The 140,897-nt window shown below is 41.4% G+C and overlaps 12 protein-coding genes and 5 non-coding genes across 28 annotated transcripts in view; 12 read left to right on the top strand and 5 right to left on the bottom strand.

Annotated features, from left to right (window-relative positions):
• The window catches only part of stac (SH3 and cysteine rich domain), a 27,607-nt gene extending 25,320 nt beyond the window's left edge, over positions 1–2,287 (bottom strand). For 2 of the 3 annotated variants that reach the window (XM_042072233.1, XM_042072232.1), the window contains exon 1: positions 1,845–2,287. In XM_042072233.1, the coding sequence (XP_041928167.1) occupies positions 1,845–1,955 (111 nt within the window). In that variant the 5' untranslated portion in view covers positions 1,956–2,287. Of the gene's footprint in view, positions 1–1,657; positions 1,757–1,844 lie in introns of all 3 variants that reach the window. The other variant, XM_042072234.1, reaches the window with a different exon arrangement.
• A 10,971-nt stretch (positions 2,288–13,258) lies between these two features.
• Positions 13,259–17,579, bottom strand: mtfr1l (mitochondrial fission regulator 1-like). Of its 4 annotated transcripts, XM_042072237.1 has the most exons (9): positions 17,438–17,506; positions 16,890–17,038; positions 16,556–16,704; positions 16,335–16,442; positions 16,134–16,243; positions 15,688–15,899; positions 15,022–15,388; positions 14,759–14,905; positions 13,259–14,439 (listed from the first exon to the last, which is right to left on the bottom strand). In XM_042072237.1, the coding sequence occupies exons 3-8, from the start codon at positions 16,568–16,570 to the stop codon at positions 14,791–14,793; spliced, it is 927 nt and encodes a 308-aa protein (XP_041928171.1). In that variant the 5' UTR covers positions 16,571–16,704; positions 16,890–17,038; positions 17,438–17,506; the 3' UTR covers positions 13,259–14,439; positions 14,759–14,790. The 4 variants fall into 4 exon arrangements, with proteins under 4 accessions (XP_041928171.1, XP_041928174.1, XP_041928172.1 ...); XM_042072240.1 differs by lacking the exon at positions 16,890–17,038 and having other exon boundaries at positions 14,759–14,902; positions 17,438–17,579; XM_042072238.1 differs by lacking the exon at positions 16,890–17,038 and having other exon boundaries at positions 13,259–14,410; positions 17,438–17,579.
• A 649-nt stretch (positions 17,580–18,228) lies between these two features.
• si:ch211-15d5.11 (nuclear receptor coactivator 7) lies at positions 18,229–30,208 on the top strand. 2 transcript variants are annotated; one of them, XM_042072223.1, is made up of 16 exons: positions 18,229–18,390; positions 19,053–19,249; positions 19,924–20,126; positions 21,601–21,671; positions 23,543–23,653; positions 24,425–24,601; positions 24,944–25,075; positions 25,882–26,066; positions 26,643–27,031; positions 27,242–27,389; positions 27,642–27,834; positions 28,070–28,186; positions 28,456–28,608; positions 28,874–28,969; positions 29,164–29,237; positions 29,359–30,208. In XM_042072223.1, exons 2-16 carry the CDS (start codon positions 19,185–19,187, stop codon positions 29,492–29,494), a joined length of 2,250 nt encoding a protein of 749 aa, XP_041928157.1. In that variant the 5' UTR covers positions 18,229–18,390; positions 19,053–19,184; the 3' UTR covers positions 29,495–30,208. The 2 variants fall into 2 exon arrangements, with proteins under 2 accessions (XP_041928157.1, XP_041928158.1); XM_042072224.1 differs by lacking the exons at positions 18,229–18,390; positions 19,053–19,249; positions 19,924–20,126; positions 21,601–21,671 and adding an exon at positions 21,719–21,961.
• A 73-nt stretch (positions 30,209–30,281) lies between these two features.
• selenon (selenoprotein N) lies at positions 30,282–36,111 on the bottom strand. Its single transcript, XM_042072229.1, has 12 exons — positions 35,709–36,111; positions 34,971–35,088; positions 34,738–34,871; positions 34,436–34,648; positions 34,214–34,338; positions 33,707–33,844; positions 33,545–33,626; positions 32,933–33,121; positions 32,413–32,518; positions 32,066–32,178; positions 31,764–31,865; positions 30,282–31,575 (listed from the first exon to the last, which is right to left on the bottom strand). Exons 1-12 carry the CDS (start codon positions 35,925–35,927, stop codon positions 31,408–31,410), a joined length of 1,707 nt encoding a protein of 568 aa, XP_041928163.1. The 5' UTR covers positions 35,928–36,111; the 3' UTR covers positions 30,282–31,407.
• A 1,298-nt stretch (positions 36,112–37,409) lies between these two features.
• znf593 (zinc finger protein 593) lies at positions 37,410–41,398 on the bottom strand. 2 transcript variants are annotated; one of them, XM_042072244.1, is made up of 4 exons: positions 41,280–41,398; positions 38,553–38,770; positions 37,855–37,917; positions 37,410–37,756 (listed from the first exon to the last, which is right to left on the bottom strand). In XM_042072244.1, exons 2-4 carry the CDS (start codon positions 38,750–38,752, stop codon positions 37,630–37,632), a joined length of 390 nt encoding a protein of 129 aa, XP_041928178.1. In that variant the 5' UTR covers positions 38,753–38,770; positions 41,280–41,398; the 3' UTR covers positions 37,410–37,629. The 2 variants fall into 2 exon arrangements, with proteins under 2 accessions (XP_041928178.1, XP_041928177.1); XM_042072243.1 differs by lacking the exon at positions 41,280–41,398 and adding an exon at positions 41,126–41,149.
• Positions 41,399–41,897: 499 nt separating this feature from the next.
• rlf (RLF zinc finger) lies at positions 41,898–60,925 on the top strand. Its single transcript, XM_042072222.1, has 8 exons — positions 41,898–42,225; positions 53,358–53,512; positions 53,614–53,695; positions 54,187–54,322; positions 54,414–54,616; positions 54,733–54,869; positions 54,984–55,125; positions 55,215–60,925. Exons 1-8 carry the CDS (start codon positions 42,046–42,048, stop codon positions 60,120–60,122), a joined length of 5,943 nt encoding a protein of 1,980 aa, XP_041928156.1. The 5' UTR covers positions 41,898–42,045; the 3' UTR covers positions 60,123–60,925.
• A 284-nt stretch (positions 60,926–61,209) lies between these two features.
• On the bottom strand, positions 61,210–62,973 carry LOC121693077 (dynein light chain Tctex-type 1-like). Its single transcript, XM_042072248.1, has 5 exons — positions 62,902–62,973; positions 62,753–62,794; positions 61,876–61,999; positions 61,579–61,656; positions 61,210–61,406 (listed from the first exon to the last, which is right to left on the bottom strand). Exons 1-5 carry the CDS (start codon positions 62,926–62,928, stop codon positions 61,336–61,338), a joined length of 342 nt encoding a protein of 113 aa, XP_041928182.1. The 5' UTR covers positions 62,929–62,973; the 3' UTR covers positions 61,210–61,335.
• On the top strand, positions 62,720–69,005 carry zmpste24 (zinc metallopeptidase, STE24 homolog). Of its 2 annotated transcripts, none has more exons than XM_042072231.1 (10): positions 62,720–62,855; positions 64,731–64,877; positions 65,045–65,131; positions 65,433–65,549; positions 65,756–65,908; positions 66,278–66,419; positions 66,624–66,799; positions 66,949–67,053; positions 67,144–67,287; positions 67,483–69,005. In XM_042072231.1, exons 2-10 carry the CDS (start codon positions 64,737–64,739, stop codon positions 67,705–67,707), a joined length of 1,290 nt encoding a protein of 429 aa, XP_041928165.1. In that variant the 5' UTR covers positions 62,720–62,855; positions 64,731–64,736; the 3' UTR covers positions 67,708–69,005. The 2 variants fall into 2 exon arrangements, with proteins under 2 accessions (XP_041928165.1, XP_041928164.1); XM_042072230.1 differs by lacking the exon at positions 62,720–62,855 and adding an exon at positions 64,015–64,386.
• Positions 69,006–69,922: 917 nt separating this feature from the next.
• On the top strand, positions 69,923–72,155 carry LOC121693076 (ATPase inhibitor B, mitochondrial-like). 2 transcript variants are annotated; one of them, XM_042072246.1, is made up of 3 exons: positions 69,923–70,028; positions 70,953–71,062; positions 71,298–72,155. In XM_042072246.1, exons 1-3 carry the CDS (start codon positions 69,963–69,965, stop codon positions 71,431–71,433), a joined length of 312 nt encoding a protein of 103 aa, XP_041928180.1. In that variant the 5' UTR covers positions 69,923–69,962; the 3' UTR covers positions 71,434–72,155. The 2 variants fall into 2 exon arrangements, with proteins under 2 accessions (XP_041928180.1, XP_041928179.1); XM_042072245.1 differs by lacking the exon at positions 69,923–70,028 and adding an exon at positions 70,167–70,494.
• Positions 72,156–74,304: 2,149 nt separating this feature from the next.
• Positions 74,305–76,147, top strand: LOC121693078 (ATPase inhibitor B, mitochondrial-like). Its single transcript, XM_042072249.1, has 3 exons — positions 74,305–74,561; positions 75,477–75,589; positions 75,816–76,147. The coding sequence occupies exons 1-3, from the start codon at positions 74,493–74,495 to the stop codon at positions 75,949–75,951; spliced, it is 318 nt and encodes a 105-aa protein (XP_041928183.1). The 5' UTR covers positions 74,305–74,492; the 3' UTR covers positions 75,952–76,147.
• Positions 76,148–81,367: 5,220 nt separating this feature from the next.
• Positions 81,368–84,361, top strand: rpl13a (ribosomal protein L13a). The gene is made up of 7 exons (XM_042072242.1): positions 81,368–81,456; positions 82,346–82,418; positions 82,754–82,819; positions 83,272–83,373; positions 83,616–83,701; positions 83,887–83,946; positions 84,113–84,361. Exons 1-7 carry the CDS (start codon positions 81,436–81,438, stop codon positions 84,320–84,322), a joined length of 618 nt encoding a protein of 205 aa, XP_041928176.1. The 5' UTR covers positions 81,368–81,435; the 3' UTR covers positions 84,323–84,361.
• On the top strand, positions 82,182–82,262 carry LOC121693804. Its single transcript, XR_006025581.1, has one exon. It is a non-coding gene; the product is annotated as a small nucleolar RNA Z195/SNORD33/SNORD32 family (small nucleolar RNA).
• Positions 82,610–82,685, top strand: LOC121693806. The gene has a single exon (XR_006025583.1). It is a non-coding gene; the product is annotated as a small nucleolar RNA Z195/SNORD33/SNORD32 family (small nucleolar RNA).
• Positions 82,921–82,996, top strand: LOC121693805. Its single transcript, XR_006025582.1, has one exon. It is a non-coding gene; the product is annotated as a small nucleolar RNA Z195/SNORD33/SNORD32 family (small nucleolar RNA).
• LOC121693808 lies at positions 83,457–83,528 on the top strand. Its single transcript, XR_006025585.1, has one exon. It is a non-coding gene; the product is annotated as a small nucleolar RNA SNORD50 (small nucleolar RNA).
• LOC121693807 lies at positions 83,742–83,824 on the top strand. The gene has a single exon (XR_006025584.1). It is a non-coding gene; the product is annotated as a small nucleolar RNA SNORD34 (small nucleolar RNA).
• Positions 84,362–84,930: 569 nt separating the features above from the next.
• LOC121693064 (heterogeneous nuclear ribonucleoprotein R) lies at positions 84,931–98,387 on the top strand. Of its 3 annotated transcripts, XM_042072228.1 has the most exons (13): positions 84,931–85,118; positions 86,564–86,721; positions 86,965–87,083; positions 87,179–87,286; positions 87,423–87,536; positions 88,084–88,260; positions 88,427–88,562; positions 89,271–89,476; positions 91,692–91,841; positions 92,314–92,435; positions 92,885–93,420; positions 95,082–95,162; positions 97,222–98,383. In XM_042072228.1, exons 2-12 carry the CDS (start codon positions 86,568–86,570, stop codon positions 95,111–95,113), a joined length of 1,854 nt encoding a protein of 617 aa, XP_041928162.1. In that variant the 5' UTR covers positions 84,931–85,118; positions 86,564–86,567; the 3' UTR covers positions 95,114–95,162; positions 97,222–98,383. The 3 variants fall into 3 exon arrangements, with proteins under 3 accessions (XP_041928162.1, XP_041928161.1, XP_041928159.1); XM_042072227.1 differs by having other exon boundaries at positions 95,082–98,387; XM_042072225.1 differs by lacking the exons at positions 95,082–95,162; positions 97,222–98,383 and having other exon boundaries at positions 84,934–85,118; positions 92,885–94,325.
• The last annotated feature ends 42,510 nt before the right edge of the window (positions 98,388–140,897 follow it).

Genomic DNA, 140,897 nt, shown 5'->3' on the forward strand with positions numbered 1-140,897 from the left:
AGAAAGTGTTATGTGATTGCTTGTTTTGCAACTTTAGTGGACTTGACATTATAAAAGCCATGTCGATGACAGAGGTTAGCCATTTGGAACCAGATTTTTCCAGGGCTTAAGCGCTGGCTGATGGAGGGAAAAACTGATATGACGGCACAAGACCACGTCACGAATAACCGCAGGAATCCAGAGCTCTCCTCCTGATGCATTACACACAGCTCTAAAGCAACATCATTTTTTTCCCCCAGATTGCATCTCGGCTCCAATTTGCCGGCCTAAATGAGAAAACGAGAAATGATAACAAATAGGCCTTGACTAGAAGGAGGAAAACAGCGTCGCATCTGGAGGTACCACCTGACAAAAAAAAAAAAAAGCTACTCTGTTGACATCAGATTTGTCACAAGAGCAATAACTTCCTGAAGTGTCTTAAACAGAAGCATTCAATCAACTCTGGAGGAACCTAATGAGCTTGGCTGTTTACTCCACCCCCCTTTCTCACCCTAAGAGATAATCTTCCAAAGTCTCCTTGGGGAACATTATGAATTATGAAATGAATGCTGGAGTTTAAATATGCTGTTATTAACACTACATAAAATGTAAGATACATATGAGGAAAAGCCTACACACTTATCCAAAGCCATATATCATAACATATTTTAAATGTTTATATTTAAACAAATCCAAATCCAAATGAGCTGTGTCATCTCACACTGTAATGGGATCATACCTAGAAAAAAGGAGATGTTTGGAAAATGTTTTCAACCCCAACTTCATCACAGTCTAAACTCTGTCAGACATTGAAGGACAATTCAGTATTTGCTATTAGGATGCCAGAGGAACACTCAAGTGAGTAACAAGAGTAGGCTATCCTAACTTACATAAAAAATGGTGAGTATAATAAGTTTGTCTTCAGTTAATTCACACCATACTTTACAGAAAACAATTGATTGGTGATCACTTAAACCTTCTTGATTTCGTAAATGGTTAGAAAGGAGGTGAACTGACTAACCAAAAACATCTACAACCAGGGCCCTGTACAATATTTCAAGGTTAATTGTTGCAGTACTACTCAGGGCCATAGATGACCCAGATTAGATCTAGAAACGTAGATAAAATGTCAGTGGCAATGACGACACCCCCTCTTGTGAGACTAGCCTACAGAATTTACATACATGTATGTGAAACATGATCTTGGTTAACTTCATAGAATGACAGGCTTGATATACAGCAATGCAAGAAGGCATTAAAGCAACACCAAAGAACCTTCCCTCGCACGCACGCTATTTGTTTATCCAGCACTGGCTTTGCAAATAACGATGTCCACAGACAAGGTAGAATATTTTGCATGACTTATAAAAGTACGATGTATTGCGACATCAGATGCAAGTCAAATTTGTAGTTTCTTATGTCTCATTCCATTGAACTACAGATCCGCTCCGACCTGGCAAACTTACATAGTGCGGTTATAGCCGATAGAGGGCCGCGAAGCGAATGCATAATTGCCGTTCACCCTGTTACGAGTTGATGAACCACTGAAACGATTTTGGAAACATTATTTTAAGGTACAAAAAACTCTTTGGTGTTGCTTTAAAACATAGCCAACAAAATAAAACGACATAAACAAATCTCACATCTCATTTAGACAGTGACAGGATTTTACATTTACCTGATGTATGCTTATGCTTTTGTCCATCTATGCAGTTGTACAGATAGTCTACACGTGTTGATTTGACAGCTGGTGAGGCAAGTAGGCATAGAGAGCAGCCTATGGAAATATTTTTCAGGTTTCACTGCCAAAATAAGTTGGTTACAGGAAAGTCAATTCAGAAAAACCCAAAGGAAAGGTAGCCTACCTTTGACTCTTGATTATTGTTGGATGTAGGAGATTGTGGCAGGTCGTGCATTTCGCGTTTGTTTTCCTTGCCACTACTGTCGTCCTGCATCATATTCGTCGGTGGAATCATTTCCTTATAAAACTGACAAAACAAACAATGCGAGTTGATGAACTCTGGACACGTGTGTCCACCTGTGGAAGTGCCAGTTGTCTTTACATATTTTCCCAGAGATTTACAAAGAAGCAGAAGTCAGATGTGAACGAAGTCCCACGGTCTTCGAGTGGCAAGGCAACGAGAAAAAAAAAACTCCAAAGGTGAAGTAGCCTATAACTGTTGTCTATCAAAATGAGCAACACAAGTTATGAAACACTTTGTCATAACTTTGCATTACTTGTGGTATGAGGGTCCGGTTGGTTCGCTGTCGAAGAGGGTGCTGCGCGAAAATGTTCAGCGATCTAGGTGGTAGGCTACTGTTCCAGCGAGCTTGAGGATGCGACTGTTACGCTGTGAACAGACGAATAGGAGTTCTTGAGGGAGGAGTCTAGCAGAGTTACTGTACAGCAATCTCACTGACAGTACTGTCACTCTAGGTTCAAGATGGTGATGATAAATTGTGATAGCCTGCCATGATGATAGCCAATTCAATTTCTCTCTGTTCCACTCACTAGAGGAAGGTATGATTCTCTTCTGCTCTCTCCAACGGCTACTTTCAGATGTGAGAATATGAGGAGTGGACAACATGTGCTGTAGCCTGTAAAAGAATGACATGGCAAAAATAGGACCAGTGTAATTAATTAATTATCAATTAATTAATTGCAAATTATCGGACACTGACATGGCGAGGAATAACATAGAGCTGCATAATAATTTGTTTATTTTTGGTAAATTCATCTTTGTTTTGCATTTACACACAACCAATATTATAAACCATGTCCATAACCTTGAAGACAACCAGACTCAAAATAGTTTTATTTGCATAGGTATAAGGGTGAATACTTTGAGTATCCACTAGGTAACAATAACACTATTTTCTTTCTTTCTTTCTTTTTTTCTTTCTTTCTGTCTGTCCGTCTTTCTTTCTGTCTTGATTCCCTGCTCTGGGTGTCCTTGAAAACCTTACTGCAGACACACTGTGACTGGAATGCAAAAAGGTGCAAACAAAAAAAGTGATATTTAATAAAAGGCCACAGGGTAATTCAGATACAGCTTTCTCTTGGAACAGAGAGGTCACTAATGAAGACAACAGATACAAGTGCATGAAAAACAATTAAGCTCCAACAATTAAGCTTTTGTCATTCTTTTTTATGTCTGCTTTGCATGTACAGTATTTGTGGAAATCGGCCATTCAACTCTACTCATGCTCTATCTTATTGCCCATATATTCAGCTGACTGATGAAAAGCCAAATGCTTGCTTCCTTTTCTTAACAGCGTGTTTCTCTCATGCTGGGGTGTGAGTGTGAGATGTTTGGCACACACACCCCTACACACACTTACACCTTTCAATAACTCGTGATGCCATGGCTCCCTTGAAAAAACAACCTGCAACTTGCAAGGTTCACTACCTCAGCGTACAAGTCTGTGACAACAAATAGTGGTTTTATTCAGCCAGTAGCTTGAGAAATCAATCTATAGTGAGCACAAGCTCTTAGGGACAGAGGGGGAGGGAGAAAAACAAGTGTGCAAAAAGGAGAAGGACTCATTTCCATGCTCTGCTACTGCTTGTGGCTGAGGGAGTATGGGAGATGGGGAGTTAATTGTATGAAATGACTGGTTTGCAGCACAGCACAGGGATGTGCTGTTAATGGACTCGGCGCTTATTCAGTTTATGTAATGACTCGAATGGGTTCCCTCATTTCTGAAAGAAATATTAATGGTTATTTGTGATTGTGCTAGTTTTCTTTAAAAAAAAAAAATAGGCTAAATCGGAATAGCATGATGAAATTGGTGTTGTGTCTGTAGTTTAAATCTGGCTGTCCTTTGTGTAGGCTACTCTAAGTAATGACACTGGAGAGAGAGTGATACAAATATGAGATTGGCCTCATGAGAGTGTCCCAACAGTTGAACAAATTACATATATTGGTGTCACAGTGAAGCACACACAGACACAAACACTTCTGGCAGCAAGAAGTTGTGATCAGTGCCCTACTGGGGCACTACACACACACACAACATATCTGTACACTAACCAAAGGGTTAATAATGCCTGTTTATCCACCTGGTTCCAACCATCTTTTGTGAATGACATACAGTATGAATATGGACTCTCATCTGTGACTTTTAAAGCCAGTCTGACCTCACAGATGTCACCTGTTGGAGCCTATGCAATCGGTGTGCCACAGGTGTCGTTTCTATAATTATTAAATAGACCAGAGTTTATTACGTTTTGCCAAATTCCATAAGAGTTGATCAGGTCAGTCCTGATTTTGAACAAATCAAAAAAAAAGATAGGCGTGTGAAAGTGTCAAGTACACATACGTTGAAGGTGAGACATTTAGTTATTAATTTCATCAGGAGCTGCTATAATGCATGTTTGTATACTAACATATGTATACTAACAAGGCCATTAATACCATCAATATCCCCTCTGATATTTCTCTCTCACACACAGAGACACGGGACTACAAAGACACAAATACACACACATTGAATAAAAAGGTCTCAATGCAATATATTGTGGATAGCATATTTACCATGGAATAGACTCTCTTTCTCTCTCTCTCTCTTTCTCTTTCTAAACAGTAATGCAATTATTTGCTTTATTATATGTTATTATATATTATGTTTATATTATGTGTCAAATCTCTGGAAATCAAATCTGCAAAGTTCCAGCTGCAAACAGCACAAGCCTCGCATCTCATGAAACCATCTGTCGGAACACATCTAGCCCAATAGAATCCCCATGGAGTGTTTGAGCTGGATTATACTCAGAGCAAACCCATCTCAATCTCTATCTCTCCCAAACCCCAGGACCAGAGGCTTTTCCCCTTGGATAAGGCTGCCAGTGTTCATGCCATATTTCTCTGAGTTTAAGGGATTGTTTTAACCACAATGGGTACGTGGCACATTGTGTGAATTGACCCAATCGTTCTACCCTGCAGAACTATTATTTCTCCAACAGCCACATGACAACATGGCCATAATTCTTATAAGAGACTGTAATTAGTCAAATACTGCACAGCTCTAACTGAATGTCTCATTTTAAAATGGGTATAAAAGGCCATTATTGATTACCATCAGGTGGAGCAGAGACTATTAACTCCCAGCTAACTCAAGGGATGGTTGGGACTTATTTTATGGTTTGCTAAGTTCAGTTTGTGTGAATGACATCCTGTAATTATTGTTCACTGTATCTAGGAAAGCAGAGTTGACGTGTGAATAGTATATGCACTCTTCCAGAGCAATTCTGAATTGGTAATTAGTTCACAGTGAAGGAAGTGTGATTGCAAGCCCATAAAAGGCCAATTATTACTCCCCTTAAGATTAATGTTCTGTCATACCTTATTATGTAACAGATACACTATTCTGGGTATAGAAACTGGCTTCCAAATAATCTGGACAATATAACAAAGCCTACTGCCTGCAACGTAAAATTCATTAAAAAAAAATCTGCCATTGGAACTAGATCAAATAGCCCTCACCACATTTGCAGGTCAAGAAAGTGACATCCTTACGAAGGAAATGTTTGAGGATGTTTAGAGATCTTGCCGGCATACTGGAGGATCTGTCAGGCACATGTCTTTACTAGAAGTCACACTTCACTCCTCGCAGGTTATCACCACCTTTCAAAGACTGAGCATGCCAGTGAGTTATTTTTAAAATGTGTTTTCCATCGACAGATGTGATGGTTCCTGCATAATAAGTGTGCAGCAAAGCTCACAAAGCAAAGCTCCATGTCCTACACTCACGTATAGTACAATAGTAGTAGTTAAGTGTATAGTTCCCATATTAAACTACACTGCAAAATACCATAAGCTAATATCAATCCAGCTGCGATGGGTAGGTTATAGCAAAGATCCTTGATTACTCCGCTTTAACCCTCTCTGGTTATAGTATGGACCCTTTCAAGAGAGTTCCATTATCAGCATCATAGTTGGCCCCACAAGGCTTCCTTTTTAACATTCCATATGTTATCTTAATGCAGAGGAAGTAGATTGGGGCCACAATGAACTTGATATTAACATGTATTTGTACTTGTGTTAACATGGTATAATCAAACAGTAATAACGTCTCAACAATACTGACAAAGACTCAAGAGTGCATTGCAGAACAGCTGTAGAAAGCATGAAAGTCAAGCATCAACTGAAACGACATCGACCCAATGTGAACCCTGGTGTATGGGACATGTTGTGCCACCCCACGCAGACTTTCTGCCGTGGAAACGCAGCGGGAAGATGGAGAAATGTGCTCGATGAACCTGCGAGGTTGAGTTGTGCTGCGACTTTGTGCTCAATTACATCAGGCCCTAATGAGATGTCTCAAACTTCAAGTCCCAGCAGGTCAGGTTACTCATGACTAGGCTACATGTAGTTCACAAAAATATACCCAAAATACTTACAGTACATGTTACGGCCTAGTCCAGGAATTTAAAATGGCAATGTATTATTTCCTAATCAACAATTCAACAGAACTATTACCTTTTTTAAAATGAAAATTAGACAAGGCACAGGTGCATAGGCTAAAATAGCCTAGAGGCAGATGTTGAGCGCTGTTTACGTTTGAAATTGCCAGACTGCAGAAACAGCACCTGTAGCTATCTCCTTTTACGTTCTAGGCTACTTACCAAACCTGAAACAAATGTTGATTGTTCATACACATCGTGCCATGTTATAAGGCGCTGATAGCGAGGAAACGCAAATGATTTAGTAGGGTGTAAGTGGCCAATAGAGGTAAATGGCAAGTAAAGAAATCAGAAACATGGATGAATACAACATGCTACAAGTGTAGTATCAGTCCATCGCGGTACATTCAGTGTGAAATGTCAGCGATGAGCATGACGCGCGCTCGCGTGTCTACCTCCATGACGCATGGCCGGCTCTCCTATGACCGCGCGGTCGGTTCCCCAGCTGGCGGTCACCCTCTCTGTGCACCAGGCAGCGTTAATGAGGCTGCAGACGAGGGCTAAAAACAGCACACAGCGGCTCCAGCTCCCCCACCTCGCTAAAAGCATTTCCAACCAAAACGAAGGCCAAGCTGGGAGCTTCTCCATCCCAGAGCTCGTGCACACGCACACGAGGACTTCTGGCGGCTTTGAGGACGCACTGATGGAAATGTTTCAGCAAGATCTGTGGCCATTTTACAGTATTTCGTTAAGGGTCTCACGTGGAAATACATGTTGAGACCATAGTTCTGTCAATGGGGTGATCACTTAGGCTGTAGCACAGACATACCTTCCCAACATGGATGGAAAAGCTCAGCCCGAGGTGGAGAGGATCTAGTGAAATAGATCTGTAAATATAGCTGTAATAAAAGCTGTTTCTCTGCTTGTCGGTGAAACCCCTGTGGAATTGAGCGTCCAGTGCACCCAGAGACATGCTCTAATAGCCCTTATCTAAACTACTGCTGATCATCACCCATAATATGAGCAGAAGCATGGTCATACACAGCTTACATGCAGAGGATTCTTGTGAAATAACTCTGGACTATACATTTTCAGAATTTAAAAACAGGATCAGTTGTTAGTGTTCTTACAGTCTAATCAAATTTATGAGAGGGAATATTTTACTTGCATAGTGAATATATATTGAAAGGTTTCACCAAAATAAAAAGGACTCCAGGAGTCTAATTTTATAGCTGCTTGTTGCTGTAAAAATGTTTCCTATTTAAGTCCACTTCATCCACTCTGATTCCAGTTATGACAGAATGTCTTGCCCTGCTCCACTTGATTTGCACGGAAATTGACACAAACACGTGGTCCAATATCCTATAAATATTCATCTGTCACAAAGACATGACTCATCTCTTATTTGTTTTGATGTAATAAATTGCTCACCATTTCCTATCATTCATATTGTATTAGGGCTAAATTTGCTCGTCGGGTGCATCTGTCATGAAGAGGATGTGTGAGTCAACTCAGCGGGTTAACACTGTTGTTTGTGTGCCTGCCGGTCTCAGCAATGTTGGTGTTAAGCTTAATGTTAAGGTTATGTGTTATTTTGAAAAGAACAGTACAATCACTGCTCAACCACATTTGGATGTTTTAAAATAGCCTACGTTGAAAAAAATCAGATCTGGCATTAATCCCATTGTATGGCACACCGAGCCATTTCAGGAGGTGTGCTTGGAAAGAGCCACAATGAAACAAAACCATCTGTCTTTTCTGGGGAGGTCTGCTTTCAGCTGATAACTGATCATGATGTGACCCCTCAGTGCTTGGGTCAGGGAGTGGAAGCCTGGAACGCACTGTGAGTTCCTCCGGCCTGCTCCCCTTCCTCTCCCCTTTGATGGCAGAGTGGAGGCAGCTGGCTCTGGGAAGAGACCTGGGGCCCAGCCAGCCCCAGAATGAAAGCAGTGGGCCCAAATCACACTGCCAGCCATAAAGGTGTGATGCTAATGCTAAAGCATTCAAGAGGACCGGGAGAAGCGGGAGACATCACCCAAAATGGTTCACCTTAAGCTTGTACTGAGGCTTCAAATTAATCATCAGGGTGGGAGAAATCTAACAGGAAAGCTAAACAGGAGACACATATGTAATACATGAAACATGAAATGCAGTGTTGGGCACTAAAAAAAGTGGTGTGTGTGTGTTTGTGTGTGTGTGTGTGGGTGTTTTATGTTGTGATGTGTGTATGTTATGTCTGACCCTCACCCACCCCCAGAGTCCAGTGCACACACAAACAATATTGTGTTTCATTTCCAAAAGTCTTTCATGGTCTTTGTACACAGCCCAAAGTAGTCCATACTACACTTGTTTAAACTTATAAATAAGAGTACCACATGCTGTTCAAAGGTGAGGTCTTTGGTCATCAATCTGTCCATATCTACGTCCTCTATGCCAATGCTGCTGCTGTCAGATCAGCGCCTGTCTCTGTTTCTGACATGGTGAATTTGTGCCTCAGTTCCAGCTGAGCCTAAATGAGCAGTGGATCAATGGCATCATACCATCCACTGACATTTTATTAGAACAACGGATGGACTGATGAATAGATGGATGGATGGATAGATAGATCGATGGACTGATGGGCTGATGGACACTAGATTACGATTTCAGCTTGCGGCATGCAAATGTGTAAAACGTAATGTTTTCTTTTAAGTGTGCCAAAAAGATAGTCAAGCCAGAGTCATAGAGGAGCATTTGCGTCTTATCCTCTCCCTCTCGGTTTCTCACTCGCCTGACGTGGGAGAACACAGAGAGACAAGGAGATCTGCTCCTCCCACACACTCAGACTCACAAAGTCGAGGATTCCACGCACTCCCTTCATCACGTCAAACATGAAAAGCCACATGGGCAAACAGACACTCAAACACACACACAAACACACACACACACTTTCATCGCATTGACCATGAATCAATGACTGGCTTTCCACCCACGGCTAGCCCTAAGCCCTGAAAGTGACCACGCAAAGCTGGCCTGGGGGCTGCCTGGACATCTGAACATACAAATCAGCCGAGCCTGATGAGACCAGGACGAGGGCCGCTGAGCTGAAATGAACAGCAGTCTCACTGAGCGGTGCAAACATGGAGAGATCAGAGAGGAAGGACTGGAATCATTCCCCCGCACAATTGACTAACTAGGGCTGTCTAATTACAGTGCTGCTTTTGGATATGTACCTTTCTTAACTCAGTGAAACACATCTGAGCAATAGTAGTTTGATCATTTGAACTGTGTACATTTCAATGGGTTATACTGAATATTTAAAGGAACCGTATGTAAGAAATGTAATTCAATTAATCATAAAATGGCCCTGATTTGTCACTAGACATTAGGAAATCATGCTAATTTCAAATACTTATATCACTGACAACAGTAGTCCGGCCAGGATATCGTCATTTAAAAAAGTGAAGTTGCAGCCCTCAACTGATGTTGATGTTTACATATTTGTGTTTTAGCCTGATCCGCCACCCTCCACCTATCTAGTAATCACAAAGTCAGTAGTGTTTCGGCATCTAGGTTGCCAGCTCTGCTCTAGTTACCACATATACGGTGTACACCGCTCTACAGTATTTTGAAAGTGATTGTAGTACCAGTTTTGGCCAAAATCCTACATACGGTTCCTTTAAGAGTATAAATTAAGAAAGGGCAGATTATGTTGTGTAGAAATATTTTGCACATTTACACTTTGCACTGGTGTAGTGTGAGACAAAAGCACACTTGGTAGAGAGCAACGCAGACAATAAGATTTCCTCTGGAGAAAGCCTTGATTTTTGTTTTCATTGTATTCAAGTAAGTCACATGTCACATATTGTGTTTGTGTGCTATTGTGCTCAGACGTGTTTCAGTCTCCACTGAAACACGTCTGAGCATCTTTGTTTAGCGGTATTCTTTTGGTTGTAGTTGCTATGTTATTTTCTTTGGACTTGATGATGTCAGAAGGCAAGAGAAATCCCAAGGAAATTACATTCATTTAAATGATCCAGCGTTTTGTCCAATCTGTACATGTTTATATCAAAATGATAGATCCATCATTATCATCTTTTTTTGTCTACAAATAGTAGTGTGACTTTCACTGAGCTCCAGTCCTGGAAACAAAGAATGTACTGACCAGACCTTTTCTATGCCAGGTATTCCTAAATTGGCCCAGCAATTATGCATTAATAAGGCTTTGTTAGTTGTCTGCGAAAGAATCTATGGCAACCGGAATTCTACCGGAAAGACTCAGTAAGACTGAGTAGACAGAGATAGATAATGATTTGCTCCTGGAATGGATGTACAGCAATGAGGATAACAATCAGGCAGTCTCTAGAGTACAGTAAGCAGTATTTGGCATAGGTCCCCATCCACAATCTGGCAAATGTCAAGAAGGTCTCAGATCTTGGCGACGGGAGAAGGCAGGGGTGATGAGTCCACTGGTCCTGATGATGGATGGGCATTAGAATCCATGTATTGGAATCAGCAGAGAAGTGAATGAGATACAACACTTTGTAGACAAGCATGAGCCACCTACTGGTTAGTAATAATGGTTAGAATGAATAGATGTAAAACTTTCGCCTAAGCTATCATTTCTGTGACGTTCATGCTGGTTGTCACAGGTTCAGACACTAATTGAGTGACTCTTTCGACCTATTTCTAGAAAACCGTGTAGATGTTTCATAAATTCTTAACACATTTATGAATAAGAATTTATGGTCTTTAGTGAGCCTCATGTAAGTCTATTTTGAGAACTCTGAGAATGAGAAAAGTGATACAAGGAGCAGTAATGTCAAACAGACATAAATGTCTCGCTGGTGGACAGAGATGGAACAATAGTATCCTTTAGTGTTATTATTATTCATCCTGCACAATCAAATAATGTTTTTAACAGTCACTTCATCTTGATGCTGGCTCTAGCTTCTGGTTCAAATACCGCTGGGTGAATGTTCAGATGTGTGAAGACACCTTCCCACTCAACACCACACACACAGTGGTAGACTACATGATCAGATCTTATGGTCTGAACAATTCATAGCTGCCACCTCTCAGTCATCTCTTAAATACCCACAGAATAATCTGAGATTAAGAAAATCACATCAGAGTTGCCCCAGAGGTCGCTATTTATATATGAACTTGACATTGTGGCACGTGGCTCCATTAAACAAACTCTCCATAGACATCTCGCAAGCAGCTAAAATAGACAGGATCCACTTCCTAGAGGTGAGGAGTGACAAAGTAGGCCAAGGACTCGCACAGAAAATAGACTCCGAGTTGCACATGGCCTGAATCAACTCAGGCCTTCGAGAGAAAATGAGGGTAGCTAATCTTCGAAGTCACTAAAACACAGAGAACCAAACCCGACAGGGAAAGGTATTCGCATGTCTGATAGCAACGATGGGTCTGCTCATCTTCATCTCAGGAAAAATATCATCCTTCAGCAGCTACCGTCAATGTTAGGCTGCTCAAACCTTGGAGTTTTGAGTTGACTTGGAGTTATACACACCGCACCATAGGAAACACTCTTTCTATCTGGGTCTTTGGGATTGCATATTCTGTTACCTGGAGAAGTATGTATATTAGTTAAACTATGTAGAGGGCCCCGTACATTTTACTCAGATTGAAGAAAGGCTTTATTAGAACAAAAATGACACCATCTTGTGGGGACAGGACATCACTGCAGGCTAAAAATACACTGACCCACTCTTGATTGTCCTTCATCACAACGTGCTAGTCTTCATTTAGTGGGTTCACACAGGCAAGATAACAGGTCTGATGAATTAAAACAAACTATTTTATTTACCCACAAATGCAATATTCACAGCAACATATGTTTTCAACAATTCTCTGCTTTATTCCCTGTAACAAAATCATGTAGAACACAGTTTAATCATGATTACAAATCAAAAAACATTTGGAAAAAATCAATTCATGAGCAGTCTTGGTAAAACTATGAAACACCTTGATATTGCTTTGCTTCCTGCCCTGAAAACATCCTTACAATTAGACAACAAAATAGATTTGTTTTCAAGTTCCTTTTATCCTGAATGAACCATGCTATTAAACCAACATGTGCATGATGAAATCAAAAAAGGACAGGCATAATCCAGCATACTCACACCTGCCTCTTACAGTGAGATCCAGTATAGATTTTGTTCTCTTAGACCTCCAGAAATAACTGAAGACTTCTCATAAAGTTTATGTAACGTGTGTTTGCATAAAACCTCTTCCTATGACAACCAATGACGGAAGACCCCAGGCCATGTCCTCCATTCCTCTCATTCAGAACATGTCAGGGGAATCTCAAGTCACTTTACACTTCACTCTTTCATGTGCACCCCTGAGAACTTGCACAGAACAGTTTTGGGTCCATTAATTTTCTTGATAAGCCTGTTTGATAAATGTTATTCAGCTAATTCAGAATTATGCAACTCTCTACTGGAATCCATCAAACTTGTGTTAAGCAACAACTCAATAACACCCATCTAGTTTGATGAAGAGTTAAGATGGGCAGCTGGAGGTGTGTAATGAGCATATTTCATGTGCAAGTACGGGACAACACTATTGTTCTAGCTGCACACCCTCAACATGTTGCAGAAGCTAGCTTTATTCTGTGGGTGCTGTTGTTTCTCGTTGCCATATAGAAATCCCATAGTGACTACTTATTTTTAACAAACTAAACCATGTTGTTAGCGTGAGAACTTGTGTTCTCTAATGAGAGTCGAATAGAGGGCAGAGGGCTCAAGTCATAAATGTCATATCTCAAAAGGTTACCACTAAATCACACAGCAGTCATATGGAAAATAGGCAATAGCTCCTGAAGTAAGGCAACAACAGAACAGAACAGACACACACACACACACACAAACTACACAGGGTTTTTATATTCAGTCTCAACATTCTCTTGAAGTCATGTCACACATGCAGTTTTGCCTTCAAATCAACCACACACACAAAAAAGACCCCCAGTTTCCACAAATATATCCCTTGGGCTGACTTAGGCAGCATGACAGCAGCACTTTTTAAAAACAAATGACACTTCATTCTCTCTTTACAGTAGGTGTGCATATATGTGTATACATATATCATCTGCAAAGCTAAAAAAATACAACAAAACCATATTTTCTTTGCAAACGCCACAGCAAACGATATGGGTCACATTTCATTGACGGCCTGTACTATGTTTCACTGTCAAGGTTTGAGTTCTTGTAGGCAGCAAATGCTAAAAATGTCAAAGGTTTAACTGTAAGCCTTGAGGGTCCAGACAGACTGCATATAAAGAATAATAATGTAGAAAATGTCCCAAATGAGGGATAGAGAAATGGAGATTGTATTAAAATGTATATGCATCGCTTTGCAGACAAACTCACCAGGGCTGAACAAAGTGAAAGGGTATAGCATCATCACACTCATCATTTGTGACTACACTCTATACAGTCTGTTTCTATATACAGTTTCAAGTACAGGTGTGTGTACGTTTTGAATTGTTTGTAAAAAAAAAAAAAGGAACTTCACAAATAAAATAACATACTAGAGGCAAAATAGGGCAAGAAGGAAGTCTTCCCATTCTTAAGGAAAAACAAAAAGAAGGGGGGTTCATCCAGGCATCAGTCACTGATTCTGTAGGTCATCCTCAACCTCAGATGGGTCTCTTCTGTCCAGACCACCTTGCCAGTGCTAAGGAGAGCATCTGCATTGGGAAGCAGCGATTAAAACTGCTACGCAGGACAGATGTCTGCAGGGGATGATGGGGGATGGGGTATCAGAGGCTGGAAAGACTGGATCCAGTCCAAATGGCTGGGCAGCAAATGCAATGAAAGACTGGCTCTGTGAGACTTCCCCTCTCAAAGGATAATCGGCAGTCCGAGGGTATGCAAGGGGAGACAGGGAGTGTTGATCAGGGAAGGAGAGCGCAGTCCTAGCTCTCTGTTCATCTGCAGTATCCTAGAGCTTGGGTAGGAGGAGAGGGCCACGGTCAACCCAGCCGGAGACACTGTCGGTTGAGTTATCGGGTTTCTATGGGAACACAGTTAACAGACACAGGCCTACAAATAAAGAAGAAATAATTATGGACCGGTTGATCTTTACTGATGAGAACATACTGTGCTCCATAGCCACAGAACACCCACACCACACATACTTTTGCTTTGTTCTTAAATTCTAAACACTACTTTGAGTCATCCTCCCTCATGCACTAATACAAATGAATAGATCTCTTACTTACTTACATACATACACACACACTATCCTACATTTTATTTAATCTCAGATAAATTTAAACTTAACTGAAATCCTTCATCTCCCACTATGAGGATGTATTATGAAGACCCAACTAAACATGGGAAGGCTTACTGCACGACTTACGTAGAGGGGTGATCTAGGGCAGAGGACACAGACTACTTCATCGGAGCGGTGTCTTCATCCTTCAGTATGAATTTCTTCCTCAAGATCTCGGAGATGAGGGAGGCAGAATCTTCCTCTCTCAGAGAGGTACATCCCCGATTGTATCTACTGGGAACCAGAAAACAGAGTTGCTACACATTGGCAACATAACTTATGGAAATTGTCAACACTGACAAGCATTACTAGATACAAATTAAAGAGGATTCTGTTGTAGTCTGACTGACCTGTCCTTGCTCATCTTCATACGGTTCATGTCCTTCAAGATGTCCCTGACGTCGGCAAAACTTGTTGACTTGGACAGCGACACTGTGTCCTCCTCTGCCTCCCTAAAGTCCATGCTAGGCCTGTCAAGGTCAAAGGTGGCTGAAGCGGTCATGGAGACAGGAGGCATGGGGTCGGGCACTAGCTCGGACACCTCTTCCTCCTCATCTTGGTCCTCCTCTTCTTCATCTTCCTCCTCCTCGGTGACGTCGCTGATGACGAAGGATGCAGTGGGGTTGGGCTGGAAGGCAGCCGTCTCGAACGGAGCCATGGAAAAGCCCACACTCGTGTCATCAGGGGACAGGAGATCTGGTGTCAGTGGGTTGGAACCTGAAAGACAAACATATTTTCTACTTTCTTTTTCATAATCCTGAAAATCTTAAGAAATTAGTACAACAACCTGTTAGCTAAATCCTTTCCATAATGGTCACACTCTCAAAGATGTTTTTGTGAAGTTGCTCGTGACGGACCTATATTTTGTTTCCAGGGAAACTTCAGTATGACCCTAGCATATATGACCTAGACATAAACAAACACTACCAATCAATGTTATCTGAATCATTTCTACCAAAGTTCCTTAGACAAGTCTGCAAGCTCCCTGAGCAAAAGATGAAGACCAAGTGTCCAACCTGATTCATTAGCCACAATCTTGGCAATCTGTGCCCGCAACTTGCTGAGCTCATCTTGCAGTGCAGTGGTACGATTGAGGGCTGTCACTCCAGGCTTCCTGAGACCCTCCATGCGCTTGCCCGTCGGACGAAAGTTGGGCACCGAAGAGTTCCTATGCAGCACCAGGAGAGGCGTGGGCCTCCACTCATGCCTCAGAGGACGAGTGTCGCTCCTGATTGACAAGAAAACAAAAACAGACACACAATATGCATTAGGCATCTGCAAAGGAACTGTGACTTTATATGTTCTCTGCAAGACATGCACAACATAAACTCTTGATTCATAAAAGAATAACAAAACCAGTAATGAAACAATACAAGAGGGTAATTCCAAGTACAATCAAAGCATTCAGTAAGCGATCAGCCATCCAGTGAGGATTTTGCAAATGCTGTCGAGTGTCACCTACCGAACTCTTGCATAGGTCTCCTCTTCATCAGCTGCAAGCCATGCAATGTCGGCCAGGGTGGGCACCATAGGACCATCCGTGGGTCTCAAGGGGGGAAGCCCTGGCAGTTCCTATCAGGGGCAAACACAAGGCTAAACACTCAACAAGTAATTTAGAAGACTCAAATATATGATCAGTCTGCATGACACTATTAAAATGTACCTGGAAACATGCACGAGGGCATGGTTTGAGTGGTAGAGTGGAGCCAATCATTCTCACCACACTTCGAGTTGATCCATGTGGCTTATTCTGCCAAATGGGAATCACCTCCTGAAAAAAGACAGCTCTGACATTACTATTCGATGACTCTTGATGCTAATTGTAACAACTGCGTTCGCACGCCTGTAATCTGTATTAAATGCATGATCAATCACTCCTCTTACCCCTCCTGAATCCATGTCGCACGGCTGTATGAAGAATACAGCTAAACTTGTGACCCTGGATGTCTCTTAACTGGTGTTTTTCCCCCTCTAACAGCTGCTGGTCATGTCGGAGGACAGAACGTTCTTCAGTCAGCTGGATCAATCAACATCTGAGGACAATAGTATTAGGATAGTTTGCGAGTGAAACACAGTTAACCGTGCAATGAAAGCACACAGGATTAATCCGACATACAGCTTTAATAATAATTATCATAACATAACATATCAGATGCAAGTCAATAGTTGTTGTACTCATGCGAGTATTAGGCTACTTATGAGAGCTAGAAACTGTTACCTTCACGAAGTCGCAGTCATTTACTGGGTAAGGCTAATGCGTAGAAGCTGGAATCTCGGCCAGTGCAATCATATGCCCATGATTTATAACACTGTCAAAGGCGTCAGACCTTCAGCCTCATCAATCTCTTCTCTGCTAGCGTTACCTTGCTACACAAATGCTAACATTAGCTTGCTAATCAAGTAGATAGTAGGACAGCTAGCACTTCTAGCGTTAAACCTACGGTGAAAACATTCACATGCAACATACATGCATAACTAAGTTATTCTAGATCAACTGGCCAAAATGAACCACTACAACAGCACAATATTACCCAGAATCTTTACCAGTTGACACACTATGTTGTAACGAATAAACGGCCTTGCAAATAAATGTAACCTTAGCTAAGCTAGTAACCCGCTAGCTGTGATAGCTATCACTAACGACTAGCTGCTAGCAGGTCACAACACAAACAGACTGCATAACGTTGACGTTACGATACTTGTTGGACTGCAACTGTATTTACATGCAGAAACTACATAGATGGCGTTCGGCAAGCTTTTACATACGTGTCCAGAAGACGTTTGATTTCTCCCAAATTGGATGGATTCTCGGTTGGAAGAAAAATGCGAATTTCTCCCTGTACACCGCCGTTATCTACGATCATTCTATATTTTCATTGGTTACCGGCTTCCTCACAACATTTGAACTACCAATAGAATGTGAGGTACTACGGCTGTGGAGGTTTCGTCACAAAGCGGTGCCCTCTTTTTATGGGAAAACCCTTTCTTTTACTGTCTAGTTCTATGGTAAAAACAATGATAGTAATTTTTAACAGAACATACAGTATCCACATACTGTGGAACTGTGGGTCCCCTGCACCGCCACGTATCATGGTATCACACAATACAGTTCAGTCAACCTCTCTGAACTTAACAACATTAACTCTGCCGTTTTAGAGAATTGTAATCAAAGTTTCTGCTGAAGCAAGATGAGTTGACATGTCTCAAACGTTCTGAATCATAGACTATATTGAAATTATGGCCTACGAGGTCTGTAAGACCCACACGAGAGGTCTTTGATGAACCACTGAAATAAAGCTAGTTCTAACTGCTTTTGTAAACATGGTTTATCGTTTCTTCCCCTGAGCAAACAATGGCACCAACAATCCCCCACACAATGCCCATGATATTAAGTAAACAGTTTTATCAACACAAACAATGTCTGGTGATTTTCATTTGGTCTAATTAGTGTTAGAACCTAGGTGTGGTACACCAGGGTTTTAATCTCTACAGTTATAGTAACTTCAAGCGTGCAGCGCTGGAGAAGCACAGGCTTGCAAAATGTTTGTGTGGTGTCTTTAACCACAGACGATGATGATCATAGGGTTAGGGCGGAGTCTGTCTGTCTACTGAACTTAGTCTGCAGTGCAGACGGCTAGGCTATTAAAAATCTCAAAACACCACAACATGGGGCGTATAATGGCATCTCTGACAGAAGAACACTTTGAATAAAGCATAAGGTCAGTGAACGTAATTCTCAGTTTTATCCCCAACACTGTCAATTTCAGTAGTGCGATGTGATGCAAATCTCTGACTCGGGAGAACGGGGTACATACCAACATTTGGGACATTGAATAAACAGGTCTGTTTGCATGCTAAAGAAAATATGACGTTGTAAAGAGAGATGACAATATTGATTGAAAGGCCCATGATTGAAATGTCTACGTGATTTGAGGCTACTCTAATGCACCAGGTCTGACCGTGGGAATTTCTGCTTGGACATGCTAGCTACGTCGTCGCAGTAGACGACATAGCTGGCTAACTTTGAATTTCATGGTGCTGTAACGTTTTATAACGTTAACGTTTCCAAATTATTGGACTATATTATAGTTACTATAATGATAAATACTACAGTCAATTACACTGAGGAGATGAATAACAGTTACAGAACACGACTTGGTCACATAATTCTGTCATGACTGAGAAGATGCTTTCTGGGAAAGGGAAAGTAAATTAAACAGTGGCTAGAGTAACGTTAGCACTGAGTTAGGATTGAGTCAGTTACGTATAGTGCACTTAATGATTTCACGGTGGAAATGCAAGCTGGATTGGTCAAGGATAGGTTTAGTAGACAGCAGTTTACTCTGTGAGATATCCCATATATCCTGTCTCTTGTTTTCAGCTACACTGCACATAACAAAGGAAAGATGGGTAGAGATGAAGAAGAAGAGGGATGCCTGCCGAGAGCTTTTAACTCACCTGTGCTGGACATATAAGCAGCCTATACCAGCCCTGGCCTAGACCTTTTCCATGGATGATGGATCGACGACAGCCAAAGGATAAAACTAGGGCCGGCTACTTTGGGAATGTCAAGAGCAGGTGATGACTGCTTGATTAAACAACATGTATGACTAGTAAATAAGCAATAAGCAATATATTATTGCTAAATGTGTGTAGGTAGCAACTGCAGTGGTGTTTCAAGGGGGGGGGTCTGTATATTTTTATGTTCCCTTTTAGGTTGAGAGTGTCAGAGCAGAGCTGCTCAGTGCAGTTTCTTAGTGGCCATAGAGAGAACACTAGTCCTTTCTTCTCTCTCTCTCTCACCCTCTCTCTCTTTCTGTGTGTGTATGCATGCACCATGAAATGTTTTCACACATGTAGTCCCTATTGAAGAATTAAAAATGGTTCTGTGTTTGCCTCACTTCTCAGTGCCAGACACACAGACCTCTGTGTTCAGGAGCCTGAAGCATTAGCAGGATTGATTTCCCATTAACTGTGCAGTAACTCTGGATTAGGCCCAAAAGAAAAGTGCCAGAGTCAGTTTTGACCTCTGGACTTTCTCTTTCAGTCCACTGATGCTTTAGCTCATTTGCATGGAGGAAGTTGTGTTATACGAGGCAGCATTCAAATGAGGACATTGACCTATACAGCATAAGGGGTGTTGATGCTCATTCACGGGGGAGCAGAGTCTCCGCAGGCAGTGAGGCATCTGTGAGGTTTATAGGCTGATGAACTTAAGAGTGTTGACTTAATTTGTTGCCGTTTGGTCTCAGGTTGGGGTCCAAGCTTCCTGCCGGTGTCAGCCAGCCTCCTGGGTTCATCGCAGGACCCTGGGAATCAGCATCCAGTGGAGCACAGGCCCAGACAAGGCCACCCAGACAGACCAGGCACACAGCTGCACACAAAGATACTGGAGCGCCGTCCCACCACGTTCCCTTCATCCGAAACCCCTGTCTGCGGCAGTACTATCTCAATGGTAGGTGGGGATGAGTGACTGGGAAAAAGGGGAGCTCCTTTTGAGAGTGGGCAAAGTTGCAGATGTGAGCATAGTATCTATTGATTTTCTCAAAGCACTTATCTCCCTACTAATGATGTGCATTTTTAGTGTACACTGCATTTGTAGAAGACCAGTTGCATGTGAGAACATGAGTTGAGGGTGTGTGTAATAATCTGTGTTATACTGAATGCATTGTTGTGGGGCTGATGCTGGAGATAACACAGACTGGAAAATCTGCTCTTTAATATCTGCAAGCATGCATGCGGGCACGCAGGCACACACACACACATCCACAGACACACCCACACACCCACACACCACACACACACACACACACACACAAACACACACACTTTTACACAATCAGCAGAAACATGTGACTCTTGTTTATTATGACATAAATATGTAATAACATGGATCCCAGAAATAATTACTGAATTGAATACTATGGAAAAGAATGATAGTAAAAGAAAAAGAGCACAGTTCATTAATATACTGGATAGAAAATACTGTTTGTTTTAAAGTTTTGATACTGATGAAACATCTCTAGGAAGAAGGACTTAATTCTGTGTCAGTGTACCTCTTAAAGAAGCCCTATGCAGGTCTGGTTATTCCTTCGCTGTTTCTGGGTTTTCGCCTGATTTGGGCTCGCATTTTTCACGACATAGCTCCCCCTGCAGCTTCGGTAGCAAGTGACTGCTACGCTAACCCCCCACTAGCTAGCGAGCTAGCCATCAAGAAACCAAGCTAAACACATACAGGGCTCAGAATAAAACGGTCGAGCAAACACATTGTTCAAGAGACTATCAAACCACATTACAAAAACAAAGTTCACCCAAGGGTAGGCTACTTACAATTTCAACAGCAACAAAGCCAAGTCAGAGTCCGTTTTGCAGTCTTCTTAGAAACTACAATCTGACTACATTTTCGAGGCGCGATTGGATACTTCCGCTGAGTCACATCCGGATTTGTTCGGACCGCGACCAGAAAGTTGCATATTCGGTTTTTCCGCGGAGAAGCACTAGGGGGAGACGAAGCACCCACCAAACGACCCAAAACGTTTTGGAGAACCATCAGAACTACTCTCAACATAATTAAGGTCATTTTTGCTAAAATTGTTGCACAGAGCTTCTTTAAGACAAGTACGGCCTTGTTGAAAGTTATTGGCTCCTGTGGGAGTTTCAATACCTTTACAGTGTAACATTCAAACATTCATAATGTCTTTCATGTGCCTCGGCAGCAGTCCATGTCAGTTTACCTGGTTAAAATCAAGAGCAGGCCAAATAGAAGAAAGGCAAGCCTAGTGAGACATGTAGTCATTCAGCCAAAAGCATTCAGTCCATAGGGATCACAACAGAGGATCTGGGTAGAGAAAAGTAGCACAGCAGTAGCATAGTGGGAATAAACAGACCTTGCTCATGTACTACAATGCTTCTGCACTTTGCTGTCCCAGAGGCTGCCCTGATGCCAGAAAAAGTGGGAACCAAGACAGCAGAGGGAGCTGACAGCAAGGACACCAACACGGTCAGTTGTGTGCTTTGTCAAGCTTGTACTGTCCACTCCCACTTGCTAGGATTTCCCACCCTTAAGATAAGAAATAGCAAACACCAGAAATATTACTGGCAGTTGTACTTGTTACATCATGCAGGGATCAAAAGGTTCTAACAGGTAACTTGATCAAGGGTCAGAGACACGCAGTATGTTCTTTAAGGACTTAAAAAGGAAGACATTGATTTCCAATCATGGACATACACCATCTATTTCTAAAAATTCACAATGCCTTTGACAGGAGAGCATTACACAAGAAGGCACTGGTAAAAGAGACCTTATCCTTTACCATATCATGTTCAGTTTTGTATACTGTATACTGACTGATAGATTCATCATGAATTAGTACTAAATATGCAGGTGAGCTGTTGGATTAATACATAGTTAATCTAACTTAGTAATGTTGTTTGTGGAGAAATATTTGCTTCTACCACCATCAGTGTAATATAGAGCATGTGCTGATTTGGAACTGTGTTGATTGGATAGAGTTGAACACAGAGAAGCCATCTGTTATCATTTATATGTTGTAAATTATGGGTTTTGTTTTACAATACATTTGTAGCATTGTGCGCATCAGGGGGTTATAGTGGACTTGAGTAAGTTCCAACAGGCAAACCCCTGAAAAACTTCAGCAGTGAGTTAAAAATATGAAACTTTTATCTCAACAGTTAAGTACCCTGGAAATCCAGAGTTCTCCCAAGAGCACAATTTGCAAATGCATGCTTGGTGCCGCCCATCGAGCCGGGCCATTTTTATTACTTATAGCCTGACCCTAAATCTTTCTAGATTTGGTTCTGGATTTCCAGGCGAACAGTTAAGTGGGATATTCACCAAACTGGAGTAAATGTGTTGGTGAAAATAACTTACCTACATGTATCACTTTGGTAAAAGCCACATACACTAGCCAAATTATTAGTTTAGATATGGTCACAAACAATCATCCATTTGTGAGTGATAATGAAGGAATTTGTTCCTCTTCAAATTGACCTAATTTGGGCTTGGGCATTATTTAGGGCAATTGGTCCATCTGTCAATAACAGTCCCAGATGGAATCTTGCATGATTGTAAAAAAATGTATAAAACTGTAATTACTCAAGAATTAGTATGTTACATTATGCCATTATTCAAAATGTTACATCTTCATGATCTGTATTATTCTTATTCAGTATCATATTCAGATATTTGAGGCCAGGTGTCCATTGTATGAGTGGTACATTGAATTAAGACATAAGATAGGATATTCTAGGGCAGTGTTTTTCAACCTTTTTTGTGCCACGGCACACTTTTGACACTTAAAATGTCCCACGGCACACTAAAATCCTGTGTGAAGAAAAAATAAACATACCATAGCCTAAAATTTCAAGATATGGCCATATTATGGCTTCTATGCAAGACCTGCTCAATAAAACAAGCGCCCTCTGTTTCATTTGTAGGTGACTATATCTAATTTAATTGTTGTTATGAACTGGATATGTGATGATTCTGTGAATACTGGATATGGGGCCCCCGTTGTACAATGCCTGCATACCACAAATAGTGCAATCATACAATCAATGAGTGCATGTGGTTATAAATTCTTTGATGCAACAGTTGCTTTTCTGGACCAGTAAGTGACATTTGGGGGATTTTCTGCGGCACACCTGATGATCTCTCACGGCACACTAGTGTGCCCTGGCACAGTGGTTGAAGGGTTCTAGGGTAACATCAGAATCATGGTTTGAACATTCATTACATAGTTATACATATTAGCAAAAGTTATTTCTAACAACAATAGCAAACGTTGATGCACTTACATTATGTTTATGTGAGGATACTACTGTTGACCCCAATCCTATGCTTGTGAGCAGGTCCAGCTTGAGGATACCGTGTTCAGCGTTGCCTCTCAGTGTAGTTCTAATGTCCTGAGCGTGATGACAGAAGAGAGCGAGCCTCCGACCTCCACTTTTACCCCCTCACAAGTAAGAACAAATTTGGACCCTCCAACTTCATTACCACGTGCATATATTTACTCTAGCTTCTTCTATCAGACAACCTGACCTTCAGTAGTACAGGAGTATGTTTTATCAGCACATGTAGCCAGTACACTATATTGCTATACAACTATATTGTGAAAGAGTGATTCTTGGGTCTGAGCATTTGACCATGACTCATAATCGGTTACACTGCCTCCTCTGGCCTGAGTGTTTATTTAAGTTTATTTTGAAGCTTGTGGAAATGATAAAGCGTAGCAAAAGGACTGGCAACATTTGTCAATAGGCGTAAAACAATGTTTAACCTAATCCATCTTTTGTTCGGTCACTATGTCAAGTTTCTGTTAACATGGTGAAAGGTGTGGCAAGCCCTTTGTGTCATATGAATCCATGTCATTGTCACTCACACACTACCACTTTATGCGGAACAATTTCTTGTTTATTTTTATCATGGATTTTTTTCTCTTTTTTTCTTCTTCTTTGCTAGTGGTAATGATTAAAACTGTTGAAGTGAAACTCCATAAACTCTGCTCTACCAATGGCTACCACCAGCCCTCATGCACATTTGCATTAGCTTGTAAATCAGTCAACCTTGTAAATACGCCAGAGAAAGGCTTCAGAGAGAGAGAGAGAGAGAGAGAAAAGAGGATGTAGGTGTGGCTGGGAATAGTGGTGGGAGGTAGAATACTGTATGTCAGACAGCCTGTCCAGGAGTTGTTGCGGGTCATGACGTCTCTTCGCTCTACTCTCCTCCGGCAGCTCTGTCTTCCTGTGAACAGGCCGTCTGCCCGCGGCTCAGCCTTCCAGGCAGCGCAGCCTGAGCGCCACTCTCACCGGGACCTGGATCTGGCAGTGGACCCTCCACCCTCGGGCACTGCCTCCTCCTGCGTGACCCCCGTCTCTCCGTCCACGGACGCGGAGTACGACAAGCTCCTGGTAAGAATTTTCGGAAATCCGCTTGCGGTGGTTCAGGTGAAAAAAGACTAAGATTAGCTTCTGTCTGGCTTTTCATTCACCGCACTCATGGAAAAAAAGAGGAAGGAAATGGACTTTAAACAAAGCCTGTGTCAGACACAGTACAGAATGGAAAAAAGCCTGTCAGCACAGCTTGTCTCAGCAGTCTTGTTTTGGAGAGTCTTGATCGATTAATGTACTCTGCAAATGGGCAGCACTGATTTTATCCAAAATATATGCATGCATAGCCACCCAGCTTTATGGAAATGTGTCGAGTCAGTTTATCCCCGCATTAGAGAATAGAGTGGTCGATTTTTTTTCCAGGATGTAGAGGCCGTGCCGATGCCCGATGGGGAGCTTTGTCTGCTGGCTCTCCCCCTAGAGTGCTCCCAAGGAGAGGGGCCCACCTCCATGCAGTACCTTAAGCTGTGCACCCGCTACATCACTGATCGCAAAGTAAGTGTGCCACACTTTTACAATTTCATAAAGCAGGGGTTCCCAACCTTTTTTGGCAGGTGACCCTATTTTGATGTCACACAACGTTGGCGACCCCAATCATTCACAACATCACATCCCATCTTTTACATCCAGTTGAGAGCGGTATATTTCCCTAAATGTCCTAATTAATTTGTTTCACTAACTCGCCTGCTTGTTTTGCTACTTTGTTTGGAACGTTGAACAAGCATTATTACCCATGATGATCTCATGGATGTCTAAGTTTATGTTTACATAGCTAGATTGTAATCCAATTAGTTACTTAACTTGAATATCATGAAGGTTTTCATATATTTTTATGTAATGTACTGGTCAATTGTAAGATACCCAATATCTTAACCGACCCCATTTGAGTTTCAAGCAACCCCACATGGGGTCCCGACCCCAAGGTAGGGAAACGATGTCATAACGTGAATCAAGAACATTTGAAGAACTGTCCAAAGGCTTGTGGTGCTAGCTGTATTGCTGACAGTTAGGTCCTACAATCTGGTGAAAAGTTGATGACGGTTGAGTTCAACAGTCAATCAAATTGCATCCCTCCCTTCCATGCTCCTGAAGATTGACTGAAGTAACTTAAGGCTTGTTCAGAGCCACTTTGTTTTTCCATTTATAGAGCTTGGACAGCACCTTTAAATGTAATTCTAAAAGCTCTCAGTTGCAGTGCTCGTAGTACAAAGCTACTTTTGGAAATGCACCTCTTAATGGATGCTCTTGATTATTTGGTGCTGTATACAAATCTGAGCCTCTGACATCCTTTCTTCTCACAGGGTGTTGTGTCGGGAATCCTGCTGGTGACAACCAATAAGATCTTCTTTGACCCTTGCAAGACTCACCCACTGGTGATCGAGCATGGGTGTGAGGAGTATGTGCTCTCCTGTGCTGTGGACAGTCTGGCCTCAGTCTCCTTCTACTCTGACATCTCACACGTGCACTTTAACGACTTAACACAGAGGTTCGTACCGACAGCCCACAGAGATCCGAATCACAGCCAGTCTTGGGAAGCTTTTGAGATTTATGTATGCGTCATGTACCTCCATAATGACTGTATAGTGTGAATATGAATTTCTGTGACTGTTTCTGTGGCTGTTGGGAATCTAAACTGACCTGAACTGAAATGAAATGATAAATAATCACATGATAAATATTTTAAACATGACATAGAATGGAAAACTGTTTTTACCTTGGCTCAGAAAAAAGTTGTTTGAGCCTATTGTGAACGGTCTTTGACTGCAAGCCCATCAACCAGCGTAAAGCTCACTTAATTTTTCATATGGGTGCCAGATAACCATAAGGGTGTACTAGATATATGCAAAAATGGGCCATTTTTTATCCCATTCTAATTGCAGGGTTGTAAAATAGCATGAGGAAATAGCAAGAGGATGTTTATCACAGGCCAAAATTGCATATCTTTTATGTAAACATCAGGGAATAAGGTAAATACATCCATTCTATGTCACCTTTAAAAAAATATTATTATTATTATTATTATTATTATTATTTTATACCATATTTTAATTTACTATCATAGATGGAAAGGGAAGAGAAAGAAGAGTAAATGTGATAAGATTGCTGTCAAGACTCATCATGGGGAGGTGCAGAGCACTGCCCCTCAGCCAAAGGGAGAGGCCATCCCTACCATGGTGTCTTCGCTGACTGCTGACTTTAGGCTGGCCCTGGGGATTGGTCGGGAGAGCAAGGAGGAGGGGACCAGCGAGAGCCTGGACATGGCCGAGGCAGAGCGGCAGCTGGAGGGGAGTCCACTGGAGGAGCTAACCCTGCAGGCGACCGAGCCACTGGGAGCGGCCGTGCTGAGTGGTGCTGCCGCCACCTTCTGCTGTGGTGGGAAGGAGACGGCCAGCAAAGAGGTTTCCCTCAGAGACAAGCCAGAACAGCAGTGTCTGAAGAACCAAAGAGCAGGTGATTTTGTACAAGATCTCTGCTAGTAACTTTCAAGGACTCCTAATTTAATCTTAGTTAGGAAACTGTTCTTAAACCTATGCTATAAAGATATTACTCCTAACAAGCCAAGTAATACTCTTTTTTTGACTGGTTACATTTTTGGGTTGTCGATGGTGTGGCTTTAAGAATAAAGGTACTCACTATCATTCCTGTTCTATGTTTGCTAAGGCTCTAGACCCTTATCAGATAACATGGGAAAGCTGATGTTTGTGCGGTTCAGACACCAACAGCCCTTGCGGAGGAAGAAAGGCCTGGAGATCAGAAAGTCCCAAACTCCACCGCAGAGGGATTCATGGTTTACTCTCTCCCAGGAGAGGTGACTAACCCAACTGCTATCATCCATTACCTCTTTTGCGCAAAATATGCACATGGCCACATTTCACGACATATGCACACACAACACTACTGTGTGTTTCTCGCTACATTTGAAAGTATTGCATTTTCCATATCTTCAGCCATGTTTTTCAATTTCAAGTTTGATTTCTTCAAACAAGTATCAGTGTCTGGTGTCTGATGTATGAGCAACTGTGAGAAGACTGAGCCTTTCCCTCTGTGCTTTTCACTGTAGCTCTGATGAGCTCTATGCATACCTGAGCCAGTGCAGGCCGGACCTGTGTTTACTGGAGGGTAGGGATGACGAGGAGGAGCGGGACGAAGAGGACTTTGTCCTGGTGGACGACAGAGCTGACGCAGAGAGAGAGGAGGAGGAAGATGAGGAGGAGGGCTTACGCACAGACAGCCGCACTGGGGAAGACTGGGAGGTGAGTCACTCCGTTTTGGGTGTCAGATGATGGCAGAAATGCAGTGTTTTAATGTAATTAGTGGTCATGGAGAAAAACAAGTGACATAGTGGGGTGGTGAGGTCTGGCGTGGTGCAGTGTTGTGCAAACAGAATGGAATTCTGGCCATGTGGCTGGTTTTCATGTGTGCGTGAGTGTTTGGGTGTGTGTGTGTGTGTGGTGGGGTTGGATTTGATATGCTCTGTTCTTTTCACAGATGGTCTCTGTAGAGGATGGAGGAGTTCGAGGTCCAGTAGTTCTGGACAAGGAGCCTGAGGGACTGCGTGAGATTGTGGAACAGAGCCGCATTCTGCAGGCTTCACATGTCAGAGAGGTTGGTGCACGGTGGCAAGAGAAAGACAACGAGTGGTTCGCCTTTGCGTAGTAAGATTGGAAGACTGGAAAAACAAACTTTCAGTTTAAACCTAGTGGCAATGATTTATGTACGCCTTAATCTGTAAACCCTATTCACAGAGCTTGTCCTTAACACACTTCACTCCTGGTTAACTATCAGACCTCTTGATGTAACCCAGAACATATGTACTTGTAGTCCAGGGCTGTCGTTAACCCTCTGGAGGATGAATGTATCTTTTCCTCTTGCAGCTTGCCAGTGAACTGCCCCCTCGGACCGTGGGGCACACGTGGCACCTAGCCTACAGCACATCGCGCCATGGTGCCAGTCTCAAGTCCCTCTACAGGAAACTAAGTGGCACAGACTCACCAGTCCTCATCGTCATCAAGGACTCCAATGATCAGGTGATCCTTCTCTCTGTCTCCATAGTGGACCTTGTGATGTTTGGACCAGCTGTCATGTACGAGGAACAGAAAATTATGACCTGGTTTCAGGACCTCAGGTTCAGTTGTGTGTGTGTTTTTGTATTAGTTTATAAATAAAGGGTTGTGAAAATCAGCTGTGCTTGATTTGTGTTTCTGTTTGTGTTCAGTTAGGAGTTTCCCCTGAGGGGTTTTCAGTTTAAAATCGTTTTGTTGGCTCATGTCATGTTTTGTTTTTGTGTTGCAGATGTTTGGCAGTTTCCTCTCTCATCCCCTGAGACCGAGTGACAAATTTTATGGCACCGGCGAGACGTTTCTTTTCTTGTTACACCCTAGGTTTAAAGTGCGTTTACTCATTATATAGACATTGACTGTGATTATGTAATTCCCTCATTCTGAAGTAAAAGCCAAAAACTTAGCCAACTTAATATCCTCAAACAACAGTGTTAATGTATGATTATGATTATCTCACTTGAAATGCAAGTTCACAATTTGGTAATTTTATGTATCTCCTGCTGTGCTTTCAATCCCATGTAGTGTTTCAAGTGGACTGGGGAAAACTCATTCTTCATCAAAGGTGACCTGGATTCCTTTGCCATTGGTGGAGGAAGGTATATAACTTTTTTGAACATTTTAAATTTTAATTGGGTTAAAATGTAAAACGTTTTAAAGTTTAGTTGGGTTGTTTTTTTTTGTTTTTGCATCAATATGTGATACTTTTCAATCCCCCAGCGGACATTTTGGTCTTTGGCTGGACGAGACCCTCTACCTGGGCAGAAGTAGCCCCTGTTATACGTTTAATAACTGCTGCCTGTCGGAGACCGGGGACTTCCACGTCATAGAGCTAGAAGTGTGGACCTTCTGCTGAGGGCATTCTACTTCATCCTTTTGATCGCCTGGATGAGGACACAACGTCCTTTGACTGATGCTCTCACAAGAAAAAGACACTTGACATGAAGGCTGAGGGCATCCTTCATGGATGCTTTCCTCCTCTGCTCCATAGTCATCTCATGCAAAATTCACACTTTTGCTTGCTGTTGTCAAGGTGAATAGATTCCAATATTTATGAGAATTAACTATATTATGCCTCCTACTCAAAAGGAACATTGCAAAGGTGTGAATGGCCAGATTGCCCTGGAGATGGTCTGGTATAGGTGAGGTTGCTTCTCTTGACTAAGAAGCAGGTCTGGTTTTTGATTCTGAACTGACAACACAGCCTTAGTAAACAACTTTGACTCAAGACAATATCAGCACTGGATAATATTGTATATAATAAGGAAGATGTTGGTTTCTGTGTGAACATTAACAGACGATTGCATGCTCCTGCTCTATTTGTGCCACACTTGAACTTCAGTGATACAACAACTAGCCTCATTTTCCATTTTGCACATACACTAGCGTACATGTTAAATCCTAAGGAAACCATGGGAAAAAAATTCTTTCATTCTTTGGGACCTCCGCCACTAACAAGAGCCTTATAATCTCCCATTCTTAATGTACGACAGTTGGCTTGCATTAGTCACCCTCTGATTCCTGCTCACTTGGTACAGAATAAATAAACTGGACAGTGGTTATAAATTCACTCTAAAATCACTCTACTCTGTTAAGCCCCTCACCCTCTCTGGCTTACAGCAGTCTGAAGCACACTCTTGAGGTTACGCTTGAAAACATCAACATTTATTCAGGGCACATTTTCTCATGTCTGTTCGTGGGCCTCTCTTTGTGTGGGAGAAACACCACAGTTTTGTTCTCGTGTCCACACAACATAATTCAGACAGAAAACACATCCAAGAAACACTTGGCAGCAAATGTTTGTCCAAAGATTTTTCTGGCAATTGTGAAACCAGATGTCATAAAAAGGTAACATAAATGTACATTCCTTTCCAAAAGCAGACTTGGCATAAGATGTACACATGTATAACTTTAAAAAACAGTTGTTACAACCTTTTTTAAGTATTTCACTCTACACTGTATTATTCATCTTTGGTTTAAGTATAGCCTTAAGCTTGTCCTTTTATTGTAGAAAATGTCATATGGATTGGCATGGTTAATCATTAAGCTGCCCCCTATGGAGTGTGTTGGGACAACAAGAATTTGCATTGCTCTCCTGTACTGACGGATGACTCTCTCGGGACCAAGGGAGATTGCCGCCTTCCTCAGCTTCAACAAAGACATCAGGCTGGGCCCCACCCATTTGGGGCTTTCGGGCCAAGCCGTCACAAACAGTTCAAGCTCAGAAAGCAGTCACTCTCCCCTGCACCAGTTTTGTCGAGACTCACTACCATGTACACATGCCACAAAATGTACCTTCAAATACTGCACAACTATTAAGCCTACAAATAATAGTACTGGTTGCTTGCATTAGTTGCCTTTTAGAGGTAAAAAAAAATCATAAATAGCAGAAAGCTTAAATTATTTTGAGCAAGAGATAATTGTCCATGTCCAGGGATTAGATTGAAGTACTGCATAGTCGTTTGACTGGTCTATAAAATGTGAGATTCCTAAAGGTTAACTTGGCCGTATATTTAATGGCTGGATATAAAAACAGCCCCTCTCTAACCCATTGGGAGTGCCTCTGAACTGTTCACAGGCAAAAGGTTTTCTCAGGCAGAAGTGTGACATGCCTTAACTCTGAAGGTTTGGAGCATTCTTTGAGCCTTATCTTTGATTTAGTACTTCCGTGCCTTCAGATGGAGGCCAGTCTTCCTGTAATTAAGTCACTTGTGATTTCATGTTCCTCTCCTTCCCCACCCCCATAGACATGGTATGTATGACACGGTTTTAAGATTCCAGATACTGCTTTGCTTTCTCCAGTCCTTCTTGAAGGAAGCGAATGTACGTAGAGGTTGAAGGATCTTCAAAACCAGCAGAGAAGCTGAATGGAGCTTCATCTTCTTCTGGCTTCATAGATGTCTGATCCAGAAAGGTATTGGCATTTATATGATGGACCTAGAACATGACACGAAAGAGGTGTTTCTATCTGCCAAAGCTCAATCGTATACCACAGAATCTAATACTGCATTTGGTGATGTATTACACATTTTGCAAATTTTACATTTTACTTATGGATATATATTACAAAACTTGAACATGCAAAAAAACACCACTGTGAGTAAATGGGCAGTTTAATTACTCACCACTGTACCATTAGGCAATGCCACCATCATCTCCACTGGGAAGTTATACTTTTCCAAGTGTAATCGGGCCTGCTGACTTAAAACCGGATTATTCTCATCAGCCTGAGAGGGGAAGACAAATTACAGAGCAAAATTAATGAACACCAGACAAATCTGTTGGCACGGCAAGTTAGTACTAATTGATTTAAACTATTTTATATTCCACTGGTAGTAAAAAAAAATACCAGCAATAAATTATGCAGCTAAATTGTCTTCAGCTACAGTTGCATATCTTCAAGGGCCTGTCATAAGATTGTACATACTTGCAGGTCCTCCAGCTCCTTGACTAGCGACCAGCTGCTGACAAAGCTCTGGTTGAGCAGGGCCAAAACGGGCGAACTTTCCAGGACTGTCTCCCGGAGAGTTCGCCCCGAACCTGTGATAAGAACAAGAAAGAGGAAGATACAGTATATGGGTTCAATAGGTTTAAATGTTTGGTGCACAGAATCTGATGTAAATCTACAATGGGTAATTCCAAAACAGTAATATCAACTCAGTACATGTGTATAACAATCAGTATCATTGTACATCTGTAGTGTAACCAATGGCTGACTTGGAAAGTGATGTAAATATCTTAAGGATGTATATGTAGAAAGGCCCCATTATATACCTCAGCAGGATTGATCATCCAAAGCCCCCCAGAGAAGAATAGAGTGGACCAGTTTCTTCTCTGCCTGGGCTCTGCTGAAGGCCTCAGTGAAAGGCAAGTATGAAATCTGACGCAGGATAAAAGCATAACACCTGATGAAGCGCACAATACTGCAATGCAAAGCCAAACCAGTCTTAAAATGTAAATTAAATGTTGATAAAAGAAAAGGTAACACTTTACTTGACAGTATTGACATAAGAGTGACATGACACTGTCATGACACATGAATCCTAACCCTAATCCTAACCTATAACTCTATCCCTAACCCTAAACCTAACCGTAACTTGTTATGACAAAAACCAAATTGCACTTAATAACAGAAGCTTTGTGTCATAAACGTTTATGACTTGTTTATGACACGTTCATTACAGTGTCATGTCACTCTTATGTCGATACTGTCAAGTAAAGTGTAACCAAAGAAAATAATATATTTTTATTTTCAGTACATTTCTAATATGCAGTAGATTTAACTTCAACATACCTTCTTGAAAGGGTAGAAGGTGACCTCGATGTTTTGTGCAGCCTCATCCTGTCTGATTTCTGATGTCCAGTGAATCTCCTCAAAGACAAACTGAATAGGCTCACTTCCCTCTTGGCGACTGTCAATCACATTGCCATTCTCATCTTGAATGACAGTGGGAATTGATGGCCCTGTTGCTTGGAGTTCCATCTGAGGACACAGTTTAAAGTCTCTTTTGCAATACCTCTCTGAACAATTACAGGAGTATTAAAGTGCTCCATCTAAAAGTGTTGATGGTTAAATTATTTATATATCAATAGTTTACTGACATTTATATGTTATTACAGTGATATGTTGAAATTCCTTCAGGCTTACTGAGTTTTTAAAGCTTCACTGTTTACAATCCCAGCAGATGGATGTTACAACCCCACTTAGTTTTGTATATCTCAAAGTTTGTTCTGTATGTGTGTGCTTGAGTGTGTGCCAGACTAGTCGCATTTCTGAAATTAATGCAATTTAGTTACACACAAATTTACAGACTCATACATCTATACTTTAAATCAACAGCGTGTTGATACATTTCACATCTTAAAGATAAATAAAAACACAGGTCATGTTTGCCAGGCCCCTAACCTGTGGTAGGTATCCGATATCCACTTCCATGTTACTGCTCTCACTGGCTCCATATAACCACTCCATGTCAACATTAAGGGACCTGTGAATTAGCACACCTGTCAGAAGTCACACATAATGTACAAAATCTATGCGCTTCTACTGGTTAAGTCTGTGACTTACCGGTCATTCGGAACATGAAGATGGAATTCACGGACATGGGAAGAATCTCGGGCAAGAATAATGTTGCCAGTGAACTGTCCTGGTGTGAACCAGAAAGGGAAGTCTGGGACTTCATTCAGCTGGAACTCTGCATGAATTCTGTGGTATAAACAAAAAAAGCGTGGTTTGGGTTTAGAGGGGTGGTTAGATGAACAAAATTACTTTTCAGAAAAAATATATAATCATGGCCATCACTGCCGTCTTTGGTGATACTTTTTCTTATTCAGTGGTAAAAAGGGTCGGCCAGTGAAGACATGATCCAGACTCAACAGATTTCAGACCCAATGAATGCAGAATTGGGGCCAATGTATAAATGAACCATTGTATTTCAGTGAGTTCTATGAGTATTTTTTGTTGTTTTTGTTTCTAACCTGTAGCACTTTGAGATCTTTGATGAAAAGTGCATTATAAATAAAATGTATTGTTATTATATTAAAGCTCTTACAAAGCCTCATTTTTCCTCCTCACCTGAATGTGATGTCATAGTAGAAGTCGCTTACGGCCCTAACGCAGGCCACAACACCCTGTGGAGCAAAGCGGGATTTCACAAAAGGCCGCGGATGGAACATACTCAAAAGAGAGTGAATGAACACCTGCAAAATAAATGATCAACAAAAGCATTAATGCTGAACCTAAAAAAAGCCAAGAAAGAAGATTAGTTGACCACATGTTCTCACAAAGTAGGCCTACCTCTTTGCCACGAGGTGGAGGAGGCATGTAACGGTTGTTTGGCAGATATCCAGTGAAGATGTTCAGGTCACTTGGAATGATCCACCAAGTGTCACCCACAGCCTCCTTGTTTTTGGGTGGCAAGAAAACTCTGAACTGGTTGGCTGAGAATGTGCTGGAAGGGACTGCAGGGACCAGCCATGAGCGGAGCCCGCTCAGTGATCTGTGAGTCACCTAACACACAACAACTTGTTTTAGGAAACACAATTTATAGCAATGTATTATAGGCCAGATTTAAATGACTATTGAACTCATTAACCTACCCCTAAGAAACCATCTTTGCTCTTGGTCATAGAGTCCATCACCAAGGGCTGCATTTTAGCTTCCAGTGTAATGGTCTCTGCATCAGGATCACTGGGCACATCATCTTCCTCATAATCAGAAGGCGGAGCAATTCCTGCAATTAACCAAAATATGAATGACTTCTGAATCATATGGGGTTACAGAGGGGAAAAAGGATATGTGTTAAAAAGAGTTGAGTGATCCACTACACTACCTGTGAGCTTTTCGGCTATGGGCTTGAACTCCTCTGGACTGAGATACAAATCATGGTCGGTGTCCAAAGAATTGAAGATAAAGAGGCCGTCGGCTCCTAGTACTTTCAACCCCAGTTCCTGAAGGAATATTGTAAAAACAGAAGCACTGTGTCCATTTGCTGCACGTTTATCACGGTCCAGCAACTTTCAATAGGACACGCGCCCTTTTCAAAAGTGGGACACAAATGTCAAAGCACACCATGTTTTCCAATTTATCGAATTAGTATTAGCCTACTCCAAAAGGGCGGTGAAATTGGTTAGGCTAAGTAGCTAAAGAACTGCGTGCAGAGGCGACCCTACACAATGGAGGGCTTCTGGCAAACCACTCATCCACAGACCCCAGTGCATTTGCCTTCTCCTGCAAGCCTGTGTCAGTGGTTGCAAATACACCGCCACCCAATAAACCACTTGGGAACTGAGAACAATTGCGGGGGCTGGGTACAATTTGTAGCAAGTACGTGGCATGTTTAATGTTACTCTCTTTGAAGTAGTGGTGGGCTGCTGGCATACTACACGAATGTCACCTATAAAAGGAACAATGTAACATTTCCCCACTGAGACAGGGCGATGTACTACCAACATTACTGGTTTGCTTTAAAATTCCTACTGTAATTAATGTTACAAATGTAACTGTACACAAGTAACTACCACGAGGGCTTACATGTAGGCTAAACGCAGGCTGGTGATGTACAACTTACATGACGCTGCCGGAGCTGCTGATCCTGATAATATTTATAACCAACAGCAAGAAGAGGTACGGCGATTATAACAAGAAGAGTGGAAAGAGCTCCACGAAATCGTTGTGGGGTGGGTCTGTTAATCCCACATTCCACGCCTGAAGACGGCTGGTCTTCAACCACATCCTCCGGGGCCATGGCATTCTTCTCGGGTATTCTTTCATCCACTTCCGCGGACATCCTTGTTCTTCTGACTATCTCTCCATTGCACTCTGGGTCTCTCTCCACTTCTACTCGAAAGAGCTGCTCACAACTCACATAAGTACATAGTATCAAATGTGTAGCCTAACTGTGTTATAAGACCAAATGTGTGGCTGATGTTGCTGTTTCTCGCAACTGGAACTGCATTTACGCAGCCTCCCAATTTTCTCCTTTCCCATTGGAAGTAGAGGAGCGCCTGTGGTCAATGGTAGGCTACAACTCTTAAAGGGCCAGCACATTCTCCTATCGTTGGTTACTCTAGACATGTAAGCAGGGTTTGCTTCTATTTTTATTGAAAGCAAGTGAGGGGTTGTTTTGGACCATGTTCCCAGAATTAAATGGAGGGGAAATCATTTAGCCAGTTTTACTGTGGTTGCCTTACTTGTAGGAGGAATGTTAACCCCTACAATGATTGATTTGCCTTTATCATTAGCTTATTATTATGATCATAACCTTTATTTAACAAAGAATAAAACTCAATGAGACATAAAATCTCTTTTACAAGAGTGACCTGGCCAAAACAGGTAGCAATGCAACACAGTTGCAGACAAACATTACATTTTACACCAAGAACCCTGGTAGTTGGGTTAGCCCCTTGAGCCGTGGATCAGCCCAAGGTTTCTTCCTTGGTAAGGGAGTTTTTCCTTGGCCCTGTTGCTCTTGGGTGCTCCTTGTTGGTGTCCCCCCAATCACAATCCTCCCCCACCTTTCTTATGCAGCCCTTGCCACTTAATCTACTAAACCCCACTTCTACTGCACTTTTTACCCCCCCCCCCCCCCAATGCACAAATAGGCTGACACCAGATATAATTTTACTGCATTTCTTACTTCCAGTAACTATATGCATGTATCCTATTTAAGATGGGAGACAGTTTGTAGGATGTTAGCCTGAAGGTAAGGGAGTAGTCAAAGTATAGATTTATAAGAGTATGCCAGTAGTTAAGTCTATGGGTGGACAGGGCAGGCCATCCAAACCTAACAAAGTAATCAATGGTGAGTTATTATGACTAAGATATGTAATGAATCTCAGTGGTAGACAATGGAACAACATGAGACACTGTTAGGACGTGGGCATATCAATAACATCATCTCCTCAAGCACAGGCATTAAGGTAGTTACTAGTCCCCTATTAGCCTCAGAAGAAAAGCACGATTTGTTTCTAAAATAAAACCCTAACTCCAATTCCTACTTTTAGAATCTGAGGCTTAAAAGAAAGATAATCTAATACAATTCCAAGATACAGTAGCCTACATGTAGCAAGGTACAGACTTTAGTCTCAGAGCCCTGGTCAGTTTCTGGTCATGTCATGGTAATGCAGGCAGAAATCTTCTTTTATTCATTTAGGAATGTTTAAAAACATTTGTATTTAATATTCCAACACTTGGTATTGTATTGAAGGAGCACTACTTTACCTCTAATTACACATTCTTACTAATATAACCAAAAAACAAAACAGGCAAATACAACCAAATAGCTTACTTTATTAGCTATTACCAACACATCTCCATACACGTTTGAAGCATCTCCATATTTACATGTGCATATCATCCACACCATTAGAAACAGTCCACTGAACATGTCAAAGGCTAAAGGACATTTTGTACAGACTCTGTAAACCAGGATCATTATGTCCATGCAGCACTAGACACTGGTAGGTGATATGGGTTCCTTTAAACTTTCCTTAGTCCATGTCCTCTTCTACTGCCTGGGTGTGTACCTCCACCTTTTTGTGTGGTATGTATGAGCCCATTCCAGCAGCCCTCTCAGCCTCCTCCTGTGTGTACGGTTCTTCTCTCAATTGTTTCAGCCTGTCAAAAGGCAAAAGGAGACACATCTGTTACCTCACAAATATTTGTTAAGATCGGTTAACTATGGATGGACTGAGTGAGGCCCTGTGAGAACTTACCTTTTCTTGTGGATTTTGGTTTTAAAGTGTTCCTTCATTGCTTTTAAATCAACGAAGTATCGCCTGTGGACAAAAGACAAGGTCAATATCAAGTACTGCTGACCAGGTAAATTACTATATAAAAAATACATGTCTGCTTTGGGGGGGGGGAAAAAGACATTGAACTCAAGTAACTCCTTGTAGGTATATGGTAAACCTTGGAGTAACAACAATGCTCATCCGACATGTTATTTGTGTGTCATTTCAAAGTGTGAAAAATATTCCTGGTATTTTTGGACTTATACCTCCATTGTTCATGTACTGCTAAGTCTACTCATTATAATATAACATTATTTTTAAATCTCTATATTTTGGATTTGGAAGGTTAGCTTCAGTCAGTTAGCATCCAAGTTGATGCCAATAATGGGCCATATGAATGGGGCTGGAACTTCCATACTTATTAGTTTTCATTCCCATTGAAATTAACATTACATCCAGTACACTGACATGAATAATGAATTTGTATGAGTAATTCTAGTTTTAAAGTCACAGTCAGTACTCCCCCCCCCCAAGATAAAACTGACCACTGCAGACAGAGAGAAACCAACCACTATAACATTCCACTGGTACAGATCTTGTACCAGGTCAGAGTAGATTATGTGCACTTGTGCAGCACGTTTCCTTGAAGGTTTAATCAGGGAAGAGGATTCTGCACTTACGCACAATGTAGACAGTAATGTTGTGCACTGCCTGTGACATCATAATCTACATCTTGTTTCAGCAGCTTAGCTGCTTGGTCAGGTCTCATATCAGTGTGAATCTGATCAAGGTCTTTTGTTCTGCGTTTGGTCTTCCATGTTTTGGAGATGTTTTTCTTCTTATCACCCTTATGGTTTCCACATTGTTTAGATTTGCCCATGGTCAGCCAGCGTTCGGGCTGTTAAGAGAGGGAAACAGAAACAAACAAATTGGTTTTGCTGTGTTCGGGCTATGTGGCACTATCGTTTTAAAATAACTTTACAGGACAAATGCCAACACAGAACAGCCGACGTTTTCTTGAGAACAATTATTGAATGGTTAAACGGTTGAATGGTTTATTGAAAATGATCATCGGTCCGTGTACCTTCTGTTCATTTGATTTTCAAGGTTGAAACAGTGATCAAAAAACGGATTTGAAGACCTTTACCTAAAACAGTACTTCCCAGAGAAAAATAAAACACAAATATTGAAGCATTTTGTGGAAAAAATAATCAAATATACAATGAGGGTTTGAATTTCAATATTGTAATTTCAATTAGTCATTATTCAAGTTAAAAATGAAAACCCAGGCACACGAGGCCACCACACACTCAACAAGCTACTGCATGCTGACAGCATTTTTTTGCCACTGCCCGAATGGATAATTCCTAGCCTATATGTTCATCAAAGGGAGCAAGATGGTGATGTTGAAGGACAGTGATCTGCACATAGTTGGAATGTGATATATCGGTTTTAGTAGGCCTATTGTATTTGCATTTACCTTGTGGTGTGTTAGCATGTGTAGTCTTCCCTTGGTTGTACCCATAGACTGTATATATATATATATATATATATATATATATATATATATATATATATATACAGTCTATGGTTGTACCTCGTGTTTATTCATGTGTGTTGTGTGTGACTACCCGTTGTGCATGTGTTAGTCACCTTGTGTGTTCTATAATGATGTTTTGACCTGTCTGTGTTCCCCGTGGAGTATACTACGAAGCACGTTAGACATATCTAGGCTATGTAGATATATCGAGGCTTGACAAAGCCTTGACTCAGGGGTATACGTTAAGTGATACTACGACTGCAGTTATGTGATATATTTGTCAAACTAGGCTTTCAGCTCAGATCTGTGCGCGTTCTCGGTGTTGGGATGACTTTGGCCAATCGTGTAACGTGGAGACGCACAAGACCGCCTCTATTTAAAAACAATTACTTCCACATTCATGAGCGATAGCTTAATCTACACTGCGGATTTTGTGTCTAACCTGTAACATCAAATAAATCAATTGTCATTAGTTGTTGTATGGTATTCACGTCCATAGTGGGATATTTGCACGCACAGCACTATTAAAGTAGCCTGGCGGGCCATCCTATATCATTTGAAATGTACAGGCTGAGCAAATTAATTTGCCGCTAGGGTGCGTCTAGATTTCTAGGCTACTATTAAAGCGCATTCGAGATCCAAAATGTTAGTAGAGGCGGAGCTCCACCTGTAAGACATATGACAGAATCCTACACGTGAGATAACTTCGTTTTTAAGACAATTGATTGGTCAGTGTGCGGTATATTACACGATTTGAGCTATAACTTAACACATAACCTCCTCCCGACCAGGTTTGGTTGACAGCATAAGATACCATGGTGATATAGCGACACTAAAACAGATCCACTTTCGTGTCACAGCATAGCCTGGCTTTGAGCACAACATACCTCGCTAACCCACTAATCGAGATTCGTAGTACACCGCTCCTGACCCAATAAATGCACTGATTTGAACCTTGTTGCCTCAGTTGTTACAATATGAATATAAATATATAAATAGCCTACGTCCTTGGTCAGCTGGCTACTATGCTTCCTTAGGCCTTATTACGTGCGCACCCCCCAATGCAAGGACAGCTCATTCTCGGCTCATTCTCGATTCTTTCTCCATTACTATTCTCCTTTACCAACATAATACAGGCAACGATAGGCTAGTCGCGCATACAGAACAACAGAGGAGCCCAAATGCATATTTTCGTGCCTCATGCTAGGCCAGTGAATTGTTGTCAGATTTTGTCCAGCTCTGCGTTCTACGGCTTCCACTCCCCTTGCTCCTAGTTGATACAACGTAGGCCTAGTTGACATTTCTGCGTAAGTTAGCTTGTTTACAAACATGTCTCTAATTAAAACGTCATAGGTTTCAATGTAGGACAGCCTAGCGGGGATAGGCCAAATGAAAAATTGAGGAAAGTGCCGATTTCACATTATTGTTGTGCGGATTTTGAATTTCGGTCGTGGGGATACAAAGTTTAATATCCAAAACAAAAACACGAGGGGATTTCCTATTTTGTTTTTTAAAAATACAGATATAAAGTCGTTTTTCGATTTTCAATTTTCGTTTCGAATTTGAAAATCAATTGAACAGAAGGTAACGTTACACGGACCATCATCACTTTGGTGTTCACAGGTTAAAGTTAGATGACAAAACCATTTCCAAAGCTACCACCCCAACGTTGTTATCCGTTTTCATGTGCAACATTTAGCATAGCGTTCGCACCTTGTATTTAGCGTACATTTTTGTGACATTCCCCGTAACATGGCCTGCAGCACAGCCAACTAAAAAATCCACAGCAAACATACATGTACATTTATTGTTTACAATGTCTTATTTTTCTATATCATTTTAAAAGGTCTAAAGTCTAAGTACTCACCAACCCTAACTGCCTTTTCTGATCACACGTGTTTACTACTCCATATAATCAGTTCCGGGTCAAATTGCAAATCACAAAAATATCCAGTAGAGAGTGCCAAAGCGGAGCGCCAGTGTCTATGAGTGAAACGCACGCGCTTTTGTGCAAATTGGTTTGTTGTCGTCAAAAATTATACTTCTCTGCGAAACTTGTAATGGCAATGAAATTTAGCAATACAAATGTACCGATAGCCTATTAATTTACACTAGCTTAATTGGATCTTGTTTTCCTCAGGTCTGTTAAGCCTATAATGTATCTGTAAAATGTTAATAAACAACACGAAATTAGAGAAGTGCCAAATAATGACCTTCGAGTCTTTTATTAACACCTCAAAACACATCCGCATGTGTTTTCCACAACACATAAAATAATTAGTAGGCACGGGTTACTTAATTATCTGTCATTATTTGCGGGGGGCATTTTATTTTCTGTGTCCGCACTCATCTTTCTTTGTTGTTTTCTGCTTTAAACCAGAGACGGCTCATCAACCTGTTCAATTCGCTTTAACATAATGCACGGCTTTGTGCTTCTAATGTGCACACGCCTAGAACCCTCCTAGTGCCAAGCCACATGTTCTCCCCATCATCCAGTCAAAAATGAAAATATCAAATCTGTCATTACCACATTGAGAGGATTGGTGGTAGTCGTGTCCTCAGTTCCATACCTGGAGTACTCTTTGCAGCCACATGACGCCGTAAATGCCTACGCGCTGTAGCTTTCTGTGAAGATGGCGGACGGTGCAGTTGAAGCTGAGCCCGACTGGGCCGACCAGCTATTGCATACGGTCGAAGACTCATTTCTAGTTATGGATAGTTTGCAAGCTACTCTACAGCGACTCGAATTTGATCTTCGTCAGAAAGATATTTCGGAAAACTCGTCCACCGAGTACTGCAATAACTTCTGTCAGGTACCTGCTTTGTAAACTGTAGCAGAATGTGACCCCAGCTATGTTTTCGCGGAGATGCTAGCTAGTTGGGGTAACGTTGAGGCTGGTGCTAGCTCTGGGGGTGGGTACCCCCATTTGGGCCGTAATAGCATGAAGTGGGGGAATGTTACCTAACACAGCCTAACATACCAAGATTTGACTGCTTTTGGCAGTACTACTCCAATGACAAGTGGATATTCCATTTATGGGTTATGTATTGTGTCAAAATGTTCGAAGAGTTTCACGGTGCGGGCAGTTAGAGAAATAGACTTCTGTTTTTTTTTTTTTTTTACTCTGCTAGCTTACAAGCTAGTTTGCTAGTGTTGTTGGCCATGGAAGAAGGGACTCCAGTTTTGCCCGATCAGTCTACTGTTAGCCATTTAGCTAGTGAAGTTAGTGTTGCAGCAGTTTCAATTTCATATCCCCCCTGACATGGTTGTTATTGTTAAGCTTACCAGACAGTTGATCATAGCCTATTTGCCATGGATGGATAGAGCAAAGTAACATCTAGCTAAGAACTTAACTCAGTGGCTGGCTAACTGCTTGGTTCGGGGTGGGGCGATGCACAAGCTGTGATCTTGCTTAAATGCAAACGTGAGAATGTAACTAATTCCATGCCTAGCGACATAGACAAAATAATAACAGCGCTATAAAGATACTTAAGCATGAGTCCCTGAACTTAAATGTGGATTCTGTCCCTACATTAGACTTGTGATGTCCAAGTTAGCCATAGTCATGAAATTTAGTTCAACTATTAAAAGTACTGAAATTAAGCTTTTATTGTATTAAATCTTGGTATGGATAGGATTGCATATGCATTTTGTCCCTTCACCGCTGGTGAAAGTGTTTCAGTACGTGTAACGAAGAATCACACTTCCTTTATTGTAACTTAGTGAGTGGTGACATTTTGAGTATTTTAGAGACATAAATCCGTAGTATTTGGAAAATAAAGGGGACTTGCTTGGATTAGGGTTTTATTGTCACTGCCAGCAAACTATATCACATGGAGCAGGCTGTAATTATGGTTGTGGTTATGGTGGTTTCACAACAGGCACCTGCCTTACTGTACTGAGAAGATGTAGGCCTATTTTGTCAGTACTGGAGTCATGCTTATCATAGGCTAAAGTTTGTTCAAATGTAATATGCCAATGCTACCCTGAATACTTAAAAGCAGAGATCAGACGACTTGAAAGTGACGCCAACTGTAAACTCCCACTTAAAACAATCTCCGAGAATCTAAATTCATCACCTTGGACCAGAGCCGGACAGTAACGGAGTACATTTACTTGAGTACAATTTTGAGGGATCTGTACTTTACTCGAGTATCATGACTCATGAGTACATTTGAGAGGCAAATACTGTACTCTTTACTCCACTACATTTCTATCCATAACTGTGAGTACCCGTTACTACTTCGAAAAAAAAGGGGAAAAGAAAAATCTCCGAAACCCTCATTTTGTTGTTTCCCTCTCAAACATGATTGGATTGTGCAGGCGCCACTGATTGGGACAGCCTATCAGCAATCCCCTTCAGCTTTCCGCCAAAGTCAATTCCATGGTCAGATTTAGATAAGAGACGAAACAATGGATGAAGACGCAGCAGGTCCATCCCGGGAATGTGCCAACCTGTGGCCCCACCTCGCCAGACTATTTCATATTTCTGAACAAGTTAATGATAGTTTTCGCTTCAAGTGTTTCAATTACAAAATAGTATGTTGTATTTGAAATACGTATTTTAAATACATGTATTAGAAATACTGCCCATCCCTGGCAACATGGTTAAAAGATGAAAATGACTTGATTTTAGTTCCAATTCATTTTACATTCTCCAAGGTATTAACATAACATTTTTCATAACTCGTAGGACGTTTCTGTACATAAATGTAAGCACTGTGGCAGTAGTAATGCAATATTTCGAAAATGTAGGCTACTCTTGTACTCTTGATACTCAAGTACTTTTAAAAACAAGTACTTCAGTACTTTTACTTAAGTAGACATCTGACTGTTGTACTTTTACTTGTACTTGAGTAAAATTTAGCAAAGGGTATCTGTACTTTTACTTAAGTAATGAAGCTGTGTACTCTGTCCGCCTCTGCCTTGGACTACTAATGGAACCTCTCAGAATACAACCAAAGGCAACTTGAGATGTTGGGAGAAGCCTTGATTCAAATGCCTTCACCATGCGAGTGAAACATGAAGCAAAATGTATGCAAAATAAGTTAAATGACCAAATGGAGTAGGCCTGTCTGGCTTCATAGATTTGCAAGAGGTATAGTAGTCAGAGATTTGCTGTTCAGAAATGTTGAGTTGGTGGTGTAAAGGAGTAGATTGCAACTTGAAGTTACGTTTTTTTGTCTGAAAGAGAAAGATAAGACTGTGCATTCGCTTTCACTTTCCTGATAAGTTGTGCCTGCAGACATGTTTCTACTTATCCTTTGACCAAAGTACTGCACTGAGATTTGCTCTTACAAAACATTACCAACCTGTTGTAATGAATTAATTACTTGTATGGTACAATGATGTGTACTCTACTGTCTGTTTTGTCTGCTGTACAGAAATGAACTGAGTTCAGACTGAGCTTCAAAGGTTCATCATTTGCTTGTGTGCACTGGTAGGCCTATGGACTATATACCATGGAAGGCTGTTTCAGCCAGCACATTTATTTCCAGTGGAGTGTCAGCAACCTTCTGTTATATTCTGCTCCTTTCGTGTTCACTCCGACACTAAACATCTTGTTAATACCCAACAGTGCAACTCTAAGTTCAACTTAGACGCACACATAAATCCTTCAGCATTTTAACATGCTCATTCACTAGGTGTATCACCCAACCCGGTCTGTGTAAACAGGTACGCTAAAACAATGCAGGTGATGGTCAATCAAAAATGATTGTGCTTGCTAAAAAGCCTTCCAGGAAGTGCATGGCATATTGCAATTCAGCAGCCTATGTGTCAGTAGCCCCATTTACATTGACAAATTTCTTGTGAATGTATTCGTGAACGCTTTCCTTTTTACACACACCGAGGTGGGACGAAGTGTCTCGCCAATTTTACCACCAGGCAGGGTAGACATTTTGACGAAACGATTCATTCCGGCACCAGTGTAAATGCGTTAAGGCGGAATGGGGGAATCTGGGCGGGCGTTTTGATGACACCACATATGTCCAACCCACCACAAATCTGACTGATCAAAAGCAGCAATAGCAGAGACAGCACATTACAACAATCTTTCAATCTACAAAGCTTCCAGTCATTTAACGCCTGCTAGAGTTGACTGCAGGTCGGAATGCAATGGGTTGCCATATTGGCTATCCTAAAATCCAGCGATAAAACAAAGCATGAACTCATTGAGCATCTGTCCTAGAAAGCTTTTACATTATCACATTATAACTACTGTAAGCCACACAACAAGCTTAATTTAATTTCACTGTTTAACAAACAAACTAGCATGCTATGCAGCCAAACAAGCAAACACAGCTAAACGTAAGGACAATGAACTCCTACCTTTATGGTCTACAAGTTATCCACAGTTATCCATAGTTAGTCCACTGTTATTTCCATCATGCATTCTTCTCGATATGAGCTAGTTATAGATAGAGAGCGCTTGGCCATATTCTACTATCACATAGGTCTGACTAAATTCAACGTTCTCTCCAGAAACACTTTCTTGTAGCTGAGGCTATTGCTTATGGACCTTGCCCAAAACTTGCGACAGTCTTTACCCTTACAAACAGTCATAGTGTAATATGCAGTTTCTGGTGTCCATAAGAAAAGCATTTGTAGATGAATGGCCAACATAACTTAACTGTAGCCTACATCTGACTCATCTTCAGGGAATAGCAATGTTATTCTCCTTCAATAACATGACGCACAACTTTATTTTCATACATTAATTTGATTTACAGTCTAGCCTACATGGCGATTAAGCACATTGAAGAGGCTTTCTGTTCATTGTATCACATTTTATTTTCAGTTGTCAAAAGTTATAAGGTAAAATTAGTGATGGTAAAATCCCCAGTTCAGAAAATCATGCATAGTTAGTTCCCATATGCAGTATGTCCCGCCCAATGTTGCATGTCACGCTTCATTTCGCTATTTAGTATGTAAACACTCGCGGTACGAAGTACCAGGCTGGCAATATTTCGCCTTGTTTTTAGACACACAATGCGGCATAAAGACGTCTCCTCTTCCCATGAATTTTGCGCTATCTCGGTGTAAAAACGACTAGTATTTTTCTGTGTGCTCTCTCCACCTGTGGTGAAAGGATTGGACTCCCATATTTTGACCATGTGAACATTGATCTGATTGTTTCTTTGGTCCCTAGAAAATGAATGAGTTTGAGGGCCACAGCATACTGTCAGTAATTATCTGGATAAGGCAAGCAAGCACTCAACTTGGGTTACGTTGCTGTTATAGAAGCTTTGGCCATCAACTCAAAACTAGAAAATGCAGAGAATTGTGATTGAGAATTTATTAAGTGAAAATTGTATTAAAGCAACACCAAAGAGTTTTTTGTACCTTAAGATAATGTTTCCAAAATCATTGCAGTGGTTCATCAACTTGTAACAGGGTGAACAGCACTTCTGCATTCGCTTTGCGGCCCTCTATCGGCTATAACCGCACTATGTAAGTTTGCCAGATCGGGTAGCGGGTCTGTAGTTTGATGGAATGAGACATAAAAAACGACAAATTTGACTTGCATCTGATGCCGCAATACATCGTACTTTCATAAATCGTGCAACATATTCTATTCTTCATATCATTCATTCTTCCAGAGAGTTGCCGGTTTCTTCAATAAATAGAAGGAACGTTCTTCTTTAGTGTGCTCTGCATTCTCATTGCATACATTGAAAAGATGCATCTGGAAGGAGCCAGGGTTTGAAACAGAGATCACTTTTTAGCAACTCTTTTAGCATCTCCTTTTCTACAGAATAAAATGTAATAAAATTATTCCTCTGCTTCTATTGGTGTGAAACAGAATATCAGTTGCTCAATTTCAACATTGCAGAAGCAACTAAAAGGCTGTGTTTGAGTCTCTAAAGTGACATATTTTGCCTTTCACTGGGCATTATTGAACATTAATAATAATGTGAGGGATGATCCCAAGGGCTAATACCTGTCCCACTAGGCTATATCATAATTTAGGCATGACAGGTTGTAGCAGGATAAATTTAGAGTTCCCCTTTTCCTCCTCTGTTTCCTTCCTGTAATGATCGCACACTAGGGTATCACACCTGACATGGTGTGTGTAAATGTGGATGTATTTTGCCAGCGGTAGTCAAATGGAGAGCAACTGGGTGTGCTGCGAAGCTTGGGGAGTGCTTTGTGAGGAGTCTCAGGAGTCCAATCAGGGGCACACAGACAGATGGAGAGGCTCATAGGTAAGGCTGTGGAGGAGGTATTCCCTGAGAAAGCTGACATAGGAGTGGGCTTTCCCAAAAACAATCAAGTTAAAGGGCTTATTTGACAGAACCTTCTTGACCCATATTCTGTTTTGAAATGTCAAATTCACTTCTATTGGAGCACAAGTGAAAATGTGATGAGAGCGAATGGTAGAGCAGTTATTTATTTTGTTGAGTATAATGAATTGTCATATTATTGGGGCCAGAAGCAAGATTTTAATGATCCAATTGTGAAGTTGTCCTTGTTCATCACTGTTATTGTATGGCATTCTGATGATGTTGGGATAGTTATTTACTCAAAGGAACTTTACATTACTCTGAGGAACACCTGTAATGGAATTCATCAAAGAGACAAAGCATTTGTTGTAAAGACAATCAGGGCTTAGATTTCATTGCGGGTATTGCGCATAATTTGTTCAAATCCCGCAACTCTAGCCATCATAATGCGAGAAATTCCCGCATACACTTTTACAGCCTGTCTGATGACGTTAATATAATCATGAAGTAGCGTGAATGCGGTGCTATTGACCAGACGCAGACACACACACACACACACACGGAGAGAGAGAGAACCACTTTGCGCTTACGCAAATAGGCTACGCAACCATGGCAAACTTTTACATCTGGAAAGAGCTCCTTGGTAACTATCCTGCTAGCTTAGGTCACGTCAACACTTGATCCCAGGAAGATTGTCTTCGACTTGTTAGTTTTTTTAACATTTATTTTATCTAATGACATAGAAAACATAACAAATTGCATCCACATATCCTTATGCACTATGCACAACTTTTATTCACTAGCGACTAGCCTAAAAAACGTCAGGCTGAAGGGAGGCTAATTACTCTCACATATTTCTTAAAGTGACAGGCACTCAATTACACCTACTCATCACCCATAGATATATAGTGACAGTATATATATCTATGCTCATCACCAATGTGCACTCAATTAGACCTACACACTACATTAAAGATATGCCTAAGTGTTATAGTTTAAACGTCGATATGAAGCATTCAAATTACTAAATATGTTTAGCTACTAGTAATTACTAGTAAAATGCTATACATTAAAATACATTATTAACTAAATACACTCTATATGAATTTAACATTGTGTGGAGAGAGTCAAGCAGAATCTAGGATGTCCACTGTTGTGAATGATCCCACTACAGTATATATTACTGATGACGTCAGGGTGGTGGGGGCCCCAAAATCAAACACATTTTTAAAAAAGTATTGAAGTATCGAAATTGCAATTCTTGACTTGGTATCAGAATCGAACCCCCCTTCTCCCCCAAATTGTGTGAATCCCCCCTACATGAATAACCTAAGGGGGGAAAATGAATTTTAAGCCCTGACAATTTTGGTCTTATTTAGATAGATAAATAGCTGCGCATACTTAAATTGGCACACAAAAATGTTGGTTGTAATTGTTAAAAAAAGGTATAAAAAGGGAGCTCAATAATATTAAAGGAGAAAAGAAATGGTGGGGGGGGCGGGGCAGTGTCTTCCAGAGGGGAGAAGCTGGAACAATTGTGGGGAGACTCAGCTTCATGTGAGCGTCTTCCCTAACATCTTTTCCAGGTGTGTAAAAGGCACACCCCTAATCGTTAGTAGCTTTACACTGAAACTGACTTGTACTAGGTAGGAGACTTTAGTAGGATTTAAGGACAATTTATGCTGTTGTCTGATTCGAGTTATTGACTGGCCTTGGTCTAGCCACAGTGAACAAATATTAATTGAAAATGTATTTAAACTGAGTCTAACTGAACTGTAAGCCATACAGTTAACACAGTTACAGCCAGAAATGCTTAAAGTAAAGTAACTAAAGTGAGTCATTGCTAGATCTGACAAAGCATATGGTGAACGTGACCTATACAAATGCCCAAGCTGCTACCAAAAGTCTGCTGTCGATGACATGTCTAGCTTGTTTTTGTACTCTGTCGATACGTATACTCAGATTTTTCAGACGTTCTGGATTCTCGGATTTACCTTGTTGGATGCTGTATGTAGTCTACAGTAGGCCCAAAGAGGAGCCTTTGACAGATACCGTTTTTATTCCTTCCAGGTTTAAAGTTACAATAGCAAATCCTTTCTGTTTCTCCCTTTGCTCCCTATCTGTTCTGCCCAGCCAGCTTATCTCTTGAGTGCCCTTCTAGTTACACTGATATGATAAATATGTAAGTTCTGCTGCTGCATAAATGCTGCTTGTGCTGTGGAACAACAAAAATAAAAACATGACTGGAAGCGCCGTGTGTGCAACAAAAATACACTTTTAAACCTTTTAAAACCTTTAATGTCCAAAAGGTGTATTTGTGTTACGAGTGAATTAAGCAGTAAACACCATGGCTAAGTATTTCTGGTTTAGGTGGGCAGTGCACTAGTTTAGATGGGCAGGGGCCAGTGGCGCCGGCAGGCGTAATCCTGTACGCACTGTGTACAATTTTTTCACGGCTTTATTTGTGAAATCATTCAATATTAGCCTACAACAATAAAAAAAAAACGTGTGTGACAACTAGCCTATATTTATTGACTCATGTGCAATCTGAATATTGGCATTATTCCAAATAAAACCGGAATATGGTGTGCATGGAAACCATAGACTATATATATGAAAACGTAGCATTGTCATGACATGATAACGATTGACCTGTGGCGGTTTTCGGGCGTGGCTTTGGATAGGTCCATTCTGGCGCTTAAAAACACAACTTTCCATTCATTCATAGGATAATCATCAATCAGTCATGAAAAGAAAACAACAGCAGCAGCTTAATATTTTTCAGGCGTTTAACTGTAACGTTAAAAGATGTAGGCGTACTGTTCTTAGCAGTGATGCTGACACTGACGTGTCGTATGGTGCGTACTATGGAATACAACCCTAGCGGCGCCTCTGGCAGGGGCGATTAGCTCCCCACATCGGAGATAAGGCAGACTGAGTACAGGTGTGTACAAGCCGTCAGGGATTATTTTCATGGGAAAAATTAATTAGGCTTGGAATTTCACCATTTCCGTTGGACATATTTGGTGGGGGGCACAAAGGCCACATGTCAGGGCACCAAGGCCAAAGTTAACAGTAGTAGGCTATAAAAATGATCAATGTTGCATTTAGCCTATTCACAGCAGTAGACCTGCATCACTGTATGAAACATTACAAAAACATGAAACATGACATTACATAGAACTGTAAATCATCTGATCATCTAATATTTACAGATATCTAGGCTATATTTAACATTTATTTTGTACTAGTGCAGTGCCCGTTTAAACATGATATTCCTGCAGCCCAATTACATGCCTGCAGGTAGGCCTGCTTTAAAAATAGGATAGGGAAAAACATAATTCCAGGTAAGCATTCAATAATGAATAGGCCTACAGATAATATAATAATGTAATAAATGTGAAGTGAGCAAAATTTAAGCATGGCTGCATGTGACATTTTTTACAAATCAAAATGTCATAATCCTAACAGCTGTTTTGAGTCAAGGCTATATTCTTAGCCTATTGAATAACTTGATGATGGAGAAAACAAACCATTTTGTGGAATGGTATGAAATATGCAATGGTGTGACTCAAAAAAAGTCTCTGGTGGCCTATAAGTGACATCACACTCTGTCTGCCACTTGTTGCTTGTCGCTGGTTATGCTTTGCATGTGTGGCATTCTGAGACGTTCTTTAATTCGGGACCATTATTGCTCGTTTCAATTTAGGACCTTGCAGTTGGAATTGTCGTTTGCTTATTCGAAGTCTAAAGACAGTCCAAAGTAGCCTGGGCTATTTATATAAGCGACATCACACTCTGTCTGCCACTCATTGCTTGTCGCTGGTTATGCTTTGCATTTGTGGCATTCTGAGACGTTCTTTAATTCGGGACCATTATCGCTCGTTTCAATTGAAGACCTTGCAGTTGGAATTGTCGTTTGCTTATTCAAAGTCTAAAGACAGTCCAAAGTAGCCAGGGCTATTCGAAGCGTTTATTGCGCATCATTTTTTACGTTATTTTGAAGAGCCACTGCATACCTGTGTGTGTTGGCGAGTTGTTGCAAAATCCGCAGAGTTCTTTATTGTTGAGGTCAGACATGTTAAGTTTTTACCCGTGTAACCTACACTGATCCAGTTCTGCCAAAGCCCTGCTTCTATCCTCACTGGTAGCTTAAAGTACAGTGGTGTGTGGGAGGAGGAGTGGCTAGCGGCAAAAGTGCTTCTTTTACCGATATATTTAACGATATCTTTTGCATTTCTTATTCAAATTTGGCACTGCACATACTCATGCCCATAGCAAGACACCTGCCAAGTTTGAAATCAGTCTGACAAACGGTCAGCGAGATATGCGTGCCACAGACACACAGACATCCGGACACACAGACACACACACAGACGCTTCTTGCTTTATAGATAGATTTGGCCTGTTATGAAATCACATAGAAAAAATTAAACACATTGTAAAACTTAAAGCCCAAATTTGGAGACATGCATGTCGAAATTTGCTGCAAATTCAAAACTGGATTACTCTGGAACGGCTAACTGTACAGGGGACTGCTTTAAACCTCCGTGTTCGGTAAGGTCTGCTGTTTATTTTGATATATGGTTTGCCATGTGTTGAACAAAGGGTTTGTGAAGTATTCCACCACTTTCCACTTTGGACTTTCTTTATTCTTCTCCCTTTTATTTATATATATATATATATATATATATATATATATATATATATATATATATATATATATATATATATATATATATATATATATATATATATATATATATCTCCTTTGCACAGCCTTGGAGTCAGTGGAACAAGCATTTCACTGCATTTATAGGCTACCTGTATAATGTATGTGACAAATAAACATTTGATTTGATTTAGAATATGATGATTCAATTTAATCATAGTATTTATTTGTGTCGCGAACTGTTTACCAAACGGCTAACATTCTTCAAAAGCTGAGAAAAAGCTCTTTCATGTGATGTGATACTTGTGATGTCTATGATGAGTTGGCTACTTCATGAGTAGTTCAACTGAGAAGAATGGGTGAATTTGGACGCACTTTCTTTATTGCTGTGCGCTGTCACTTTCTCCACTGCGTAAAAGACTAAATTAATTTGCGCTGTGAATGCTAAGATTATTTTGACAGGCCATATGCTAATAAAATACGCTTTTAGTCGGACGCAAACCAGAATATTGAAAGAAGGGGGCACCAAGGCCACAGTGGCCTGTAAACCTCTGATTTTCAAAGGGGCATCACGGCCAACGCAAGGGGCAACGACGGCCATGGCCGTCGTGGCCGCCGTGAAATTCCTACCCTGGTTCAGTGTATACCTCAGTGTTGGTTCAGTTCAGTCAATTTTCGTTACAGCAAGCCTGTAGGCACTGCTAACCTAAAATTCACTAATGCATAATGATGCATAACGGTAATAGTATTTTGAAAAGGTGTTAGTTAATTGACTAAACTGACATATAGTCCGCCACTTATACTGTATGTGTGCGAACTAAAATTTGAAACATAGTCCGCAGGCAAAAAATCCTACTGCTAATTACTGTTAAAGACTGGATTTGGTACATTCGGTACACTGTATTGAACCTAACGTCATGAACCTAAACGGTTCGGTACCAATACGTGTACCTTTACACCCCTTATGTGAATATGTATCTTTCAGGAACTAAATGGTTTCATCAATGGAGGGCATCTTTAAACCTTTTACTTTCTGTTTGTGTTCAGGTGCTGATGCATTACGCTGGGAGCAGGAACTCAGTAGAGCACGGATTGCCACTGTTGGAGGTTTACTGTCTGTCCATCAATTGTTTTGCTGCTGCAAGACCACATCTGACCTCCGAGTCAGACAGTGTGGCCCTTGTGTTGAAGCGACTTGCATTGTGAGTTAACTCAGTACCTTCTTTTCTCATAAAGCTTGTGCAGCTGCAATGGTAGCATCTTTATGATCAAATTTTCCTTTTGTTTGATGTTATGCTCACAGGAGTTGCTTTGAGCTGCTGTTGTCTGTTCCTGTAAGTGATGTCCCTTATAATACATGGATGCAATTCCACCACTCTGTTCAGGTGTGTACTAAACTAAAGTCCATATTGGCAAAATTCTCTACTCTGCAACCATCTTGGCAAAGCTTCTGAGATCAGGGGCCTCTCTAAATGAATGGGGAGAGATTCATATCTCCACATAGGATAGTCAAACAGACTAAAGTACATTATGCGAATCCATGTTAAAAATTGTCATCAGTGGTGTGAACATATTTCCCCCAGCTTCTCAAAAAAAGAACCTTTTGCACTGTACGGACTTTTTGCAGTTCCTAGAACTACTTTTTTTGCACATTCGGACAGGATGGAACTGGGGATTATTGAGTTCCTCTGACCGCAGTTCCTATAACTATTGAGCTTCTTTTCAGGAATAGGGTCTTTTCCTTGCACATAGGAACCATGACTAATGTACATGCCAACTTGTCCAAGGCAGCAGAATATATAATATATATATATTGTCCTAGTAGTGGTATCACAACCAGCTTCTGTTTAAGTTCAGATTTTGTTTGTGTACTTAGGTGGCTCATGATTCCTTGCTGCAGTATGGTAGCACAGACTTGCAGGCTCTTCTCCAGATCACACAAGCAGGTGGCCCATGGAACCTGCCAATCCTAATTGACTTGCTTACTGGTCAACCAACAGATCCTGAAGAGCGTAAGTATTAATTTGACACAGGTCAGTTATGCAGACATGAAACATACATGACCATTATTTTGTCATTCACTTTTCCTTTTTTTTGTTACAGTCTGTGCCTTCATTGCCTTAGAAGGAGACGGCTTCATGGAAATGAGAATCAAACATCTAGAGAAACTTGGAGAATTGGATAAGGCCATGATCCTGATGAAAGCCTGTGCAAATTGCATACTTCTTCCTAATTACACCGGTTTCCGGCAAACCTTCGTGTCCCAGCTTTGCAAAATGCTTCCCAATGATGAGGCAGTTTTAGAGGTACAGTATGTTTCTTGTTTTCACCTGAAATTGTGAAGTGTGTGTGTGTGTGTAATGTAATAGTCATGCAATTCTCTTTGTTCTAATCAAAGTCCCTTTGAATTTTAACACAACAGATTTCTAGACTTGATGGCAAAGATGTACTCGATATTATTTGTAATATGGAGACAGAGGGTGATGAAAATTCTGCCCACATTCTGTGCACCACCTACCTTACGTGGCAACTGCAGGAAGAGAGCCTTTACTGTTCTTGGTGAGTCTCAAAAGTGAAAAAAAATATTGTGATGGCATGGCATTATGAAGTAGGCAGTTTTTAAACGTTTCCATTTTTGGCATCTATCAATGTTCTTGTATCTTTCAAATGCAGGGAACTTACGCTTTTGTGGAGTAAACTACAAAGAAGAACAGATCCTTCATTGGAATCATTTCTGGAGCGTTCCCTGCAATTTGGTGCCATTGCCAAAACAGCCTACCATCTGCTCTTCCTTATTCAGGTCGTCCAGACTGAGGTGTGTTTAAGGACCCCATTTTCTATACAGACTTTCACATTTCAAGTATTGCTAAAACTTTATGGTTGTCTTTTGTGTTCTTTTTGCAGGCTTTACAGCTTGGATTGCGAGTTTCAGTTGAACTTTGTGTCAAAGCGCTTCAACTCCCAAGTCAGGAAGACAACGACACAAGGACTGCTGTGTGCAAGACTGTGGCATGTCTCCTGTCAGAAGATCTGGAAGTACTCAGGGCTTGCCAGCTGACAGAGTTTTTACTAAAGCCCACTCTTGACTCCTTTACAACACTTGAGGAGCTCTACCAACAGCCTGATCAGAAGTATGACGAGGAGAATGGCATAATTCCAAACTCACTGCGCTGTGAGCTGCTTCTTGCTCTCAAAGCAATTTGGCCTTTTGATCCGGAGTTCTGGGACTGGAAAACTCTTAAACACCACTGCAACAGGCTACTGGGTCTTCAACCGGAGAAAGAGGAGGAGGAGGAAACGACACAAGAGGTGGATCCTCTTCTTGCAGCAAAGGACTTTAAAGAGAAGGAGGAGGAGAGAGATCAAGGAGATAAAAGTGAAATAGAGAAATTGAAAAGAGAAAATGTGAAGAACTGTGAGTCAAGGATCAGCAGCACTGGCCATGAAGATGATGACCAAAATGAAGATGACTTCAAATCAAAAGAGGGTCTGAGATCACCTTCAAAGAAGATAGTCATGTCCGAGAGGAGCCTGCGGTGGCAGAAATATAAATTCTGTTGTTTGATATGCAAAAAAGAGGTAATTGAGGCCAGATTCCTCCATCATTCCAAAAAACATGAAGAGAATGGGGTCTTCACCTGCCCTGTGTGTCTTCAAAAGTTCCAAGGAAAGCAAGAGTTTTCTCCCCATATCAGCACACACTCACAAATGCCAGCCCGTGGGCGTAATCCTCAGAAGAAGAAGAAAGTGAAAAAGAAGGTGGACTTGGAAAAGGAAATGGATGAGGATGAAGTTGATGACTTGGAACCTGGTGAGATTGCATTAGACCCATCTATAAGAATGTACTATGAGTCTACACATGATCCTGATGTGCTGGATCACATTTTGGAGCAAGCTGCAGCTGTGCCCAGAAAACAGGCAGATCAGGATTACATCACTTTTGACTACATCAGCACTCACTTTGCATTCCAGGACCGTGAGGTATATACCTGCCCTGCAACTAACTGCTCAAAGAACTTCAAGCTTGTAAAGTACCTGAGTATGCACTTGAAAGACCACAAAGATGGCGACCGTGACCCTAATATAAAACACTATTTAGAAATGAAAGACAAACGGGAAAAGTGCAGTTTCTGCCGCAAGCACTTCATGACTGCCTACCACCACCGTAAGCATAGACGAGTCCATTTTGGTGATCAGCCTTACATGTGTATAGTCACCGGATGTGGAGCTCGATTCAATGCCATCAATAAACTTGTTGAGCACAAGCACAGCCATGCTGTCCGGCTTGGGTACCAGTGTGAGCTTAAAGGATGCAGCATCTCCTTTTCTGATCTTGGACAGCTTTACCACCATGAAGCCCAGCACTTCCGTAATGCTGCTTACCACTGCACCAGTCCGAGATGTAAGAAGTTCTTCTACTCACGCAAAGAGTTTTTGAAGCACTTAGTTACACATGGTATCACATTCACTGAGGATGATTTTGAGGCTCAAAGAGAGCGACAGCGTAAACTTGTGGATGCTATTTTAGAGGAAGACACCACCCCCAAAATGCCTTGCAACTCAAATGCAGCAGAAGTCATCAATGCTTTACAGAAAGACACAACAACAACCACAACAACAACAACAGCTTGTTCCTCGTCCCCATGTCAGAATGTGGACTGCAAGGATTTTAAGGGCTCTCTGACAAATGTGGCTGTTTGTTTCGATGGGGAAAAATTCACCTGCGGTTTTGAGAAGTGCCGCAAAACTTTCTCTAAAACTAAGGACATTCAGAGGCACCTTAAATGTGCACACCCAGAACAGGTGAAGATAGAAAAAAAGGGATGCAAGAAAGTGAACAAGGACAAGGGCTTAAAGACCGACATCAAGACAGATACAGGTGGTCAGGATGTGAGATTATCAGTAAGCCCACTGCCTAGCCATGAAACAGGTATCCCAAGCACTCAAATGCATACTGATCCCATCACTACATCTTCAACAAATTCTGCCCCAAAAGACTCTTTGACCGATATCTTGCTAAGCCTTAGCAAGCTTAGCCTACATTGCCCTTTTTCCAGAAAAGGTTTATGCGATCCAGTTCATCCAGAATCAGATACACTGGTCACACCCTCATCATCTCCACCTGCCAACTCCTCTTCCAAATTAACCTCTGAAAAGTCAGAATCAAAACCAGGCCCGCCTGTTGAAACAAAGAAGCAGCAACTGAAAAACAAATCAAATGATGGCATTCCTGCCGAGACTCAACCTGAGACATGCAAGATGAGCAGCTTCCTCATCCAACCCACAACAAAGCCTTATACGTGTGATATTAAAGGCTGTAGTTATCAAAGTGTTACTAGCCAGGCTTTAAAGCGTCATTACCAGACCAAGCACAACATCTCAGACGAAGAGGTGAAAGGGTTGGAGAAATTTAAAGCCGAGTTCAAGTTCAAGCCATTCAAGTGCCACCTCTGCCCCAAGGGCTATAGAGAGAAGAAAGAGTTAAGGAGTCATTATATGCAGATGCACAATATAAGTGAGGCAGTGGTTGATCAAATGAGCTGCTCTGTAAAGAAAAGAGATGAAAGCAAAGTCCAAGACTCGCCAAAATCCAAAGTTAGTCTCAAGCTGAACTCTAAAAAAGACTCGGTAGAAGAAGACAAGACAACTGATGTGCCTGTGTGGCGATCTCGATCACAAAGACGAAAAGGGTTAGCGTTAACAAAGCTTGAGTGTGAAAATGATCAGGCACCAGAGCAGAAGAGCCGTAAGTGTAAAGATCTGCCAGCTTTGCAACACAATCATTGTGAGGATGGGGTCACAAAAGAGGGAAGAGGCAGCCGGCGTCTAGTAGCGAAAAACAACCTCTGCTACATCCTGACAAACTACCATAAGCCCTTTCACTGTGTGCATAAAGACTGCAACTCTGCATTCACCAACCAGACTGGCCTGGTGCGGCACCTGCAGATTGTACACCATTATAAGCGGTCACAGCTGAGTCTGGAAGGGGAACAAAATGTGAATCAAAATGCTTGTGTGAAAAAGGAGCCAGCTGGACCAAATCTCTTCTTTTGCAAGTACAATGGATGTGGGAAGCATTTCCATCACGCAGCAAGTCTGTATAGGCATAATCGACGGGTGCACAGAAAGGTACCCTCAAGGGTTTTGCACACGTCAAGGCCTCTCAGCACATTACAAAGAAGAGAACCTGTGTCAGAGGAGCCCATCCCACGGTTTAAGTGCACATATGCCAACTGCAATGCTAGTTATCACCTAAATAGCAGCTTGTTGCGTCACACAAATAATGAACATTGCGACCAAAATTCTCTGAGCCAGACTGCCCAGAAATCACCAACCCCATTAGTGCGTTGTAATTTTGAGGGGTGCACTCGAGTTTTCTCCCAAAACTCAAACTACAGGAGACATGTGTTCTACAGGCACTATGAATATTATGAGTCTGTTGTAGTACTTCAGAATGCTAACAAAAAAGACAAGCCAACCAGTGGATGCCAAAAGAAATTGATAACACATTCCCCTAAGCTACCTCTGCGGCATTCCTTGAGATTCTGCCCAAAGCCCCAAGAAGTCATTCAGTCTGAAGAAAGTACCGAGGAGAGTGTGGAAGAATCAATAAATGAAAACGTGAAAAAGGAGAAGAGTCCAACACAATCCTCTCTAAGTAGACGACCGCTAGTCTTCCGCAGTCACGAGGAAGCTTTGCAAATGTGCCAAGATCGCTGCTTGCCTGTAGCCTTTCCCTGCATGGTGCAGGACTGTAATACAGTTGTCACACTTTTAGGTAGCATGCGCCGTCATTACAGAAGAGTCCACAAAATGTCAGATTTTCGGATCAACCTGAAGAAGGATAAACTCGTCCTAAATTCTGAACAACTAGAGGAGATCATACAAAAGAAATCGGCATTGGTTTGTCCTGACATAGTAAGGTCACCCAGTGGAGTTCTTAAAATGGAATATCAAGCGGAGCCTGACAATCCAGGAGGTCCACCTCTTCCCATGAGCCTTCACTCCATCAAAACGGCTCAAATGGAGGAGCGGGACATAGTTGTATTGTCAGAAAAGCCACCATCTGACAGTAGTATACTTGATGCAGATAACTTGCTGTATGGAGAAACTCCGGGACACACTGAGGCGCTGCCCGAGGTTCAAAGCAGCCATAGTCAAGAGATCAGCCAACCACAATCTCCGAACCCTCCTCCAGTCCAGGCCACTCTGGTAGACCTTTCTCCACCACCTTCTCTCAGAATCAGTGTTGATGAAGGGTTTGACTCATCAGGCAATGACAGTGGCAAATCAACGAGATTCCCTGCTACACCTGCACCTACTGTAACTGTGCCTATAACTCCACCACGACAGCCTCTCAAAAGAAAAAATGAGCTCACTGAGTCTGCACAACCTCTGTCTCCCTCCCTCAACTCAAAAGATTTCTCAACTCTAAGCCCTGCCCAGAACACTTTTGATTTGGCGACATACAAGCCAATGGGGTTTGAATCCTCTTTCCTGAAGTTCATTCAGGAAAGTAGGGAAAAAGAGGACATTGAGCCAGTCCTGCCTGAGCCATTTAAACGGCGTGAGTGTTGTCGCCGGAACTACTCTGTTAAAGAGAACAGTCAGATGGGATTTAGGATCACCCGCAGCAGACTGGGGAGGGCGTCACCACTGAAGCCCTTACTCTCAGCCAGTGAATTTCACTCTGTGGAAAACCTGCACTACATCTTGGACCGTGCTCTGACAGGTTGTGGTGATGATCAGGCAATCAAGCAGCTGCAGTACCTCAGACCTGTTGTGGTTCTAGAAAGATCAAAATTGTCCTAGGTCGACCTCTTGTCATCTAATAATAAATAAATGAATTTTCTGGTTAGTTTAAAACATTTTGAAACTCTTCACCTTTCATAGTAAGGAGCATTCATATTTTTTGCAAATGTAATATTTTGGTTCAAGTTAGTTGCCAAACTATCACTTGGATGTACCTTAATTACTTTGAGATGTGTGTATGGAAAAAAGAATTATAATAAAGACTGCCCAAAAGGAAAGCATATATCTAATCTGAGTGATGTATACAGCATTTAGACTTGGACTTATACTGCCGGATAACCGAACTTGGCATTTTAAAAACCCTACAGTATATGCCATCTTGAGTGGTATAACCACAACCGAGTTCTTAAACAATAATTTTAAAAGATGGTTTCAACATCTCTTGTGTTTTCAATGAATGTTTTCAATCCTTACATTATGCTTCAAAATGCAAGCAACAGCCAGGCTCCATAAAGCTCTACACAGTGCTGGTGTGTAGTACAATATGGTGTTCTTGCGCTCTGTTTTTCACACATGGCTGTTTGTCAAAAAATGTTGGATGTTTACTGCATATTGATCCACCCTTGAATGGATATTTGAGGTTTTATCACACTTGGAGTGGATGATAGGTATTCATTTCAGAATACAGTATGCATGGAGGTAATGCATTACTGATTTTTTTATATAAATAAAAATATACATATATATGTTAGTAGTCCAAAGTGTAGATGAGGACTTTCTCATATCTCTGTAAATTATGTCTGGGGAAGTGGTTGATTTTTGTATATTTCAGTATTCAAAATAAACAATTCTGTGAAATTGTCCTCATCCTATGCTTATTTACCCTCAAACTGTGTTAGAGTTGTTAAATTATTTGCATGTTATTGAGCACCAAACTTGAGCCATGGTTACATTGTGATTTGTGGGCAAGAGATAATTCTCCTGAACACACACATAAGATGATCTTGATGATGTGCATTTTAGAAAATGGTCTCATACAGATAGAATTTTCATATTTTGGGGCTCCAAAAGGTCAGTGACAGCCTGCCATTGTTTACCTTTTCCTAGAAAACAGTCGCCTTCTCTATATCTATCAAGACGTACAAAGTTTCGATTACAAAAGTGTTTTATTTTTAAAATAGACTTGGGTCAAAATATTTTGTCAGTAAGGATAAGGTGTTAACTTAACAGTAACGTCATCACTGTGTATGTTCACAGCCCAGATTGTTTCCATCTAAACAGCCAGCCCATAGACACTAACAATGCAGTACATGGTTTTGTTCTCCCATCTCACAGTACAGCTTCCTAGGGAACACGCGTGAAAAGAGAATTATGTTGTTGTTTACTAAATGAACACATTGTTACATTGCTTATTAACAAAATACAGATTTAAACCTTCACTGTGATTGTTGCAAGCTTTGTACTAATTCATGACTAAGGACAACATTTTAGGTACTTCAGCAGCAGGCCTACTTACCATCAGTGGAATTGTCCCAGAAACAAGAACTTGCTGTATGAAGACCAGCCCCGTTTTTCTGCAGTATGATGCATGTCACTATGCAAAGGGGACAATAGAGTTGTTTTGTAGGATATATCTGTTAACACAATCTATAAGAACTAAAACAATTTCCAAGTATGCATGCGTGTAGGCCTACCATTTTTGCCAGAACTAACTCAGAACAAACATTTATTTATTTTAAGTAAAGAGGCAATTTGTTGTGTATCTTATGGATCACTTTGTCTCCTGACCGCTAAAAGCAAAATGGTAACAAACCTATGTATTTGAAAGATTTCCCTAGTTTGGTGAGTTGACTCAGACTTGACTCCACCACACTGGAGGTCCACTGATTAACGCGACTTTGCTGGTAGGTACTGTTCCCCATGGTAGTCTCCACAACCTGATGTCAAATAAGCAAAGACATCAGTGCACACAGTGATTTTGGTCCTGTAAGGAATGGTGCATGCTTAGCACAAACATCTGGTTACTGTAGTCTGTAGCAAGATGCATCCAACAGAATCACTCAAAATTCAGCTGGGATTTAGCCCAATGGTTTAGAAATGTTTATCCTTGTATGTTGTCCATTAGCTAGTAGGCCTATCAATTTTTGGTCTGTAGTTTTTATAGATGGGAAGCCAGGCTGAATTTAATCCAGCCCATACAATTTTCATATTCTGAATAGAATCTTTTTGACATTCTACAAATGTGATACCAAAGATCCTTGATTCTGTTTTTTTTTTTTTTTTTCATTCATTCAACCTTTATTCTCGGAGGTTCATTCCTAGTCATTTTCAGTGAAACCGAGATTATAGCGTAGCCTAACAATGAAATAACAAGAGATATTAGTAGGCTAGGCCCTATAATAGTTATGGTAAATAAAACTAAATAAAATAACTAATAAGATAACATACATAACATTATAGAGGAGGAAGGGGAAAATAAAAATACATCAAATATTAATAATAAAATAACATTTACTACAATTTGACATAGGAAGGTTTGTGATTACACAGATCTGAATTGATTATAGGAAAGTAGAGTAGCCTGTTACATTGAAGATTATTCCAGGAAGTAGGGGCACTACAAAAGGCCGACCTTCCCAACAAATGGAACCTTGAGCATCAAACAGTCAACCCTCTCTGGTGATACCTACTTCTTTAACTACTGTAGTGATGTCATCCACCACAAAGCCGGTCTGAGGACACAAATGTAGAATACCATGTTTGATGAGCACAATACCACATTGATCTGCAGTGGTAAGATATGGGAGAAAATAGAAAACAAAGACTGCAAATAGCCTACCTCTTCGGTGGTTGTAGCGTCATCCATGGTTTGTAATGTTGTATGTAACTATAGAAACGACACACACACAAGTGTGATTATAACCGCAAAAACAGTCAGCATCAGTCGAGAGTCGAGATAGCATGTAGCAGTTGACCGTGTAAGGAGAGAAACTTCACGTTTTGCGACTCAAACATGGTCCATGGTTGCATAGCCTACAGTATAATAATAAGAAAAATGATGATGATGATGTAGCCTAGACTGAACCCTTCATGAATTAGCCTAATACATCTTAATGATATTAGGCTACAAACCACAATTGCACAAACATAGGCTGTCCATTACAAAATAGAATTGCAGTTATAGCCTAGGCTACTTCTTCCTTTTTTTATAGCAGGCCTACATTGCAGTTATATTTCAGTTTTTTTTAAGTAGGCATACAGTGCAGTAGCCTAGAGCCTACAATAATATTTAATGTCCAAAATATTGCATTAAAAGACAGTAAGCCTACTGTGCAATGTCCAAATATCGCATTATAAGAACTGCAAATAATTCCTCCAAAACTGCAGTTTTGACACTTGCTGTAGGCCTAGTACTGTTATTTTTGTAAGGGGTAATGTGATTTTACGTGGGCCTATTTAATTTTATTTGTTGGCAGGCTTTATGGTCAAATGCTGTGAAGTTATGGCTCAATCACTTACAAAAAAAAAAAAAAAACTGAAGCTTTGGGAGAATTCCTTGCTGTTATTTGCAGGAATGCAGTAGACTTTTTGGACATGCTGCAGAAATGAGACATAAACCTGCACTTGCACTGTTTTTTTTGTTGTTGTTGTTGTTTTGTAATTTTTGTCTGCTGTAATTTCCGTCGTTTCTTTTACAGTTATTTTTTATGACATTATAAAAATAATCATTTATGTTGCTCTGTTTTTGCTTTAAATGCTAGTGCTGTCAGACTTGTTACAGTAGGACAGTAATTGCATTTGATAGAGAAACGAACTAAATGTACTAAATAGCCTACTAAATCGTAGTTTATGTTAACTTATTTTTGCAGAATAATTTTGTTTACAAAAAGGACTAGGAACTGTCGATAGACGATGGTAGCTCGTACGTGTTTTGTAGGGGGTGACATTTTACAGCTGCACAAATGTGGATAGCTGTCTATGGTAGCAGGAAGTTCATGAGCATGAGTTGTCATTGTGGTTCTGTTACCTTATATCGCAACTCGTGAGCATATTGGTGAACTTAAAAACACAACCGTAAACTTTATCTTAATGAATCTAAACATATTGTCGGTTTGATAAAGAGCAGGAGTCACTTTTGCAGCGGGACGCTCAGCGAAACCTATTACCTTGATCAGACAGCAAGCTAGCACCCAGCTAGCTAGCTATGATCTCAACAATGCTGCAAACAATAATGGAGCTATCAGTAGAGAGTAAAATATTTTATGCCGTATTGTTGTTCTCATGGGCAGTCTATCTATGGGAGGCTTATCTTGCCTTCAGACAAGTAAGTGTAATTGCTGAGAGATGTCAAAATAGCTGCACGTTAGCCGATAGGTTTTTGTTACTCTAAGTTACTCTGCAACCTAACGTCACTTTTGATGGCTAAAGTTAACTTCTTGGGTAACTTAACCTTCATATTTTTTTCCCTCACACACGTTTGTGTCATGTCTGTCTAACTGAAGGGCACGGCATCTGATCAGTCCATGTGTTTTGTCTTTCCTCCTGCATAGTTTGCTACCCTGCAGGAGATGTCACCTAACATTGTGATTGATTAACGTTACGACGATTAAAGTGCATAAGGTATGGTCTTATATCCGTTTTAATCGTGCCTGTCTCTGCTCGCTGTAGCGGAGGATGTACCGGACAACAACGCACGTACCCCATGAGTTGGGGAAGATCATGGATGCAGAAACCTTTGAGAAGTCCCGTCTGTATCAACTGGATAAAAGCAATTTCGGTTTCTGGTCAGGGCTCTATTCAGAGGCTGAGGGTACGGTGAGTATACCAAAAGCTGGACTCCCTGGTGTTTCTGGTAGTTTGAATGCATCAGGAAAAGTTGTCAGGATGACTGTTTGTGGATCACTTTTTTAAATTATTATTAAGAATGATTACCATCACAGTTTGTTTCTCACCAGTACACCTTTGTGTGTGTGTGTGTGTAGATGATTCTTGTGCTTGGTGGAATTCCCTTCCTCTGGAATATTTCTGGATCTGTGATTGCACACTTTGGCCTGGGTGCAGAATATGAGGTAAGCCTTTGCCTGTCTTCTCAGCATTGATGCTTGCCTTAATCAGAAAGCCATATACCGGTAGTAATTTCTGCCTCAATAATATCTCAAAATGATTTTCAGGAATAATGTGTAAAACCTTCAAATTCTCTTCTGTTATCATTGCCTCTCATGTAGGTAATAATGACTGTAGTCATATTTAATATACTGTAAATGAGTGGTGGTTTGGTTTGTTCTATAAACCCATGTATTACTTTGCAGTTGCTTTTTTTATCATATTATAGACTATTTGTCTGATTACCTTATGTCACATTCTCTTCAGATTTCCCAGTCCTTGGTCTTCTTAATGCTAGCAACCCTTTTCAGTGCCTTCACAGGCCTTCCCTGGAGTCTCTACAATACTTTTGTTATTGAGGAGAAGCATGGCTTTAACCAGCAGGTTAGGAAGTGTTGTATTCTATTTATTACATTAAAAGGATATAATGTTAACAGTATATCTGTTTCTAAATGTCCCATTACGTTTCAAGTGAACCCACTGTGAATTATTTTTCTGTTTCTTTTCAATACCTGAATCTTATAATAAACTATTTTACTAATTTTGACAACATTTATGTCCTTAAAAATATTCACATCTCATTTCCCTAGACCGTTGGTTTCTTCTTGAAGGATGCCCTGAAGAAGTTTCTGGTGACCCAGTGTATCTTACTTCCAGTCACCTCGCTATTACTTCACATCATTAAGATGGGAGGGGATTACTTTTTCATCTATGCCTGGCTTTTCACCTTGGTTGTGTCTCTGGTCAGTTTTTTTAAAAAAGTCTTACATTTTGGTGTATAGAAAATGTTAGAATGAAGGCCTTGCCTCAGTTGGATTGGTCAAATTATCTATCTTCTGTTTTTTGGAATCATGACTTTCACTTATAGTTCATTTTTACTTGAATGAGTAGTCAATACTGAGCTACAGCATTGTTATGTTAGCATTGAAGCTAATTGCATTCTTTGGAATCTCAGTAAAGTTGTGAGCTACATATGTGTTTAGCTCAGCTGTTTGCTATTTAAAATAAGTGAATCTCATATAATTACCTCATTTTGTTCATCTTTGTTTCTTTTGTTTTTACTGTTGTCCTCATGCTTCCTTTATTGTTTCCCCCACCTATCCTGCATTCAGGTGCTGGTAACCATCTATGCTGACTACATTGCCCCCCTGTTTGATAAGTTTACTCCTCTCCCAGAGGGAGAACTGAAAGAGGAGATTGAAAGCATGGCCAAGTCCATCAGCTTCCCTCTGACTAAAGTTTATGTTGTAGAAGGTACAGTTATAAACTTCAGTGAAAGCCTTTATGATGAATATCAGCATATCTAAGTGTATGTTAATTAAAACATGTATTTCTTTGGCCTCTCTTAGTCTTTAAAGACATATATCTATGACTTACAAATTTCTATGACAAAAATCTATGACAAATACAAATTTCCTGGTTTTATATTTAAACTCTACTTTTTCTTTGCCCTTTCAGGCTCCAAGCGTTCCTCCCACAGCAACGCTTATTTCTATGGTTTCTTCAAAAATAAGCGCATTGTACTGTTCGATACACTTCTAGAGGATTACTCTCCCCTCAATCAAGGTGGTGAAGGAGACACTGATCAAGGAAAGGATAATTCTGTGCCAGAGGAGACCAATGCCAAACCAAAGGTTAGAGGTCAATTCTTATCTCCTATCAAATCTGGCTTACTATGGATTTTATTTTTTCAAGATTCATTAAGGACATTAACTTTTGGTCATATCAGTGGGTATTGTTGAACACCAGTTGATAACTGTCTTTTCTGTCTGTCTTAATCCAGAACAAGAAGCAAGGTTGTAGCAACTCTGAAGTTCTTGCAGTTCTTGGACATGAGCTTGGACACTGGAAGCTGGGTCACACTGTGAAGAATATACTCATTAGCCAGGTGGGTTTTGATGATGTGTTCAATAGTTACCATGTTCATAATAATTATACAATTTAAGATGTTTATTATCTTATATCTTTTTTTTTACAGATGAATTCCTTCCTATGCTTTTCTCTGTTTGCACTTCTGATTGGTCAGAAAGAGCTCTTCCTTGCCTTTGGTTTCCATGACAGCCAGCCCACCCTAATTGGTCTCATGATCATTTTCCAGTTCATATTCTCCCCGTATAATGAGGTAAACTGTGATGCAGTGAAATGTGGTCTTTCAACAATTGAAAGAATAAGACACAAGATTGTTATGTGCTCACTGTGGTATATAAATTGAGGGTGTACTAACATGCAAATACTGCTAGCTAAGATGCTATTGTGGGATTAGGAGCTTATTTCTGTTGTGTTTGTGATTCCTCCCTTGTGCGTGTCATCCGGTTAGCTCTTGTCGTTCTGCTTGACGGTGTTGAGCCGCCGGTTCGAGTTCCAGGCGGACGCCTTCGCCAAGGGGATGAACCGTGCCTCTGAGCTCTACTCGGCTCTCATCAAGCTCAACAAGGACAACCTGGGCTTCCCCGTGGCTGACTGGCTCTTCTCCATGTGGCACTACTCTCATCCTCCCCTGCTGGAGCGCCTCCGAGCCTTAGGGGGCCCCAAGCAGGATTGACGGCACCTGAAGGGAGGGAGGCGTCTGTCAGACACCCCCAAGGGCCTCCGTCGGCCCCTGTTGGCACTCTGACTACCTTTTTGTCACCTGTTCTCTCTCGCTCTCTCTTTCTCTCTCTCTCTCTCCCCCTCTCTTTCCTTACTCGTTATCCCTCAGTTTCACAATTCCTCTATCCCCCGTGGTTTTTGTGTTCATTTTATCATTTGCCCCCCCCCCCCTGCATTTGCATCACAGACCAGTGCACTAACCAGCCTACAGGGGGTTGGAGAGCTGATTAAAGAGCTGATCTCATCTATACGCTCTGCTTAGGCTGGCGTCACGGTGCTTCTGATGTTCTTCACAGACCTCAGGTTGCCCTTTGCAAGTATTCTTGATGACATGTATAATTATTTTACATACTTTTTTTTTTTTTTCATTTTACTCATGATGTTTTCATATAAAATATTTCCAGTTCATCCAGACATTCCTATTTCTTCTTTGCTGCAAGTTCTGTTCATGGTATAATAACCTGAAGTTCACATCTTGATCAGCTTATAAAAGAGTGGATGAAGATGTGAAATTGAGCTGTGGTGATTTGGAAACTAGTTACAAGAATTAAAGGGACAAAATGAGACCAAAAAGCATCATCTGTAGGACATGACAGTATGTATGATGACGTTCATAGGTTATGTCTACTAAGTCAATGAGAGGCATGGTCATCTCTGGTCATCTCTCCCAAGACCAGAACTGTAACCCTTTGCAGACAGTTAAGACTTCCTGTTTTTGTGCACCTAATGGTTTAACACGGCTCAAGCAGTGAAGGGATCACAATGAGCTTTTAAGTTTGGCAACAGCCAGTGATAAGGCGAAAGAAAAGGTTTGTTTTCAGTCATTTCAAGCATTATTTTTTAAGAAGATGTATTTGACGAGATCAAAAAGTGGCTGTAAATATTTCATTTGTGATTTAGAAACATTACTTTGAAGGACTGACTACAGAATCTGAACTATTTAACTATTTGAAAGTTCTGTTTAAACTGTGATTGTTTAGTTTCTTTGTTATTAAGAGTGCCTGGGTCTGTAAGATGTACAGTAGTGAGGATAAGGTTATAGATTACAGATGCTTGATCAGATATCCGGTTTGATGCAGAAGATGTTCTCTTCTGACACTGTATCGGAAAGAAGCAAGCACCACAGAAAGAAGCAAGCACCACTCTTTCAGGATTGGTTGGGTAGATGGGCTCTTGCCCACCGTAGCTTGCTGTGCTAAGTGTGATACTGACATGGTTTTCTTGTATTGGGAATAAACTACCCATGTGAAATCTGTTTCCACCGTGATTTATGTGTAGATTTCAGGCACTTCCCAGTACATAAGAACTTTTGAAATTGGTCAAATTGCACGTCTTACTCAAGTCTAAATTGATGTATTTGACTTCAGTTCCACTTAAAGTGGTTTCTCCAGGTTGAAGGGCAGGGATAAAGCAGCTTAAACTCACAACAGTCCAACGTATTATTTTTAGAGACTTTCAGCCATACATAGTCTTTGAGCCAGACCCCATAATTTTGGTCAGTACCGTTCAAGGGGAATAAGTCTCATAGTGATTTTTGACAAGGTATACCACCCTAGAATTAGAAAATATGTGATCGCATTGCATTTGGATAGTTTTATGTCCATTTTATGCCTATGTCTGGAGGGATAGGTGAATAGGTTATTTCAATAGATAATGGCTCATTTACACATTTATACATAATATTTCAGAAAGATTCCAATATAATTATTTTTTACATGATGTAAATAATCAGCTGTGGAAGTTTTGTAGGGATCATCAGTTCTTTAGCCTATTCTGTAATATATCCATAAACTGGGTGATAACACAAAAAGCTACTACCAATGCAATGCGATTACTTTTTTCTAACCATCGTGGTATTGCCAAAAATCATTATGAGACTTACTCCCCCCAGATGGTACCAACCAACCCTGGCTCAAAATATCAATAACCTTTATCAATAACCCGAAATCGTGGATTGTACCTATATGACTTGGTCAATATACCTAGAGTGGTGCAAGATCAGATGTGTTGCTATATCTCTTAAACCGCATACACATAGAAGGCGGCATGCGCTGCGCTCGGCCGGTTGCGCTTGGAGCTAATGACCCCAAATATTTGTGTTGTGCTTGCCGCCATGGCGCAAAATATGATTTACAGCGTGCCGTGTTCAACATTGTTGGCTCGGCGCAGAGACAGACCAGTTCTTGCGTGCGCAAGCCACTGAAATGAATGAGTTTCAGAGCGCAGCGGTGCTTTGGGATCTACCACGCTCTATACAATTCTACCAGAATAAAGGTTGAACCCTTCATTTTAATTGGCTTACCATTTTCTAGATTTATCATTTATATAAGCCAGAAGAACATGGAGCAAGTGTTGTCACTACTAGAGCGCGATGTCAAGTTGCGTGAACTGCTCCCTACGTAAGCGGGCTATTTTCCGGCTGTACCATTAGGCTATTGAAGTATTCGGTAGCCTAATTAATTGCTGGATCGTTTGGCAATGTAAACGTGGGCCTATAGAAAAGCTTAGACTGCATAATTAACTACGAGTGAAAAAATAGGCTAGTCTATATTTTCACGAAGCATTTCAGATAAGTTCGGTCTCCCCATGGAGTTTGTGGTGGGGGCCATGTAGCCTACGTCTATTTTAGCAAGGACATGCGTGCATGTTATTCAGTCAGTGGAACCGTACGATGGCGAGATTCTTACAAGCAAACTTTAGAAATGTGTTGGCTACGCAGTTAAGGTTGTCATCCGATAAGGTATGCAGGGCTCCAAATCGGCTATATAATGTAGGCCTAGTGTAAATTATTTTCTTTTCCCGATCGGTGTCATTTGACAAAGTCCAAAACATTATTTTAGTCAGTCTAGCCCAGCCTGTACTATCAAAAAGGATGTGTTGGAACAAGGACAACACAATGCAGATCTTAAGCGATTCACAATATCTGCATTTCGTTGTCTTTGTTTCGTTGTCTCACAATGACAAAGTTTAATCTAATCTAATCTAATCTAATCTAATCACACGGTCATCAAAAAGGGGTTTTATATGTTTAAAAGCATGCTGCACAATTCGCCTAGTTGTTTATGTTAAACAACAGGATTGTGGCATTCTTTCAGACAGCCTAATAATGTCCACAGCGAAGGTATAACACGTGTTCCTCTGCAATATAATCAAACCAACTTTGAGATGTGTCTGCGTATCTGTTTAAATCTGTCATAGTCGGGTGAACATGGAAAAGGTGTAGGTAAAGGTGGTGCGGGCGGAGGGTCTACTCGAGAGGCAGGTGCTTTTGGGAAGAAGAGAGCAACGGAGGAGGAGATGTACTTCAAGTGAGTGTTATGCACTTCGGCTGTTTGACATGTTAAAACCATCGTTCACCATAGGAACTGTTTTGGGAAGTGTTATTTGGGTGTTTTGTAGCAGTTTTGTGCCTTGTTGAAAGACAATATTAGCCTAGACTACTTTTAAAAGTCATGCTACCATTTGACCTCACTGGGTCATTCATTGGTATTTTCTATCTTTTCTAACTGACTTTTCTATGGAAACATCTAATAATACAACCAGACGTAAAGAGAAGGAGCAGTTGGGAGCTCTGAAGCAGCACCACCAGGAAGAGATAGACCACCACAATAAGGAAATTGAGCGGCTGCAGCAAGAGATCAAACGCCACGAAGGGAAAATCAAAGAACTTAAAGACTGAATGTGGCTTTACAGAAGTGCATAAAGCTTTGCACCTGTTTCAGACTTGGTGATCGTTTGTGTTGCATGATCTTTGCCCTAAGTTCTACTTATCTGATTGTTACTTCAGTAGGCTATGAGATTATCAAAACCTGTTTACCTAAATGTCAATGTCTGTATGTAGGGACTACTTTTCTGTAATTTAATAAAAATTAAAAAGAATGGTAAGCTACCCATATACATAATTTTGTAAACTCATCCTTGCCCTAACACTGACACAGAAACAGCCAAGTCTAGTTGAAACATGCACTTTAGAACACAGCGGGGCCAGTTCTAGCCTAGGCTACTTGGTGGGCTGGTAGAAATATTGGGTGGGCAACATAGCAAAGCGGTGAAATAGAATCAAAATTGACCTAAACACAAAAAAAACAGGTTGAGATGGGCCTTTAAGGCCTATGTGTTTCAGAGCTTGACAACAGTAATGATGAATTTACAGAATGCTTAAAAGTGTGCTTATAAAGCTTGGAGTAGTTTGGCCTCATGCAATTTGAAGCTTGGCGTGTATCATACAGTGACATTTTTGGACAACATCTGGTAAGTAGCCTATGCGGACTTTTGTTGGATTCTAGGCCTACTTGTTATTTTTCATTGCATTCAACCAAGGCTACACAGAGAACTGCAAAAATCTATACTCCAAATAAACAAGTTTGCAGTTATTTACAATTGCTTATACACAATTTCAAAGCTTGGTATATTATTTTTAAAATTACACAAATCTAACTAAGCTTTATTTGTATGTTTCACAGAATGCAACTCAAAGTGCTTTACTTGGAGCATTTAACACAATAATAAGAAAAAAAAGTTGTAACAATAAAAAGCAGTAAAACACCAGAGATTTAGAATTAAGTAAAAATGAGATTTCACAAGATGGTAAGGTGATAGATACAACAACTCCGTACAATTAATGTAGTTAAAATAGGAACACCCTGTAAGTAGCAGTAGAATGTGAAGAAATTTGGGAACACTGCACATTCAATTTCAAATCAAAACATGATCAAAATTGATCAAGTTTGTGTTATACCTTTAAAGTGAAGAAAAAGGAATGTTCGGCAGTTCAAAAAAATAGCAGTGTTTGCATTTTTCTTTACAAACTCATATGTACTGTATAAACTGAAAAATGTCTCAAGATTTTGCTTTACTTTGAATTACTGCACTAATATCTAGTTGCATTACCGTTATTTCTGAGAATTGCTTCACATCTGTGTTGCATGGAGTCGACCAACTACTGGCACCTGCGAACAGGTATTCCAGCCCAGGACGATTGAACTACATTCCACAATTCCTCTGCATTTCTGGGTTTTGCCACAGAAACAGCATTTTTGATGTCACCCCACAAGTTTTCTATTGAGGTCTGGGGATCAGGCTGGCCACTCCATAACGTCAATCTTGTTAGTCTGGAACCAAGACTTTGCTCGCTTACTGGTGTGTTTTGGGTCATTGTCTTGTTGAAACACCCATTTCAAAGGCATTTCCTCTTCAGCATAAGACTACATGACCTCTTCAAATGTTTTGATGTATTGAAACTGATCCAAACACCACAGTATGAGAAACATCCCCATAACATGAATTGTGCACCACCATGCTTTACTGTCTTCAGTACTGGCTTGAATTCAGTGCATAGGGGCCGCAGACAGTTTGTCCAACGACCCACATGCACCGAATTCAAGCCACAGTACACCGAAGATATATAAAGCATGGTGGTGCACAATTCATGTTATGGGGATGTTTCTCATACTGTGGTGTTGGACCTATTTATCGCACGGCTGGAATACCTGTTCAGTAGTTGGTCAACTCCATGCAACACAGATGTGAAGCAAACACTGCTATTTTTTGCAGCCTTTTTCTTCACTTTCTGTTAAGGTATAACACAAACTTGATCAATTTTGGGCATGTTTTTTTTTTAATTGAATGTGTAGTGTTCCCAATTGATATATGGAATTAACAGCTATTCTAAGGATTTTGAGCTTTATTAAATTTGACTGCTATTATTCTGTACATAGCTGTACCTGTCTGAGCAAGGCCCTTTGTCTCAGATTACTCAGTTGACTGGGAGGGCAGATCTAGGAAGACTGTTGGTTGTTTCAAATCTTTTCTATTTGAGAATGTTATAGCTTACCGTGCTCTTGGCCACTTATGCTGCAGACATTTTCTGGTATCCTTCCCAAGATCTGTGTCTTCACACAACCCTGTTCCGCAGGTCTACGGACAATTCTCTCTACCTCGTGGCTTGGTTTTTACTCTGATGTACCATCAACTGTGAGACCTTATATAGACAGATATGTACTCTTAATAATGTGCAAAAAATTCACTTAGGCACAGGTGGACTCCGATGAAGTTGTAGGAGCATCTCAAGGACCATAGAAGTTTAGGATGCACCAGAACTCGATTGCAAGCGAATGGTCTGAATACTTAAATACTAGATATTTCAATCTTTCAATCTATAATTTTACAAAGCACTCCAAACACCTGTCTTTTTTGTGGAGTAGGCCTATGAGCATTGTGTAGATTGATGATGAAAAAAAATAATTGCATCCATTTTAAGATGAGTCTAAAATATAACAAATTGTGGACTTGAAAGGGTCTAAAAACTTTCCGTTTGCTCTGTAGCTACGAGCTGCCTGAACCTGTGCCTCACCTCCCATGCATAAATGCTTAGGATGGAGACGGAAAGTAGGCTATGTTTTCTCCTCTGATGCAGCCAGTGTTGTGACTGCTGCGTACAGAACAGACGCTATGTCAAGTGGCGTGAACTGCCCCCTACGTAAGCGGTGATGCTTTCCGGCTGTACCATTATTGAAGTAAATTAGTAATTAATTGCTGGATCGTTCGTCAATAGTTGTCAATGTGGGCCTATAGAATATCTTAGGCTGCATAATAACTACGAGTAAAAAACATACACCATCTATCTCTTCACGAAGCATTTTGCAGTCTGTCAGTTGATCTCCCTCTGAGGTGGTGGGGGCCGTGTATCTATTTGTGCACGCGTGCTGCGTGCATGTTTTCCTAGTCACTAATCGTTCGATGGCGAGATTCTTACAAGCAAACTTTAGAAATGTGTTGGCCACTCAGTTAAGGATGTCATCCGACCAGGTAGGCAGATGCTGTGCTTGAAATCGTTTATGTGTAATGTAAATTATACCCCCCCTTCCTGATCGGTGTCATTTGAGCAAAGTCCAAACCACATCTTCATTAACAGATAAGGAATTGGTCTAACTGCTAGCATAGCCTTGCATTATTAAGATTTATTCACAATAGCCTACCTCAACACGGTCATCAGAAAGTGTTTTCAGGTGTTACCCTCCTGTTGTGTTGAAAAGTATTAACTCATTCTGACTACCTTGAGGCTTCTTGCCTTTGTTAAAACAAGGCATCTGAACACACAAAACACATTTTGATAATTTTTATAACAATTTGAGTGTTTTATTTAATTTTAGAATTTCCGGTCACAAATGACCGGCCATTAGAAATGAATGGGTGGGAAAATGGTCAGTGTATAAAATTGAGTCCAGGCACATAGGCTAGCCCTACGTATTGATCAGGGACTGTAATATGTGCTTCTGTAGATTAAAACACACCCTCACTCCCCCTCTTTGCTAGCCCCCACTGGAACCTTTCCCCAATAGTATCTTCCCCTTTCTGACTGACATGAGCTCAGGTCAGTGAGGCCTGCAGGGCATAAATAGCAAATCGAAGTTTAAAACTGGTTATATCCAATAGAACACAAGTTGATACAAAGGTCTATCACAACATTAGATGATAATATGTGTGTTATGGATTTATAACAAGATAGAATGCAGCAACACAAAACTAGTAAACATAAAACGAACACAACAGAAGGGTTAAAAGCATGCTCCACATAATTCACCCACAAATTGCTTATTTTGATCAACAGAATTGTGGCATTCTTTCAGACACACTCTAATCATGGCCACAGGGAAGATTTAACACGTGTTCCTCTGTAATAATACAGTAGTCAACTTTGAGGTGTCTGTTTTCTGTCATTAGTTGGGTGAACTTGGCAAAGGTGCAGGAAAAGGTGGTGGGGGCGGAGGGTCCATTCGAGAGGCAGGGGGTGCTTTTGGAAAGAAGCAAGCAACGGAGGAGGAGATGTACTTCAAGTGAGTGTTTCTTATTATGCACAGTTTGACATGTTAAAACTGTTTTCACCATGTGAATGTGTTGGGAAGTGATATTTGGGTGGCAGGCCTTGTTGAAGACGGTCTCAAAATTAGTTTGTAGCCGAGTAGCTACTTTTAAAGGGATGGTTACCATGCATTTGCCCTCTAATAATTTTCTATGTTTTCTAACTGACTTTTCTATGGAAACATCTAATAATACAACCAGACGTAAAGAGAAGGAGCAGTTGGGAGCTCTGAAGCAGCACCACCAGGGAGAGATAGACCACCACAAGAAGGAGATCGAGCGGCTGCAGCAAGAGATCAAACGCCACGAAGGGAAAATCAAAGAACTAAAAGACTAAATGTGGCTTCACAGAAGTGCTTAAAGCTTTGTACCTGTTTCAGACTCGGTGATCGTTTGTGTTGCATGATCGTTGCCCTTCAGGTCTACTTATCTGAGTTAAATATGAGGTTATTAAAATTAGTGTTGACCTAAATGTTGATTTGTCTGTAGGACTATGATTTCTGTACTTTAATAAAAATGAAAAAGAATGGGAAGGCCTGCATCATGTTGTATCCTTGCTCTTGCACTAACACAGTGATGGCCAATTTATGTCAAGTCAAGTTGAAGAATGGGCTATTTTTTGTGCATATGCCATCAAGTCACACAACTCCAGTGTAAAATGTTGCATATTTTTCATAAATCCATCAAGTTTCAAAGAGCTGTCTTGTATTTTTCACCCATTATAGATCATGTAAATCCATGAAGATGACCACGATATTGACGGAAAAAATACTTTATTGATCCCCAAGGAGAAATTGCAGCAGTCTGAGTAATATACAGTATACAGGTATCCCCTGTGGTGCCCCCGTGCTGATGCACTCAGACATGCGATCCTCCTGCACAAACTGTCTGTCAGGCAATCCAGGATGTTAAGGTGTTGGCATATTTTTGAGCTTTGGTGGCAGTAGCCTATCTTGATTATTATAAGTCGTCTCTAAAGGAATGGGGTTCAGTTGTGGCAAGTAGTAGAGCCCGACTGATTAATCGGTGTGCTGATATTAGCTATTTGCCAATCAGTATCAGCGTTTATAAAAGTAAGTAATAGTAAGGTGTCTTGTGTAATCCCACTGGACTTTCTTTTATTTATTTATTTTTTTGCATATTTTGCTAGTATAGAGTCTAAGGAACAAGATTTTGTTTTGTCTTCAAATTTTCAAGATTCATTTTCACACTTAGATGACATCATTTATATAATGCATAATTAAGACTGGGACTACTAGCACATGGGGGTCAAATGTGTGAAAATGCTGATTGGGTATTTTGCCTAGGGTATTTTAAGTTTTGGGTGCTGATTCTAAATATCATATTTACATAGCTGATTTTCTAGTTTTAAACCTGCTAGCATTTGTTGCCTAAAACTGGCCTCCATAGGCAACATAGAACGGGTGAATAGGGTAAGAAATTTAACTCCTTGATATTCTTATGAAACTTCACTAGTTGATTATTTATGTTGCGACAATATTTTTTTGCATTACAAGTTTTCTGAAAATACATGTTTATGAATGTAATTTAACAATATCTCATTAATTATGCACTAATTTGCATACATTGCAAGTTTTAAATTTCAATTTAATTTCACTTAAAGAGCTCCAAAACATTACACATGTCTCATGCCGCTTTACAGAGTGTTAAACATACAGAGAGGGCCCATTAGTAACAGGGGCGAGGAAAAACTCCATATAATTGGAGATACATATAGGAAGAAACCTCGAGCAGATCCACCACTCAAGGGCCTGACCCATCTGCCAAGGGTCAGTTACAGAGCAGTAAGATACATGATAAATGAATTGGTTAGTTAGGTGAAGAGAATAGAACATGGTGTTTAAAGCCACCTGAGGTATATGTTACAAAGAGGTAGGATGGTTACATATCCAGTATGATAGTGCATGAATCCTATTTAGTGTCAGAAAGTTCAAATAGTCCAGTGTAGGGAATGAATTGTCCATGGGGATTAGGAGTTGTCATTGGGGCAAGTAGTGGGTCGCTAGGCTCTGCGGGCCAGGAATCCGTGCAAGGGGACAGCAACTACAGGCGATGATAGGGCAGTCGGATGGGACTTCAGGTGAGATGAGGGCCAAACACAAGGATGGCTGATGACTGGTAATGGTTTACTTCACAAGTGAAGTAAGGGGGAAGAAAGAGAGATATAGAGTGGGTTATTAATATAAGTATATATATATGGTACTATATAGTGTTATACTATAGAGAGAGGGAGAGTTGAGAGAGAGAGGGAGAGAAGAGGGAGTTGAACAGCAAGACAGAGAGAAGAGGTAGGAGGGAGAGTTGAGAGAGAGAGATGAGGGGTTGTACGGCGTGACAAATGAAAAGTTACGCTATGCAGCATAACTAAGGCATGGTGAAGGGTAGTCAGTACCATCGCAGGTATGGTCAGTGACCACCATCGCACACATGACTGGGGTGCCAGTCACACAAGGACACAGCAGGGTGGTCCATTCCAAAAAAAACCTGAGGTGGTTGAAGTTCCACACTGCACCATACCTAACTATGAGAAGCACTAAAGAGTTACAGACATCTGAACATTGGATGTTAACATTGGATGTAGTCAGGTTCAGGTTTGCTTTCAGAACTTTTTCTGGATTCAGAACCTTAAAATAAAGGCTTGTTGAAGTGCCAGTCCTCAGTTATGCTGATTTCAGTCATCCCTTTATCTTAGAGACGGATGCAAGCCATACAGGATTGGGGGCAGTTCTGTCACAGGAGAAGGATGGGTTATGGCGACCAATAGCCTTTGCTAGCCAGGGCTTGCGGCCAAATGAGAGGAACAAATTATAGTGCCATGAAACTCAAACTCCTTGCAGTCAAGTGGGCAATCACAGAAAAAAAATCACGACTATCTCCTGGGCAACAAATTCACCATACACTGACAACAATCCCCTCCAAAACCTGCAGTCAGCGAAACTGGGCGCTGGAACAGCGCTGGGTTTCTCAGCTTGCCCTCTTTGATTGCAACATCAAATATAATCCTGGGACAGCTGATCGCAATGCTGATGCCCTTTCTAGGCTTCCCACAAGCTGCACTAACACTTTGCAATCTGTGTCACACGGCCTGGACGTCCTCCTGCCGATAGCCATAGCCAACATGCAAGCCTCGAGTGCACCTATCCAAGACTCTTGGGTGGGAGAATCTTGTAAGGTGGACACCATCCCTGGTCGAACCAAAAGAGACCTGAAAGTCCTGCAAGGGACTGATCCCTGTATTTCCAGATTTCTGTGGTTTTGGCGACAGGGACGACCACCTACCCATAAAGAGGAGGAGTGAATCAAGGGAAGTCCAGCAGTTGATAAAGCAGTGGCCCCGGATACAGGAAGTGGATGGGACCTTGGACCGAGTGATCCAGGCTCCTCCTTCCAGGGATCCGGTGCTGTAAGCTTTTACTGCCCAAGGTGTTGCGAGTCGAAGTGCTCACTAGCCTACACAACAACCATGGCCATCAGATCTGATACGCCAAAGGTGCTACTGGCCCCAGATATGGCATGAGGTGCAAAAGTGGTGTACTGAGTGTGAGCGCTGTGTGGTTGCTAAAGGAAGACAACAAGCCTGAACCTTCATGGGAAATCTTTTAGCCACTAAGCCTTTGCAGATAATCGCCATTGACTTTACTCTCTTGGCATAACAAAAAGTAGAACCACTGCTTATCATCCAGAGGGGAACAGTCAATGGGAACGTTTCAACAGGACACTTCATGACTTGCTCAGGACCTTACCCCCTGAAAAGAAGCGTAAATGGCCCCAGTTGCTCCCTCAGCTCCTGTTCGCCTATAATACCACAGTGCACCAGTCCACACAGCACTCCCCATACGAGCTGAGAAGCCACAGTTAGTCGACCACCTACTTGGAAATACTGAAGGTAACCATGGGGACAGTCCACCGACTGATTGGGTGGTGTAACATCAAGAGTAACTGACTTCTGTCTATGCTAGTGCTAGGAGACACTTAGAAGAGGCTGCAACATATCGTAGGCATGGTGGTCCTGACACCGTGCCCATATTACCACTTAGCACTATGGGGGTATCGGGAGGGAGCCAGGCCTCGGTAACCCTGCAGTTGGAGACCCGTTGAGGGTAGCCATAGTCCACACCAGGACTAGTGCTTAGCATCACAGTGACCAGGATGGTGTCAACTCTAGCCATGACCAGCTGTCCCAGGCTCATTTGAAGGGCATACCTCCAGGTAACCCTGAAGTTGGAGACCAGCTGGGGGTAGCCGCAGCCGTGGCCTACCGGTTAGTGCTTCGGACTTGTAACTGGAGGGTTGCCGGTTCGAACCCCAATTCGAACGGCTAAAGAACCCTTGAGCAAGGCACCTAACCCCTCACTGCTCCCCGAGTGCCGCTGTTGTAGCAGGCAGCTCAGGGACTAGTGTGCTTCACCTCACTGTGTGTTCACTGTGTGCTGAGTGTGTTTCACTAATTCATGGATTGGGATAAATGCAGAGACCAAATTTCCCTCACGCGATCAAAAGAGTATACTATACTTATACTAGCCATATAGCTCACATCAGGACTAGCACTGAGCCTCCCAGGGGCCAAGATGGTGTTAACTTTAGCCATGACCAACTGTCCCAGGCTCTTTTGGAGGAACTTTGGAAGAACCAGAGCTGGAAGCATCAAGAAAAGCTAAGATTAAGAAGTTGTTTTTGACATAGGCAACTAGGGAGGTGTTTTTACACTTTTCAGACACTCAAAGTTTGAAAACTATGGATATTGTTTTAGAACCAACAACTTTTCTACATTAACCGGGGGTTTTGTGTGCAAAAAGTGGAATTGTCAAAATTAGAAGAAAATAATGGAAATCACTTTTCTGACTAGATATAATCGCTTATTTTAAAATATACAGATAAAACACTATGGATCGTGAAAATTTGAAGACAAAAACTCTTGTTCCTTAGACTCTACTAGCAAAATATGCACACACACACAAACAAAAAAACAAACAATTTTCACATGAAAATCCAGCGGGAGCCTATTTTCCCAAACACAACGTACTATAAAGGAAATCCAAATCTTCATTTTGCCCAATTTGTTCTCACTTTTAGACACAACTTGTCCTCCTTTTTAAAGTTTGTGGACCCTATTTCTGCTACTGTATAGCACCCGTGTAGCCTCCACTTCCCTTTTTAAACACAAATTATGACTAAAACTGGTCTTTTCATTGTATTTCAGCACAGAACTGCTCATTTGAAGTGGACAAAATAGATGCCTTCTATTCTCTAGCTGTGTCGTAGTTGCAGCACGCTTCGAGCCATAGAGCCTACCTGAGACATGGACATGGCAGCCTACTGTAGCTGCTCCTGTTAACATGGGTGCCAAAATGAAAATCAAAAAGCAACGGACCTCTTTCTGCAGACGCAATGCAGGCAATGTGTTCAAGCCTTAAGTAATATGAGGGTATGGATGTTATCTTAAATTTTGCAATGTTCCTATCCAATTAAAGAAAGAATCGAACTGTTTAACAGTGTGTAAAAAAAAAAACACCAAGAATATCATCATTTGCATTTGTACTTTGAAAGTTATTGTGGCAATGTTTACCCCACAAAGACCTGATGATATTATTCATAATAATTAATCATTTGGATTTTGAGTAGTAGTTTGCTAGGTCTCTCAGTTGTGATCATGGTCACTGGATGGCAGTGGTGGCAGTAGAGATCAGCTCAGCACAGTTCTTCAACGAGGAAAAAGTCGTCACTTCCCGTACAGCTGAGACTCCTCCCTCGCCCCTGCCTTTTTCACTGGGCCAACCCGTCTGTCTTTCTTTTCGACATCATGGCGGACCGGTTCAATAAGGTGTGTTGAACTCGTGAAATGTAAACGCTTAAATGTATTATTACATGTATCTTGACTATTTATCCGCAGAGCTAAATCTGTTACCCACCATATTTTATGGTTTATGAATGTGTTCCAAAAATATAACTTAAGGAATGTAGGTCATTTTATTGAAATCATGACATGCTCCCCAGCCCACGTTTATGTTACTGAGAACATACAGTTCAGAAGCTAATGTTGGCGTTATTCCTGAACCAATCACCTGCCTTACTAACTTTTAATGTCGACGAGGGTTGGTTGTGTATTCTGGATTTGGATGCATTTTGTCGTTTTAATGATTCTTCATAAGGCTGGATGTAGGAGTATAAGAGATTAGCGTTACACTTTGCTTGTCTATCTAGCCTACTAACGCTAACGTTACTTAGCTGCCAAGTTACGCTATCGCCTAGGGTAGTTAACCACGCATGGTACGTGAGTAAATCTGACCTTGTCCTCGTTAAATACCCAATATTAAGACCCATTCCCCTATTCGAGGTTAAGCGTAAATTACCGTTAGTCTTAATTCTGTAAATATTATTCTGTGGCATAATTGTGTGTGTGTGTGTGTGGCCTTGAGTACAGCGGATAGCCCTGCGCAGTTAGCAGTAGCCTAAGTTGACGCTAACTCGAGTGACCCAACTTTAGCAGTTATCTCGGTTAAAGCGAGGAAGTAAATTCTGAATTTACCAGTGTTGACCTCTGCTTGTTTTGTCAATGATGAATTTCTCACTTGAGTATTCGAGTTTAACGACCATGAGAGTACAACATGCACTCCCATCTGAGACATCAAGCACAATGATTAACGTTAGTTTAACAAGTGTGTTGGCTGTTAACGTCCATTGAGTCTTCCCTTATTTGTCTATTTCCTTAGGTTCTGCTTATCGATGGCAGGGGCCATCTCCTTGGGCGACTTGCTGCCATCGTGGCGAAGCAGGTCTTGATGGGTGAGTACAAATGTGTTAAAAGTAATGAAACGCGCATGCCACTTAATGTGTTCAATGGCTTGTTGCTCTTGGTTTAGTTGATGACCAACTATCCTAATGTATTACAGCATTGCCTGGACTTGAGAGTTGACATCTATTTAAGCAATCAATAGAAAATGTGCCATAGTGCAGAACTTGTATTCATGGATACTGCTGTCAGTGATGCCTTTACCCATCTTGTTTGAGTTAACTATGATAAGACTCACATGCACTACCATCTGAGACAGTAGTATTCCTTAGGCAAAATGTGGACCACATACTGAGCATGTTCATCAAGGTGTTTATTTTGCTTACAGGCCACAAAGTGGTGATTGTGAGATGCGAGGGAATCAACATCTCCGGAAACTTTTACCGCAACAAATGTAAGTAGAATGTTCTTAATCCTATTTATGGATAACTATTTGTTCTATATTAGCCCTCAGTGGGCAAATGCTACAGTGCAAAACTTCTATTCTTGGATACTGCTGTCAGTGATGCCTTTACCCATCTTGTTTGAGATTACCATGATAAGACTCACATGCACTACCATCTGAGACAGCAGTGTTCTTTCTTGGTTTCTTGTTAGTGGAATGAGTTGCCTAGTGTTCTGTGTAGTTTTTTTTTAGTAAGTGTTAAGACTATTCTATTCCCCATGCACTTCGTTATGTTTTTTTTTTGTTACCATTATGTGTAATGTGGGCTTTTTCAACTTTCAGTTGAAACTATTTAATTAATCTAGTGTTAATATAATGCAAGTAAATTTGGACAAAAGCGTCTGCCAAATATCATGACCAAAAAGGTACAGCAAATGTTGATGGTGTTTTTGTTTTAACAGTGAAGTACTTGGCCTTCCTGCGCAAGAGGATGAACACCAACCCCTCTAGGGGACCATACCACTTCAGAGCTCCAAGCAGGATCTTCTGGAGGACTGTCAGAGGTGATGTTCTGTGCGTCTTACTGGGAGAGGGGATGAGGAAACCAACCTACAGCTCTACTTAATTAAAGCACGTGGCCTTCACCATGCTATGATGTACCTTTATCCCGAACCTGACTGTTCTGATGAGACATCCTTACGGATCTGACTACTGAGCTTGGCTGGAGTGTTGGTCTTTTCATAGATGTGATGGTTGGTCACTTGCCTAATGCACACTTAATTTGACCTGTCCACTTGATTGACAGGTATGCTTCCTCACAAGACCAAGAGGGGACAGGCTGCTCTTGACAGGCTAAAGGTGTTTGACGGGATTCCCCCTCCTTATGACAAGGCAAGTTACTATGTTGTTCATGTGTTGAATTGATCATGAGGTCTGTCAATGATGTTCTTCCTTACTAACCCTAACCTACCTTGTTTGAGAACATATGAGAACTTACAAGTATCTGAGACAAACACAAATTATTCCTTTGTATTGAAGGCATTCATGGGGTACTAACAGTTCATTTATGTCAACAGAGGCAGCGTATGGTGGTCCCAGCCGCTCTGAAAATTGTGCGCCTGAAGCCTACACGTAAGGTAAGTCGTGTAGCATGCTTGGTAATGTGCTGGCTCATAAAGGAAGATGGAATTGTCTTTTGTGCTGTAATTAACAGGATTAATGGTCTTGTTGGTATTGCATGTAACTTTTATTGTACATTAAATAGGTGGCATTACAAATCTGTTTCGTTTTGGTTCATTGCAGTTTGCTCTTCTTGGACGCCTGGCGCATGAGGTTGGCTGGAAGTACCAGGCCATCACTAGCACGCTGGAGGAGAAGAGGAAAGCCAAGGCCAAGCTTCACTATGCTAAAAAGAAGACTCTGGTCAAGCTGACCAAGCAGGCAGAGAAGAACGTCGAGAGCAGGATTGCTCAGTACACAGATGTTCTGAAACAGTATGGTGTCCTTGTGTGAGGGAGTTCGACGGACAACAATAAATGTTTATTAAAATAACTGTGCTGACTAGTATTTTGTCAAGCCACACATTTTTTTTGTTTTTAGTCAGTACTGTAAATATAGACTGTTGTAAGTGAGGTGGTTGTGTATTGGGTCAAAAACTTAGTTTATGCACTTTCACTTGTAAAAGCTCTTTGCCATTAAATGTGCTTGCGCTTACTGTGATGAATACCTATGCATCCTAAAATGGCAAGACTGGATTGTCGCATGAGGTCTTTAACGCATTCTCTGATATTAAGAGTATGAGGTGTATGAAAAGATGCAGAGTGTGCACAGCAATTACAATGTGGTCTAAGAAAATTGACTACTTGCTCACATTTTAATGCTTCAAAGTTTGGAGTCCTTGCTTGTATGTGACTTAAGTGGGATGTGCCTGCACAAATTGTCTAGAATTTTTTTTTTTTTTTTTTTTGTGTAATCCTAACTTTCTAAAATCAATCGAACAAATGCGCACAAGCTCTACCATTGCTTGGGATACTTACCTTTACCAGCTATGGTGTACGCCGACAAGGACGGGGAAAGAAATGAGGCAAGTTCTCAATGATACGCCGAGGCCCTGAGCATCACAGTAGGAAACCCCGTATCAACAACGTGCGCGTACCCTGACGCTGGGGTCGCGTTGACCGCGAGAATCGTGTACGAGCGGCGCCGTCTGGAGTCTTGCAGGAATCATTTGTCAAATATTTTGCAAAGTGATACTATTTGACGAAAGGAAGCGTGGTATTTACTGAACAGGCCGTTCTTCAGAAGTGTGGTAAGCAAGTAATCGTGTTTGCGAGTTTCCAGTTTTTGCCCAGCTAGTAGGTATCTAGACCTAGACCTAGCTCAAGGTTTGAACATGTAGCTAACGTTCAGTTTAGGCCGCATTTAATTAATGGGACGACGAATAAAGCTTGTATCTTGGTTTTCTGGTCTTTGTCTCTTACATGGCATGTTCCACTCGTACATTGTTGTACGGATGGTTTCAGGGAAGATGTGGCACAGAAAATGCTAGCTTATTAGCCGAGGAGGGGGCGGAACGGTCTGTTTGCTAGTTTGAAACATTTGAGACATTCGCGGACTGTCTGGGCAGGCGCATTTTGTTAGCTGTTGTCACTTTCAGGCATGCCTGTCAGCGTGTTTAAGTAGGGAAAGTAACAGTCGCGCTAATATTAAGCTCAAATAAATTATATACGCCATAAACGTAATGAAACCTCACGTCATTGGAAATGTTTGCATTATTTGTAACGTCAATAGTAAGACGTCTTAAGATGAAATGCTTCATTTAATTGACCAATTACCTAGTATTCTAGCCGATTAACCTCCCCAGTTTATTAACAAAGAACGCTTGTTAGAAAGGAGAGTTGTGGTTGTAGCATGTCAAAATACAAGTCAATCTATGAAGAGGAGGCGTCAGAGGATGCTCTGTTTGTGTGGATCATAGACTGTATAACAGTCTATGGTGTGGATAGGTAATTTCATGATCAACAAGCGCTTTACGGAGTAACTATTCCCAGTGGGTTCACCCAGAGCCAGACATTCTCTGGTTCACCTGACTTCCCACAATCTTATTATTCAAGACATTTTTTGTAATGCACAAGTGTCGTTAGTACGGAGCCCCTTAGGGGACATGAGCAAAAAATAATAATCTAAAGTTTAGTTTCGTGTGCTCACGCGAAACTTTCATGTGCGCAAATGAAAAGGTTTTGTGTGAGCACCTGAACGTTTTCGTGTGAGCAAGGGAAACCAATGGGCTTTGTTAGTCTATAAAGACTTTGTAAGTCAACATTATATTATGCAGCATCATATAGTAGGCTAATATAATGTTGACTTACAAAGTCTTTATAGACGAAACTTTCAGGTGCTCGCACAAAACCTTTTCATGTGCTCACATGAAACTAAACTTTAGATTTTTTTTGCTCATGTCCCCTTAGGGGCACCGTAAATTTTGCATGGCTGACAGGACATACAAAGAAACTAAATCGGTGATCAATATCGACTGAGCTGGATCGAGAGGAAGTACTCGACCAGGAGCTATGCTACTAATGTTTTTTTCTAGTTCTGATAGTGATAGTTATTATTCCAGAATAGCTACAGTGAAGCATTTTACCGTATGTTTTATATTGAAAAACAACAGTGGATGGTACATAAGGTGCTGATTTGATTGAAAGGCCATGACCTCAAATGTGAATAGTGAGTTTTGCAATTATTGGGCTTCAGGAGCATGGCTGCCGAAGTGAACGGCAATTCGACTCCGGTCAAGGAGGATGAGGAACCAATGGACATCACAGTAGCACACACAGAGAATTACCAGACACTCATTGACGCAGGACTCCCCCAGAAAGTAGCAGCAAGTCTTGACAATATCTTTCAAACAGGTAAGCCTTTGCCAGGTTTGTATGCAATAGTATGGATTTGGAACTAGGCAGTGGTATCAGTTGGACTGCAGGAGTAGTAGGCTCACGGAAAGGAGTTGGCATGTACACTGCTCCACTGAGCACCACATTGCATGCCAGTAACTCTCAGAGGAGTGCCACTAGACACTCAGCCATGAAATGCTGCCCCTGTTTACATCTGCTGTTATTAATAGATGACCGGTGGTGGTTGTGGATGTGTTCTAGGGCTGGTGGCATACGCTGACCTGGACGAACGGGCCATTGATGCTCTGAGGGAGTTCAATGAGGAGGGAGCCCTGTCAGTCCTCCAGCAGTTTAAAGAGAGCGATCTTTCCCATGTGCAGGTCAGTGTGGCCAGTATCTAGTGCTGTACTAGAGTTTGTGTTCTAGGGGTCTTGAGGCAGTCTGTTGATTTGAGCATCATTATCCTCTGTTGCAGAATAAGAGTGCTTTTTTGTGTGGTGTGATGAAAACCTACAGACAGCGAGAAAAGCAGGGCAGCAAAGTCCAAGAATCTACTAAAGGCCCTGATGAAGCCAAAATAAAGGTGAGGCTGTCGGGGCTTTCGGGACAAATAAAGTTTAGGCTATGATGCTGAGAACTTTGTAAGTGCTCTCAGTTTAATATTCACTCAGTAGTTGAAGTGCATGTGTATAAATAAACTTGCTGTTTTTTCCTTGAAGGCTCTCCTAGAGAGAACAGGATACACGTTGGATGTTACCACAGGCCAAAGGAAGTATGGAGGCCCACCACCAGAGGAGGTGTACACTGGGTCCCAGCCTGCAGTTGGCACAGAGGTAAGAGTTCTCTGTCTCGTTCAGGAATTGAAGGGAATATTCCATGTCTAGTCAGCGCAAAGTCGGTTGGATAAGTAGCAATCTGATTTTGGTGCATTTGTTGCACCTTACAGAAACTGTAGAATGTTGTGATCTGTGCAGGAGAAGAAATACCTGAATTTCCCCTTGGGGATCAATAAAGTATCTATCTATCTATCTATCTATCTATCTGAAATAGTTCTTATGTAGGTTAAGTTAATTGCTAATCAGAGAGTATTGATAAGAAACATTTCGTGTGACTAATGTTTTAGGTTTTTTATTATTTTTATTTTACTTTTATTTTACCCTGATCAGGTATTGAATAAATTGAGTCAGTATGAAATGTTAATTTTAATGAAATGAGAAAACTCAAATCATCTGTTGTGACTGGCAGTTTGTTAGTGATACACCGAATAAACACATTCCAAAACAGTGTCAGTATTTCTTGTTAGTCATATGGTGAATTTGGAATTGTCCACATGGATTAATATTTCATTACTTCTTTAAAAGCATGGTTCTCTTGTCACAGGTATTTGTTGGGAAGATTCCCCGGGATTTGTATGAGGATGAGCTGGTTCCACTCTTTGAGAAAGCTGGCGCAATCTGGGATCTGCGCTTGATGATGGACCCGCTCTCTGGTCAGAACCGAGGATATGCCTTCATCACGTTCTGCAATAAAGATGCTGCACTGGAGGCGGTAAAGTTGGTAAGATCAGTTAAACTATGACAAATGGGGTGAAGTGAAGCCTCATTATTCACTCACTACTCATTTTACAGATTGTGGTTGTATCTGTTTGCCATATCGCTTATCTCACAGCAACCGTTTGGCTTTCATGTGAAGAACTAAAAAAGCTTCTTTGTTTTTTGTCTAGTGCGATAATTATGAAATCCGGTCGGGTAAATATCTTGGTGTTTGCATCTCTGTCGCAAACAATCGGTTGTTTGTTGGGTCAATCCCCAAGAACAAGACCAGAGAAAGCATTTTGGAAGATTTCAGCAAAGTAACAGGTCAGCGAAAGATTTTTGTTATATCTTGAAGACATTTTTTCAATAATTCTTGAAATCCTGTCATACCCATGCCTCCCTTTATCATGTGAGTGTTTATAGTGCATGCAAAGGTAGACAAAACAGATACACACAGTCATCTTATTTATGTTTTAACCATAACTGTTATATCTATTTTGTAGCAGTTGAATTAGTTTTTTTTTTGTTTTTTTCATCTTTCATCACTGTAGAGCATTGGTTCTCAAAGTGGGGTCCAGGGACCCCCAGGGGTCCGCAGCACATTGTCAGGGGGTCCCTGACAAAGTTTGCTACAAAATATGAAATTTTTAATTAATCGCCAACAAAATGAAAGTTATGTGAAGCAAACACTATGTGTTCAACACAATAGGCCTACATTTGACAAAGAAACAACAATCCTTCTACTTACTGTCAAAGTTTGCTAACATGACTATTGTGGTATTAGCACTCTATGTTTTTAAAATACATATAACATAAGCATATAACAGAAAAAGGCTATACAGCTACATGATTAACCTAAGTTTTATGTATTGCGATTATGGTAGGGTTCTACCATATGGCTAGGGGTCCTTGGAGAATTTTCCACTCCATGAGGGGTCCCCGGCCCACAAAAGTTTGAGAACCCCTGCTGTAGAGGCTTCTTCGTACTCCCTGAACTTTTGCCTTGTGTTTGATTCCCCCTGTGTCCACTAGAGGGCCTCACTGAGGTGATCCTTTACCATCAGCCAGATGACAAGAAAAAGAACCGAGGTTTCTGCTTCCTGGAGTATGAGGACCATAAATCTGCGGCTCAGGCCAGGCGCAGGCTTATGAGTGGGAAAGTGAAGGTCTGGGGCAACCCAGTCACTGTAGAGTGGGCCGATCCAGTGGAGGAGCCTGACCCAGATATCATGGCAAAGGTTAGATTCACCTATTTACAAACTAAATACACCCCAAGCATCACTGATGAGCTGTATGTTCCCCCGTGCACACTTTGGAATTGCTTTCTCATTCAGGGGTTTTTGAGAAACTGTCTCTTAGTTTCTTGGTGAAATGATTGTAGTATTTTGCTTAGGGACTGTACAATATTTACGGGGGGAGGTCCGGTCGTCGTCGGGGGGGGGTTTAAGCCTTAGGGGAAGCCCAGGAGAATTTTTCTGGCCTGGGGGGAGGGCCGAGGAAAATTATTTTTTCCTGATCCATGATATGTTTTTCCCTGATCAATGATCCGTTTTCGATATTTTAAAAGGTTTGTAGGCCAAAACATGATTCACGTCTCTTTGACAAAGTGGGCGAGTCCAAAAAGTCGCAACCCTACCTGAATCTCCCACAACCCCCCTTGTAAGCTTGCAGGTTTTTAAACATGGCGTCTAGCAGTGTTGCGCGGTCTGCCCCGAAATTAAGCGGATGACCGCGGTTTAAGTTTTAACCTTGTAAACGTAATTTTTCGACCAGTTTTATTTCATTCACGTAGGGGGGAGGGCCTAGGAGAATTTTTTTGAGCCGGGGGGAGGCCCCTGGAAAAAAAAATTTGACCAGGGGGGAGGGCCAGGCAGAACATTTTTAACCCGATCATCTGGCGACCGGCCCTCCACCCCGCTAAATATCGTATAGTCCCTTATCTATCCATCCATTTTTGTCTCTCACTATCTCTCTCTCTTTTGTTCTCTCTGGATTTATCTATCTGTGTGTACTATTGCTAGCAACTTAAATCAACACCAAAGAACTTTCCCTCTGTCGCACGCACGCTATTTGTTTATCCAGCACCGGCATTGCAAATAACGATGTCCACAGACAAGGTAGAATATTTTGCATGACTTATAAAAGTACGATGTATTGCGACATCAGATGCAATTCAAATTTGTAGTTTCTTATGTCTCATTCCATTGAACTACAGATCCGCTACCCGACCTGGCAAACTTACATAGTGCGGTTATAGCCGATAGAGGGCCGCGAAGCGAATGCATAATTGCCGTTCACCCTGTTACGAGTTGATGAACCACTGAAACGATTTTGGAAACATTATTTTATGGTACAAAAAACTCTTTGGTGTTGCTTTAACAGTCCCCCTGGAAGATAATTTGCAAAAACATTTACTGCCACATAATGAAACATTCTGTCTACCTGTGCTTTTCACGTGGTTTGACTTTGAAGTTTGACTTTCACAATGTTGGGCAAATAACATAAGCGGCCCCAGGTTTTGTAAATATATTGCTTACTGATACTATTGTTTCAGATTACTATGATTTTACTTGACTGCACATTTTTGTAGACATTTGCTAGGTATGTCATGAAAAGTATATGAAGTTATTGACCGTGCAATGATGCTGTATTAATGCCTTTCATTCTATTCAAGTTGAGTTTGTAGTTACAATGCTGTATCCTAGCGATTGTCACCCATCGTGCAGATTAATTTAAAATGGCCTTTGACAGAATTAGTTCAGAATTATAGACAGGACTCGGTTTAAGGCCGGTTTAAGGTTTATGGCATATAGCCTTAATTTGCAGCTGAGACTAACTGCTAACAACAATAATAGCATTCTTAACTTTGAAACTAATGCTAATAAAGTTAATCTTAACTTTGCTTCTGGGTCATTCCACGTCAGTTCAACCAGGGCCCACGCACTTAGGTCTCAAAAAATTCTGAAAAAATTACCAGGTGAACTTTGACAAAAAAAAGAGCCCGAACAAAATCGCCACCCCCTCCCCCTGTAAAACTGGCTGTATCTTGGAAAGTATTGATCTTACATAAGAGTAATTTTACAGTGTGTCTCCTGGGTAACATAGGTACACCTGGTAATTTTTTCAGAATTTTTTGAGACCTAAGTGCGTGGGCCCTGGTTGAATTGACGTGGAATGACCCTTCTTTGAGAAATTTGTCCTAGTGGAAGGTTATTTAGAATCTAGAAGCATAGTTAGAAATTGTTGTGAGTTTTTGAGCTAAAACCTGGACATCTAGCACATGGTATTAAATGGGTTTTCACAGATAGATGTATTTCAAGGTAATATGTGTTGACAAAATAGTTTCAGATAGTTAGCAGAATTAGATTTAGATCAGAAATTCTGTCAGAAATGTTGCATGGAAATTGTGCTTCAGCAGGTAGTTTATAGGGGCTGTCTTCTGGTGTTTGTCAGGTGAAGGTGCTATTTGTCAGGAACCTCGCCACGCCAGTGACAGAAGAGCTCCTTGAGAACACATTCTCCCAGTTTGGGAAGCTGGAGCGGGTGAAGAAGCTGAAGGATTATGCCTTTGTTCACTTTGAAGACAGGGATGCTGCTGTCAAGGTTTGCAATGGTTAAAGTCTATATCAGACATGATGATGTCCATATACTCGCATAATAGGAGTCAACAAACATTCAATTCAGTGGAGTATTGTGATATTTTGCAACTGGTGTTCACTATTAATTGCTATTAACTCAAACTATGAAGTTGTGGGGACGTATGCTCACTTTTCAATAAAGAATTGTCAGGCATTCATTGTGAAGAACTTTACCTCTCTCCATCTTCCTCACATCATCAAGATGTCTACTTTATTTCTTTTTAACCCAAAAGTAATCCACAGGAGTCGTTGTCATCCACTCAAAGACTACAATAGATTGTATACAGAAGGCCGACATGTAGCTAATTTCAGCAGTGACATTTAGATTTATCTCATACGATACTGTAGGTATGACCTTGACTCTCACATGGTGCAGATATCAGTGTTGTTTACCCTGTGATGATTTATCAGATTATCTTGTGTTTTGTTATATTTAGGCCATGCAGGAGATGAATGGGAAAGAGCTGGAGGGTGAGGAGATTGAAATTGTTCTTGCCAAGCCTCCTGATAAGAAGAGGAAAGAGAGGCAGGCACAGCGACAGACCACCAGGCCGACAGGGTGAGTTAATAAATTGGGGGATATTCCTTATCAGGTAAACAGAATAAACCCACACCTTGTTTTGGGTGTATTGGCCTTAAGTAATAAATTATAAATTAATAAATGAAAAACACATGATCAATTCCTTTTGGTTATTGAGGACACCGACGCACAAATACATTTTAATAAAGTCTAATGCCTTTAGTCTCAGTTACCTTATCACTTTAGAAAGATCCTGTAACTAATACAATGAGCCATTGCTCCTTTCAGAGTGTCATATTCTTTGCAAACATTGCATTTTTAACTTTGTAAATTGCCATTTTGGAACCACGATTCCCAAAGAAATTACCATGGCAGTGATTGTCCGAGATACATTTGAACAATTCAAGGTGCACAGTATGAACCAGATTAGTAAGGCCTAAATTGTTTTGCAGTTGATGTATTGCCTGTTCTGCATGTTCTGTTGTCAGGTACGATGATTATTACTACTACCCTCCACCACGCATGCCCCCTCCAATGCGTGGACGGGGACGTGGAGGCCGAGGCAACTATGCCTACCCACCCGATTACTACGGTTATGACGACTACTATGATGACTACTATGGTTATGATTACCATGACTACCGAGGCGGCTATGAGGACCCCTATTACGGCTATGATGACGGCTATGTGGTAAGGGGGAGGGGCGGCCGGGTGAACCGAGGGGCCCCACCTCCACCTCGTGGCCGCGGGGTCCCGCCTCCACGAGGCCGAGGGGGCTATGGCCAGAGAGGGGCTCCCATGGGTGTGTCAAGGGGGAGCCGCGGAGGCCGAGGGGGTCCCCTGCCCCAGCAGAGGGGCCGTGGACCTCGAGGGACCAGGGGGAACCGTGGGGGCAACGTGGGTGGCAAGCGGAAGGCAGACGGCTACAACCAGCCCGACTCCAAACGCCGGCAGACCGCCCACCAGAACTGGGGCTCCCAACCCATCGCTCAGCAACCCCTGCAACAAGGTGGCGACTATTCTGGTAACTATGGTTACAATAATGACAACCAGGAGTTTTACCAAGATTCTTACGGGCAACAATGGAAGTAGCAGATTGGCAAAACTAAGGAGTTTTAAAAGGAGATTAGGAACATCGATTGATTGGCTTTCAACCCTTCATCCTTTATAATAAAATTATAGGACTAAGGAAAATTCTCATTCTTTACAAAATTGGCTTTAACATACTTTCTGAAATATGTATTTGTTGCACCATGACTATGGAGATAAGTGTACATACACAAGCTTTCCTTATATGTTTTAATCCTTCTTTTTGCTTTTGCTTGTGGTTACGTGGGACATCTCTGGTTTTAAATTCATGAAAACGCTTCTTTCCTTTTAAGACGTTTGATTTATATTTTGTTGGTTTGTGTTTTTTTTTAAGCCAACATCTGACATTTTTAAAAGGTGGACTTTCATTGAGAAAAACCCAAAACAAATCAAGAGCATCCAATTCATGAAGCCCTTTCACAAAAGTGACTGTCCACCGTCCCCCTCCCTCACTACCTTGGACTTTTTGATTTTAGATTTTTACTAGGTCATCATAGGAATCTGCTTGTATATAAAGGCTTTTAAGTGAGACTTTTATTTACAGTTGTGTTGCAAACCGGAAAAAAAAAAGTATCCGCAGACTACAGGAAGAACCAGGTTTTCTTCTTATTCTGGGATGGCAGCGCTTAAGTTGTGTGTTTAGCATTTGTAGAACTAGGCTATATGTGTTTTTTCTAAAACTGTTTCAAGCAATTTCAAGCATTTCTCTCTCAAATTTGCCCTTTTAGACAATGGGTCTGGCTTACTAGCCAAGGCAGTTTGTTCTTTGATGTGCTTGTATTTATAACTTGTTCTTGTTACATTTCAATAAAACGCAATCATACATCATTCAATTATCAACTATTTCAAAAATTCAGTTTTGTTATGCCATATTTTGATTTGACCAATTGTGACACCAAGAACTATCTCAACAGCGTGAGTAATCTATTATTATCAAGGTCATGAAAATGCCATTTTTGAGATGAGATGCCAAGGCCAATTTTCATTTGGTCACATACACGAAAATAACCATGTTATTTGTGGATGAGAAAGGAGACAATTGGAGACATTGTGTGCTTGAATGGATACAGTTTTAAGTAGTAGAGGATATAACCCTTTGCTTTCGAATCATTACTCTTTTTACTATTTTCATGTTAGAAATCAGCCAGATGAACAGTTTTTTTTCTTTCTGTTTGTTGGGAGAAATGCCCCCTATCACAGTGACACCCGCAGTCTCTCAAATGTGCCAGTTTACACTTGCTTTAAAAGCAATTTAAGATCTTGTCTTTGTCCACTAAATTTGATCTTTATCTCCAGACACCCAAACTTCTGGTAACCAAAGGGTCAAACTTAATTAGCAAGACAAGGCTCTCTTTTGCGCTTCCTTCTGTTGACATAATAAAAGCAACAGGGTGATCTCAAGCCAATCCGAACCAATCACACTCTCTATGCCACTGCCAGAGCTCTAGCCTATTCACTCCTAGCCACTTCCCATAGTTCTGTTCATTCCTGTCTGTACATTTTGGTTTCAGCTCTATTTTCTCCCTTGTTTGGAACTTAACGGTTCTTTTTGTTTTGCTTTTGTTTAAGTTTCTCCTTTTATTCCGAATCACCCAGGTGAAGACGCGAGAGCAGCAGCGCGTGCGTGAGGAACACATCTGTTCTCGGCTGTGTTCTTCTCCCTCTCCCAAATCAAGGGTGAGCCTGGTTTACCTCTTCACCGCTAAACTGGAGCTACTCTCACTGTGTCCAAACTCAATGGTTTTGCTCAGTAAAATAAAGCTCGGCTAAATGAACAGCTACTTAGTGGCTACTGAGGCAGTTATGCTGGCAATTTAATGCAGATGTCGTCCGACTTGACCAAAAGTGGTGTGGTGTGATGTTTGGCCAGGGACTTCGAAAGAAATGTTTTGTTTTACCAGCCACAGGTAATATAATGCAGTTGAATCAGTGTTTGGACAAGTAGTAATATTTTCATAGATAAATTATTAATATACTATGTTGTTTTTCTAGCAGCCTGATAAAGAAACTAGGATTGCTACCTTGTTGTCTTGTAGTCACACTGAAAAGAATGGTCATATTCGCTTTCAAACTCACCATCTATGAGTTGCCTTTTAATTGATATGTTAAAATCAGCAGTGGACCCTTACAAATTGTGAAGGAACGGTACATTATATGGAAGCTTTTTTCTTCCCAAGAAAAAGAGTGATCTTTACTGAGCAAAACAGGGAGACTACCCCTTACCAAAATGTGTCACAAACGCACCATCTTACCATGGGTACCCAAAAGGTTCAAGTGGCCAGCACACCTATGATTACACCTATGTTGATTGAATTGGTCCTGGACTGAAACATGTTTCACCTGCAGCAGTATAAATACTGATAAATACATGGATTTCAAAATTGGCCTTACTATGATCTGTCAAAGTGCAATGTGGTAACAGTTTGTCACCCACAATAGTCAGAAGTATCCAACACGTTGATATTGGGACTGCCGTGGCTGCTCTACGATAATATTAAGATACCAAGTTAAACTCTCAGAGATAATTGAAGAACTTTGTTGGGGGGAAAATGGCTGTTTATTTGACCCAGGGGGGAAAATCCCTCAGATTAGCACTCGGCCACTATTACTTCCAATTGGTACCTGCACTCACAAAGAGGAACTGTCCTCAATTTTGTCTGTACAGAATCCTCAAAATGTGTGTTGTTAAGAGGTCAGAATCTTCAAAACATTTTGCAGTCTTGTAGCACTTTTCTTATATTTATTAAGAAATTGTTAGTGAACATTTTTTGTATAATCACTGGTCTGGGTATGCATAGCCTGAAGTACTGAAATACTCAATTTGTATAAAAATTGCACAGATAGTCTTGAGAGGAGGTCTTTGAGAGATGACCTCGTAAAAAAACGAAACTCAAATTATGGAAGGTCTTTGAGATCAGACACTGGATGTACTCTTGACTGGAACCAATCTTGCAGAATAGCCCTTGATTTCTGATTGGCTCTGATTGTAATGCACACTCACAAGCAGGATTGGCAAACTCATGTCAGCGTTGTTCCTGCATTTCCCCCCACAGAATCCTCAAAAAGCTACACACTGCTCTGTCTAATCTGGTTCAGATTGGTGAGAATGTGATATGCAATGTGATTTCTATGTCTGAGAAAATTCGAATAAGATGACATATTTAGGTCACTCTTCTCAGGACAAGGGCAAAAATGTATTTTCACTTAAATTGGTGACATGATTATTATGTCATGGTACACTGTACTGGAAAGGAGTAGATGTTCTGTTTTATCTTATCTCTGTAATATCTTAAGGGATTTGTGTACAATGCATCACACCAGAAAAAGAGTTTTTTTATTTGAAAGAATTTGTGATTTTTTGCATCTGTCTAATCATCTATTGGATTTTCTCAACTTTGTGTGAATATTTGTTTGTGAAAACATTTTCTGAAATGAAATCCAACTAATATCTGCCGGAATATGATCACCTGTTCTTGTTACAAGTGAGCAAATTTGTCCTTCTCCCATCCTGGCCTCATAAACAACACAACAACAAATACAGAGGAAAATCAAACAAACTACCTCACATTTTCAATCTCCAATCAGAGCCATTGATCTGTAAACAATCAAGTGAACAGACAACAGCAAATAAAGCAATGTGCTTCATTTCAGATGCCATTCAGGGAAAATAAAACAGTGTAAGTAAGGCATTCTTGGGATTTAACTCGTTGCTTTTGTCACCTGACTTATCTATTAGGACTCGTGCGTGAGGTGGCCCCCGGCAGAGTCTTACGTCACGCTGTGGACTCGCCTGGTGGGGCCGCACGGAAGACACGGACATCAGGACAGTTCTTTGGTAAGGAAGTCCTTTGCAGAAAGAAAAGAAAGAAAGAAAAAAAAGAAAAAAGTTCTGTTCTCTCCCTTGTGTTCCTGCCTCCCCCCCAACCAATTCCCCCACCCTGCTTTTCCATTAACACCCTCTGTGATCCAGATGAAAAGAATAAGGAATGTTGGTCCGCCACCAGGAAATCCCAGGAAGGCATAGAGCCGGCCTCAGATTTGATTTGGGGTAAGAGGAAAAGAGAGAGAAATAACTCCATTGTACCTCTTTTCAGTGGTACAAGGAGCATGTTGAAATTGATCAAATCTCTGCATACTGCGTTAACGCTTGCTACGTGTGAGCTTGGGCACAGGGAGAGTTTTTCGGAGAGGGGGGTTGGTGGTGGCTAAGCTTTTCGCCGGCTTTCTGGCTGCAGCATGCAGACTGTCAGGCACCTGCCAGAGTGCTATGCTTGTGAAGAGAGCTTAGGGAAGTGATTGGCCAAACTGCAGAAGTACAGTTGCTCGATAAAAACTGACAAAAGGGGCAGGCTCAAATTCTTTGATTGACAGCCAAAGAACAGCCTTTTCCTACTTCTCTCCCCTTTTCATCCTGTATTCTAGTCACATGCCAATGGCTTCTCGTATTTTAACTTCTTTCCTGTTGTAGTGTTTTATTAATAACAATAGTCTTCTCAAAAAAATAGATAATTCTTTCCTCATTTGCCCTATTTCTCTGAGCGACGAGTGGAAGCATTACTCCTCTCCTGCTTCAGATAATTTGTGTTAAAGCTCTTACATTTGCCTATCAGATTTGCACATTCCTTCCGCTATTCGCTGTAACTGGTTGTGGATTACAGACGATTCACAACTTTATTCGCCAGTTTTGCATATCCTCAACTGAGTTAATACAATCTCATTCATAGATTAGCAATCTAGGCCAGTGCTTTTCTAAGATAGGGAAGTGAGAGGAGACATATGTAGGGCAACATCAACATAATTGCAGAAGGGTTCTCGACTGTTGTAGAAAGAAATGGCTGATCTTTATTGCAATATCTACATTGTCCATTATCAGCAACCATTCATCCAGTGTTCCAAAGGCACATTCTGTTTACTAATCTGATATCATTTTAAAATGCTAACTGAGAAAACATTTGAGAACCATTTTGCAATTATGTAAGCACATAATGTAATCTGAAAATTGCTGCCCTGATTAAAAAAAAAACAATGCAACTGATCTCAGCTGATATTCTGTCTATAATGGAGTTGAATGGAAATTTCCCCAAGTGACCCCAAACTTTTGACCGTTAAAGTATATTGATTGAATTACACACCCGAAGTTGCACCACAGTGATGTACGTAACATTTATAATATACCACAGTCACAGTAAATTTCAATGGTTTTTATATTTGGCAGATGTTAACAGTTTGGGATGCACAATATTGGATTTCGATCAATAATCAATATGCCAATATTTTGTAACTCATTTTGGCCGATTGCTGATACTGATATATGCCAGAGGGAAACAAAATTAAGGGTCTCTCCTCCACTGGAATTAACACATTACTCTCATTGTGATGGCTGATATACACAGCTCTGGAAAAAATAAGAGACCACTGCACATTTTTCTGATGTCATCCTACGGTTACTGAATGACATTCTAATGAGTTGACGATCATATTCAAATTTCCAATGGTCTCGTAATTGACCATCAACTCCTTCGAATGTCACGCAGAAACCATAGGATTACATCAGAAAAATGTGCAGTGGTCTCTTAATTTTTTCCAGAGCTGTCACTCATAAAAAAAATAAAAATAGCAAGTGTTGCAACATGGTGCAAATGTGAAATACCCAAACTAACATATGACATTTTCAAATACAAATGTAGCCTATCTGAACATATTTGTATGATGCTTCCTCTGAAACCCCAATAGGGATTATAGTAGTCTTGCCGATTTATCTGCCGATGCCGATAATACAATTCTTAAGATGTTATCTGCCAATACCGATGCTCTACCGATAATATTGTACATCCCTAGTAGCAGTATGTTTCTCTCTAGTTACCTTTGGTAATAAATGCAGGTATTAATTGAACTGAACATGCAGTGCTTTAAAATCAGTAGCACAGCCAGCAATACATTAGATCTTGTGCTCTTGCCTGCCAATTCTGTATCGCTGTCAGTAGTCAACACTTAAGCAGTTGCGCCATATTAACAAAATATGTTTTCAACCTCACCTGTAATTCATACTCAATAAAGTTTTTATGAACAATGCATTTGTGTGTTGGGTTTGCTTTCTTTATAGTTAGATTTTAATTTATGTGTTGAAAGAATCAACTGAATAAGTGCTCCAATTGGTTTTAGCGTTTATTCTCAAAAGAATCCATCTAACCCCACTTTGTAAGCTACAGGGGCAAAATAATTGTCTGGCACTGATCTTGGCACATTTCTTATTCAATTCTAGAACGTGTTAAATTTTTACTCACACATTACAGAGCCAAGAAGAGTCCATGAAATATTCTTGGAGCGTTTATGTAATTGAAGACTATCTGAGTGTATAGCCCTACCTGCGCAGTTGCCTCTGTAAAATATCACTCTCAGTGATTTTTAAACTGTGTGACTGTGATGTTTCTCCTTCCCACTTTGATATTTCCCCAGCAGTACTTCATGCAGTCACTTGAGGGCACTGTAGCCACTTCCCTATGCCTTACGTACATCAGCAACCCCTCTGCCCCCCCGCTAATCAAGCTGTGATCCAATCTGTCCTAAAGGTAATAAATATTGCTAACGGCCGTTGTCATAATGGAAAAGCTTGTGCTGTGTCAGTTTACAACTTGGTGAAATGTGGCCGTAATGCAAAAGTCGTGTAATACCTCGTGAATAGGGGGCCAGTAATTGCGTCTCACAAATTACCGTGAGTGTGCTAAAACGAGGCCGTTAATTTACCATTATCTTGACGTATGGGAATTTATTTGCTCTCAGATACAGTGCATTCCCCTTGACATGGTTTTGTGCCTGAAATCTGCACGCAAATCAGACTTTGCCCATCTTTAAATGTGTGTATTTCAGGTTATCCGAACCCACATTGCTTCTCGGGAGAGCTAGGTTAGTTCCTAGGTCACCAGAGTAATTTCAGTCAATGAAAAGCGCTGGACTGAATGCACTCCCTGCAAGGACATATGACATTTAAATGCAGAGAAAATCTATGTCCCATCTATTATTCAAGATGTCCCCATGAATGTTCCACACTAAGTGACAGCAGATTAAAAACCTTACAAAATGTACCTACAGTCTGTCTTCATTGTAGTGCAAATGATTATGGTGTTCAAGGACACTAGCATTGTGAACTGATCCATACTGTCTCTACATTTTAATGGTCAGTGTGCTTCAATCAAATCGCTGAGTAGAACAAAAAGTTTGTATCTCTTAATGCAATAGGAACAAGGGCATTAATGCATTCTGGTCTTGTGTGTTGGACTAAATGCATATGCTTAAAATACCGGTATGGCAAGGGATTGGATGTTCTGTCATCATGCTCTCGGTTGTGTTTTTCAGAGAACCATACAGAACCGAGCTCAGAACTGCCCTGAAGGATTTGCAAATGTTAACTAGGATCGTCTACTTAGACATAAAAGCCGAGCCTGCCTGCGATGCTGTTGAGTGCCCAGAAAAGGACTCTTCATGAGCATATGCAGGACTATGCGTGTGCATCATTTCTTTTCTCTTTCACTCCCCTCTTTTTTTCATTTAAGTGGCTCCAGCCTCATTGAGGCCCGTTGCTTATCTTTCAAGTAATTACGCTCTGTGAAGGATTGAGCCTGACACGCTCCCTATCTTGGCATTTCACTGCAGCCGATTTCAAAGCAGCCGAGTGAAAGGGGGAGAGAGTGGGGAGGATGTGTGCATTGAACTGTTGAGCAGAAAATGGAGTGGACATCATGGATGTGTGCCGGCTTCTGCTGTTGGATGCTCTCTAATCGTATTGGTTTAAAAGAGGAGTGTGCTGCTGTGGGTTTTGTAAACTGACATGCTGGTTGTCAATGCTGAACTACCCACATTTCCCCTTAGGTCTGATGTATGTGTATATATGATTGGTTATTGTGTATTTTAGCTATGTGGTTATAATGAAATCTTATGTTTATGAGTATGTGAAGTGGTCTGGCTGCACTTGTTCCTGTAGCCTGGGTGCCATTCTGAACTTAGTCCCGCCCCACGGGAAGTTCGGTCTGGCATTGCTCCATTGTGGTGGAAGTATGCTTGCCCTAAATCGGGCGGACCAATCAAATCAGGCTTCACGATGATGGACAGGTGAGCAACAGCGCCTGGTCTATCACGTCATCGGAGCACGCTTAGATTAGGCTTATGTTTGAAACAAAAACGCTGTGGCTAGAAGGATACATGGCTTTTAAGACCCCATATGGAAAATTCATATTATTTAATGAGGTTGTATCACTGAAAACGATTATTATTATTTCTAAAAACTTTGGCCAAAGTTGAGATGTGGGAAAACTGGTGGTTTCACTTTCATCAAGGGAAAACAGCGCTGTTGCATTGTGACATGTTCCCTCGTTTGTTTGAAATCTCTGATTGACCACCTGTTCGAGGGATTCGTGACAGCCTTTCCCAGCTGTTTAACATGTTTGTAGCATATCACTGTTCAACAAAATTATTTTTAAAAACGGAGGGGATATAGGAGAAGAAGGATGGTTCGTGTGTTTTTTTCCTACACCTCATGGTAAGCTATTTTGTTGCTCTGATTGGTTAGGTCTATCCAATTGAGTGCAGAGGCATTCCCCCCCTGTATCGGTTGAAACATGACCCATAATTACGTCCCAATGGAGCAGTATCAGACTCATATTCTGACTAGAATTTGAGTATGACAACGTCAGGCTACTGTTCCTGTAGTCTTGTCAAGTCATTGAGCATAGTGTTTTATCGTGTGTTACACACGTGTAGGTCACATGTTGCATTCATGGGGTCTTGGAATATTGGGGAAATCATTTTTCCCAGCGGAAAGGTCCTTGTGAATGCCTCCTCATGTGGGAAAAAAATCTGGGAAACTTGGGGAAGATTTTGCTAATAGTTTCTCAGTTGTGAACTTGAACTACCGGTAGTTTTTTCACCTGAAAGGATATATATCCTCCTTTCACAAGTGCCTCATGCCATATTTTTGAGCAAATACAGTCGATGACCCCATGCATGGCCATCATCAGCCATTTATAACACTTATAATATGTAGTTTCTGGCCATGTTTCATACTTCCATGTGATGTCATTTAGTTGTCTAATCATATTCTCCAAATCCCATCCTTAAATAATTTGGCTTTTCAGCTGCAGGTCCCCTCCCTTGGGTTGAGCCACCACTCAAGCCTGCAACACTCCATCTTTCCATCCATTCTAGACCTGCCTTTCATCCACACTTCAAAGGCACTTATCCACAGTAAGCTCCTCCATATCAGGATTGCACTGTAGCCTACATATTGTGTATACTGATACCAGTGTGCCGACCCAGTAAAGTACAATCCAAGATATTAGCTGCTCTGGTGCACACTGACTTCTGGTCTGTATTGATCGTGGAAAACTGGAAATATTCTCCTGTTTGTGAAATGTTAAGGTGGTTGTAAGCGCTATTTCAACCATATGGTGTCTTTTTCTGGTCTGTTCAGCATGTTTACAGTATATGCATTTGGCCCAAGTTAATTGGGATTGTACAATTCCCTATGTTCCCTATGTAAATGCACCAACTGGAAAATGGAATTTAGAAATAATTTATTCTAAGCAGAAAGCCGGGTATTTTAAAATGACTGGAAAAGAGGCAGTAGGTGGGAGAGCTGTCATCTCATAATATTTGTTCATACTAGACACAGCACTAAACATACCAGGGAGAGCATTTACATAGAGCCATGAGGTCTTGCTCAAATGTTATTTGTGTGGAAAGAAATACCCCAAGTTTTCAGAGCGGTGGATCGAGAGCTAATTTCACAGGTATTAGCCAGTACAACCTGGCATTTACACCCAGCGACCCGCGCCTTCATCCCTTGGTAAAGGGTGGCTGCGCGCCCGTGATGGAGGAATTGATCTGCCTCTGTTCTTCTAAAGGCCGGCAGATATAAGTGAGCAGGCGATCTTTTCTTTCACCAAGAAAAAGGAGAGAAGGCTTCACCCTCCAGTGCCAGGTTAATTTAGATGGGTGTGCAGTGCGCTTTTATGGGTCAGCTGCAGAGGCCTAACCTGACTCCGCCAGATGGATTTGCTCCGCATATCCATCTAGGAACTTTTCATTGAAGAACTTTTGGGAAGGGACGGAAATACTGGTTAGCTGATTGGATAAACCATCTGTCTATCACCACCTTTGGTGGTTATCGATGGGCCAAATCAACCAATTAGATGAACAAAGTGTTCTTCTAATGCCATCGTTTAACATACAATTAAGTTAGGTAACGTAACTAAGGTTAAGATGTTTTAACTTACCATTTGTATGTGACATGAACCTAAACAACGACAATTCCCATCAAGTTTTCACGGTAGGCCCAACACTTCTGAAGAAAGTATATTCCTCCATTATGAACTGGAATCGGCCGTGGAGGATGTCTGTGTCGTTCATTCCTCCCAGCTGCATGGCTGAGACTCATAGCTTCACAGCTTACCCAGGAATACTTTCTAATTCGAATAAAACTTGCGCGATATAATAGCTATGATCATCTCATCTGTGGATGCCATCATGTTGTTCGTTGCGTCACACCTCAACCCGCCTCAAAGCCAACGCTGATTGGACGTTCGTTTGGTGAACTGCTCCAAATTCTCTTTAACGAAAAGTTGCCAGACTGATCTGCGAGTGAAACCTTGAAAGCTTGCGAGATCAGGATAGTCTCACGAGGCTAGCAGAGGCCAGGGCGTAGTGGGAAAACTTGGCATTTAGTACACACACACACACACACTTGCTGCCGTGCCATCACTGACACCCCTTAGTGCTGTTAGAGGAGTGTTCAGGTTGATTCAGGTTTCAGAAATCTCCTGTGGTTCCTGCGCTTATCTTTTGACATGAGATTAGCATTCATACACACCCGCCTCCGAGCCTGCTGGGTATTCCCTACATGAAAGCAGTTTGTGTGGTGGTGAACAAAGGGTAGTGGATCCACCTTGATTATTTATCTGCCAGATCTGATGTATTAGCTTTGCCGGACCCACAAATTAGGAAGTCAAATGTGGTGAGAACGCCTGGAAAAATCCTCATAAAATCTGAGCTAACCTTGCTGCCTTAGTCTACAGCATCACTCCTAGTGGTTGGTATGACTATGAATGACCTCTGACCCCAGCTAACTCTTCTTTTCCACGATACATTTTTAATGCTAGCACATCCACTAAGCTCCCTGAAGCTTAGCAATAAATTGCAGTCATGCCAGGGGTTACAACTGCAAAACCCAACTCACTGTATTTAATTTATCATACAGAATTATTTCTATTTTTCCTGGTCACAGAGTGTTTCAATTCACCAAGGGTGGCACTGGTCATTGAATTTGCAACATCACAGTTGAATCTTAAAGTGTTTGCCTTCTCTGTGTAGCTCACTCAGCCGTGTCAAGATTTAGTCAAGTGAAACAGTCTACGACTACATGGCAGAAACTGATTACGGTTCCTTTAGATTGTTCTGGAAAGCGTGGTTTAGATGGCAGACAAAAATAAGGAGAAAAAAGATGAAAAAGCCTCTCCTCACTTGGCAGACCAGCGCTCTCATTAAGTCAGCGTGTCCTCAGGTGTTGTTGCTTAATTGGTTCTGTGCGTCTTTATGCCGTGCCTCATCTGGTCTCGGAGTTGGTTGCTGTGCCTGTTTGGCCCTGTGCAGAGCAGAGATGCGCACATCAGCAGGATGTCTATCAGTAGCATCCTAAAAGCTTACCTAATATTGTCCTTTATGGTGATAAACAGCTCTCACTTGCCTTGGTGCATCCATAGGCTATGATGTGAAAAGCTATACAGCATATGAAAGACAGGAATGTATTTTTATTTACATATTGCCACTTTACATTATCTAATGAAGATGGTATTTTCCTTTCCCTTTTAATTTTGTGTATTTTTTGTATTCAGGAAAAACTGTCATGTCCAGAATTTGTGGTGAGTCACGTGTCAATTCTAAACATGCAGAGAAGGAAAGGTGCACTTCCCACCCACTTGCATACTCCCACCCCAACACATACAGTCACACAAATTTGAAGAGGCAGTTTGTGCAGGAGGGGAGGGAGCACAAAATGAATATGTGATGGATCCTGAGTTGGCAAGAGCCAACAAGGAGATGTGTGAGATCTTGCCAATGAAACAAAAACAGTAACAAATCCACCCCAAGCATCCAAAGAAATATTAATGAGAGAAATAAACACAAAAGAGAAGGAGTACAGTACATGAAGGCAGAAAACCGTTGGTTGTAATCGCTGAGATTGTATTATATTACATTGGGCTGTTGACATTTGGCTAAAACAGTAGCATTAATCATGCAGCTGATCATGTAGTTGATGGACAGCGCTGTTTACAGCACACCTACTTAAGGCTCTGGCATGCTCCTGCGTCACATTTGCGCGTGTCCAAGACGTGCGTCATTTTTGCCGTGGACGTGAAGCATACTCCAATTTCTGCTGTCCTGAATGCGCGTTAAATTGTTAAGGTTAGCGCCTGCGCACTACGGATTAACTGTGATACTCTGCCCCACCAACTGGGGGCGGTACGTCGAGCCTGAAAGTAGGACACAACCACCAAAGAAGCCTGAAACGCCTGAAGAAAAGAAGAACTTGGGATGTGCGAGCACTAAACTAAGGAAGAGCTGATGAAGGAAAAAGCACCACGAGTACGTTCGCCTGTCTGCTGGGAAGTTTGATAAGCTGGCCCATTGCATCGCTCCATTTATCATCCACCAGAACACACACAGCACACCTGTTGGTATAGCTGAGAGACTAGCTTAGCCTACTTGCTTATTAGGCTACTCATGTAGCTAAGTGACTCGGTGCTGCGAGGGCAGCAATATTGGTGCGATACAAAGTAAAGACATTTTTCTGAACACATGCAGCAGTGTCATGGTAAGAAAGAGTTGTGCGTACAGATGTCCTCAATTAAATTTGTATTGAGTCTTCACACCTGCATCATACCAAAAAGTATGAACCAAAAACCTGTAAATATGACGTGTCAATAAAAGTTTTGAAGTAACTATTTGTGTTCATAATGTATGTCTCACTGTGATAATGGGTGTATTTAGAGCGAGCGGTAGCCTAGGTTATTCCTTCAATTATTATTATGAGAACATTATCCGGTGTTGACAGGCGAGTTTCGAGATTGAGTTCAGCATTGTTCAGGAGTAGGCTAGGTAATAATGATTGCACCTGGGAGAGGTAGGCTACATTCCCTTTATTATTATAATCACTATTGATAACGTATTATATAAGGAACAGGCGAGAATGCATCTCGATCAGCAAGTGTTACATGGGTTTCGCCTGAGCATTGTAGAGAGATACCTTTAATTGGCTCTGGGTTTTGCGACTTGATTTCAGCATACGCTCATTTTTAAAAGATGCATTTAATCCGAAGTCATGTCAGCTCTCTATGCAGGGAGTAGGGCTGTCACTTTTATTCGAACATGACGTGAAATATCCGTAGTCGAACTATAAATAAACTATTCGGTTTTTAGTGCTGTGTAGCATTTCCCGGTGTTGACAGGCGAGTTTCGAGATTTGAATTCAGCATTGTTCAGGAGTAGGCTAGGTGATAATGATTGCACCTGGGAGAGGTAGGCTACATTCCCTTTATTATTATAATCACTATTGATAACGTATTATATAAGGAACAGGCGAGAATGCATCTCGATCAGCAAGTGTTACATGGGTTTCGCCTGAGCGTTGTAGATAGATACCTTTAATTGGCTCTGGGTTTTGCGATTTGATTTCAGCATACGCTCATTTTTAAAAGATGCATTTAAGCATGGAGTAAAGGCTGTCACTGTCTATGATTAGTTTTATTTTATTGTTTACCATCTCATTCAGTGCTATATGATCCAGGGCTCATGACCAAATCAATCCAATATAATAGCCAGTAGCCACAATGAGCCCATGCAGCCACCCTGTTTCGACAATCAAAGGTAACGCACAGAACGGCCAGCAGACAGATAATTACGTCCCCAACTCATCTAAAATGTGGTGTCTTGAAATACTTTGGGTTCTACACCATAGATGGTAAAGTGACCGTTAAATATAATGTTAAAGAATGTATCTGTGGATTGTGGCTTTACATCGGTCGAAGTTGACTCCATGTCGTGGTGTCTCACGTAACTCAAAGCCAGGCAAGCTGAGGACAGGCGCTCTGTTCCATCGTCGTTATGGTAACCAAACAAGTCTTCTTCTGTCTAGGTTTGTTTCTACATTTAAGTGTTGTTCTTCTATGTGGTCCACCTACTGGAGGGGAGTGTTTACAGCAGTTCCGTTTCACACATGCGCAGTCTACGCGTCACTTTGACGCGCGGTCTTAAGCCTAAAGTATGGTCCCGCGTCTGCGTCCCGCGCACGCGGCACTGGTGAGCGCGTGACGAGAATTGCGTCATTTTTACAGCATGCGTCGCGTCTTTGAGTCGACCGAAATTTAAGACCGCGCCTTTAAATTTCGGTCGACTCAAAGACGCGACGCATGCTGTAAAAATGACGCAATTCTCGTCACGCGCTCACCAGTGCCGCGTGCGCGGGACGCAGACGCGGGACCATACTTTAGGCTTTAGTCTCAGTCACAAGGGTGATACCTCCGGAGAAACCGCTTCACGGTGCAATCAATACTGGCTAGAGTGGAGCCTCGCCATGCTGTACTGTACTTTGCCATTTCTTACTGCAGCCATGCTGATCAGGAGGACAGAAAATCTAGAGCACAAGGAAGGACATTTAGGGGGCAATTGCGTAGGATTGAGTTGTCGGATCTAAAGCCGTTAAAGTGCTTTAGAGGTGCTACTGGTGCCATGATTGTATTGGCATGTTATTGTTCCATTTTAGGTAAAGCCCCCTGGACTCCTTCCACCACCTCTCTTGTTAGATACCTGTCATCTGTGCATCTTGTCAAAAGATCATCTCTGGATTATTGGTGTGTCCATCAGTGAGAAATTCTCGGTCGGTGTTCCAGTGAGTGCCTGCCTTTCTGTGTGTCTGACTTTTTGTCTTTCCGCCTGCCTGCCTGCCTGCCTGTCTGCCTTACTTCCAGGGTACTACACAAGTGGTCTAGCAAAGGATGCTTGCTCTGTCCATATGTAGGATATAATGTGCAGTGGTGGAATGTAACGAAGTACAAATACTTCGTTACTGTACTTAAGTAAATTTTCCACAAAGTATTTGTACTTTACTTAAGTAAAATGTATAGTGCATACTTTTGACTTTTACTTCGTTACATTTTACAGCAATTATGTGTACTTTTACTCCGCTACATTTCTACAACACCATCGTTCCTTTTTACGATACATTTTATGATAAATTTTTTTTTTTCTCTCTGACAAACACGTTTGTTTTACCGGGGGTTGCTACCAAAGATTCTGGAGCGCTACGTGCATTCTTAGAAACATAAGCTTCTAGTCTAGACCAGGCAAAGCGTGAGCTTGTAGCCATCTGCATTCGGTAGGCTATATTCACCAGACCCATGGCTACACTGTACATGCAACTGTGTTCTGTGCCTTTCTCTGTCTGTTATCTGCAGCGTTAGGGCCTCCTCTCCGATGAGATTGCTATCCGCGGATCAGCGAAGTTACAGGCTATGCCCATGCTTCTGTCACACGTCTGATCATTTGCGGCACAAATGAATGGTAGACTATTAATGAACCGGTGGCCGGAAAAAACGTAACATTTTCCAGATTAGGAAATATTCCTTAATTGTGTGTGATTAAATAAAGATGCATAGCCTACAATTGGGGGGTAGTAACGTGAGCGCTCATTCAATGTCTATGCGTCTGCGCAAGTGAAACTGAACTTAATCATAAAGACACCTTTCTCAGCAACTTTTCTGTTCAATCAGCATAATTGGCATTACGATCCACCCGACGTTTCCCTTGTCTACCCCGTTAAACTTCAGGCTCTCGTGTTTTGCTGAATGATATTACTCAGCAGATCACCCTAGTAGATAACCAGAATTACAGTCTCTAGAATTGTAGGTCAGAATGTAAACTGGGCCACAGATGGTAAGCATTGCATTAACTTAAAACTATCTAGTCGAGTATAACCTAAAACTAGCTTAATTAAAATGCCACAGCCCATACTGATTTTTCCTTTTAGAATATAGATATTAAGAGAATAAATCATTATGCAAATACTTTTACTTTTAATACTTAAAGTACATTTAAAAGCAGGTACTTTTTACTTTTACTTAAGTAGGGTTGTCATTGTGGTACTTTTACTAATGTGTATTTGTACTTTTACTTAAGTACTGAGTTTCAGTACTTCCTCCATCACTGATAATGTGAGTAGTGTGGCCACCTTCTCATGAGTCCTCTGGGTGCTTGTCAGATGTCACATCATGCCTATCCACTCACTCTGACGTGACAGTGCCGTTAAGCAGCCAGTCTTGTTTTACATATCCCCCCACTTGACCTGTCTTGTCCTTTTTCCCTTGTGTGGTGTGGGAGACATTGCTGCAGCCGCATGGCAGGTTGGTGACCACAGGGTTAATGTGTTTTTTATTTACACACCGTAAGGTGTTTAAAGTCACATCTAATCATCTCTCATCATCATCATCATCATCATACATACATACATACATAACAGCAAGCACTGCAGTCAACTCCATGACTGTCATTGTGGTGACATGCATGTGTATGCCTATGTGTTTAAACGGGCATTAGGTTCATCTATGAGGGAGGGAGAGAGGAGGTGTTGATTGATGTGCATACGTGGGAGGCAGGTCTTGAGTATATTTAGTAAAATATCCCAGTGCTGCTATAGGTGTACTGAAGATCCTTTCGTGAAATTGCTCAGACTCTCAGACATATGGGGCTCTATTTTGACAATCAGAAACGCGGAGCAAAGCTTATTCTTATCACGACGCAAAGCTTATTCCTATCTTACACTCAAATTTTGCGCCATGCACTTCACTTTTATTAAGCTTTGCGCCCAGGGGTGTGGCAGAAGGTGTGGTCTGGCACATGATCCAAAAATCGCCCTCTAAAAATCATTACGCCACTGACCAAGAAAAACCTGGTCTATAGCGAAAGGCGTATCTAAAGCACAGCTGAAGACCCACTGTCATGAGACGTAAGCAGCCCTTAGCAAGCAGTCCCAAACAACTTCTCTGCAGGATAAATAGCCTTAGGATTTTTATTCAGTCATTCAAACATTATTGAGGTAAGTGTTGCTTTTTTCAGGCTACCTGCTGGGTATTCCCTACATGAAAGCAGTTTGTGTGGTGGTGAACAAAGGGTAGTGGATCCACCTTGATTATTTATCTGTCAGATCTGATGTATTAGCTTTGCCGGACCCACAGATTAGGAAGTCAAATGTGGTGAGAATGCCAGGAAAAATCCTCATAAAATCTGAGCTAACCTTGCTGCCTTAGTCTACAGCATCATTCCTTGTTGGTTGGTATGACTATGAATGACCTCTAACCCCAACTAACTCTCTTCTTTTCCACGATACATTTTTAATGCTAGCACATCCAGGCCTGAAGGTCTTATTGATGGTCTGAAGTTTAAATAATCATCTGCGCTAATGTTAGCCCAGATACTTGGAAAAGCTTACTGAACCCATATCTACCTTAACCGACAATACCAATAAAAGTTCCTGTGAGAAGGAAGTGTTAGTTGACTAAGAGAGAAACAATTAAGCATCTACTGTAGAATACAGACCCTCCTGTGCCATACCACTTGGGCTTGCTTAATACACACATAGTTAGAGCCCAGCCGAGAGGAGAACGGCACTGAAGTCATTACTCTTTCATCACAAGCCCAGTGAACCTGTGATCACAACCACACCAGCAGCCTGCCAGTGAGCGCTTTGCAAAGGAGCGAGACGCCATGCTTACGTGGCACAGAGAATGTCTTGGCGGTGAGACCCGCATTGCCATAAATCATCCCTAGTGCGGGTACCTTGGGGATCACGCATGTCCTGCCACCCCCACCCCGGCCGTTCTAAGTCCCAGATTTAGCATAGATGCATTTTGACGGTTGTGTTCATCATCTGCGACGCAAACGACATGGAATGTGAGCGCAGAGCTGTGTCGATGTGATGTGTGAGAGAAACCAAGGGAGTCTGACAAGGTGACCCGGGAAAGAATGTTCTTGATTTTGAAAAAAAAGAAAAAGAAGAATGATAATGATCACAATCGACTAATGAGTTTTCCAGGCTCTTAGCTTTTGGGCTATTGATTTTTGTCTCCGAGTAACATGCTGTCAGTGATGCTCTCAAGCAGAAGCCTATCAGCACCGGATTTGGTGTTAACACCCTCCAAAAGCCCTATGTGCTGCCTTAAGATAGCTCACAGCAATCTGCATGGTAGTCTTCAGGTATAGAGACAGAAGTGGACAAATGGAACCAGTCAGAAGGGACAGCAAAGGAACTTAAGCATACAATTATCACATGCTTCATATGTGTTCCCAAAATGTACCATAAGAAAATGCTCTGGCTCTTAGTATTTTATCTTCACTCAACATTCTCCAGCTAAGGTTTTTTCCCCCTTGGGTTCTGTGATGAGCAAGTTCAACCCTCGAGTCTACAGGCAAATGAGGCAATTTGTTGCTATCATGATAAATTGAAGAGATTGAAGAAGACCACAGACAGCAGAGATAAAAATAACGATGGGGTGGTGTCCTCATAGAGAAAGGGAAAGAATGAGAGAAACAATGCAAAAACAAAAATAACAAACAAGCATAGCCTGTTCAGTTTGTCCTGGCTGAGGGGGCTTCTCTTTTGCCCATCTGATTTTATCCTCTGAAATAAGCCTCAGGATCGCTCATCAGCACAGCTACACCAGCCTTGTTTAATGAAGGAGTGAAGAACAACCAGCACACACTTCCTGACCAACAAGAGACTGCACCCCTGTCACTGTCAGAGAGGGCCGCGTTGGCTTTCAGTGCTCATGCTGCTCTTAATTAGGAGATGTCCAGTCAATGGGATCTGGAGCCAGTTGTCTGCTGCCTGTCCAAACAAATACAGAGCGGGGGGAAAAAACTCCCTTCCCATCTGTTCGCTGTATGTGTTTTTCTTTTTTGTGTGTGTGTTTTTTTAGGGTAGTGTCAGACGGGTTGTTTACCCTGGTGAAGTTCCCCTGGAGTTGTGGTATGGCCAAGTTAAAAGTTTGACACTGAGAGAAAACAGAGGAGAGTCTCAGCCCTGAAACATTTCTATATTTATGAAAAACTTCAACACTGCAGGGTGTTGATCTATGGGTGTGCTGTAAACTCACATCTCTTCATGAAATCATATTTGGTTCTCTGTCAGCTTAGCAGCAAAATAATATTGGAAGGCTAGAGCAGTCCATCGGCCTTCCATCCCATATGTTTATGTTTTCAAAAGAACAAAATATTTTCATTCCACTTTTTTTTTGTACTGATTTTTAAGAAATCGAAATACTAGCACTACCATGTATTTACACTTATTCCTTTTATGTCCTAGGACCTACTAACTCTTAAATAATCCTGTCTCACTTTGTTATCTGATTTAGCAACTCATTCAATTATAACTTACAATGTACAATACATATTGCAATGTGAAACATTAGAATGTTACTCAAAATTGTATCACAATACAAAATGTTAAATTGCTTGTGTTAATAATTGGGCCTAGGCCTCATTGAATTTCCACAGCCTTATTCATATCAGCTTATGGTAGATCACACCTTACTGTTCATTCCACATGCCACTTATTCGATTATTTTATTGAGAGTAAGATCGTTGGTATGTACCAGTCTGGGTTACAGGCAATGCATATTAAGATGCATGCACTCTTGAGAGTTACAAGCAATCTGCTACTCATGGCTGACCAAAGCAAAGGCTGTTAAATTTTAGTCCTCTTAGACCTAACTGCCTTGAATGCAGCAGACCACAAACAAGTGTTGCTTGAGAGGCTGGAGCACTGCTCTGGGGTAAGGGAAAAAACACTTGAGTGGTTTCCCTCTTTTTGACCCCTCTCGTTAAGAGTTTCCCAGGGTTCCATTTAAGGTCCCCGCCTGCTCCCACTCTATCTATTGGGCCTTGGACAGATTAGTCTAGAGGGTATTAAGTTATAAATGGGCAAACTCGCCTTAACGAAAACAAGACAATTGTTTAAAAGTAATTGTTTTATTCCCCTACCACTAGTGCAGACAATTTTAGGACAGATCCTTTTATTGTTTTTGACCCCATGTAGTGCTTTGACTTGGTTAATTATTTTATGGTTGTATTTAATTCTCTATGTTCCCAATTCTATCATTTATACATTTCATTGTTTTTTTTACTCATACATCACTTTTAATTTTCTTCTCCTTTTACTTTGACCTGTGTTTTATCTAACAACTTAATAACTTTCTTCTCATATACAAATTTTGAATGTACTATTCCGTCAACCTGCCCAGGGACTACAGGTGGAAAATAGCAATCTGCTAAAACCTGGCACAATGCATATTCTCTTGTTGTACAAGGTTAATGTCTTATTGTGCGCTGTCCCTGTCTTGAACTAAACAAATTACAAATTACATTGTCTTTCAAATTATTTATTTGTGTTTTATTTTTATTTCCTTTTATTTCTTGTCATTCTTAACTAAATTTGTTGTCAAGAATTCTTGACTGTAGAGCACATGCATGATTTGACCAGCAGCAGGTCCGCCAGCTTTAGTGCCTGGAAGTGAAATAGTGAGTTCTGCTGTGAGTGTTCATACTCTAAATCCCCAGCTGGGAAACTTGCTGCTCTGTGGTGGACTGAGTGAGATTACTCATAATATTATAGTATAAAGTATTAAGTAAGAGAATTGCAGGTCTCTCGTGAGGGGACAGTAAAGCTCTTGGCAGTGCTCTCACCCGGTTGTCCCACTCCATATCGCTTGAAAAGCTGGGACAGACCCGAGGTCAGAAGGAGGTCAGAGGGAAAGGATGCAATTATGCAGGCTCTGAGATTGTCCTGGCAGCTGACAGAGCTGGAGCATCCCGGCGCGGCAGCCACGGTGCCTCAGTGAAAACAGGCATCTCTCGGGCCGGCCGCTCTCCTGTCGCAGCACAGCACTCATGCTTGGGCGCCTAAACGTCCCTCGAGGTCACCATGGGGCCCTGAGATTGGCCCAAACAAATGGAAGAAGACACTTTAACCCCATGTCCTCCATCAGGCACCGGTCCTCTAATGGCATGACAGTTAAGGGGAAACGAGGGGGGGGGCGGGGGGCATGTCATGCCACTGTCATCCCACCATCTGTTATGACAGATAGGGCTGAGCTACACCAGGCACGTAACTGAAGCGTTCCGTTCGCGTTGCGTCTGCTGCAACAATTAGCTTCCATTATAATCAATGGAAGTAGCTACACCAGACGTGACAGTGGGGCGTACGTTCGAAAAAAATAGACCATTCATCTAAAATGGATTTTACGCTTTGCGAACGGAACGCGTCAGTTACGCGCCTGGTGTAGCTCATACCTTACTCTCCCATTCTGCTCAGTAAATGAGTGGTCCATTTCACCATTTGTGAAAGGCCTCGTATTCAAATGGAACTCCAGGTCATTTTCTGAAGCTCTCTATTTGCTCCGGGTTTTTTTTTATTCATGAGGTTCCTGAGCCATGACACATTTCCCTGGTTCTTTCTTTGCCGCCGGCTCCGTCTGTCTCTGTAGAGAAGGAAGAAAAAGAAAATGTCCCCTGGAGGATGAACTTTGTCGGAGAGGAAGACAGAAAAAGAGAGAGGACACCAGCATGCCTGTTGGCTCCCTGTAGCCATTCCTCCTTCCTCTAACAGTTCGAAGATGTATGGTGACCAAGACCCTATCAGTTCCCTTCACCAGCTGTGAGAGAGAGCTGTTCCTCGAGACTCAGTAATCTTTTATTACGCCTTTTCCACAGCTGCCCTCGCCATAATTAGCAGTAGTTAAGATTAGCATATGAACATCGATTTCTGGTCCCTCGAGGATAAGAAGTGAATAAGAGAGAGAAGTACATTTCACAAACATTGTGAGAGTACCTTGGGCTACAGAATGAACCAGGCATGAATGTAAATTCATCGGTTTAGGAGGGAATGTAATTCATCAGTGTGGGAGAGTTGTGCAGAATGCAGAGCAGACAAGGCTGCTAATTTAGAAGGACAAACCTTCCAGCGGAGCTTTCCAGCTCTCATTTGCTGCTCATTTGTTGAGCCGGTTGTTTGTCACTTGGCAAGTATTGGACAAAGTTTCAAAGAACTGATGCTGCACACTCTCATTCTGTCAGCTTTTAAAATTTCACTTTTTCATATTCCTCGAACTTTGACGAGAGTCCTCAGGTGAAGGGGCGAAAGCAAAGCACTCAAATGGTTTTAAAAGCAGGTGCACTTTTCCTAAACCTGTGGACACCTGTACAGGAATGTTGGCCTGTAGTTTCTTGCTGTTTTTCACCTTCTTGAACAATAATTGCTGATGGCTAAACAACTATGCTTCACTGGAGGAGTTAATACAAACAAACAAGAACAAGCACACACACACACGCACTCACACATAATTAACCTCGCTTGCCTCCCTGGCCAGCTCAGCCCACCAGGCCTGTCTGAGATGGTCATCCCTGGGGAGCGATTAGCTAATTATACCCATATTAAAACCAAGCCTCAGCAGAATAATTAGTTTTCAATCCTAATGTTAGAAAGTCGTTGGATATTCGCAATGTGATACAGTGATTCTTTTTATTAGGGTCATTGACTGCTCACAGAGCTAATTGATACGAATATTTGAGTGGTGAATATTCTTGTACTGGAATACAAATGCTCTGAATTGAACAGAATGTATTGGAAGCATGGTTCAAGCTCTGGTGAGTTCTTTTTTTCTCCAGAAAGCAGCTGAGAAAACATCATGGCGGCCTCTCCTCATATGACACGAGGGGAGAGATGCTGGTGGTGACAGTAGTGACTGCTTTTGTACTCCTCCCAGAGTTACAGTGGGCTCGCTCTACACTGCAATATAAAAAGGGACTATACCTGTCAACACTCCCGTTTTTCCCGGGTTCTCCCGTATTTCAAGGTCATCTCCCGGCACCCTCCCGTTTTGTTATTTCTCCTGGAAAACTCCTGTAATTTGCATGGCCATCAAACTTCATTTTAAAATCATTGATCCATTCATTTTTTCTATTAGTCTGACATCTCCAGTTGCCAGATTGTGTATGAAATACACCCTACACATACACAATCACTTAGTTTCAATTTCAACCGTTTTGTCATAGGCTAAAACCTGGCAACCCAAAACCCAAATAAGGAAGCTGGTGCCGATTGTGCAGCCTGAGTCTCATCGTAAGCAAGCAGGCTAGTTAATAGCCTACTCCAGAACTAGCTGTTGTGATTGTTGGAAATTTAATTGATTAACACATCACATAAACTGTTATTGAGTGTTGTTGATACACTGAACTTGTGTCCTCGGAACCAAATCAGACAGCAAGCAGTTTTGGAAGTAGGCTGCAGGCAGGCAGCTGGTGGATACATAACTGACATGCGTAAGGTAATGGTAAGGTAAAAGTAACGACCCAAATGCAGTGTTGAAACACGTGTATGAAACGTATTACATATGCAAACACAGATCCGGTATAAACACTGACACCCCCCCCAAAAAAAAATCTCCCGTTTTTGGAAAGCTAAATGTTGACAGGTATGAAAGGGACCCGACAACAAAGTTAGCATTTTAAACTAAAGCAAAATTGAATGCCATCTATAAATGTCAGTGTTTTCCAGATCGGGCATAGTTAAATGTTATGGAGGTGATTCATAAAGAGACAGCTCATTATCTTGTTCAACAGGAGCTGAGACATTTAGCTAATCAAATGTTTCATTGAAGCAAAAAAATAAATAAACATTTGGAATCGCTCTCAGCAGAATTTCACACATTATATGTGTCACATCACAACATGAAGCCTAAGTCTAAGGAAAGCATTTGCAGTGGCACTTGCTTACCATGCAGTCCAGCCTAGTCTGACTCATATACAGCCTAGTCCTTTATGCCTCCTCTGCATTCGATCTGTTTCATATGGAAACCCCTCCTGAGGCTCCAATCTTCCCCTCCGCTGAGCTGCACAGTGCCAGGGACTCCGTGGCAGTGGAGGGAGGATGGTCTCCCCATAGGACTCCCTGGGCATGGAGACAGACAGACAAGCAGGCAGTGGTGACTGCTTTACAAACGCAACTGCAGAGGAAGAAACTTCAGAAACGTTCCAGTGAATAATGTATCAGAGCGAGAGAGAGAGAGTCTCTTAGTAGGGAAATCAAAAACACCTCACCGCTTTTAAGTTTTTTAAAAGGGAATCATCACCTAGTACCGATGACCACAGTGATGGGATTTATAACCTTGTCTGACTCTGAAATCTGTTGCAGTGGCACAGGGTCTGGAGAAGGGATTGATTGACATTGTCATTTTCTAGCACATTAGTTGCTAGTAATTGCACTCTTAGAATTGAATTATGGCATTTCAAAATTCTTGCAGCTGCCTAAAGTTATTAGCCTGGAAACCAGACTCTGACTTCGCAGAGAGTCTGGCCTAGATCCATAGGCGTTCGTTTATTTCCAGGTGGGAGGGCACAGTTTGAGGTTTAAAATCATTGGAGTTCCTTTGAACCAATCACTAACAACCGGCGTTTCGTCATACAGAGAAGTTTCTCTGCAGCACGCCCATAACAAGCACGGGTGCAACTTATCAGCAAACAATCACACGTTTCATCTGCGTAACTCTCGCCAAAATGCATCATATAGTGTTTTGTGAATGTACCCAAGTCAAACTTTCATAATGCATAAGTACGTCCAAAGCGCCACTTTTAAGCTTGTATGCGTTGTCGTTTTCGGGTGAAATGACCTTTTGAATGGGATTCCTAGGGCTACTACTTTTTTGATACAATCGTGTCAAAATCGCTATTTTTCAAATACTATGAAGGCTCGACACAACATGAAACTTTGATCAAAGTATCATCAGTGTCTCTACACATGAACTCGAGCACTGAGAACATTGTTGGTGTACACAGAGTTTACTAAAAGAGAGGTTTTGAACAACTCACTTGTTTTTTCTGCTCGCTGCCATCTTGCAAAGAGTGAGTTGTCCAAAATCTTTCTTTTTAGTAAACTATGTGTACACGAATAATGTTCTTAATGCTCGAGTTCATATGTAGAGACACTGATGATGCTTCGATCAAAGTTTCAAGTTATGTCGAGCCTTCTTAGTGTTTGAAAAATAGTGATTTTGACGCGACCATGTAGCCTACTAAACTAGAGTTTGACTCAGGTACGTTCGTAGCCTATTTTGAGTGACAAAATCTATGACTAAAGTTTAGCTGACGATATAACATCCTACTCCACTTCGTTCGTGACACTCCTGTTAATAGGCTAAACTATTATTCACATTTGCTCAAAGATTTCATAAATATAAGCCCTTTTCGCTCCCTACGTTGATGTATTCCAAGCGATGCTTCAGGGGCGGGGACGTAGCTAAACACCATGCCTGAGTACGTAATCGCTCTCAGGGACGCCCTCTGTTCGCTGGTTGGTCGGCTGCCCAACTGCCGAAGTAAACGAGCGTGAATAGAGTGGTGAAGTCCCGCTCCCTCCGTTTGCCTCCATGGGACCTATCTTTCAAAAAAATTTGAACGGCAGTCTATGGCGAAAAAGAAATTATTTTCTGGTCCCGGTTTACTTGTGCCTTGAATTACCCATATGATGTTTGTCAATTTTAAAGACAATTTTTCATGTAAAGACATTTGCAGTTTGTTTTGTAACTATTGAATTACAACATTGTGAAAGATCGTAATTCCAACGACTACAAACCCATCAGTCGCGTTGACGTTAGCTCATTCACAGCCACACTAGATTGTACAAGCATACCAGCAACAGGTCTTAATTGGGCTTTCCTTGCCGAAGAAAATACCATTAATGGATTAAACACATCAGGTAAGTTGTATTCGTCCATAGACTGTACATTACATACTGTTAAGTGACATAGCAGGCAGCAAGATGCAACCATTAACTAGCATAACAGCTCTTATCGTTTCATTACGTTGGTGACGTACATCGTTCGAGACGAGAGATGTAGTCCACTGAGTGGATTCGCACAAAACCAACATAACTTTTGAAGTCTATCGAACAACAGTACTTTCTTGACGTGAAAAAATATCTTTTAAATTCACACACATCATATGTGAAATTTGTGGCACAATTCAAACTGGACCAAAAAATAATTTCTCTCCATTAACTCCCATTCATAATTTTTTGAAAGATAGGTCCCATGGACCGGAAGTAGAAGGGGCGGGACTTCACCACTCTATGAACCTATTCCAGACGGAGTAGGCCTACTGTAGGGAAAAGAAATCGACCGGAAGTACGTAGACAGGCCAAGGCCAGGCTATAAAGTTATAGTCCCAGAGTCATTGTGCACAGACTGTTAAATTAGAAAGTTTCAGAGTAGATCTGAATCTGTGATAGTTCATCTGTCCTTTGTTTCCAAGAATAACATAACGCTCATACCTGTCAACACTCCCGTTTTTCCCGGGTTCTCCCGTATTTCAAGGTCATCTCCCGGCACCCTCCCGTTTTGTTATTTCTCCCGGAAAACTCCCGTAATTTGCATGGCCATCAAACTTCATTTTAAAATCATTGATCCATTCATTTTTTCTATTAGTCTGACATCTCCAGTTGCCAGATTGTGTATGAAATACACCCTACACATACACAATCACTTCAATTTCAACCGTTTTGTCATAGGCTGAAACCTGGCAACCCAAAACCCAAATAAGGAAGCTGGTGCCGATTGTGCAGCCTGAGTCTCATCGTAAGCAAGCGGGCTAGTTAAATGGCCTACTCCAGAACTAGCTGTTGTGATTGTTGGAAATTTAATTGATTAACACATCACATAAACTGTTATTGAGTGTTGTTGATACAGTGAACTTGTGTCCTCGGATCCAAATCAGACAGCAAGCAGCTTTGGAGTTTTGGAAGTAGGCTGCAGGCAGGCAGCTGGTGGATACATAACTGACATGCGTAAGGTAATGGTAAGGTAAAAGCAACGACCCACATGCAGTGTTGAAACACGTGTATGAAACGTATTACATATGCAAACACAGATCCGGTATAAACACTGACACCCCCCCCCCCCCCCCCCCAAAAAAAAATCTCCCGTTTTTGGAAAGCTAAATGTTGACAGGTATGATAACGCTGCCAGCTAATTCCCATGTGTTAAGAAATAAGAGAGCAGTTTTGCCATCCCACATTTCTTAATGAGAAAGCTGGAACAGCTCCTGTTCGAATTATACCACACGATGCGACTCCTTAGACAAAAATCTAAGATAAACCCTCATCGTTATTGTGAAACATCTTCTATCTGCTTCACTTGTATTCTATTTTTTTTTCAGCATTATTGATCATCTTCTGTTCCCTTCGCTTTGGTTCTTTGGTGTTCTATTTTTGCATTCTATATCAGCAGCTTTATTATTCTACCGATGAAAGACTGCCGCTGTGCAGGTGGCCTGCTGAGCTTGAGCAAACAATGCAAGCGTGTGACAAAAACACCACCAGCGCTCCCGGCCCATGGCACTGGAGTATGTTGAAAACAAGAGGCCACGTCACATCAGTGACACAGGATGAATGAAGAGGCTGTTTCTTCCTGCAGCTCTGCATGCTCAGGAGGGCTGCGGCGATGAAATACACTGGTGAGCAGACCACCTTTCATGTCCCTCTCCTCCCCATTACATGGAGCACTCTCTGGGGCTAGAAGCTGTGTGTGTGTGTGTGTGGGTGTGGGTATGGGTGTGTGTGTGTGTGGGATGGATGAAGGGGAGGTAATTCCCAACAAACACTGGACGTGCATTTCAGAAAAGAGCAGCAGGTGCTGAAAAAGACCACAGGTATCCATTGTTTCATTTGTCTCCTGGTTTCATATGAAGTCATATAAAATGTAATTCCTTTGTCTCGATCCCCTGTAGCCCGAGGGATGCTGAGTTGAGAGTTGGGTTGTGGTATGGGAGAGCTGCGTTATGGCTCAGAGTCAACTGGGAGGAGTTAATGATGCAAGGTCAATATGGGCTCAGCACTTTGATTAAAAGTTGTGGCCAGTAACAACAGCAGTTGGTGAAGAGAAGCCATGTCAAGCTGACCACTCTTTATGCTTATCTGTAATAAACAAAAGCATAAAAGTATATGAACCAATAGATTAATCCTTTTAAAATCTAAATTGTTACACAAAACATTTATGTGAAATCTTTGCATAATGGATTACCAGAAGTGGGTTGGCAAGATGTTGCACCGCACATCCAGAGTGTTGAGGGCAGGTGAAAGACCTGAGCTCCAGGTCAACACAATGTTTTACCACTAAACCCAAAGGGACCAATGACAGCTGCACAAGTGCAAGGCCAGGGATAAGACAAATAGTTGAATCATTCGGCAGCAAGAGCAGACATTATTTGGCACACAAGACCGTTATATTGGTAGAGAAATTACTTCCGCCCTCGAAGGTCACAGTGTTTTCTTTCTCCAAGACGTCACAAATAGAAAGAGAAACATATGTGACCTGATTTGGCAAAATGAGTCGCAGTGACCCAAAATTCAAAATTGAGATTATCGTATCAGTGGACAGAGGACACCATGAGCTTTTTAGACCGACATCCTGGTCAAAGTCATATCTTGAAATGTTGTCAAGATACAGAATTTTGAATTATGGTCTCCCGCCATCTTTTTCCAATTGAAAAACTGAGAAAATTATATGAAGTTACAGGTTACAGGCAGGTACATGTAGGATTTGCCCATTTGAAAAATATTTTTATAACTTTACATTCTTGTCTTGACTATGAAACTAATTCCTACATAATTTGAATGCCTCTTATTTCATACAACACCAAAAAACAAAAATGTATGTGCTTGTGACTCATTTTGTCAGATTGAGTCACATATACTACACATAAAAAAATATCAAATGAATGTCATCGCAATGTAATTTTCCTCCACGCATCAGAATATATTCTCTGAGCTATTGGATATACGAGACATATTGGTGGGGGGCCATATGCTACCTTTCAAACCCAGTCTTCCTGTCATCTCCTCAATGCTGGAGCATTAAGATGCATGTTCATATATTTCTTTACAGAGTACAACTGAACGTAAATGTGTCTTTCTGTGTTAATGAGAAGAATGCCAGGCTGTCTTATTCCTGTCACACATGAGGAATTAAGTGTGTAGACGAAGGGGCATCTGAAAGAGCTGTGACGGCGGGTTTCACTTCATGTTTTATTAATAGCTTTTCGTCTTACTCTCTGTCCACCTATTTGAATGTTTTAGTTGCCGTAGCGTATGAGTAGCTGTCCTCGATATCCTGAATGCAAGGGCCGATACAATTCCCCTCTCGGTCGGTCAATAGGTCTATGTCATTTTTCAAGCATTGCTGTCTAAAATAGATGTGACCTTTTCACCACGAGTGCATTTTCTTTTCCAGTTCCTTACCAATCATCATTTACGGTTATTTTGTAGCCATATCATTTGTTCAATCTGCTAAACATGCATTATGTATAAAGTACTGTGTATTTTATGTATGGAAAAAAATGCACTGCTGGAAAACAAACAATCTTTGTGGAGAAACTTCAAAGTGTGCCTCAGAAGCACCAGCAGCTTTAGGAAAACAGGCAACTGTTCATCTTTTCCTGGGCACTCTACTGATTTGAGAGCTTGATGGAGTAGAATAGGTCATGCTATTGGTGGTTTTTTTCCATTTCAGCAGATCTTTTTGCTCTTGCCATTATTGATTTCAGGGCATTATTCTTTGAGGTGCTGCAGCACATATGCTATGCAAACCCCCACACCAATCTCAGTCAGAGATTCTCTGTGTTCGTGCATGACTTCATGTGAAAAGCTGTCAGAGAACTAACAATATGTTTGACACTGTTGGGATAGAGGCCCTATTGATTTGTTTGAAGAGCATATTTCTGGTGTGGTATGGGGAGATAATATTGTAATGACCTCAGACAACTTCAGAAAAAAAAGATGCTGCAACATTGCTCTGACAGATCATGTCATTAATGGCATAACTTTCCCAGCAAGCAATTTTCTTTTTGCACATAGAGTATTCAGCATCTTCTCTGTATTCTCTTTTCCCTGAAAGTGGTCTGCAATCCACAACAGATTTATCTAGAGTCCTCATCAGATTCTGCCCCTGGTGGGATGCCATTGTGTCAAGATACAAGATTCTGATGGTCAGTCATGTAGCTCAGTGGGATAAGCCGTCGTCATTTCGTCATTGAGTCGTCATTTCACACACTACACAACATCACTGCACAGCCTACTGAAATGAAACTGCTAGCCTATATCCCAGGAGATCCTGGAAAAATCAGATTTTCCATTTGGGCAATAATAATTACGTGATGATGAGATAAAGACTACATTCTACAACCCTCACGGCACATAACTAAGTTTACACAAAAAAACAAGCTCAACAAATATATATAGAATATTTTCAGGATTGCAGTCTCCTATACAGAGAGATGGTATTTGCATGATCCTATAGGATATTTATATCAGTATTTTTAATGTTTCTGACATAGTCTGCAATACATTGTATTTCCTTATGTTTCCCAAAATGGAAATATATAATATTTTCAGGATTGCAGTCTCCTATACAGAGAGATTGTATTTGCATGATCCTATAGGATATTTATATCAGTATTTTTAATGTTTCTGACATACATTGTATTTCCTTATGTTTCCCAAAATGGAAATATGTTGAACCCACATGGACATATGTGACCCTGAAATGCCACTTTGTATATTTTCCAGCAAGTCATATCAATTCCTCCACAAACATTATCTTATGTTCACACATAATCCCTTCATTGTGAGAGAAGCATTTTGATGTGTGTGTGTTTCAGTGTTGTGACTACTAATCTTCTTTAGCGTTCCTGAAATGACATTTAACAAAATGCAAAATGTCACAAAAAGAGAGACATATTTTATAATCCTCTCTGATTTTGGATGAATCTGCCTCAGCGGCTAATTTTATGTTCTTATACAGATAATTCTTTGTTTTACTGCAGAGAATTCCACCATTGCTACAGTTTAGAGGATTATAGTGGAGCATCCGCTTCTATTTTAATGTTCTATTTCTACACAAAGTGCACAACTATTATTTACTTTATATTTAAGTATTACATTTTGTAGTATCTGTTTTGTGGTGATGCTTATTTCTTACATAAAAGTACAACAGTGATGTAATGTTTCTATCCATGGGCTATAGCAAAGTCCTTTTAGGCAAGTCCCTCCACTCGGCGGCCATATTGCAACGCTTTTTGGGCACTCATCGGGGATCCTCTTCGGCAGAAATGCAATCTTACTCCAGCAGCGAGTTCACATCATGTGATTGGCACGATGTCTTCACAACACACCATATGATTTGCTCAATGTATTCACATCACACCACATGATTGGCTCAATGTATTCACATGTCGACGTTTTGCCGAGGAAAGGGGGTGTGATACGTGTAGATGGCCATATTGGCGTTACAAACTAGCCCCATGCATTTCTATGGAGGATTTTTTGAGTGCTGTGTCTCCTCATTAGAAAGTCTCTGGCTATAGACATTGGTTTGCCTCCAGTTGAGGGTCTGCACCTATATGCCTCGGCTATATGCCTTGTAATTTTTGAAGAATACTATATAATATTTTAAGACCAATGGCTATGGTACACTCTGTGCTTTTTGTATAGTATTCATTTATTCATGGTGTATTTTTGTGGAATAATAATCATACATGTATTTCTGCAGACATTTCAAAAATATATCGTAGATATATAGATAGATAGATAGATAGATAGATAGATATGAACCTTGACAACAATGTTGATTATAAAATTATTAAGTAGACCTTTGATACAATGTTTTACATTTCGGGTGCATCTGTTCCAGAGTTGGCTGCTGTTTTGGAAGTTTTGATACATTTCTGTACACTTCTGTGAAAGAAATCACTTCCTGCTGGTCGATGGAGTAACTGAAACAGAATGTGAGGGTCTATGAGGGCCGAAGACCAGAGAACCTGCTCTACAGCATGTATGAGACTGTCCTCGCTGGGATTTGAAACTACTAATCTAAAGAAGATTAGTAGTCACAACACTGAAACACACACATACACACACACTATGCAACGGTCTAATGAGTTTCAAAACAGTGATAGAGTTGACTTCTGCATTTAAAAAAAAAATGGTGCAACTGCCGTTGATGCCACCATATGCAATATTTGATATGCAACACACACTTTTTCTAACTCTTTTTACCTCATAAAACGAAAGCCCAATATGGAGATGAATGACTGACACTCAAAGCCTTTTATCTTATGTAAATTTCTTCATCAGCAGGTTTTAATGAAAGGAACTGGGAGAAACCCAAAAGACCCATTGTCAAATCCAGCTGACAACGTTAATTGTCAAGGATTCTATTGAACCTCAAAAATTATTCTGGCACCAGGCTCTTTATTTTGGGGTTGCAGGAGGGTGTTTTGAATTGAAGGCTCCTTGGCTTGAATCTGGCCTCTTTCTGAGTATCTCACACCTACTACTGTGACCTTGAGGAAGACATAGAGCAGTAATTTGCTCCCAGTGGCTGTAAGCAGTTTCAAGAGGCTTTGTTTTGGAGTTGTTCAGCCTGAGATATAAGGCCATGTGCCAGAGGCTTCACACAAATTCACATAGAAAAACCCAATAACAGAACAAGTGAAGCGGAATGATTCTGTTGTCAGCCAGTGCCTTACAAGTTAGCACTACAACGCTGCTGTGACAACAAAATCATGCATGCGTTCTTCTGTTCTCAGAACATATGCTTTCTCTGTGATCTGGAGCGTTTCTCAAGCTATGAGCCTCCTCGATGAGTAGATTGCTGATGAATGAATTTAAATTATTCCCAGTTTATGTTTGTTAATTTGCCGTGCCGAGGACCACAAGAAAAGGAAAGTAAAAGTTTCCCCGATCAGGAAATACTTCTTTATTTGGTGTCATCAAATATATAGAGGCATAGACCTCTCTGGAATAAGTCCCGCCTCCGAAACATCCGGATCCACCCAACTTCCGGGCGTCGAATGTCTATGGGAAATAACATGGCGTTTCGAAATATCAGACCAGTCAAACATCTGTAGGTGGCGAAGTAGAAATAAATGGTGGGCCGATTGGCCTACACACTTCTGCCATCTAGTTTCCTGGATTTTTTGATTGTCGGTGCCATTAAAGTAGAAATATATTAGTAAGAAGCACTAAGCTGGTGCTCCCCAAGGCTGTGTTTTGAGTCCACTGCTGTACAACATCTACACACATGACTGCAAAGCCAACAGTAGTCATACCTCCATCATCAAGTTTGCAGATGACACAGTGATCTTGGGCCTGATTAGTAACAACAATGAACAGCTCTACTTGGATCAGGTTGATGAGGTGGCACAGTGGTGTCAATCTAACAGCTTGACACTGAATATCACTAAAACCAAGGAAATGGTAGTGGATTACAGAAGGCAGCAGCAGAACTACAGTTACAACCCACTAATGATCAGCGGGCAACCTGTAGAGAGTCACAAGTTTTAAATACCTTGGTGTCCACATTACTGAAGACTTAAAATGGACTGTTAACACTCAATATGTTCTGAAGAAGTCCAGACAACGACTCTACTTCCTTCGTCAGCTAAGGAAATTCAAAGTTTCTACATCCATCATGAAGGCCTTCTACACTTCAGCGGTTGAGAGTGTTCTAACTGGTAGCATCATCACCTGGTATGGGAACTCCACAGTTAGAGATTGTAGTACTCTGCAGAGAGTAGTGCGCTCAGCTGAACGTACTATAAGAACTCAACTTCCTGCTCTACAAGATATCTATTCCAGAAGAGTACTCCTTAGAGCCCAAAAGATTCTGAAGGACTTTTTCCTTCCGCTGAAATCAAGAAGACGCCTATGTAGTCACAAAGCCAGAACTGAGAGACTCAGGAGAAGTTTTTATCCCCAGGCCATCCGAACTCTGAACTCACACTATACTGACTTTGCACACATTCACTCCTCAGCACTCTCAAACATTTCCCAACTCTGAACTCCCACTATACTGACTTTGCACTCATTCACTCCTCAGCACTCACCCCCCCCCCCCCCCCACACACACACACACCTACATGACTTTTAGCACTTTTACATCCATCTCCCTATGCTACAGACCTTTTATTTATTTTCTTATTTCATCACACGTCAAAACACACACACACACACACATATCTGACTTTCTCCAACTTTTGCACATCTCCATAGATTTTTAACTTTTTATTTATTATTTTTGATTTCTCCTCCATCTATCTACCCATGTCCTTGATTGCCTAGCCTTTCTGCCCCCACCCCCACCCATCCCCAACACACACACACAAAAACACACACACTTACATCATCACTGTCATCACCTCACATACATACAGCACAATGATTGCTACAGTAAGCCTCCTCTACATACTTGCTGCACACTGCCCCCCCCCCCCCCTCCCTACATACACAGCACATTGTCTTCAGGATCTTCACATTGTCTTCAGAACACACATCCTCTACATACTTACAGCACACTGCCCCCACCTACCCACACACACACACACACACAGTCACTGCTCCACTCCCCTACCGCCCACACACACATCTTCACTGTCAACACTCACATACATCATACATAATGTACTCTGCTTGCAATAGTAAGTCCCTTCACCATACTTGCAGTACACTCCCCCCCCTCCCCTACATACACAGCACATTATTTCATCAGGAAGCTTCTCCAACACACATCCCCAACATACTTAAAGCACACTGACCCCCCCCCCCCCCAATACACAGCACATTGTCTCATGAGGAAGCTTCTCTAACACACATATTGCACACTGCCCTCTCCCCACATACACAGCACACTATCCCATCTCCCCTGTCATCCCCCCAACACACAGACCAAGACCCCTGGCAGTTGGGTTAGCCCCTTGAGCCGTGGATCTGCCCAAGGTTTCTTCCTTGGTAAGGGAGTTTTTCCTTGCCCCTGTTGCTCTTGGGTGCTCCTTGTTGGTGCCCCCCGCCCAATCCCAATCCTCCCCCACCTTTCTTATGCAGCCCTTGCCACTTAATCTACTAAACCCCTCTTCTACTGCACTTTTTACCCCCCCCCCCCCCCCCCCCCCATAAATGCACAAATAGGCTGACACCAGACATAAATTTCACTGCATTTCTTACTTCCAGTAACTATATGCATGTGACAATAAACTTCCTTGTATCCTTGTAAGCTAACGCACGCTTCGGACGCCGCGACTCCCTGAGTCAAGGTTCCATAGCAACGGCAATGTTTTATAGTTTGTCTTCACCGAAATGGAGTTTGTGGCACCAAAGCCTGTCTACGGAGGTGGCACCTGCATGAAATCGTCATGTTTGATAAGTTGTTAATACATTCTGAAAAAGTTAATGTTCTGATCAAGGTCATGCAAAATAAAGCTATCGACTCAATACGACTCTGCCTCTGATTCCTAGTCTGCTTATCATTATCTGTTTTTCGTGAATTTTTGTCGGCGATTTCTTTCTTCTTCAAATATCTCAATAACAGCCAACAAACTCTCAGCACAGTCAAACCAAAGTTAAGTCGTGTTGAAAAGAGGGTGAACCTTGCAAACGATTTACTTTTATAGACCACTGAAATCAAGCGTGAATCACACGTGAAAATGACCATCGCGTTAGGTTGTGAGCGAGATCTAACGCCCTCCTCAGCCAGTCCTAGCCTGAATACAGTGGCCTATCTGTCCATGACTGAGCACCAAGACCTCTTTTGATGGACGGGATAAATGAGCAGCTGGAAAAAGGTTTGAGCGTGTGAGCAAAAATCACACCATCGGGCCCCAGATCTCTTAGGATAGCACTTGTGGCAAAGTAAAGAAGGGGAGTAAGCAGGGAGGCATCTGGTGGTCATGAACATACAAGAGACCGCATAATCTCTTCCACCTCGTTTTATTTATTTATTTATTTTTTCGACCAAGGTGAGAAGATGACCGCCCCATGATGACCCCCATCCACATCACCTGGAAACAGCATGACAGTTGCTATCCCGGGTCTTTGTAAGTGGGTCAAGGTGGCCACATCCAGTTAGTGCACAGTTACCCAAGCAGCAGTGAGCAGAACACCACAGAGTTCAGATGGGGATGGACAGTTTCTCAGATTCAGTGCTGCAGTTTTTCAGCTGGCAATCAAGGCAATGCTCTGTTTGAAAGAAGGGGGCTTAATACAATGTAAATACATTAAACTAGATAATGCATACACATGAAACTATGCAATATACATAAACTATCAACACAACAATTTCTCTATCAGATCTGATGTCTTTTACCTTACTTGCCTGTCAAATCAAAAACATTTGGGACCTTTGACTTACCTGATGTCAGATTTTAGCAGTGGCTCTATGCTGACACCAGAAACATCTGACATGAAAGGCCTCACCATATTTATGCTAAAAGTCTCCTGGTTTCAGCTTAAGCCCTACTGAATGCAAGGATGAAAGGCATTTTTCTCTAAATTAGAGGTCTTTGGGATGTTGAACCTTCACATAACACATCACATAACACTGGATTCCACACTCACAAATTTTTACCAGTATGTTGACTGCCCTACAAGGAAAAACAGGACAATAGACCTCATGTATGCAAACGTGAGGGATGCATACAGTGCAAACCCCCTCCCCCCACTGGGAAAGTCAGACCACAACCTCATTCATCTCCAGCCAATGTACAAGTCCAAAGTACAGAGGCTACCAGTTCCCACACGCACCTTCAGGAAGTGGACACCCGAAGTGGATGAGGCTCTGAGAGACTGCTTCGAGTGTACTGACTGGAGTGTGTTACAGAATGGAGAGGACTTGGAGGAGGTCACACAGTGCACAACTGACTACCTGAACTTCTGCATGGACATTGTTGTTCCCACCAGAACTGTACGCTGCTTTCCCAACAACAAGCCTTGGATAACCAGCAATGTCAAGACCCTTCTCAACAGGAAAAAGATGGCGTTCAGAGAGGGGGACATGGCAGAGCTGAGGCGCGTGCAAGGGGAACTCAAATTCAAGCTGAAGGAAGCTAAGGAGGATTACAGAAAGAAGGTGGAACAGAAGCTGCAGGAAAACAACTTGAAGGAGACATGGGACTGCATGAAGGTTATCACTGGCCTGAAGAAGAACAGCAGCTCTGTGGAGGGGGACCTGGACAGGGCGAACCAGTTGAACCACTTCTACAACAGGTTTGACTGCCCTGCTCCAGCTCCAATGGCGGTGGTCTGTCCACCATCCCCCAGCCCCCACCCTCACACCCCCTCAATACCAGCGCAACACTCACCTACATCATCACAGGCTATCGTACCCCCACCATCACTGGATTTTGCACCCCTCCCCCACATGGCGATCATGAACAATGAGGTGACAACGACCTCAGTCAACAGCCATCAGACACACAGATCCCAGATGCACCCCTCCCCCTCCCCTCCCCTTACACTCCTCACCATTACAAAAGATCAAGTGACAGTCCAACTTAAGAAATTGCGCAGCAATAAAGCAGCTGGGCCTGACAGACTGTGCCCAAGGCTACTCAAGGCCTGTGCTGCTGAACTGGGGGAGCCACTGGAGCACATCTTCAATTTGAGCCTATGCCTTGGACAAGTTCCAACACTGTGGAAGACATCATGTCTCACCCCTGTCCCTAAGAAGCCACACCCTAGTGAGCTTAATGACTACAGACCTGTCGCTCTTACATCACATGTGATGAAGACAATGGAGCGATTGGTCTTAGGCATGCTCAGACCCCAGGTACGCCATGCACTAGACCCGTTACAGTTTGCTTACCAGAAGAAAGTGGGCGTGGACGATGCCATCATTTATCTTCTACACAGGACACATTCCCACCTGGACAAGGGGAAAAGTGCTGTGAGAATCATGTTCTTTGATTTCTCAAGTGCTTTTGACACCATCCAGCCCCTCAGATTGGGAGACAAGCTCTTGCAGATGGTCAGACTGAAGAACTGTCTCTCTGACACTGTGATCTGCAGCACCGGAGCGCCACAGGGAACTGTGCTCTCTCCAGTCCTGTTCACCCTGTACACATCTGACTTCTGCTACAACACCGAGTCATGCCACATGCAGACGTTTTCTGATGATACTGCAATTGTGGGGTGTATCAGGAACGGGCAGGAGGAGGAGTACAGGAGCCTGGTGGAGGACTTTGTGCAATGGTGCAAACTCAATCATCTTCAACTTAACACTTCAAAGACCAAGGAGATGGTAGTGGATTTCCGCAGGTCTAAGCCCACTCTGCTACCAGTCCACATTGATGGGGTCAATGTGGAGGTGGTTAGCACTTACAAGTATCTGGGTCTCCACCTGGACAATAAACTGGACTGGTCAGCCAACACTGATGCACTCTACAAGAAAGGGCAGAGCAGGCTGTACTTCCTGAGGAGGCTGCGGTCCTTCAATGTGTGCAGTAAGCTCCTCAGGATGTTCTACCAGTCTGTTGTTGCCAGCGTCCTCTTCTATGCAATAGTATGCTGGGGAGGAAGCACAAGGAAGAAGGATGTGGGGCGAATTGACAGGCTGGTAAGGAAAGCTGGCTCTGTGGTGGGAGCTGAACTGGAGTGCATCACTTCACTATCTGACAAAGGGACCCTGAACAAACTGATCAACATCTTGGACAATGAGTGTCACCCACTCCACATCACTATTGTTAAGCAGAAGAGCCTGATCAGCTGGAGACTTCGCTCACTGCCTTGCACAACTGACAGACTGAGAAAGTCATTTGTCCCCAGGGCCATTGAACTGTTCAATGCCTCACTTAAGGAAAGAGGAGAGATAGACTTCTCTGCATAGTCTGTCTGCCTCTTCACCCCCTCCATGTTTGGTACTGTCTGTCCACTAGCCACTTGTACCACTGTCTTTATGCCTCACTGTTTGCGTGCTATATTAGCACATTAGCACATATGCATAACCCCCCCCCCCCCTCCATGCCACAGCCGAACTGTGGCCACACTTATACATTTTCTTAAATAGTTAAATATATAGATTTTACTTTACTTTATGTCTGCGTTGTTGCACTGTTGACTTACTCATTTCACTATCACCATGACCACTATCACCATTGCACTACCACCATGACATTCATTCACACAGAGCACCTTAGAGCACCTTACCATACCTTACTATGCACAGAGAATCACAGGCTCAGTCCCTGCCTCAGTCATTGCAAGCGCCTCTGATTTATTAATCACCACTATGTGGATACTGTTTTTAGAATTGATTTAGATTAAGTGTTAGTATAATTTGTATTTTTGTCATTTGTATTTTAGTATATTTTTATATATTGTATTAAGTGTTAGTATAATTTGTATTTTAGTATATTTAGCATATTCTTTATCTTCTACTGTCCTTACTGCTTAGTTGTGTTTTTATATTATATACTTTAATTACTCTTTCTGCTGTTAAAGAATGTGTTTGTGTTGTATGTATGCTGCTGCTGAGACCTTGAATTTCCCCTGGGGATCAATAAAGTATCTATCTATCTATCTATCTTCACATTTGGCTGAAATAAAACACATGTCAATACTACACAGGGCATCAGTTCACATTGTGGCATTATGCAGAACAATGCAGAACATTATGCAGAACAACAACTTATTAAGAACAAAGGCTGGTCTTAATAATAATATTCAAACATGCTTTCCATACAAAAAAGTAATTAATTTTCAAGCCAAACATCTACTGGATAGATTCTTGCTGAAATTGCACTTACTCAAATACAGAAATGTTTGCAGAGATCATTAAACACCTCCAAGAACTTGTTGGAGCTGTAGTTCCTTTAATTGAGCATTGTGCTAACTAAACTAAGGTTCCATTTGCATCGGGACTTCTGCTTAATGAAAGTGTAGTGGTCAGATTTCTCAGAAAAGGTCAGATTTCAAAGCCATAGTTGTTATTGTTACCATCAGCACTGATGGGCTGCTCTCCACTATGTTTTTATGCACTGACGCCTTTCAAAAGAAAACATTTTTCTGAGAAGTCAAAAGACCATTCTGTAGATATACTCCCACATACCTTCACAAGGTAAAATCGATGACCTCTACAATTTCTCGCAACTGTCTCCACATGGACTTTTCCTGACCCGGTGACCTATTGACCTTTGCAACTTTGAAACTTCATCCAGAGATACCCTGGCTGCTGTACCCTTTCACCGGTTAATGGCTTGTTTTTTGTGTGTAACTTGTTTGTAAGTCTTTGAAGAAGTGTGGATGTTGTAACCTTTTGCAAGCGGTTCCAGTCTGAAGATTTACCTCAACTTCTTTTTAAATGCTTAAGCTGTGGCTTTAAAGTCTCTTGACTCGATTGCCCCATGAGGTTGCTACCAGCATTAGTGAGTAGTATCCATTTAAACATATTGTCTTCTGGAACTAAGGTGAAATGAGGACCAAGTGTGACATACAGTACGTGCAGAAGTCCTTTGAAATGAGCACTCCATCTTACAATGGATTTAATCACTGCCACACATGTGTGGAAGGCATCAAATGCACATGTATATCCTTAATTGCAGACTGATTCATGTGTGTATTTTCTTAATTACCATGTGTGGAAATATAATAATCCAAGGGTTTTCCTCCACCAGATGGTTTCTATGGTGTGAGTGGATTGATACTGTAAGGTCCACCCCTTCGTTATTACTATTACTCATACTGGTGTCATAGGAAACCTGATTCTTCCAGGAAGGACAAGGTCAGCCTTAACAACCGTTCTATCACACATGGTCCTAATGAAAGCCTAAACGTGATTAAGTGGCCTACATTGGAGAAGGAGAGAAGCAGGGAAGCGTAATGACTCATCTTACGGCACACGGATATTGAAGACTGGCATCACCCTTACCAAAGTTATTACGGCTAGTAATGTGAGCGCTCATTCAATGTCTATGTGCGTCTGCGCAAGTGAAACTGAACCTAGTCATAAAGACACCTTTCTCAGCAACTTTTCTGTTTAATCAGTAGAATTGGCATTACGATCCACCCGACGTTTCCCTTGTCTACCCCGGTAAACTTCAGGCTCTCATGTTTTGCTGAATGATATTTTACTCAGCAGATCACCCTAGTAGATAACCAGAATTACAGTCTCTAGAATTGTAGGTCAGAATGTAAACTGGGCCACAGATGGTAAGCACAATTGCATTAGCTTAAAACTATCTAGTCGAGTATAACCTAAAACTAGCTTAATTAAAATGCCACAGCCCATACTGATTTTTCTTTTAGAATATAGATATTAAGAGAATAAATCATTATGCAAATACTTTTACTTTTAATACTTCAAGTACATTTAAAAGCAGGTACTTTTTACTTTTACTTAAGTAGGGTTGTCATTGTGTTACTTTTACTAAAGTAAATATTTCTCTGTGTATTTGTACTTTTACTTATATACTGAGTTTCAGTACTTCCTCCACCACTGGCCTACAGCTAGCTTGTTGTAGCCTACGCTAGTGGGATTACGCATAGAGGCCTTGGGCTAGAAGGCCGCTGGAACTCATTCGGGTGCTATAGCGCTCGTTATGAAGGAATGGGTGTTTGACGAACGGACCCCACTTTATTGATCGTTCTACTCTGTTCTGTGTTGTATCGTGTTATTGTCTGTGTTCTTTGTAGCCTTTGTTTGTCTGTCTGTTACTTATACACTTGACTGGAGGCCTTTTTCCTTAGTGCTGTTGATCGGCAAAGTGTTGACCTTGGTTTTGTGATTTGTCTTTCTGTTTGCACTAATCTATGTTAATTTGTGTTGTCCTCACTAAGGGGAGACTGTGAAGCTGCGGATCCTTAGTGTGACGGTTTGTTTCATTGCTTGATTTACTTTGTTACACTTTGTATGTGAGCTGTTTTTAATTATTGTCCTTCCCTTCTGTTTAGGTGCTGAGAGCCGAAAGTGGGAGCAGTTCCTGGTGGTTCCCATCTTTGTGTGCTGTGACCTTTGTCTCTCACTGTATGTGTATCATGTGTGTATCAGCAGAGGTGGAAAGTAACGAAATACATTTACTCACGTTACTGTATTGAGTAGTTTTTCTGTGTATTTTGTATTTTTTAAGTAGTTTATAAAATTGGTATTTTAAATTTTACTTGATTACATTTTGAGTGAAGTATTGTACTTCGCTACATCAAAAATCCCATCCGTTACTTGAGTAAAAAAAAAAGTTAAGACTAACGAAAACAGAAAGGGAGAGAAAAAAATCGCACCCTACAACAGGACATGAATCAAGCTGGCGCCATGTAGTCTTTCTGAAAGTGATGGAGATGGAGCTGGATCACGAGATGCCTCAGATTACATGTGTAGCCTAACCTATGAAAGTGTACAGTATTTTCCGCTATTTCAATGGGTTGTCTCAGTTCGTTTTAGCACTAATGATTGCGGAGATAGCCTATTCAAGCAAACACCATGGGATTTCGTGTTTTGACGTTTGTGCTCACCTTTATTTGGAAAGAAGTTTATTAGTTGTTTCCCTTCATTTTAATGTCTATTTTTCCTGTTTCGGCCTTTGTTTTTGGTAACCTGACTTGGCTTTCTTGGAGAAAGACATTGCACCAGCAGCACAACAATTAGCGGTCCACTACTAGCAATGCTCAACTAAATAAACAAAAGATAGACTATGGTGCAGGCGGACTAAACCATTTAGCTCTTTAGCAAGGGAGAGTGAGAGTGACCTTAGACAGTTTTCACTATGTTTTGTATACAAAATCCAGTCAGTCCTGTCATTTTGACATTTAATTTGGAAGTTAAAATATTCAGGTAAAATAAATATATGGTGGAAATAAATATTGAACACTTAATTTTTTTTTCAGTAATTAGCCTGAACTTCCTAGGGTTAGTGAGTCTATTCAAATTTTTCACCACACATTATATTAAAGGAACCCTATGTAGGATTTTGGCCAAAACTGGTACTACAATCACTTTCAAAATACTGTAGAGCGGTGTACACCGCAGATGTGGTAACTAGAGCAGAGCTGGCAACCCAGATGCCGAAACACTACTGACTTTGTGATTACTAGATAGGTGGAGGGTGGCGGGTCAGGCTTAAACACAAATACATAAACATCAACATCAGTTGAGGGCTGCAACTTAACTTTTTTAAATGACGATATCCTGGCCGGACTACTGTTGTCAGTGGTATAAGTATTTGAAATTAGCATGATTTAATGTCTAGTGACAAATCAAGGCCATTTTATGATTAATTGAATTACATTTCTTACATACGGTTCCTTTAACACATATAAAAAATCCAAACATAACAGTTATGTGTAATAAAGTGGAATGACACAGGAAAAAAGTATTGAACGTGCCTACTGAAATTTCTTCAATACTTGGTGGAAAAGCCTTTGTTTGTAATGACAGCTTCAAGACATTTCTTGTATGACAAAACTTATTAGTCGCAGTATCAGGTGTGATTTTGGCCCATTGTTCTAAACAGATTCCAGGGGTCCCTCTTGTGAATCCTGATCTTTAGTTACTTCCAGAACTGTTTAATTTAATTTAATTTAATTGGCTGCCTTCAAGTCTTTCTGGAGCTTTCTCAGAGTGGTCCTTGGCCCTTGGAATTGACTATCCTTCTGACTCCCTGGTCAGAAATATTGCGAGGAGATCCTGTGCATGGCCGGTTGATGATGCAGTGATGTTCCTTCCACTTGCAGATAATGGCTCCCATGCTGCTTACTAGAAGATTCTGACGTTTTGAAATGCATCTGTAACCAGTTTCATTGATATGTTTTGCAACAATAAGGTTGCAAAGGTCTTGGGGGAGCTTTTTGCTTTTATCCATCATGAAATGTTTCTTGTGTGACACCTTGGTAATGAAAAACCTTTTTTATAGCCCATCAATATGTAGGCTACTAACCAAGCTTATTTTAATTTGCACAGATAGAAAGGATAACTACTCTCTAACTACTTACAGATTCCAGCTCGTTCCTTCCCTTTCCTTGCCTTAGTGCTTTTTCTTAGCGTGTTCAATACTTTTTCCCTGTGTTATTCCACTTCATTACACATGACTCTATTTATGGAGTTGTTTGGATTTTTTATGTGTGGATTACCTGAGTTATTACTAATGCCTGGTGAAAATGTTGTGCCCCCCGTATTCCACTTTTCAAGGGCCCTCTCCTCCATTGGGGCCCTATACTTCCCACTTTCCCCAGTCTGACGCCCTTTAATGTGCTGAACCTTCTGCTCGTTTCCAAATCTAAAAAAACTCTGCAACTCAACATTGGCCTGCCTGCCTCAGCTGCCTGTGAGAGGCATTTCAGTTGTGCTGGATTACTGTTCATTGCAAAGCGATCAAAGATGAGTGCAACTAACTTTGAAAATCAACTACTGCTCAAACTTAAAGGAGAACTCTTTCACATTTTTTCACATAGATCTCCATTTCTCAACGTCACTGAGTACTGTCGGTATGAACAAAACTCGATTTTACCTAGCTCGAGTTGCTCCAGCTACAGCGCTACACACTGGGAGCATGAACATTGCTGCCTTAGCTGCTGGCTGCAGCAACTCGAGCTAGGACCAAAGTCCTTTTAGGCAAGTCCCTCCACTCGGCAGGCCATATTGCAACGCTTTTTGGGCACTTATCGTGCATCTATTTCAGCAGAAATGCGTGTGCGTAAGGCTTCACGACACCAATCTTGCTCCAGCGGCAAGATCACAACAGATGACATGATTGGCTCAATGTATTTTACAACACACCACATGATTGGCTCAATGTATTCACATGTCGACGTTATGCCGTGGAAGGGTTGTGATATGTGTAGACAACTGCCATATTGGCGTTACAAACTAACCCCATGCATTACTATGGAGGATTTTTTGAGTGCTATATCTCCTCATTAGAAAGTCTCTGGTAAAACTGGTTGTTCTGGTACCCCCCCCCCCACCCCCCCAAAAAAAAAAAAAAAAAAGTAACTAAGTAACTTTTACTAAAAGTACATTTTAAATGAACTACTTTTTACTTTTACTTGAGTACAGTTTCAGATCGGTATTTTAACTTGTACTTGAGTAATATTTAATCAAAGTTTTGGTACTTTTACTTGAGTACAATATTTTCATACTTTTTCCACCTCTGTGTATCAGTGTATCATTGCCGTGTGTGTGTGTGTGTGACCAAGCACGTGTGATTGGGGTGCCTCCTTCGGATACTCATTATTAGCCACTGCCCTCCCACCGGTAAGCCTCAGCCCTCTTCCTGTGTTATGTGTATGTGAATTTACAGTGTAAAAATAAATGTATTCTTTTTATGGAACCATGTCTGTCAGTTCTACTAACCTGAGTGCCTTACTGGGTTAAGGATGCTGATCTCTGAATTATATCTTTGGGTGCAAGTCCCATCGTGGCGTAGTCAGCTATTGTATAAAATCTATACCACTTGCCACACAAGCAAGACTGTTTGTCTCAGAAGTTGATAATTGAAACATGCTGAGAGCTGGAGCTTCTTTGCCGCACCTCTGAAGTTATGCAGCATTGTTGTGCTGTGTGGTTTTTTTTTTTTTTAAAAAGCAATTTATACTGCATAAACCAAGAGGGAGCAGTGCTTTATATTGTATTAGTCTATGAGACTGCATTGTCAGTACCTTTTTAAGTTCATCCACATAATGTTTTGAAACAACACTTTTTTTTTTTCTCTTCAGTTTAGTTGGGAAATACGCAGTTAATTTTTCAGTGGTTCAGTTTAATACACAGATTTATCACTATGAAAGGCTTTAATAAACAGAAGACCAGTGTCTGCAGTCTTTCCTTTGCCACAGAAAATCCTCAATAACAAAGCAATTTGTCTCTATGGCCTCTATCTTATCAGAGCATTTTAAATTTCCTGGCCTGCGCAGTGTTCAAAGGGAGAGCACACCAAGGACCCTGGGATTGTTCATTTTGAGAGATAATAATTTCTGAGAAAACTTGTTTACTTGTAATCTAGTAGACATTGCATTCTACAGAGTATGGTATGTCCAGCATACTAGGACCTATAAGACTGTGGCCCAGTAGTATATAGCCTCAAATAGATTGTAAATGCAGACCTCAGCATTCGATTTTTGGTTTCTCCATAATACCCAGTTGGGCTAGTCTCAACAAGCCAAGAGACACGCAATCAAAATTAAGCTACTGCGCATGTTCTTAGAGGCAATGCTGTAAGTTTAATCTTCTGACATATATTGGACTCAACACAATAGTAATCTGTTAAAAAATATGTTTTTAATTTATCTTGGCTTCGATTTTAGCTTTAGCCTGCATGATAGTCAAGTGAAGTCATTTTATTTTTTAATTTATCACAAAAACGAAACAGGGTTGACCCAAAGTACAGTATAACCAGAGAGAAGGAGAATTAAAAAAAGAATAGAACAACTTATGGGTCTATTTTGGATGATTAGTGAGTGTCAACTTTTGCTCAGGACCAAAATGGCATTAATCTGAGTAGTTTTGAGCAAGACTGTGAGATGCATTTGCAAGTAGACTTGAATTGAATTTCCCCTTCAGGATCAATAAAGTATCTATCTAGACTAAATAGCATACAGGCTTGAGGGCAAGCTCACTGTGTCAAAGTAAATCGCTACTTCAAGCCACTGACTATGCTTAACGTATCATTACATTTTTATGCTTTTTGTGCAGATTGCCAACATCTATTAATATCTCTGTAAGACTGTGGCATGTGTCTCATGTACGCCAGAGTCCTAATGCGATGTAAATTGAAATTTGAATGCTCGGTTACATGCACCCAGGCAACTCGGAATCAGGCCCTCTTCCAGCCCTAATCAGTATCTGCTTCGTTTTAATAATAAGCCTCTAAATTGTATAAGCTGTGCTTGTAAAACTACCCCCTCTCTCTTGCCCTCCCCCCTTCAGTGCTCTCTGCCTCTGTGTTGTCCTCCTTCTCTCTTTGTGCCCTTGGTCAGTCTTTATCTCCTTCCCTGCTCCCTCTCACTTTCCCTCTCTCTGTAAATGTGTGCTGGGGGTGTGTATCAGGGCACAGGAACAGTGGCATGAAGCTTGGTGTGGGCTTAAACCTGAAATCCCTTTCCCAAGGCTGATGCTAAACTCTGGCTAATAGTAGTAAGTTAACTTATAAAAAAGTGTTACGCCAGTCGCCAAGCACTAAATTGTGACTTGTTCAGTGCTGAAACCGAGTAGACCTCGAAAGTTGTGGTGTGTTTCTGCTCTACAGTGCTGAGTTGTGTCTCTACAGTGCTGAGTTGTGGTGTGTTTCTGCTACAGTGCTGAGTTGTGGTGTGTTTCTGCTACAGTGCTGAGTTGTGGTGTGTTTCTGCTACAGTGCTGAGTTGTGTCTCTATAGTGCTGAGTTGTATAAGTACTTTTTTGATCCCGTGAGGGAAATTTGGTCTCTGCATTTTAACCCAATCGGTGAATTAGTGAAACACAAACAGCACACAGTGAACACACAGTGAGGTGAAGCACACACTAATCCCGGCGCAGTGAG

Source organism: Alosa sapidissima, chromosome 19, assembly GCF_018492685.1.
Source record: "Alosa sapidissima isolate fAloSap1 chromosome 19, fAloSap1.pri, whole genome shotgun sequence".
NCBI classification, from domain to species: domain Eukaryota; kingdom Metazoa; phylum Chordata; class Actinopteri; order Clupeiformes; family Clupeidae; genus Alosa; species Alosa sapidissima.

Bases quoted from the DNA above. Each gene is read 5' to 3' on its own strand.
- mtfr1l (XM_042072238.1), bottom strand. The intron at 15,900-16,133 runs GTAGGTGACACT...CTTGTCAATCAG, and splicing joins GAGACCTATGCAAGAGTTCG to GAGCGACACTCGTCCTCTGA. The intron at 14,906-15,021 runs GTCAGTCAGACT...TCTGGTTCCCAG, and splicing joins ATGAAGATGAGCAAGGACAG to TAGATACAATCGGGGATGTA.
- si:ch211-15d5.11 (XM_042072223.1), top strand. From the start codon at position 19,185: ATGATGGATCGACGACAGCCAAAGGATAAAACTAGGGCCGGCTACTTT. The intron at 25,076-25,881 runs GTAAGTGTGCCA...TTCTTCTCACAG, and splicing joins GCTACATCACTGATCGCAAA to GGTGTTGTGTCGGGAATCCT. The intron at 28,970-29,163 runs GTGCGTTTACTC...AATCCCATGTAG, and splicing joins TGTTACACCCTAGGTTTAAA to TGTTTCAAGTGGACTGGGGA.
- znf593 (XM_042072243.1), bottom strand. The intron at 37,918-38,552 runs GTAAGTGCAGAA...TTTTGTCCACAG, and splicing joins CATTACTGTCTACATTGTGC to GCGATACTTCGTTGATTTAA. The intron at 37,757-37,854 runs GTAAGTTCTCAC...GCCTTTTGACAG, and splicing joins ACCAAAATCCACAAGAAAAG to GCTGAAACAATTGAGAGAAG.
- rlf (XM_042072222.1), top strand. From the start codon at position 42,046: ATGGCGGACGGTGCAGTTGAAGCTGAGCCCGACTGGGCCGACCAGCTA. The intron at 54,323-54,413 runs GTAAGTATTAAT...TTTTTGTTACAG, and splicing joins ACCAACAGATCCTGAAGAGC to TCTGTGCCTTCATTGCCTTA. The intron at 54,617-54,732 runs GTACAGTATGTT...TTAACACAACAG, and splicing joins ATGATGAGGCAGTTTTAGAG to ATTTCTAGACTTGATGGCAA.
- LOC121693077 (XM_042072248.1), bottom strand. From the start codon at position 62,928: ATGGATGACGCTACAACCACCGAAGAG. The intron at 61,657-61,875 runs GTTTGTTACCAT...CCCTTTGCATAG, and splicing joins GAAATCTTTCAAATACATAG to TGACATGCATCATACTGCAG. The intron at 61,407-61,578 runs GTAAGTAGGCCT...CGTGTTCCCTAG, and splicing joins CTGGGACAATTCCACTGATG to GAAGCTGTACTGTGAGATGG.
- zmpste24 (XM_042072230.1), top strand. From the start codon at position 64,267: ATGATCTCAACAATGCTGCAAACAATAATGGAGCTATCAGTAGAGAGT. The intron at 64,878-65,044 runs GTGAGTATACCA...GTGTGTGTGTAG, and splicing joins ATTCAGAGGCTGAGGGTACG to ATGATTCTTGTGCTTGGTGG. The intron at 65,550-65,755 runs GTTAGGAAGTGT...TCATTTCCCTAG, and splicing joins AGCATGGCTTTAACCAGCAG to ACCGTTGGTTTCTTCTTGAA.
- LOC121693076 (XM_042072245.1), top strand. From the start codon at position 70,399: ATGTTATTCAGTCAGTGGAACCGTACGATGGCGAGATTCTTACAAGCA. The intron at 70,495-70,952 runs GTATGCAGGGCT...AATCTGTCATAG, and splicing joins TAAGGTTGTCATCCGATAAG to TCGGGTGAACATGGAAAAGG. The intron at 71,063-71,297 runs GTGAGTGTTATG...TAATACAACCAG, and splicing joins GAGGAGGAGATGTACTTCAA to ACGTAAAGAGAAGGAGCAGT.
- LOC121693078 (XM_042072249.1), top strand. From the start codon at position 74,493: ATGGCGAGATTCTTACAAGCAAACTTTAGAAATGTGTTGGCCACTCAG. The intron at 74,562-75,476 runs GTAGGCAGATGC...TTCTGTCATTAG, and splicing joins TAAGGATGTCATCCGACCAG to TTGGGTGAACTTGGCAAAGG. The intron at 75,590-75,815 runs GTGAGTGTTTCT...TAATACAACCAG, and splicing joins GAGGAGGAGATGTACTTCAA to ACGTAAAGAGAAGGAGCAGT.
- rpl13a (XM_042072242.1), top strand. From the start codon at position 81,436: ATGGCGGACCGGTTCAATAAG. The intron at 81,457-82,345 runs GTGTGTTGAACT...CTATTTCCTTAG, and splicing joins TGGCGGACCGGTTCAATAAG to GTTCTGCTTATCGATGGCAG. The intron at 82,419-82,753 runs GTGAGTACAAAT...TTTTGCTTACAG, and splicing joins GGCGAAGCAGGTCTTGATGG to GCCACAAAGTGGTGATTGTG.
- LOC121693064 (XM_042072225.1), top strand. From the start codon at position 86,568: ATGGCTGCCGAAGTGAACGGCAATTCGACTCCGGTCAAGGAGGATGAG. The intron at 86,722-86,964 runs GTAAGCCTTTGC...GATGTGTTCTAG, and splicing joins TGACAATATCTTTCAAACAG to GGCTGGTGGCATACGCTGAC. The intron at 87,084-87,178 runs GTCAGTGTGGCC...CCTCTGTTGCAG, and splicing joins GCGATCTTTCCCATGTGCAG to AATAAGAGTGCTTTTTTGTG.